General features: G+C 35.7%; 4 protein-coding genes across 5 annotated transcripts; 2 read left to right on the forward strand and 2 right to left on the reverse strand.

Annotated features, from left to right (window-relative positions):
• Positions 1 to 15,234: 15,234 nt before the first annotated feature.
• Positions 15,235 to 28,066, reverse strand: C5H12orf50 (chromosome 5 C12orf50 homolog). Its single transcript, XM_059472562.1, has 11 exons — positions 27,941 to 28,066; positions 26,270 to 26,393; positions 24,033 to 24,209; positions 22,753 to 22,830; positions 22,546 to 22,659; positions 21,131 to 21,250; positions 18,437 to 18,544; positions 18,042 to 18,239; positions 16,532 to 16,621; positions 15,886 to 15,977; positions 15,235 to 15,294 (listed from the first exon to the last, which is right to left on the reverse strand). Exons 1-11 carry the CDS (start codon positions 28,064 to 28,066, stop codon positions 15,235 to 15,237), a joined length of 1,287 nt encoding a protein of 428 aa, XP_059328545.1.
• Positions 28,067 to 28,726: 660 nt separating this feature from the next.
• On the forward strand, positions 28,727 to 35,254 carry RLIG1 (RNA 5'-phosphate and 3'-OH ligase 1). The gene is made up of 7 exons (XM_059471602.1): positions 28,727 to 28,843; positions 30,585 to 30,702; positions 31,325 to 31,420; positions 31,805 to 31,921; positions 32,298 to 32,492; positions 33,603 to 33,772; positions 34,318 to 35,254. Exons 1-7 carry the CDS (start codon positions 28,754 to 28,756, stop codon positions 34,495 to 34,497), a joined length of 966 nt encoding a protein of 321 aa, XP_059327585.1. The 5' UTR covers positions 28,727 to 28,753; the 3' UTR covers positions 34,498 to 35,254.
• On the reverse strand, positions 35,249 to 83,330 carry CEP290 (centrosomal protein 290). The gene is made up of 54 exons (XM_059471601.1): positions 83,149 to 83,330; positions 81,034 to 81,090; positions 80,389 to 80,513; positions 80,173 to 80,250; positions 79,658 to 79,727; positions 79,417 to 79,463; positions 78,986 to 79,129; positions 78,741 to 78,794; positions 77,888 to 78,040; positions 77,366 to 77,548; positions 76,916 to 77,005; positions 76,718 to 76,840; positions 74,767 to 74,890; positions 74,061 to 74,233; positions 73,475 to 73,637; positions 72,726 to 72,826; positions 72,546 to 72,633; positions 71,964 to 72,076; positions 71,165 to 71,249; positions 69,898 to 70,040; positions 69,560 to 69,724; positions 68,485 to 68,634; positions 67,347 to 67,462; positions 65,830 to 65,932; positions 64,324 to 64,554; positions 63,021 to 63,194; positions 61,741 to 61,852; positions 60,746 to 60,951; positions 58,491 to 58,642; positions 57,383 to 57,494; positions 56,164 to 56,619; positions 54,947 to 55,111; positions 54,623 to 54,730; positions 54,410 to 54,544; positions 53,494 to 53,757; positions 52,292 to 52,399; positions 51,519 to 51,709; positions 50,598 to 50,811; positions 50,271 to 50,408; positions 49,939 to 50,160; positions 49,281 to 49,397; positions 47,736 to 47,881; positions 46,729 to 46,884; positions 46,027 to 46,150; positions 43,681 to 43,809; positions 43,319 to 43,405; positions 41,483 to 41,647; positions 41,037 to 41,159; positions 40,580 to 40,740; positions 38,774 to 38,915; positions 37,076 to 37,149; positions 36,824 to 36,927; positions 36,332 to 36,435; positions 35,249 to 36,037 (listed from the first exon to the last, which is right to left on the reverse strand). The coding sequence occupies exons 3-54, from the start codon at positions 80,488 to 80,490 to the stop codon at positions 35,852 to 35,854; spliced, it is 7,374 nt and encodes a 2,457-aa protein (XP_059327584.1). The 5' UTR covers positions 80,491 to 80,513; positions 81,034 to 81,090; positions 83,149 to 83,330; the 3' UTR covers positions 35,249 to 35,851.
• A 116-nt stretch (positions 83,331 to 83,446) lies between these two features.
• On the forward strand, positions 83,447 to 112,970 carry TMTC3 (transmembrane O-mannosyltransferase targeting cadherins 3). 2 transcript variants are annotated; one of them, XM_059472067.1, is made up of 15 exons: positions 83,447 to 83,573; positions 90,859 to 90,974; positions 91,562 to 91,778; positions 92,874 to 93,092; positions 96,863 to 96,962; positions 97,669 to 97,784; positions 99,405 to 99,577; positions 100,402 to 100,654; positions 103,406 to 103,554; positions 105,390 to 105,510; positions 106,123 to 106,234; positions 106,923 to 107,026; positions 108,125 to 108,294; positions 109,069 to 109,295; positions 110,792 to 112,970. In XM_059472067.1, exons 3-15 carry the CDS (start codon positions 91,590 to 91,592, stop codon positions 111,601 to 111,603), a joined length of 2,745 nt encoding a protein of 914 aa, XP_059328050.1. In that variant the 5' UTR covers positions 83,447 to 83,573; positions 90,859 to 90,974; positions 91,562 to 91,589; the 3' UTR covers positions 111,604 to 112,970. The 2 variants fall into 2 exon arrangements, with proteins under 2 accessions (XP_059328050.1, XP_059328052.1); XM_059472069.1 differs by lacking the exons at positions 83,447 to 83,573; positions 90,859 to 90,974 and having other exon boundaries at positions 91,573 to 91,778; positions 93,001 to 93,092.
• The last annotated feature ends 28,618 nt before the right edge of the window (positions 112,971 to 141,588 follow it).

Below are 141,588 nucleotides of genomic sequence, written 5' to 3' on the forward strand. Positions count from 1 at the left end.
TATTATACTTTTTGATTGTATTTCCCTTGGTTTTGCTTACATTCAGACTTGCAAAGATCTATGTGCCTGTGTTTCTCAGGGATTTTTTTAAACAGATGAGTTATCTGAATGTAGTTAATTTTAGTGCTAAATATGTTCATTTGGTACACATTCAAGCAGTTGCTCTGAAAAAGCAAAATTAATAATACCAAAGGGGAATGCTGAATAGCTTATTTAGACCAAAAAATTACTGTTCCCCTGGAGGTCCAAAAGAGCTATGGGAATTAATATTTTTTATCTCTGGAAATGAATAGAGACCTGCGACATTAATTATGGATGTGTCTTTATGGAAAGTATGGATCAAAAGAGTATAAACAAATAATTATACAGCAAATGTATTCAACACCATCTCAGAAACAAATGTTAATCATTCTGTAACTTCACAAGGCACAGTAAATAGTTAGAAAGTTATTGTTAAAAAAAGACCACAAATCATCGAATAAATGATCACAGGGCTACAATGTTTGTTACAATACAGAGAAATACTGGATACCTGTGTCCAAAAACTCAGATACAGGTCACATGCTTAGTATACAAGCCTATTTACTCAGAAGGGTCTCAACAATCTTATAAGTAACTTTCTCATGACTCACCAAAACGTCTTCTAAAAAAGGTAGCAACAACATTATAAAAGCTAACAAAAAGAATATTGAGTTTCTATGGGATATCATCATGTCTCTGCAAAATCCAGCACTACTCAGATTCCCTGCCTTGTCAGTTCCTCCAAGGTGAACTCTGATATTGTGACTGCACAGAGCTTCAGCTGATAATGCTCAGCTATGTGGCCAAGGCTTAGATCTGACAAGAATACTGTTGTTAAGATGAAATAAAGCTAGTGAGCTAAAGTCACTTCACTTCAGATAACAAAATTAAAAAAGGAGTGTACTTATTGAGAGGCTCAAGGATTCAGGAGGAAAAATGCTCACACGAAAGCATATAAAGCTCTTCAGTTCTGTTTCCATTGTTATTGTGCAGAGTAAAAATCTTCAAACAAAAGTGACCTAGTGAGTTGGATTACAGATAAGATCCTACCACAAGCCATGTAGGACTTCAAGACTTATAAAGCATTTGGGTTTGGTGTAAGTTAAATGTAAAATCTGATATCCTGTCATTCTGAGGAGGTAAGACAACATGATTTAGAAATCCTTTTTGAGCTTAATTTCATAAATTTAAGTACTCTCTCAAGGAAAGGATAGCTTTGATTTTTAAAGAGAATCACTAATAACATTAGAATGCCACAATGCTAAAAGCAGCATCTTGCCTAGCCTGTCAAGGACCATGCAGCAGGGAAAAAGGAACAGCTTTGTGAATAGATGCCATGAAAATACAGGATTGTGTTTGATGGTGGTAAGAAAGAAAATTACACTGAAAAATGCCTTAACTGTGTGAAATAAAGAGGATTTTTTAAATCCAAGTTCACAATGTGTCTGTATATTGCTTCTCAAAAGTCAAAACAACATGCCAGAAGATTCAGCTCACAATAACAGCCTTGGCAATGTTTAGGTGGCCCCATGTGTCAGGAATGAAGGGGACAAAATATTTTATATTTCGGCCAAAAAACCTTCCTGGTTGACATATTTGATTTTGTCAAGAACCTTTGAAGGTGCAAATGAGTCACACACAAATTCAAACTCTCAAATCTTTGAATTCAAAAAGTGACTTAGAAGTGAGCTAGAAAGAACTACTTATGAAGGGCTTCTCAGAAGTGCAGAGACAGGACAGCAAGGAACTCAGTAATTTTTGACAAAAACACTAAGATAAAGAGTAAAATCTTCAAGGGGATGTTGTCATCTCATTGCAAAGCTCCATTCCTTCTCAATGATTTCTCATGGACATCTCCTTGCAGCACTGACTCCTTGTCTTTCACAGCACAACCAAAAAAGCCTAACTCTTCTCAACAAGCTAATCCACTCTTTTGTAGCACTCGTCTTCTTATTGGATGCAGCTGTGGCCTATTAAGGGCAGGGCTGTTCCTAATCTTTGGTAATAACCACACCTGCAACTCCTCAGGGGTGAGATTGCCTTCTGCACTATGCTCTTAAATTCTATCCTTCCACAGGGGAGAAATAAAAGCAGAGAAAAAGACAGCAATTCAACATTAGGCTATACAAAAGGTCCTATACCTCCCCCACTGGAGAGGCAAGTGCTGGATTAACAAACTCTCTTCATTGGATGTGGTGAGTATATTAATACTCAGTCTCCCAGCAATTAATCTTAGCTATCTAGCTCTCTATCTTGCTGAAGCACCAATAAGCAATTGCTGCAGATCTTCTTTGTGACTTATAAAAGGTCCCAAATTGACTCAAAGTGGGTGGAAAGAGAACTCTCAGTGGTCACCTGCTGTAACTTGTTTTCTCACAAGCTAAGTTAAGTGCATTATTTAAAAATATAAGATAAAAAAGTCATATTGTCCACATCCATTTTTTTTTCAGGTGTTGGGAAACAAACTGAGAAGAAGTCACTACACACACCCTGTCACTACATATGTGACTCCCACAGCAGTCAAGCTTTGAAAATTGATTGATTAGCTCTTGTTGATCCTTTCAGAGAGTGCTGAAAAATGTTCATGGATTATTTTCTAGATAACAGTCTAGATAGTCTAGATTTTCTAGATAATACTTTAGTCTTAAAAGTCTTCTTACTTCAAATTACAAAGCTATGAAGGTAAAATTAAGAAACAAACAAAAAAAAAAAGAAAAAAAAACCCCAACGAAACAAACAAACAAAAAGAAAACCCAAAAAACCAACCAAGTCAACCCTCTTTATTTCACAGAAATCTTAAATATTTATTACAAGTTGGTAAGATTTAATCACTTGGGGAATCAATAATTAATTAGTGGAAATGTTTTAGATATCTTATAAATATCAAAGGCTTTTAATAATTACTTTACAAATCCAGATCAGCAGAAATCATGAAGGCTTTAAACATTGTGGGAGGTGGAAACAAGCTAAGAAGTCGAGAACTATAAAATTATCAAAAATGAATCAAATACTTTTTGATCTTATGCTGTAGCCTTGTTATGGTGAAGATTAATACTAAAAGCATGATCCAGCATGGATCTTTTGATGCTCACTGCAACTAACAACAAAGCTTTCCCAGCTTTAATGATCCAGAACCAGACCCATACAAATGTCACAGTATTGATCATATACACTTCAAGTATCAATAAAAGCTCTTCAAAGCAAGGAAGCCAGCAGTTGCCATAGGAAAGCAAACTTGCTTTTGAGTCTTACAAGAAAACATATTAATGATTTCCAAAGTACCATTTTATGTGAGCAAATTAATAAAACTCTGGATAACTAAGTTCAATTTTAAAAAACAAAAAGCCTCTCCACTCCATCCCAGGAGACTAAAAAAAACAATAATAAGCCTCACCATGTATTCTTAAAGAAAAGCCCACTGTTTCAACTTTAAAGTCAATGTTGGCCACTTCTGACTGTGAAAAAAAGGTATAAAAAAAGCATTTAAATTAGACAATATTCCTGATTCCCTTGTTCTGACATCTGTCTTGTAAGCACAGTATATATATAAAGATTTTTTTGAACTCTATGCAAAAATAGAAGTTTTCCTTTTAATTCAACTACTGGATAAATGCTGTGAAATTTTCTGTTGCCATTCTTGATTTTTTTTTATATTGATATTGTTCTTTATATTGATATTGTTATGTTTACATAATGAAAAACAAAAATCCCCAAACATTGGAGCAGAAAATCTTGTCCAAATTTTAATTGTTTTATTAAAAATTTAAACTAAATGATCTTCAGGGTCCCCAACTCAAACCATTCCATATTTCCATGATAAGCATGTATAGCCCCATTACTCTCTCGCTGGCAGAAGACAGAGAAAAAATTGCAAATAATCAGTTCATTGTCGAGTATGTGATTTCTTGTATAATATAAATATGAAAAAAAATCCTGTGAAGCTGTAATGGCAGGAATGGATAACAGATTTATTTGCACCGGAACCAGATGACAAACAGATCCTGAAGAACCAAAGGCATTATCATCGACTATCCCTCAGAAGATACTAAAATCCTATGCTCCATCCCAAGTCAAACAAAACCCAAAGATATAATTTTCCTGGTGTTTTGTGACACTTGTGTTTTTTCAGACATCCAACAGCATAAGCTATGAGGTATTCCTCAGATAAATCATACATGGTACTGAGTTCAGCTCTAAGTTCACCTTTGATCTGTGCATACTTAGCAAACCTGAAGCATCAGACATACTCAGCATGCAATAAACAAACCCTCAGAATCTGAGTAGTACATCTATCCCAGCATATAAACACCTCAAATCAGTAGCCAACAGGATTAAAATAGCTGGGGGAACTGAAGGGGGCTGGAAACAAGTGCAGTGAATTGCAGAGATACAGAAATCTGGGCATTTATTCTAACCTGGACAGTTCAGTCTATTTGTCACTTTATTCAGTAGCCAAAAAACCTCTTTACTATCAAAACATATCTTGCTACAAAAGCATGCAATTATATATATCACTTTGCTTGCAAGAGGAAAAGGCAAAAGCATTTTTCTCTACCGCATACTGTTACACCTCAGTAGTTTCAATTTACATCTAATATTTTGAGTTTATCTACATTTCTTCATGCAAAATGGTAAGATGGTAATAAATGGGCATACAGTTTAGACTGCATACTGTAGTCTGCCATGTTTAGTTAAGAAGTGAATGCAATTAACTGTAGTATCTGGCATAGATTCATCCTGTGTATTTAATAGGAGGAAAAATAAGAGAAAATAGAGCTAAACCAAAGCAGCTGGATAGAAAGAAAAATCAGTCCTGTTCATATTAGAGGATTACATCCAGTAGTACAGGATGGCTCTAACTCTGATTATTCAGGAAAGCCACAGTCTGTGGCCTACCCTAATTCACCATCAATACTAATGGAGAAAAGAGCACACTTAGAAGTTCAATTCATCAATGCATTTAAGAGGCAGGATTTGACAGTGGAGTTCTGCTGGCATCTCTCCACAGGTATTATTTCTTGATGAGAAAAGGTCACTCTGTTGTAGATCTACATCCTGGTTCACAGGAATATGTGGGTTGTCCCTACCTGATACAGCATGAACTGAATTTTTTGCCTGAGTTGTCTCTATTTCACCAAGGGGGATGTACTGTGTCCATCACCTATTCACTAGATGCTTTTGGTTTACTTCACTCTGACTGATTTTCACTTCTATTTTCTCTCCATCTGTATTTTGCAACAGGTCAAACACAAGCATCCTACTTTTTATTTCCCCATAATTCATTAATGCTAACTTTTATTTCCAGCACATTCTTTTGCCCACTGTGGATACCATGCTATGAAAATTAGAGTCTTAATCTTCCTAAACTCTCAAGCTGACATGATATAATTGCATTCTCCTCATGAGTGATTCATTCATAGAGAAAAGGCTGGCTGGACAGAAAGTAATATAATTGCAATGATTGCCTGCAAGACCTCAAAAGGCAGAACCTCACAAGACCTGAGTTTTAAAACTCATAAAAGATATAGTTGAATCTCGCAGGAGAAGATCAGGCTAGGCCAGAGAGGATTGGCCACAAAAGAAATGTCTTGATTGTTGTTGAAAAGTTATCTCTTGGCAAAATGAAGACTATTTCTCATTTATTAAGTTCTGAAGTGATAGTGACAGCAGAAATTTGGGTACAATGGTGACAGCCAAAAGTTGGGTACAATAATGTTTTATTTACTTCAGTACAGAGTGTCAAGGGCAGAGCATAGTGAGAAAGAGCAAAACTTTGACCACTACTTAGCATCTCAAAGTGATTATAATAGCAGGATTTGTTTGCAATCACCACAAATTATAAATAAAGTTATATTCTGTTTATTCTGTTTCCTTTTATAGTGACTCTCTATGATTTGTTCTAGCTTTTAATCTTTTTTCAGAACGAAATCAGCTCCCAAAAGAAATGGACATGTATTTTTTGATTTTTGCTACCATCTTGCATAAAATACTGTTTTGACTACCAAAAAACATGTAGAACAAGAGAAGAACTAAAGTCTGACAAAATAGCAAAGTTCTCATAATCACTGTGAACAAATAGACAAGCAACTACAAGGGAAAAAAAGACCCAAACTCCTTTGCCTAACTCTCTCTCCTGTTCCTAAGCCACAATAAGTACTTCTTATTTTCAAAAAACTCACCGAGCTCCTCAATCTCAGAATGCATTTCCAGGAAAAACTCTTTAAAACCTCAAGTTGATCCAAAAGCTGAATACAAAAGGCAATCCACAGTAGCAAGAAAGAGAAGGCACTTCCAGCTTCTGTAATAGGTACAGAAGTTCTGCTGCTTTCCAGGCATTCCAGTCCGAACCAGGTCCCCATCCAGCTGTACCTGAGGACTTTTCCCAACACATTTTCACTGCAACTACATGACATCTCATATGACTGTTCCTGCTTGGGGTTTGTATAAAGCAGATATTGCCAAAGGGTCAGGCAGTGCATAACTCAAATATGATTTGAGTTATCTTGTGGATTTTTCCTCCAAGGTGAGTCTCCTTCAGCTACTTTGACTCCAGCATTTCCCAAATAACTTCTGTGCTTCATGCTTTGTCTCTACGTGGCCCACACCTGGCATTACAGGACAATGCTGTGGGGTTTTTTTCAGAAATGAGGGTGAATTTTCATGAGTCCTCAGTCCTCATAGTTTGTGGGAGGTTACACTGAGACACCACTCCTTTCCTATCAGCCTGAACAGCCGTGCAGGGTGGCTCCACATCACCATCCTTGGATTGTGCCTCAGAGAGTGACTGTCGGTCGGATGCTGAAGCCTTTTGCCCTACCTTGAGTTTTCTTGTTGTCTAATTTACACCTCACACTGTGAAGAAAACTCTTAAGACCTGGACAAAAACAACTGTCCTCGCTGATGCCCATGAGAGTGATATAGCTGTTCTACAATTCTAAGGGAAATTCCTGGGGCCAGGTGAGAGAGGAGAAACCAGAGAGTAAAGTGTCACCTTACAGGGAAGGTACCATTTACCCTATCGGCTTCACATTTCTACAGTTAAATTCCATTAGATAGAGAAAACCTTATGCAAAATAAAGAAGTCTTGTGCATTTACCCCCAACACAGCAGAGAGGCTGAGCAGGATGCGGCCACTTCTCCTGCTTCATTAACAAGCTTACTTTTTTAAACTCTGCTAAGGTACACCTCAACAATCTGTGTGTCCTGGATTAGCCATGGTGATGTCAATAAATTATCTGAAGAGTGAAGTTTGCACAGGGGTCATAGAGAAGTTAATTTGATTCTTTCTTAATTTTTAATATTGATAATTCCTTGGGAAAGTAAAATAAAACCAAAAAAATTTCATATTTCTGGAGGCCTGGCTGACAATTTAGTGCCAACAACTTGTAAGACTGGGCAAGGGGGAGGTTTTGTTTTAAATGGGCTGACCATTATTATTAGATTATTCAGTGGTAACAGTTTTATTGTTTTTACATCATTTTGCAAGAATAACCAGAAGGATGTGTAATCAGGAGGAAGAGTCTCTTGTGACACTTGCTTTTAATCATCCTTATAGGGCATGACTGAGCAAGTTACAATGAGCAGGCTCTCTCCTGGACAGTACTCCTCCAGAAAGTAATTGAAAGTTAAATTGCAGATATAACTTGTGTTACTATTGAGTTATAAATGTATGCAAAGAATCATTTCTAGTTCAATGTTTTAGTAGCTGACAAATTTCTTTTATAAGCAAGTACTGGCAAGAAGTATTGAGCAGGGAACCTGACAGAAGGCAGGTGCTTAATCTGCCAGAAAAAAAAAAAAAAGAATCTAGTTTAATCCTTGCTATTTGTTTTACAAGCAGGAAAATGTTACACTGCAAAAGCCCAAGAGGGTAAACTGATCTCTTAACAGGTGCCTACTAAAGGTAGAAAACGTTCATCCATGAAATCTAGATAATTTATTCATTTCAATAGCTTTCTAAGCTGATCACTCTAATATTAAACTTCCTCTTCATTTTGATGGAAAAAAAAAATAAAATCTCCGTGCTACCCTACATTTTGCTTCCCCCCCCCCCCCCCCCCCGTGTTATTTGCTCTTTGTATTTGCCTGTACCAGATAGTCTGTGGTGGTTGTTCAGTGTGCTCAGCTCCCCAGCATGGTGTGCTCAACTCACAGCATAGTTTTCAGAGAAGAACACCAATTAAAAGCACATGTCAAAGAATAACAAAATCACAAACTATTGAGCATTTGAGGTTAGTTTTCAGGAAGTCTTCAGTTCCCTTAAAAACAGAATATTTAAGCAAAGGCCACAATTTTATCGGATTGAGATTAGCAACATAAATTAAGGCAGTTATCTTGCCAATTCTCATCCTAAATCATAGTGCTCACCAGCTATGTATCTGATGATTTTTAGGGTAATACTAATATTACTTCATGTAATAGTTTCTTCATACACCATAATGTGCAAAAAGCTAGGCTTCTGAGTCACAGTTCTTTGAGAGAACTAAGGACATGTCACCTCCTCCTCAGTATTTTCTCCTCTGATAACCTGCAGCTAGAATGGGTAATTGTGAGAGCAAGAGTGGGGGGTCACACTGATGATAAAGAGGACAGGTCTCTGTGGGGAAGATTTTCCATGCCTGTGCTGGACAGCTGCTGGTGCAGTGTGCTTGCAGAGTCCCAGACCAAATTTCAAGCTGTGCACCTCAGGGGGAAGCCTGATTGCAGCACCACTGCCTGCCTGCCTTGCAGGGCTCAAAGAGAGAAGCCAGTGATAGACATTGGGAAGAATAATCTGACCTACTAATGCACCTTACAGGACTCCAAATTATCTGCAAATGCAGAGGGGAATAAAGGACTTGGATACTTCTGAGAACCAGTCAATAACAGTCTCTGCTCAATACATGGCATTGATCAAAAGAACAAATGTTAGGATGCAAACAGAGTAATGTTAAAAACGATATTGAAAATGAACACCATCATAAAAATCAATGAGAGAGCTTCCTCTGAACCACTGTTCAGTGCTGACCACTTCATCAAAAAGGCATGTGGCAAAGAGTTTACAAACAGACAACAAAAATGAAGAGATGCTTGGGTAAACATTGATTATGTAGTGAATTAAACGACTGGGACAGCTCCGCTTTGAGAGCGGAGTACTGTTAGGGTGCCATGAATAATACATTCACTAAATTTAACTTCCAGAGAGCTGGAAATATTCTAACGACCTGTTTCCAGTAGAAAATATGAATTTGTCAAAATAGAAGTGTTCTGTCAGAATGTACCATTTCAAAAAAACATTTCAAAGGAATTACAGCCAAGATTACTTCTTGTCAAGGGCTTTTGTCCCTTTAGAAAACTGATTTGTTTCCTCCAAGTGTGCTATCTGGGATCCCAACTTACTGTGGCGGATGTGTGTCACAGACCTCCTCAGACACAGAGCAAATGATAATTTATCTTCAAGACTCCAAGGCAAAGCCACTGTAGAGACAACCAAGAATTTCAAACTCAACATTACCAGTGCTCTGGAAACTCTAGATGCAATAACACTGGGCTCACAGAAAGGCAGAAAATCCTAAATCTCTCCAAGCTGAATCACTCTGGAGTTTACAAGTATGAGTTGACCTCACAATGTCCTTCATTTTTTATTTAGCATGCTCCTCTTCATAAAGGAAACCAGGAAGTACACACAGAGCATAATTCAAGGAGAACCAAAGTGTACAGGCACTGAGCCACTTTCCTGAACAGTTACTCCTGAAAAGCATTTTGGTTGAACAATGACAAAGTCATGGGGCTAATTTTTGGCAGAAGGCCTCCACTGTGCCCTTCCACATCCAAAAGTCCGCCTGTATTCATTGCAGTTCTTCCCCCATCCTTAGGAAAATGTTGCCCCACAAGTTGGACTTTGTATCACGTACTAGACATGATCAACTAGGTGGAATACCCTGTCACAGGAAAAAGCCAGGTTCAACAGGCAAGACTTCCATCTCGTGAAGATATGCTGTCTGTGACCAAAGACTGTTGTCCTCCAGGTGTATTTTCAAAACTTCCCAGAATAATTTTTCCATGGTTTTACCTGGCACTGAAATGAGACTAACTAACAGGCCTGTCATTTTTGACATCCTCCTTCTTGCCCTTATGGAAAATCAGGACAACATTTTCCAGCTTCCTGTCAGCTGGGACTTTTCCAGATTCCCAAGACTGCTCAAAAATCTCAGCTCAGGGCACTGAGACTCCCTTGGTACACCACCCATGTTGAAGACAGAAGCAAAGACTGCATTAAACACCTCTGCCTTGTCTCTGTCCCTGTTTGTAAGACAACCATCCTCATCCTGTAACATCATGATGTTATTTTTGCACTGCCTTTTGCCAATGATATATTTGCAAAAAAACCTCTTTTTATTATCCCCCACAGTTCTGGCCAGCTTCACCTCCAACTGAACTTTGGCCACGCAGTATTTTCCCCTACAGTGGCAAACAGCATCTCTGTATTCTTCCCATGTCACCTGACCTGGGTATACACCTTCTTTAATTTCCAAATGAAATCTCTGTTCAGCCAAGATAGCCTTCTGCCTCACCCTGACTTATGACACTTGGGAATTGCGTTCTCCTGGGATCTTAGGAGGTGATGTCTAAAAAGTGAGCAGCACTGATGAATGCCAGCACCAGCAAAAATATTTTCCCAGAGGATTTCACCCACTAATCCTCTGAGCAGACTCAAGGCAGTTCTCTTCATATACAAGTGCAGGCCTGAAGTTTCCCTGGCATGCTTCCTCCTGTCTAAAGAGATTTTAATTTCAAAAACTTTGTGGCTGTTGAAAGGAAGGATGCCCAAAAGGAAGAATTTCCTTTCAGGAAAGGGAATGAAATCTTGAGATTTCAATGAGGATAAATTGGGCAAGCTTTGCTCCATATTCCTGCACTTCATGTCATCCTATTGGTTTTCCTTGTTTTCATGTTGTATCACGTTGGGAGTTTTTAAAAATTTTATTTTTTCAGTCCCTCTTCTGTCTCTTTGTTTCCCTTTCTTCACAGATTTTAGAGATTTCAATGGGAATAAATTTGGCAAGTTTTGGTCCGTTTCACTGCACCCAATTTCATCTCAGTACAATTGGTTGTAGTCACTCCATTTCAAATTTTTGGGATTTTTCAATTTCAGTTTTGATTTAAGAATTTTCTTTCAGGAGAAGGACTGAAATCTTGCAATTACAACGATAATCAGTTGGGCAAGCTTCAGTCCCTATTACCTTTTCAAATGGCCCTGTTAATTTAATATGTAATCTTGCTTAACATCCTTTTTCTTAGGAAGTGAAAAAAAGATAGAGGGAGTAGAATTTTAAGCATAATGGTTGTGCTCTCATCTGCCTCAAATCTTACCTATCACAGTAGCATGTTTCTATCATTACTTCTACTTGTAAAATACTCCAAATACAAAATGAAAGGCATATAAAAACATCTAAAGTGTTTCCCGACTGGAAAGATTAAAGGAGACTCTCAGTCTGGAACATCTCTTTTCAAAGACTTCTCCGTTTCCCTGACAAATTTGTGGTGAGAACTGTCCAAAACAGGAGATAACAGAAAACACCTTTTGAAAAGTGTGTAGAAAGAGAGATAAGTAGGGTTATACCACCACTCCGTTTCATGAGGAAAAAAAAATGCTATTTATCAAGTCTGAATGTAGGTTGTTGTAGCTCTCCCCCGAGCTGGCCGGTAAGTGGCCAATACGACTATTGCGGCCTTTTCTCTGACCGCACAGCTCGCACAGCACGGCGGGGAGGCTTTAGCTCCGGAGGGAGCGAACCCAGCGCCCGCCAAGGAGGGGAGGGCTCCGCTGGGCGCTGCTCAGACCCATTCGTGGGACTGCACCGCACCCTGGCGGCCGCAGGCGCAGGTAAATAATCGACAGACTCGGTTGGTTTTTTAAACAAATTTATATATTTACATAATGCACTGCTGTACAAGGGAGCTTTCATCAGAAAATATCTTTATTGGGTAAAAATGTCAAAATACTTCTTTTTAAACAACGTCTACAATTCCCAGGGACATTTTACTTCATTTTTATTTTACAACAAAAAATGTTTTTCTTGTTCAGGTGCTAACTTGAGATGGACTTTCCTACCTTAATTAATAAACAGAATATTTAAAATATCAGTGCTGCTGAGATGCTGGGAATCAATGGTGTTAATTTAGGCATATAGATTTGTTAAGGAATGCAGGATCTCAGACTGGAAGCTTTTCAAACTTTTGTCAAAATACAGGTGGTAGCACTGTTATTCTATTTACTAAGGAATATGATTCACCTAGATGAGATGTCTGATGTGCTTTTATAAGTACCATCTGGAAAAACATTAGCATATTTTAACACCTCTAGGGTGAAATCAACAAATCTCTTATTTCCCCTGGGCCTTCCAATTCAGCAGCAGATTATGGCTATGCATACTTAATACCAGGGCAAGTTCAACTCTGCTTCAGTGGCTCTCTGCCTCTGATTTTTAGCTCATTATCTCAGAGCTTATTTTCAACCACTATGAGTGTAAATCAGTGGGGGGGATCTGTCATGCAGTGATTATGTGGAAGTACAGAAATGCAATCAATCTTTAGGTCCTCACTGCATGAAATCCTGAATATTCTCAGTTTATTTTGGCTCCTGTCTGAGGTTTTAATGACAGAGAAACCCAGGCAAGATTAAAAAATATAACAGGGAAAGTGTCTGTAATCTGGAAAACAAACAAGTATTTTTATTATTTTAGAGAATCTTAGTGTCTTTGAAGATGTAAAAGGAAAATCTTAATTAAGTGTTTGATCACACAAACCACTTGATCCCTAAATGTTCCTCTCATTTCTGTCAAGAGCAGCTAACACCTCACAGGAACTTTAAATATCTTGTTGAGCCATATATTTAATGTGCAATGCTGAGATATTTTTTGGTATCTGTGAATTCCTGGGTTGAGTAACCTATAACTAAAAAGAACGGTATTTGTAGTTTCTCCACGGGAAGCTCCAGTGAAAAGAGTACTGAAGCTGTGATTCCACAAAAATTGAGGATCAGCCCAGTATTACCCTCATGGCCACATCCTTTTCTTCCTGCATTTCCTTGTGTTTCCCTTCAGAAGAGTCTGACACTTAGCCCAACCATCTGCTGGGATATTCGCATCTTAAGATGCTAGAAAATGATTTTCTTTTGGCTTTGGTTTGTTGGGTTGCTTTTTTAGGGTCAGGAGGTGGGTTAAATTATATAAGGAGGTGCCTTTTTCTTTATGATTCCAGTCAGAAAGGTGCTCAGATTCTATAAAAGACCTATTAATATCATGATTTTTTAAGACCACACTAAAAAGAAAGGAAGATAGTGGAATTAACCATATGCTGGGAGCCCCAAGTCAAATAGGGCCTCTAACCACAGCCCAGCACACCCTGCAGATTTCACCCATGGGAAATTACCCTACTTTGGTCACTTACAGGATTTTCCCAAAGAGGCCAACTCTATTCCTCCTTTCTACTGTCAAACAGAAAGGATGTCCACCTGAGAACTTGGTGCCCTGCTAAATAAAGGTGAGGCCCAGCAGGGAGTGTAATCACCTCTACCAAGCAGGAGCTGCTGATTTTCTCCTGTGGTAAGGGATCTGTGTGGCACAAGTCAGCAGGCAGCACATGCAGCCTGTGCTGCACTTATAGATCCACATAGTAACAATATTAAATACTTGCACAAATTGAATATTGAAATCCTTTTTAACGGAATGCTAAAATCAGACCAGCAAAATAACATTTGCCCATGCCTATTTTTGGTCTTATCAAATTTAATACTCTAATTGTGGAGACACCAGACAAATAGGAAATGTAACATTTCTATTACTTTTATGTGAAAAAAAAGGCAATTAAAAGGCTTTATCGATATATTAAAAAATAACTTGACACAACAGCCCTCGAATTGAGATTATAAATTGTCTCAGGCAGAAAACATGTGAAATGTTGCTTCAAGGCATCATGTGCTACAATTTGAAACACCAATGTCTAATCAGAGGTGGAAGGAACATTTCCAACACACCCAGTATTTGATTTTAAAAAGATGCTTCTTGTTTTGTACATTATTACTTAGCTAAACCAAATCCTCTAAATTTTTCTATTCCTCTCTTAGTTAAGAACAGTGATGCATAACTGCATACATGTCTATAATCAGTACAGCATGTTCTAACTTAAATGATTAAAAACTAAATTTCAAAAGAAAATAAAAATTACACCACTATTGAGATAATCAAGTAGGGCAGAGAAACATACAACCATATTTCTCATCGAACAATAGAATTATTTCAGCTAGAAGTACCCTAGAAGGTATCTGATCCAGCCTCATGTTCTAAGCAGTCACAGAATAAAAGGCTCCAAGGTGGTAAAATGTTTTCATTCTCACAGTTACATGTGCCACCAAGACAATAACTGGATCCTAGTGTTACAGAAAGAAGTTTGAAGGGCTCTCTACAAAAACTGGTTGTGTTCTAAGAATGGCCAAAGGTCAGGTAAATGCAAAAAACTGAAAAAACATCTGAGAAAAAGGTACGAAGTCATGTATATGTAACACTTCACTGAGAGGTTTGCTTCCCCAGAAAGGAATATTAAAGTATCCTACTTATCAGTCTTTATACAACTCTTCAAATTTCAGTTTGAAATGCATTTAAATACGTATCTCAGTTAATTCTGAGTTTTCTTGTGAATTTTTTTAGTTCATAACACAGTTATGAACTGCTCCTCCATTAAAATTGCAAAATCTCAAGATCAAATTCAGAGTGAGTCCCCAAACATGTGACAAAGCAGATAAACCATGTAGGAATCTGGCTTTTGTACCAGGAAACCACATTCTAGAATGCATTACACTATTGCTTTTTACATTAAAAGTCCTCTGAAACTGCTAAGTACAACTAATAGTATTTATTCATATTAGGAATTATGCCTTAAAAATCTATCAAATAAAATAGGGGAAGGATCTGTTTAAGAATTTTTTTTTTCTATGAACTATCAGTCTATGGTGTAGAGCCGTAGTCTGTAAAAATAACTTCAAGTGCCAGAATTTTATAGTAGATTAAACATAGTGGATATAGATCTTTATATGTCACCATGCAGAGCATACTTTTAAGAATTTTTAACCAGTTTTGAAACACTATAGTGTGCTTCCTTCCTGCACCTTCTTTTTGGAATTTGCAGTTTCTTCATCTTTCTTCATCATCTACCACATCCGAGTCGATCATTTCCTTATTTCCCTTTACAGGTTTCTTTTTCTCCTTTTTTATTCACTTCCACGTCTTCTTTATTCTGCTGTCAAAACAGATATACACAAAATTCTGTGCAGAATTTCTTAGAGTAAAACTACATGCTCCTTCAGAAACATTTTAAGAAGTAAAATTTAACATGAGATAGACATTCTAATCTCAGCTTTCAGGGCAGCTGTAAAATGTATGAATGATCTTTAGGGTATCTTGCAAACGTTTTGTAGCCTGAGTCCTTTCATGGCTTCAGACTTCAGCTAATTACTGCAGTTCAGTCACTGCTGAAGCTTCACGAACAATCCAGCAGAGAAACAGATCAAACTTATATGGTCTCTACTGTCTTTGTCTGGTGCCAGAATCCAAAACTTGCATTTTGTAGCACTTTGTTTTAGAGTATGCACTCTGCTTTCATATAAGTGTTATTGGTAAAAGAAATAGAAAGCACAGGTTAGTTATTCAGGCAAAGGTACATGACTGTAAACAAAACTATTAACTGCTCTTTCAGCTACTCAGTATTGATCAGAATCTTGCAGGTTTTGAATGAGGAAGTTTTACAAGCACTTTTACATTTTCTAGGTGAGCAGAAACATGCCATTTCTCCTAAAAAGGCTGAATTGTAACCATTTCTATCAGTTACCTGAGTGGTTATTTTAAATTTAGAGAATGGTTTTGCTTGTGGATTTCTTTTCCTCCAAGCTGGTGAATTAGAAGATCCTGAAGTATATTTGCCTGTAGGAAAAACATATAAATTGTTTCCTAATTTCAGCCACAGTTTCAGGAAAGAGTCCCTTAGTCTGATATGTGATTTAAATATTGCAGTGACTGAAGTTTCAATGAATGTATCAGATGAGTCAGATATTGCCTCTGAAACACAAGCTAGTACTAAAGGCAGACTCTCTAGAACTTTAAAGATAATTTGCAACATTGTAGCATTTCCATGAGGCTCATGTGATCTTCCAAACGAGGAGATTCTGCTATGAACATCCTTGGTTTTAACCAAGGGAATGTTCCTGGGCTAAAGACCTTCCCAAAGACATCAACAGCTTCTGTTTTATCCCTGCTTGTGAAAGCCCTATACACAAGGCTATATTATGGCTTTTTGCTAGACATTCGATTGTGCCTCAGAATATGCTGCCTAATTACAAACCATTTTCTAAAAAAATCGATTAAAAATTAATATTATTAATATCCTTCTTTTAATTCCATCTTAATGCAATTAATTAAAATTATAATTTTGTAATAATCCTACAATTTTCAGTTTATGCACAATGTGTAAATGTTACCATAGTTTTCTGTTTGTGTCCAAAATCTCCTATTGGCGTCAGGCTGATTCTTTTGTTTGGAGCCTTTCTGACCATAGGACTCAGGTACTGCTGAAATAAAGGCAACAAAAATATAAATGATTGCTCTTAAAGAAAAATGCTGATTCCCATTTTTTCAAAAATGTTCTATCCTTTTTTAACCTGGAAATTTAATAAAATGCATTCTTCACATAAAGAATGTTCTCTCTATATAATCTCTACACCACCTTGTTCACATTTAATGAAAGCAAACATTCACAGAAAAAACTATTTGTACTCAAGACAAAGCACCAATGTTGGAATTTTTTTCGGTTTATTCACCTTAAAATAGGCATTACTCTGTCTGAAGGAGGTCCTTGTTATTAGAAATTAAGACAGGGAGGCACCTCAAAATGGAGAATGAACCCAGCTTAAGAGAGCTGACTGAAACTGCCAAGACGAAATCACTTTTTTGATTTCTGATTATTTAAATTATTTACCACAAAATCTGTTGACAAAGTGACAAATGAAAAAAACAAATAAGCCAGAGAAACCATGAACAGAGAAACTGAAAATTCAAATGAAGCCCAAATGATGTACTAGTTAGGGTGAGGCTATATATATATTAGCAAGATTAAAACAAAGTGAAAGGTGTAATAAATCTGAAGCAGATTGCCAGAAAGAAGGATGCAAGACTCAGAATCCCACCTGTAGGCTTCTTGTCAAATTAATGACATAGCATGTACCATCAAGAAGACAGTAGAGTAAGATGAAGGAAAGTACCATCCTTTATGAGCAGCAGAAAGAATAGATTCAGTCCTCTGTCCAACATAATTAATGTGAAAAAATAATACTAATGTTAAACACAAAGATTTACACTGCGTTTAAATTGATAACAGAATTGTGAATATGACCAAAACCCTTGTTTATTCAAGACAAAAAATAAACCTAAATAATGAAAATAAATACAAATTCATAATCATGAAATCTCCAATGAAATCACAGTTATGGATATATATGCTACAAAGCAAGCAGCATATTTCCTACTGGGAAAAATAAGGTTGAACAAGAAACAATTCTTGAGACATGACTGAAATTCTACTGCAAAACATACTTCTACTATAAGTAGTTAGAATAAAATAAGAACTTAAAAGTGGATTTTTCAAGGTTTATTAAATATTTGAAGAGAATAAATCACATAAGACATGCTGTATAAAGTGGGGATCACTATATTTGTGCACATCACCACTCCATTGCATCCATGAATTCCTACTGTAAAGATGGCTCAATGATTTTTTGTGAATATTCTGTCTGACAAACTGTAAAGCTTTATAAATCTTTATGTTTCTGTCTATGGATATGGCTAAAATCAACTTGTGAAAATTATGCTTGATCAAATTTACTCATGCCTGTATTTAAGCATAAATAACTTATTATTCAGCTGCAGGGACCCAACTGAGAGCAGCACAATATAGACAGGCATTTTAAGAATTCTGTGTATGAAGGAACCTACCTGTAGGTCCATTGAATTTTGGTTTTTGAGTGACAGTCCGGTAGACGACATAAGCTGATCGTCGAGGTTCTGGAGAATTTAAATGATTGTATCTTCCAGTGTCTCTCCCATATGGACTGGAAGAAGCAGTTTCATCATCCTTACTTTGACCCCTTTGTTGATAACCTGGTTTTCCTTTGGGGTCTGGAGTGTGAATTCCTAAAAGGGAAAATACAACCAAAATGGTTGTCTTATTATTCAAAATTTCACAGAGTGCATGCAACTGGAGACCAAACAAGATTTTAAAAATGGGCTGCCCCTATTTGACACTAAGAACAGAAATTTACTAGATAGTGCTGAAACATCTCACAGTTTAGTAAATACAAATGAATAAGCTGATGTCTTTTTCAAAATACCTTTGCCAGTTACTGCACTAGCTGAATTTCTTCGCTCCTCAGAAATCCTTTTATTTTCCTTTACTTCCTTAAAGTGGTGGTTCTTTACCAGTTCAGTGTAGTTTGTTTCTGAGGGATTAAAATAACATGTATTCACTTTTTAGAAAGCACAAAAAATGTTCATAGCCAAAAATACTGTGGTATTTTTATTTTATAATCCCCTAATTCATAATAGGTCCCTTTGGATGGCACATGGTTTCACATGTTAATTATATTAAAAGTGTCATTACCCAGAAGGAAAGCAACAGTGTCTATATTTCCTCTAGCAGAAGAAATCTTAAAGAACAACTTAAAAATTAACTCTAAATGCAAAAATCAGATCATCCTTTCTCTACACTGCATAGGTGTGGACCTCTAGAACACCCATGGCTGAGCCCATGGTGACCAACACATGCACTTCAAAGGATGCCAGGCTGAACCATGAATGACTTCTGCCTGTAGCATCTGGATACACCCTGGACATGTGCAGTGCAGGAACATAACAAGATACTACAAATGATGGAGGTAAATTTGCAACAGCACTGGTTGCATAGGTAAGCCCACTTCAAACTACAAACTGAACTTCACAGGGAAAGTTGCATTGTAAAGTACCCACAGTACTCTTCTGGCCCTGCTACTCTTTGGGAAGATGGGGCTTTGTTCTCCCTTTTTTCCTGCTAATGTAAATAAGCACATTTGGTTCCTGCCATTTGAGGCCAAAATAAGGCAGAAATGCTCCACTTCTGCTTCAGTTTATGGGGTAGTTTAAAGACCAAAATCTGTCCTTTTTTTCCCTTTTATTCTAAAACTGCCAAGAAATGACTGGATAACAATCTACTCACAATAATATTTTGTAAATGGACAAATATACTCTGGAATTCTCCCGTGAAAAGGATGAAACTTATCATTAAGGTACTTTAGTGTAGGTATTTTAATTTGCTTACAGGACTAGTTTTTGATAAACATACTCTATCACAAGTGTTATGTTCTCTCCTTAACTATATTTTTACTGGTTTTATTAAGTCCTCTGTTCTGTGAGATACTACCCACAGTCAAATCTGTTTTACTTGTCCAAAGTGGAAAGTGCACAGCATTCCCCATGATCTAACGTGTGCATCAGACTTTTGTAACTCAGGGACTCATAACTGAATCTATCAGAGGATGCAAACTGGCTGAAAGAAGCAGAATTAAACCATAACATACAACAACTGCTGTCATCTTGCAGTGAAAGAATTCACACTGTTAATGGAAATTTCACTTCAGATTGGTTTTGCACAAAATATATAATGTTCAACACACTTGCAGAGGAACAAAAGTAATCTAATCTAAAAATTTGCAAATACATAGTAATGAAGTACCTTTCACATTGGAATACTTTGATATAATTGGTTCTTTTTCCCTAGGTAGTGCCTCAAATCTGTTTCCATCAATAAATGTGCTCCTCTGTATCACAGAACCACCACCTCCTGCAGGAAAGAAGTCTCATAGTTATCTATACTTGAGAGCACCCTGAGAAAGGTGAACAATGCAAAGAGTCTGCTTTTTTGAAGTGGCATGTTTTTAACTGAAGTGAATAGAAACCAAATAGCTGATTTAATAAGGCTCAAAAAAATCAGAGAAAATAGTCTGGTAAGCAGAGTTGTTAAACAGCCTGTTAAAAGCTTTAAATACATATAATTGTGAATAGAGATTCAGTTATTGAATTGTGGCTCAGTGTTAACTGTTTATACAGACATAAAGAATATCCAAAAAGAAAGATACTCTTGTACATAAAGGTGACAGGAAAAGATGTAGAATGTAAGATTCATTTATACTGTGCAATAGTTCTGGAGCTAGAAGACACACAGCATTTTGCTTCAAGCTAGAGGAAGCAGCCCTAGCATGGTATTGCACTATTTTGTATTGATAAACTAAGGGGGAAAAAAGAATACTACAATTATTACTATTTTTATCATTAATAAATATTTATGAAAAAAGGATTGAATATCACTAAGTATCAAGCAAATTCAAAGAGAATGTGGCATTCTTCAACTTTATTAACATGTTTCAATACCAAACTCAATTGGTCAAAACAGTGTGTCTTCATTAAGATAAACCAAGTTTGTGCAGAGGGATCGGATCCGGTTACACAAGTTGCAGGATTACAGCTTTGCTATTTTTCTGTAGGATAACTGAAAAATACAAAGCTTTTTCATCTTAACTATGGATAGTCTCACAAAAATAACAGTTTTTGAAAGCATTTAGACTTCAGACAGTCACAGAATCACAGTCACAGAATATTCTGAGTGGGAAGGGACTCAAGGATCACCAAGGCCATCTCTTAAATGAATGGCCCATGCAGGGATCAAACACACGTCCTTGGCTCTAACCAATTTGTCTGCATCTCTGTGCCTGTTTTTTCATAACTCCACAGAACCCTTTCTTTCCCAAAATCTACTGTAATCTGCATAAAGGATTTTTTCCACTGCAATCCTAAAATAAGCATAATATATAATCGTAAACAATGTTTATGATTTATTGTTATATTTAATGATTCAGCATGAGAAAGAGTGTCTAGAACATAAAGGACATATAATAACTCAAATGCAAAATGTGGAAGTTTAATGCATGCATATTTAGTTATTTTATTTATCACATGACATTCAGCAATGAGAGGCTGATACTACAGTATATTACCTCCACTGTCAAAGGATTTAAGGTCTGTTCTGGGAATACTCTCTATTGATACTCTCCTTTCTGAACTCTCCTTTTCTTTTCTTGTATTATTAAATCTTATAGGAATCGTGTTGCCATCGCCTGGAAAGGTAACAGAAAGAATGTTTAGCTGTGTGTAAGCACAGGTAATGGCACTGACATTCTCTTCCTCCCACCCCTATGAGCCATTGATTAGTTTGGTGCAATTTCTCTTAACCTCTCATTTCATTACCTTCTTTCTCTTTTATTAATTATTTGAATCCTGTCTAGTGTAACTGATGTCTATCTTTCATGCTCTATTAGAAAATATCATAACTCATAGACTAAAGAAGACTATGGCTCCAAAGTAAAGACCTAGCTGTAAATTACCTGCTTATTGATGAGCTTTTCTCTACCCATGAATTATATTTATTAATGCTATCTAATGGAATTTATGGCATTTCCAGAATGCATGTCATCACAGTACCTGAAGCCTCAGAGAACTCAATTGAAAAACTGTTTTAGAGAAGCAAATCAATCTTTTTCTATTAATGCATCTAATGATAGATGACACTAAATAAAGACACTTCTTAAAAGGTATGTTCACATCTGTCACTGATTCTCTCATCTATACACTAAATATATCTGTGTATTTGTTAGAAAGAATTTATCAAAACTATTTTAATAACAAACATTTCAAATTTAGAAGTTAGAAGAGAACAGTAAATGATAAACAATAAGAACTGAGGTAAATGTTTATAAATTCATATTCCTTTGACCTTAATTATGTTGGATAGTCCAGAATTCAAAACAAAATGTAACTCTTTTGTTCTTCTTTTACAAGACAGTTGAAGGAGGCATTTAATCTAAATTTAGTTATAGAAAAATTTAACTTAACACTACATTTTGACAGCAAGACACCCAAGAGAGCCAGCAGAGGTCCAGGAGCACCTCTGGAAAAGTGGCTCATCTCACCCTTTGGCACTGCCTGGTGATTCAATAAAAAGGAGATTCATTGGAGTTCCTGTCTCTCTTCATTTTCACCAGAGAGCCTAGATGAGAAATTCAAACTACATTCCTAACCTTAGGATGGTTAAAATTAGACTACATAAATCTTTATCATGAAATTACATGAAAAATCTATGTTGTGTATGTCAGAAAAGATTGTGTTAATAACCCATTTCTACATTTTCCGTCCACAATTGATGCAGGTAATCAGCACGAGTGTGACTATATATATATGGCAAAAAGAATGAAGTGTTTGTGCAATTTGCTGACAAATACAAATATGTTTCTGCAATATTTTATTTTAACCTAATTTAAAAAGCAGAGAGGAAGTGCAAACTATGTAATAGCTCCTCTCTGTTACAGCAGTTTTAGAAGTGGTAAATACAATGCAAAGAAATCAAAATACTTGCCTTTCTGCAAGTTTTGCTCAGTAGTTTCCAAGGGTAATAACTCATCTTGCCATGGTGAAGACACAGTTTTTGTTGATTGGTGTTTGTAAGGGTTCTGAATCCCATAATACTCTCCTACACATACCCCAAGATGGGAAAAAAAAGCACTAAAGTTTACTGTATTGGAAGCATTGCTTTTAAGGAAAGAATGATTAATTTCATATTTACCAGATTTATAGCATATATCCCTTATTGCTCTTTCCTCTTCAATATCTATAACAGTCTTAGGCATCCAGGTAGAAACATCTGCAGGAAATATTTGTAAAAGATTACAAATATTACAAATACTATACAAAGACCTTTAATAATTCTTAATAATAAAATATGATAATGACTTTAATTTTTGTCATTTGGCTGTTTTAGGTTTTGACTGCAACCTGTGCTTCTGAACTGAAAAATAATTACTTAATATTAGGTATTTTCATGTGCAATGGGATTGCAGTTAAAACATATTTCTAAAAGCGAACATTTGTTAATTCAAAAGGATTCAAAAATATATTCAATATTCATTTTCAAAATAATCTTTCATTTATACCCACAAGGAAATTGGATTCAATGTGTCACCAGAGAGTGCTTGTCACAAAACCTCTGCCCAAAGTTACAAAGCCCTGTAATGCCTGCTGGCAGAGCTGGTGAAGTGAGAGCTCTGGATCTCTCTCAGTTAAGGCCATGAGGATTAGCAAAGCCCTGTTTTCTATACTGTTTAAGTGGCATACTCAGGCTGAGGGCAAGTTAGGAGGCATTAACAGGCTGGTCTACCAGCCAACCTGACGGGCAGTGGGAAAGGGAAAAATGGGTTGGGGCAGCACAGCAATTTGCTGAATGCATGCCTGAAAGCAGGTCATTCTTTCACTTTTCACTCTCCAGGAACGTGCCATTTGTTCCATCCCCACGAGTCTCTTATCTCTAAGTGAGATATGGTCAATGGTTTAACTGTATTAACATATATGTATATATAAATGTAAAAACATTCAGTTCAACTACTGGAGAGTTTCGCATCAACTCTCTTTGCTAGATTTAAGAATAACTTTCTCTAAAAAATTACTGCCTATAGAGTTTGGTAAATCAGCTGAAAAATTACTTAAGTCACAATTATCTTTTGTAAAAAACTTGTGACTTCACTTTCACTGACGAGTGCATACAGCCCTTGTTCAAAAGTTTATTTCTCAGAAACAAATACCTCCCAAACTTGTAATTTCATCCCAGAATTTTGAAGAGTTTTTGATGGCCATTTGAATTAGATTGCAGGCTTTAAAAAATACTGCCTGCTCACATCTGGTGACTACCAGTTCCAACATTTTAAAGATCAGCTGAAAACTATCTCAAAAAACTTTTCAACAAGTCTTTTCTAAAAGTTTCATGGTTATTATAACAAGCCAGTTGTGAGATACATTGCAAGAGCTGACAAAACCCATACAACTTGCTTATAAAAGAAAAAAACTGTTTACAGTTGTCATCCTCGTCATCATCATCTTCATCATCCTCTTCATCATCCTCTTCATCACTGAGGTTTATAATCAGTGGAGGATGAATTGGTACTAAAACATTGTCTTGATTTCTGAGTGAGTCCTGACGATGGGCTGGATGCAGAATGCCTCCTTGGACATCCTGTTTCAATGGGACATCTGCAGACAAGAACATTAAACTTCTTTTGGTAGAAGGAAACGGAAGTATCACATCCAGACTGACAGCAGCAGACATACTTCTGAGAACATTATCAAGATTAGGCATTATATACGTTGTGCAGAGGCTGGCAAGAGAGTGCCTTCCAACTCCAGAAAGTATGAAAAACACAGGTGCCAGCTCCTCTGAATGGACACAGGTACTGTTGAGTACAGACTTTGGAAATGTGGAACATTTTCATCACTGCCCTATTTTAAAAAGTTGCAAACATGCCATATCAATCCCTACAGCATCCATTTTGAAGAATTCAGCAATGCTAAGCACAGGATTGCTAATTTTAAATTTGAAGACCTTTTTTTATATCAAACTAAATCTCAACTCTCATTACTAGGTACAAAATGTAGATTTTGTGAAGGAATGTAAAGTACACAAAAATAATTTACACTTAATCAGAAAGAAAATCAGAATATATATAATTTTCCTAAGGAATTTATATATTAATTTGCTAAGGAATTTATCTCCACACATAATATTTTCAGCAAAATGGCTTTAGTACTGGGATAACACATTCCAAGAGCAACGAAATACAATGGACTAAAAAGAAAAATTATGAATGATGGCGAGTCTACAGTTATTGTTTTAGCTGACTGATTTTCAACCACAATATCCTGTGCATTATATTAAAAATAGTGAAATTTGATATATTTTCCAGTCTAAAAGAAAGAGTGGGCATTTTTCTATTATTCCAGTTGTTTTTATTTTTGTGCATCTCTTGCTTGCCTATGAGCACCATGTATATAATGTTAAACCTATTCTCATAACATGATTGCAAATAAGATTTGTTGCGCCTCATATAAGAGATGTGTAAGATACAACACTAACTTGATGGAGCCTTTTTCAGTGTTCAGAACAGGCTATTTTTAGCCCCATGTAGAATAAGTTAAATTAAATTTGTTTGACAAGATTTTTGAATATAAGAACAACAAAAAAAGCACACTTAGTATCAGCAACGTGGCACACACAGGCTTTGAACTTGTACATATTTCAGTAAAAAGTAAAAGGGTTTGGTCTGTTTCCAGCTGTGATTGTCAGACATTGCTCTGGTACAGGATACCCTTGCCCACAGTACTTTTGGGCACAGTCTCTGACTTGCACCACAGCCAAAAGTGTGCTGTGTAAGGGGGAGCTGTGCTGAAGGCAGAATGGGCACCTGGAAAACAGCACTCCAGGTCTTGCCTTGATCCTGTGTGCTTAGTTAGGCTCCACATGCCCAGATACCACAGGCTACATGTTCCTGGGGCAATTTCAGGAACATGAGGTTTCATGGTGACTTCTCTCCTCACTCCTGCTTCCGACAGCTTTGTTGTTTGCCCTGGACTATTATCTTGTTCCAGGTTCCAGCTGTCTACCAGGATTTCTGGTATTTAAGAGCTCCTCTTAGAAATGGATGAGGAAAAAAAGGGTCTTGTAATGATCGAGTTTTCCACAAATAAGAGTGTTGCTTTATACACTATTACTGTACTTCAGTAATATTTAACCAATGTTCAAGCCCCAAATTTTTATTCAAAACAACAAACTGGAAATACATCTGCACAAACAGCTCTGTTATCTGGTGTTATCTCTACAAGGGGTGTCTCATCCATACACGTGTTCTATCAACAGATATTGGTGTCCCTCCTCATCCCACCACACACACTGCTTTTGATTTGTCTTAAATTATTACCTCCATACTAACCATTTGAATTACTAGAGAGATTTAATCTATCAGAAATTCAAGTTAAGCAACATTTTTATTCCGTGGATCTCAGCAATCTAAATGTGACATCATCTTTTATATCACTAATAGGTATGAAGATTCATAATATGACAGCTAAAATTATTCATGTGGTAATCTTATTCAAATTCCTTTCTTTCCCTTAAACTTGCTAGGCTAGCAGATCATACCTGATTGATTCATAGTGCATTTCTTGACCTTACTATATATTACATAAGCACTGGAAGGATATTTTTGTCTATTTCATTACTCTAGTGAAAAAACTGTTTAGAAAATATTTTTACTCACTGTTACTAGGTGGCAAATAAAGTCCATTTATATTACGAGGTTTTCTGTGAAAGAAGTCACAGCTTATCCTCCTACAGCCTACAGGCTCTGTCTCCCAGAAACAGGAAAACTTGCTGTAGTTTTGCTGCAGGAGAAAGGAGTTTTCAGGTGTTGTAAATAGAACAACCAAAATTGAAAACATGGATTAGTACATGCTGTGTGAACTTAGGATTGAATATATGAGAGTTCACACTGCTGTAAATGTATGATCAAGATTTTGTGGGACCACATTCTTACAGTTTACAACATTTCAAATTATCTTTTATGACTTGTCATAAGCTCTAGATAGCTCTAAAGTTACTGAGTTAAGTCAATGGTGTTTGGTGATGTAAAATTGTTTCTAGATTACAATAGGGGTAAGACAGTCTACTGAATTTACTGCAGACTTTTCATGAGCTGGTGGGAAGGAAAAAAAATCTCTTAAGTCATTTAACTGACGTGGCTGAGTTTACTTTTCTGTACAATGGAAAAATCAGATAAATCTCCAATTAAATGTGCTGTACAAGTGCAAATCTTGCACTTGAACTGTCTTACTATTAAAGGACATGAATCTATGGGAAAACACATGGTAAGAAACAAAACCCAAAAAGATTCCTGACAAAAACTTAAAAAATTTGGGATTTGATGTTGGCATTACTGCTATTGCACTGCTCACACCATCTTTCAACTTCAGCTGTTTTTAAAGATGACAAACAAAAACCTAATGGGAATAATAGATTGTCTACATGGATTTTTTAAATTATTTAATTGTTTCTTTACTCATACATATGCTCATACTGCAGCTGTCCCTCTATTGATCAATGTGGCAGTTAAAAAGTTAAAAAAAGTGTGCACAATATTGCAGAGATAGTACTTTCACAACACAAGTCATTCCAATTTTAGTCAGACATAAAATTGTTGTTCCACATCTCCATCTTATCAGAGTCTGCAGTTTTTAGCACCATCTCTGATGATGCAATTCACTTCTCCTTATAACCTGAGGTATCTATCTCAAACATATGATAAACTTGTAATTCCAAAGAGGCAAGGGCTCACGAGATTCACCCTGAATACGTAAACTCAGGCTTATATCCTGGATGTAAATGGCATCCCACCTGAAAATTGTAAATGTCACGTTGGGTGTTATTTTAGAATGAGTTTCTGAGTAATTTTTTAAATGAAAACAAGGCCCTACTTGAAAATATTGGAATGTTTGGAAGCAGGTTTCTCCCAGTTCCAGACATTAACAGCTAAGAGCAGCATCTCCAAAAACTTTTGGATTGTAGTCAGTACAATTGGGCCACCCCCTGAGACACAAAGCCCATCTCCCAGGCATTAACACCTAACTCCCAGACCCTTAAAAATGGATGGAATAACCAAGAGCCCTAAAACCATCCCTAGATTTTTACCAGGTGGAATGTAAGTACTTCTTTGAATCAAAGCTATCAGCAGTCAGGCAAATCATCTTATCCTGAAAACAGTTTTCTTCCAAATGCCAACCTTCAGACGACAATAAACTCAGTGGATAGAGTAACTAAAACAAAAAATAGTTGAAGGAAGCATGTGGTACCTTCTCCATGTGGCTGAACTGTTGAACTGAACTGAGAGCAGTTGTTAGCCAGGATGGAATGTTACATTTTAACAGTTGCCAACTGCTCTTCCAGCTTGGGACACCAGCATGATGCTGCTACATGACCTGTCCAGGCTGAACACCTTCCTTTCTCTCTGCTGCATCCAAGTAAAATATAGAATATCGTGTCGTTTCAAAGAGTCGCCCATTCTGGTACTTTTTTAATGTGAAGTGTAACAAACCAATTTAGCGAAGCTTAAATAATACCCAACTTCTTGTTGACGCAACTGTGGTCTTAAAAACAAATCTCTGATACCACAAAGATACCACAGCTGGGCAACAACAGTCAGAGGGAGGAGTGAGAATATGTGTGGGAGAAAGAACCCTCGGCCACCAAGGTCAGGGAAGAAGAAGGGGGAGAAGGTGCTCCAGATGCCGGGCAGAGAGTGTCTCCTGCAGCCCGTGGTGAAGGCCATGGCGAGGCAGCTGTGCCCCTGCAGCCCATGGAGATCCACGGTTCGGCAGACATGGACCCGCAGCCTGCGCAGGGCCCCACGCCAGGGCAGGTGGGTGGGGGGGCTGTGAGCCCATGAGAAGTCCGCGCTGGAGTAACTTCCTGGCAGAACCTATAGACCCAGGAGTCCATAGGAGTCTACTCTGGCAGGAGCCGGCGCTGGACAAAGCGCAGCTGCCCCCGCCCGGGCCGGGCCGGGCCGGGCGAGCGGAGCCGGGCGCTGCTGGGCCCGATGTTGGACGGGAGGCGGCCCCGCCCCGCGCAGCAGCAGCAGCGCCCCCGGCGGCGGCCGCGCCGGACTCCATTTCCCGTAGGACAGCGCGGGCGGGCGGGCGGGCGCAGGCGCGGCGGCGGCGACGGGCGCGGGCGGCCGGTCGGGGCCATGAGGCGGCGGGGCGCGGTGCAGCGCAAGGTGCCGTGTCTGTTCGTCACCGAGGTGAAGGACGAGCCCTCGGCCAAGCGGGAGCGACAGGTGGCTGGGGCAGCACCGGGACGGGAGGACGGGGGGCAGGCAGGTGGGGCTGGGCCGTGTCCGAGCAGGGGAAACCGCTGGGCCGCGGCTCGCAACAGCACGGACCGTGCCGGCGCCCCCAGCCACGGCCGAGTGGCCAGAAGGTCGGCTGCGGAGTTGAGGGAACCTCACGGGACAGGCTTGTGTAGGGGCTTCCCGCTGAAATGCAGGCAGGAACGCCCGTCTGAGAGCCGTGCTAGCTCAGCCCCACGCTTTTCCTGGCAAGCGCGTACAGGTGTTCACCCTGATGCTGTGTTTGCTTTTTCTAAGTGAGGGCCACCCCAGCATGGCCGCACGGGGAGCCTGTGGGAAAGCGGCCTGCCACTGCCGCCTGTGAGCCTCGTAGGAGGAAAAGCGAGGCTGTGAGATGTGGGCAGACTGGGGCGGCACACTCACCTGTCTAGCTGCAGACCTCCAGCTTGTGTTCCCTGGTTTTAGTGGCAGCTGTGTAGTGAGATGGAATGCAACTGCGGGTGTTCTCCCATTGGTGATTCGCTTCTGGATGAAAGAGCTGAAATGGTTGCCAAAACAACAGTAACATAATTGTTCGACTTAGAGTTAAACCGTCTCAATAATGGTAATATAAGGGTACCTTCCTACACTGGTGATTATCTTCACAGAAAAACCTAACAGGGTAATAGATCTGGAACTGGCATGTGCTATTTTTGTTTGGCTGGTTTGGGTTAGGGTTTTTTTGGTTTTTTTTTTTTTTTTTTTTTATTGTTGCTTTGATTTGTTTTTGTTATGTTTTTGAAGTCCAGGCAAGAACAAAACGTGTTTATGACTGGTAGGGAAAAAGGGGGTGGTACTGGTGGTGAAACCAATGGGAATGTTTTATCGCTACCCTGAAATTTTTAATGTAATCTTGATATGCGCTATTTGTTATGGTTACACATCTTATAATATGAAACAATCGCGTCATGTCACACAAGATCTCATTTTATGAATTCCACATTCTATTTCAAGACTTCTGCAAGACAAGGACTTGCTTTGTGTTTTGCTAGCAGAGAGAGTCCAGATTAAAAGACAAAGTTGACTGGGGAGAGAAGAGGGGGAGGTATCATAATTATAGAGAAAAATATTTGAATCCAAACATCACTGATTGCATGTTTGCAGTGAAACTCTTAGAGAAGCTGTGCAGAAGTCCTAGAAATTTTTACTAGTTGGCTGTTTGTTTAAGATCCACAGGTCATGTATTTCTTTGCTCTTTCAAAGCAAGTGTTTAACTGACATTGCTGATGCTGAGTGTTTAATACCAGGATGCTTTTGCTACCTTGCAAAAACACCTGCTCTGTGTATTGCACTATCATGGTGCTATTGACTTTCATCTCCAAACTGAAAGCCTGGGAAGAGCTAGTCAGGAGGAATTTCTATTGCAGCCTTAGTGCAGGAAGGTGGATCTCAAAATGTTGCTGTGTTGGAGTGCGACCCTGGCAGTTTATATGCCCTGTTTAAAGGGGAAAGCAAAATCATCTTTAAATAATAATCAAAAATGGGAAAGAGGGAGAGACTTTACAAACAGATTGCCCTAGTTATTCTGTCTTAGAGTACTTTGCAAACTATCAAGTTTTGAAGAAATTATTAGAAATCTGCCCTATAATGTGTAATACCTAAAGAGTTGGATTTATAGACGGCAACTGAAAACGGAGCAGGAATCCTTATGAGAGCAAGGCAGTAACATAGACATTTGTCTTCTTTTCAGCCATTTAAAGTTTTGGCAACTGACACTATAACTGGAAAGGCATTAGAGGCAGATGTACACAATGCAGTTCCTACTGAAAAGGTGGATGGAACCTGCTGTTATGTAACAACATATAAAGGTAATAAGGAAGATCCATTTGCAGACTTCTCATGCTGACTAGAACTTGTTTTACTTAGTTTTCCCTTTTTTTGTATGATTTATTTACAGCTGTTTGTGAACTCAAGTGTCATTAAGCATGTTCACCACAAAGTAATAGTTACCATAGACTTGGAACGTGTTTCTAAAGCTGTTTTAGCATTTACTCTCTAAAATATGTGAAGTATGATTGAAGTGAATACTAACATCCAGGAACTATTCTAGTTTTTAAACTTCTGTTAGTAAGTCTTCCTTGCAAACTGGGTCACATATAATAGAGTGTCTGATTTCCTTGGGGAATATTTATAGAAGTAGAGAGGTTGGAAGAAATGAGAAGACTGTGGCTCATTGACTGACTGGGGCTCATGCCTTCACCTGCAGTTGTAAGTGAACTCTGTATTACACTAGGCAGGACTCTACATAGAAGCTAAAATAGATTTGGAAATTCACAGTGTACTTTGAATTTAGAGTGGATGGCTTTGCTTATAAAATTTCTCTAGTGGCAAATAGGAATTCCTATCTTGCCTGTTATGTAGCTGGTTTCAGTACTCTGCAGGATATGGTCACCTCAGTAAAGTGCTGGTTTTGTCTTTGGGAACTCCTAGGACAGCCCTACCTATGGGCCAGGTTGGATCGAAAACCCTCCAAACAAGGTGAAAAAAGGTTTAAGCGATTCTTGTATTCATTGGAAGATTGCAAAGGTTAGTGAACATTTCTTTCCTTCTTTTTGACAATGTGAGGTATCCAGTTAGAAAAACAACTAGGCTAACAAATAATCAGTTGTCTTGCTCCAGTTTTTTTAACATCACCCTTTACGTTGAAGAGATTTAAACTGGACTAAGTAGCTAAAATTTTAATCCTAATTTTTGAACTTTTAAACTTCTTAAAGGCTAAATGCATCTTTAAACTACCCTAATGGTAAAGCACTTGAGTGTGACAGATGTTGGTGTTTGTACAAAGTAACTGGGACTACTGTCTGTAACAAGGTTTAAATCAATCATATTTTGATAATTGCATTGAAAGATGACTAAAGCAAAGTTGGTTAACAGCTTATCAAAAACAAAGTATTGCATTTATATGTCTAGAATTTGTTTGGAATATTGAAGAGGATTTCAAGCCTGTTCCGGATACCTGGATTCCAGCAAAGGACATAGAGTTCTCTAATGGCAATCCTTTGCCTGATGAAAATGGACATATGCCAGGTACCTATGATGCAGCACAGGTAAAACTGGGGAAAGGTGTGTGTGAATTTCTGAAGTGAATTGGAATTAATTCCAGAGTTAAAAATAGTAGTTAACGTATTCAGAAAAAATAAAATTGGAATGTCATTCATTCACTATCCAGAAAGGCTTTGTTTTTCTGACACGTGACACGTGGAAATAATTGCAGTTTGCTGTACAAACTTACAGGCCTTCAGCTGAAGGCATAATTGTCACATTTGCATTCTTCTAAGATACAACAGTTTTTACTCTTTCCCTTTGTAGTTAGCTGTAGGATTTTTTATAATGCCTGTAAAGGCTTCTAGTATGCATTTAATAACTTCAGATATTTACTTTGGTAAAATGTGTTTTCTCCTAGGTTGGGTGCCTGTGGAGAAGAACAGTAAGCAGTATTGCTGGCACTCATCTGTTGTAAATTATGAAGCTGGAGTAGCACTGGTACTGAAACACCATGCTGACCCAGGGCTTCTGGAAATCAGTCCCGTGCCATTATCAGAAATTTTAGAACAAACATTGGAGCTGATTGGAACTAATATCAATGCAAATCCATATGGTAAGTTTATATGGTCTGTTCTTAAATACTTTTTTCTTAAGTGGTATTTTTGAGTGAAATCAATGCATTTTCTTTGTGTTAGTTTTTTAAGAGTTTTCCAGTAGCAACCTTCTTAGAAAGGAGAGAAAGGGCTGGCTGAAGGAACTCTCACCCAGAAATACCTTAGAAAGCTGAGTTGTCATGGGACTAGTTATGTCTGTTAAACCTCAGTTACTATAAAAATGCATTGCTTTTGTCTTCCAAAAAACTGGGAAAACTGTTGTAAATATTACTGTTAAAATACTAGTAGAATTTTTTAAGTTTGTTTCTTGGAGCCTTCACTTTTTTGCATACTCTTTTGATGAATTGAAGTAGAAAACTTCATTCAGCCATTTTTTGGAGCCCCTAAAGTTAGCTTTTGGAGCCCCCACAAGTTGCAATTCTTAGATGATAAAATAGGAATTTTTTTAAGGAAATGTAATTTAGCCTAAATTTCAGTCGTGGCTTCTTCATTTAAAGGCCTTATAAGGAGAAACCAATTACATATGAGCACAAGTGAGTTCTAACTTCTGTGCTTTGCTGTTAGGATAACTTGCAAGGATGGATAGGAAAAACAGTCCTACCCTGGTGTCCTAAGCACTTCCTCAGTATGTACAAGAATTGCAACAAAAAGTTCTAATAGCTGTGTTCTTAAATGAAGATTTATGTTAACAGGAAAAGGCAATGCAGTTGTTAACACTCCAGTTTTAAGTATTCATGAGAAGATTTGCCAGATTTTTCAGGAACTAAGATGTTTGTGCCATTGATCATGATCTGAAGGGTGGAGGATGTAGCTGCTAGCTGTATGGTGACTGAGGAGGTGACCACAATGGAAAACAGACAACTATAAATCTGTGTCATGTTTGTTTTATACAGAGGAGGAGGATGTTTTAATAAATATAAATTAAAATGTGAGAAGGGACAGCTGCATTTGGTACTTAAAAATTTAATTAACTGTTCTGTTAAAGGCAGGACAACATTGTAGCATCTGATAGAAGTTTACCTTTACAGAGTGCTTTTAAGATATCTGCAATAACAAAAGTGAGGAAACACTCTTAACTAGGAGGAAGGTATTTGTTTCTTTGAATGTAGGATTGGGAAGCAAGAAGCACCCTGTACATCTTCTGGTCCCACATGGAGCTTTTGAAATAAAGAATCCACCTGCCTTGAAGCAAAATGACATACTGTCCTGGTTTGAAAGCTGTACAGAGGGTAAAGTTGAAGGAATTGTGTGGCACTGCCATGATGGGTGTTTAATCAAGGCAAGTATGTGGATGGACATGTGGAAAGCACTGTAAGAATATAAAATGTGATGTACTGTGTTCATTTTTTGTCTTCTTTTCCAAATTCTTTAATAGTGAATATTCTTCAACAAACAAGATGACAGTACAATTAGAAAAGCCACTGAATGACAACATAACATGTTGAACTTTTTCATTCCCAACATGCTTATAAAGTAATTGAGAACATATGTTCTTGGCTCTCTGTATAGAAATCATTAAAGCTTAATTCCTCTGTTAAAAATTTTAATTCTCATAATGTTGACTAATAGAACAAGTATTATTTAATAAGAATATGATTTCTGATTAATTAGCAGGTTTGTACTATTTCTGAAACTGTGGAGGACACCTTGGTTCTGGTTTGCCTTTTGCACTTCGTTGTTCATGTTACAGAGATGACTTATAAATGATTTTAAGTGTCCTGATGCAGAGGATCCTAGAAACCACAGCCACCCACACATTCCCAAGCTGGGAATTTTTGCACTATATCAAAATGGCTGAACTGATCTTCTTTCCTTTTCTTTTAGCTCCATCGCCATCATCTTGGTTTACCTTGGCCACTTGCAGAGACATACCTGAATTCTCAGCCTGTTGTAATTTCTTTTAAATGTGACTATGACTTTGAACCAAAGAGTTTGTTTCACCATTTTTCAGTGTTGGATGGACAAAAATTTGACAGACTCAAAGATATCAAGTTTGATGCTTGAAATTAATTTATTCTTTTAAGTTAATTGTTGTATGTTCTGCATTGCTCTTACTTGTGTCTACCACAGAATTCTTCATGAATACTCTTCTAGCTTGGGCAACAGCCCAGGTACTACTGTATCATTTTAAGTTTATCCTAAATGACTAAATAACAGAGTTATGGCAGTCAGAGCAGAGATCTAGCTTCCAGCATGTTTCTTTTATGAAAAATCCTTGACTTTTGAACACATTCCTGGAAACTGTTAGCATTAAGTGTAGGAAGTATGTTTTCTACCACTGGCTGGTCCTAAAAGCTTTACTAATGAATGCAATCAACTGGAAAAGTTACATAGGTTGTGCTTCTACAAATGTAATTATTTTGACACTGTTGTATGTAGATTTGAGACTTAGCATAATGCTTCTTAACAGTGAAAAGACATATTTCAGTTGGGACCAGAATTAGTCTTAAAATTTGACAATTTTTTTGAAGTTGTAACTGTTTCTTACGGGGGAAAACTTCCTGGTATCACTTAACTACATCTGCAGCATTATGCTATTATTTAAAAACCCAGCTAACCTATATTTTAAAGGCACTTGCACTATATTGGGACAAAAAGAGTAAATAATAGAAAATAGTTTTATTTTGGAGAGCCTAGTAAGTAGAGGGAGACATGACTTGGCTTAGTAATTCCCATTTACAACTGTGTCTCAATTACAAAACTTCATCACAGGCATATTAAGATAAGGTATATAAATAATAAAGGTGAAACTGAATGATCATTTGAGTTGGCTTTATTTCATCTCTGCTATAAAAGTATACATCCAGCAATACAAAATAAACAAAATGAAAAATCAGTTATGTACAAAAATACCAGTGGTTTGGCTGAGATACTACAGCTTCATTTTCAGTTCTTTGTTCTTGGAATTTTTAACATTGAGGTAAAAATAACCAGGAACGTAAGAAAAGACATGCAGCACATTCACCCTGAGTTCAGAGTTAAACATTATGGTTGCACAAGACAACAAGAACAAATTACATATTGTTACTGATCTGGGACTTAGCATACTTAGTATGCTGACAGTTTAAATGCTTATTAACTTTTAAGAGAAGCCCAAACTTTCAATTTTACCTGACACCTTATTACTCAAATTAACTGTTCTGAATTAAAATATACCATTGCACAAGAGCTGGGAGAGGTAAAACTCCCTTTTATTTTGACTGCTGTATATAAATACTGACAATGAATTGTTGAATAATCCAATTCTGCCCTCTTAGGTGTGTGCAAACTAACATAACTTTAAGAGACTTGTATAATTCCAAGATAAACACAGACAATTTTATTTTTTGTATCAATGATGAGGATACTGAACACTACCCTAATCAACAGAAGTATTGCCTGGACTATGCTGAATGCCAAACTCTTCACAAAGCTGCTTCAATCTCTCTTCCAAGATAACATTTTTTTTAACTTCTTCTTTGTAGTTATATTTTAGATCCTCAAGTTCTTCGAAAAAGGAAGGGTTATAGGTTTCTAGTTCTCTTCTCAGCTCTTTTGTCTCTTCCTATTGAAAAGAATGAAGGAGTACCACCTTTATCCCGAACTTTGTTAATACTACACAAAACCTTTTTTGCCTTTTTCTTGAGGGCAAAAACTTATCATATATAAGAGAATAACAATCTTGTCTAGAAGCAAAAAATTCTACCCATAAACAGTACCTTCATAAAAACAAAATAGGCTTTGTAAACAATGTTTAAAAATTGACTTTGTCATTAAATATTAATTCAGCTATTAAACAGCTTTCTAGCTAACCATAGTTTTGTTTGTTATCTTGCCTAGGATGATCCTTGCAGCTCACCTTTAATTTCTGTTTTTCGAGCTCTGAAGCCTCCAGCTGTGACTGGAGATCATCCATTTCTTTCAGTAGTTTGTCAATTTTATCCTCCAAAGTTTTATTGTGTCCTGCAAAAATAAAGATTTTTTTTTTTATGAAATATTAAGTAGTGAAAACCCATGGCACAAATAATCTTGTTTCAATAGTTCTGCATCTCCTGAAAGATGAAACAGGTAAATAAAACCAATTGAGATCACCAAACAAGTCACCTGGGGAAAATCATATAAAGTTTACAGCCTGTTGCTCAAAATAATTGATTATGGAGATTTTTACTGAAAATTCTCTTTAAAAAGCTTGTACAAAATCCAAGACCTCAATCTGCTTGAGTTTACACTACTTCAGTATTAATCTACTTAAAATAATTCTGTAGATTTCTTATCAGTTTGCACACATGTTAAGTGGTTTCAGACCCTAAATACAAGAAGATAATTATTTTAAGGTATTGAAAATTATTACCAGCTGCAGGACCTTCACTTGTAGAGGTGTGTCTTTCATTCTTACAAGCGTTCATCTGATGCACTAGTTCTGCTTTTTCTTTCTCTAATTGATTATTAGTTAATCTGGAATATTAAAAAAAAAATAGATTTTTTTTTAATTATTAAAGCATTTTAAACCATAAAATATTTAACTAAAAATTGCAATGACCATTTCCTGATCTTATTTCATGTATATTGGCTGAGGTGTTTAGTTAGTTTAGAAGTACATTACCTTAAAAGCTGAAGCTCCTTCATGATGTTTTGTTCTGTCCCTGTAGCTTCAGGAAGATGTTTAAGATGCTCAATCTTAAAAGAAAAATTAAGGAAGTTTTAATGTTGAAAACAATATCCATGGCAGTACAGTTCAGATAGAGTTCTCTTGAGCCCAAGAATAAAAAAGAATGAAAATAATACTAAGGATGTAACCAAACATTAAGCTATCAGAAAAAAAAAAATTGTTCCTGTACAGTTTCTGCACCCAAAGCTCATTCTTGCCAGCCTTTCCAAAGTTAGTAAAGATCATTGCTACATATTTCATGAAGGGTGAAGAAGTAAGTATTTAGAAATTAGATTTACAAAAAAGTTGGATACATAGCTACACCAATATACTATATTCATATGCATAAGAAATTTATATGCCTAAATAATTTAAATGCTTTAAAAATATTACTGATGTGCTTATTTGCACGTTTGTCCCAGTTCATTTTGAAAAACTGTATGAAAACTCTGTGATTTGCAATGCCAACCCCAACGAGGGTACACTGACTAGGGGTGGCCTGCAGTTAAGTTATAAGAGAGGGAGGGAGCCTCTGAAAGAGATGCCTGGTAAAGATGCAGGAGCACAGTAGTGGTTTAAATATATGATTATGTACAGGTAATAAATGCAGTGACAGTTCATGAACTCACATGAGGCTACTGGCAATTAGAGGTTTTTGTTCTGTTACTACCTAATGTGGTAAGGATTTGGGTTATTTTTTTTTACACAGTCAGGCTCTGTTTTCTGAAATGTAGTTAACTTTGATTTCATCCCTTCATCAGTACTTGAGACATGAAAGAAACTTGAAACTGTGTTGCTCCCAGAGTAATATTCTATCCCTCTTAAATCTGCTCCTAGTATACACTTCATGTTAATAACACTGATGTTAGAAAAGGAAGACCAGGGAAAAATTAATGAAGTAATTGTTTTACAGGAATCAATTCCAAGTTCTATTTATTGAACACATCTACTTCCTCACATAATATATATATATGACTTCACAAATTGGAAGTTTTGTATTTGATACCTTACACTGAGAAGGGCCAGTACCAGGTGCCTGGGGAAGTAAATCATCTGCATATAAATAATTGAGATGAAAGCTGATGTAGGGGCACTTCTAGCACTGCACCTCTGTACTTAAAAGCCAAAACATGATGCATTTCTTCAAAGGTACCTGAGTTCAAAATTCATTAACTCCTTCACGTGTACAATAGCACTTGTAAGAATACTAGAGACTGCACATAAGAGGGCAGACTGGAAACAGAAATGAGGATCCTGTTTGGGACAGTGAACTCAATACGCTCCTGCCCCCGACCAAAAATCCAAACTGGAGGGAATAGGGGAATCTCTGCAGCAACCTCACTGCAGAACAAGCTGGAAAGCTTCTAAGACCTTTTGAAGCATCCATCCACAGGCTTTCATGTGATCACTGAAACTATAGTAAAAACCCAATAGAAGAACACAGTAGAAAAATAACAGTTGACTGCAAGTCAAGAATATATATTGATAATATATGGTAAACCTCATTAGTTGGCTAAAATATGTAAATATAGCAACTGTGACTCAAAAAACCTAAAAAGTAAAGGATTGGAGAAAAAACAAGTATTCTGCCACTACAGACATTACAAAGACAAGCATTCTACTTTTAAGGTTATCTAGGTTAATTTTACTCACTTGTTCTTTTAGATCTTGTAAATTTTTATCAGCATTGTGTTCACGTTCTGTTGCTTCCTGAAGCAGCCGTTTAAGGTTAGCAATGCTTTGGGTTTTCTTAGCAATATCTATTTCCATTTCCTTCAACTTGGTTTCCTGCATTCTGGCAGTATTTTTATTTAGAAAGAATAAGAGCAAAAGTTAATACTTATGCAGAAACAGAGATTAAAATATCTTTAGGAGAATAAATGCTGTAAAATACACCCTAAAATATATTTGGGGCATTGGCCTTGAAATAACCACTGGCCTTATAAATACAGTTTTCTGAAATAAGCATTATGAGAAACACATCTTTAATCCTTGAATAAATAAAGGCTTTTCTAGATGTTACACTTCTGTAGTTCTCTTTTTGCGCCTACACTTTATTAAAAGGGGACAGGAATCTCTTTAGGCTATTGCACATAAACCCCAAACACCTGCTGCTAAAAGTGTACATACTGGTGCAGTATAGACACTAGTTGGATCTTATTTCAGTGTTATACCTTTGAAAGTGTTTTTTTAATGATTTAGTAATTTATGGAAAATGTACTGAGAAAAGGGTTAATACAGATGGAGAAGATGAAGACTCCAATGCCAAAACTATTCTGCAGTAAATTGTTTATCCTGGAGGAAGAGCAGTCTGAGGAAGATTCCATTTTGCTTTGAGCTTTACAAGGCTCCAAAAGGTTTGTGTAGAATTTGAAATGTTGTAAGGTACCTCTAGAGGTTATGCAGCCCAATCTCCCATCTGAATCCATCTGGATTTTCAGATAGCAATTCAGTGTCCAACACCTTGCTACCTGCCAGAGTCTTCTGAAGGGTCACTGGGATGACACCCATCCCTTTGTCTGCCCTAAGAAACACTTACTGTTACCATGTATATGCATTGGTAGATGTGCTGGTGAGGTAGATTGCATGTTAAAGTTCTCTAAGCAGCTTCTCTAGGTTAGCAAGGTCATTATGTTATTAACTTACTTTAAATTCATGTTAAAGTAAATGCAAATAGATGGCTTTATTCACAAGAGTTGAAATAGGCAAGTACAATTAAACATGACCATGTATTTTGTAGCTATACATAACTATGTGTCTCTCAACTAAATAGAACCAAGTAGAAATGTTTTTCAAAAGAGGTGAAGAACAAAAAGAATAAATGTATGAATGCTGCTGTGCTGATATGCCAGCTGTTAAGGGCCTGTGATCTTCACTGCATGCTCATATCCTCTCTCTGCTGTAGCCATTAGCTACTTCTGTCCTGTCCTGCGGTCGGTTTTACCCTCCTTAGACAAAATATGGTTGTCATCTGGCCTTGCATAGAGACATTTTACCTCACTGGATAGTTCAGGGGAAGCTTAAAAACAACCAAATGGCTTTTTGAAGTCTCAGTGAAAAAATGGCTCAGCAATATGTATGTCATAGTAGCACTAGACCCTCCAAGGGATCCTGTGCGAGTGCAAGACTGGGAAGGGAGTAAAATCTTGGACATCAGCAGTGATCTGACCTAAGATGAAATTAGACAAGTCTCTCTCCTGTTCAGCTGATTTTATGTCCTAACAAGTTTACTGTCAGAGGTTCTGATTTTGTAGATACATTCCATTTCTGTTTATTAAATAATACTTTGCAACTCATCAACTTACTTCACCCTGAAGTCATCCAGGAGTCCAGGACTAATATTTCTTACCAAAAATTTGCTCTCTGCCATCCTTACACAGAAGACAGGTTGTTTATTTCTCTCAATAGCATAAGCATGGTATCATTTTTCTGTCCTCTTATTACATTCTCAATTCCTACCTTGTTACAATGGACTTCCAGTTTCTGCTGTCAGCTCCATCAAATTGGCTCTCAGCCAAATTTAGCTTCTTAATGGTTTCCTCCAGCTGAACATTTAATTTCCCATTTAATATCTCCAAGTTATTCTTCTCTATTCGTAGCTTCTCTACAGTGTCAGCTTCCTATTGTTCAATAAAAGAAAAGCTTTATGGAATACTTAACCTCACAGGAAGCATCTCAAACGATGGTGAGAGAGGGTCAGTGCTGATGGAGGGGAAAATTGCACCCAAGACTACTAGCACTTCAACTTCCAGATTTGGTCTTGAGCTGGTCCTTGGACATCTCCTCTCCACATATAGTGAAATAAAACTGTCATAGCAGTATCAGTGTTATATCAACCATTAAGAAAAATAAAAACCATATACTTACCATAACCAGTGCCTAATGGAAATAAAGGGATGCATTAAAATGATCATACCTTTTTCAGTTCTTTACGCAGTCTCTCATTTTCAGTAATGAGTTTTTCCATTCCTTTGGTTTTAGATTCATAACGCACATTCAGCTGGCCCTCCAGATCAAGTTTCGTTTTTTCCATTTCAGACTAAAGATCAAACAATTTGTTAAAACACATTTACATCTCTTAGTAGAAGACTTCAGATTTCCATTTTTAAAGCATAGCATAGTTACAGCTACTTAGCACAGTGAACATTTTATCACATAGTTAAATATATCCTTAAGGTATAAAGTACCTTAAACTCTGCAGTATATTATGCTAAAATGAAGTTTTGCCTTTCTGTTCTATATATTTCATGACTGGTATTTTCAAAACAGTTTTGTGCCAATCAGTATCAACAGGCTTACTACTCCATTTTGTTACTAACTTGCATATAAAGTGTTACCTAAATATAGTTACTAAATCTGTACCTTTAGCCTCTCATTTTCCTGCTTAAGAACAAGTAATTTCTCATTAGAAACCACAGCTGGAGTTTTTTTCAGTTCTTCATTTTCTCTTTGGACTCTCTCTACAACCTTTTTCATCAAGCCAATTGTTTTTTCCAGTTCTGGGACTGTCTTTCCACTTTTACCACCCTACAGAGGGGGGAAGGAAAAAAGTAAAAGTGAGCAAATAGTTAGTCTTAACATTCTGAGATACTCCAAATCTTACTTTATCGCTTTTTTTCCCATTGCAATTCACATTTATAGGAAAAAAGATGCTTTATTTTGATATGACTTGAACCCTAGAATTTCCAGCATACTTACCTCTCCAAAACATCTAATGATTTATTAATTCCCCAAGCCAACAAATCAACTCCTTCATTTTCTACCTTACCCTAAAGGGTTGCAGTTAAGTCTCAAAATCTGCTGTACTTTTGAACTAAACTGAAAGATTAGGAAAATAAATCAAAGAACTACTTAATTTATTTAGCTTTTCTTGTGGAAAAATCCCCCAATCCAACAGACCATGCAATTACTGTTGGGGGCATTGGGGAAAAATGCTGGGCTGGAAGCTTGAGGGAAGAAAAGAAGGCCCTTTATAGCAACCCTCCTTCTGCTGAATTGAACTGACAGAAAAACTATATATTAAAGCATAAGTAGATCTCCCTTTCCAAAGGAATAGATTCTTCTTGCAAAATGATAAATAAATAAATGTGGGTGAAAATAGGCAATTTCTCTAATTTTCTTATTTCACTACAACAATTAATGAGTTTAAAAAATCTGTTAGAGAGTCTTCAAATCCATTTATTTTCTTATTCTCTTTGTAGCAATTTCCTCAGCAATCATAATTTAAAGATGCTGCTGATTCTAGTTCTGGGGCCATAAGGCATCTCATAAGGAAAATGGGAAGGATTTTACACCCTAGACTTCTACATAAATGTATATAGCCACCAAATTTCATTATTAAAAAGTACTTATTTTTCTCAAAAATAATTGGAGGAATTAGGAGGTTTGTGTCGGTACACAGCAGAGTTAAAGAAAAACCTGTCACATCTTGCTGCCTGTGAATGGAGAAAGATTCAGAATTTGCTTTCTCCTCAGAACCTTTGTGTGAAACAGTTGTACAAACTGAATTTTCTTGTCCAAGATTACCACTGCATAAGAGAGACAGGTACACAAGCAGTCCATGCAAACCATAAGTAAAATAATGAAAAATATTTGATCTTTTCCAGGTATGCAGGAGCAGAACTCAATTCTCCTTGTATACTGAGCTACAGAGTCACTTAGGAGCTTTTATTAGTTTGGCTTTCTCTAGAAGGTCACTCAAATAGTTTGATAAGTGAACTGCAGGAGACACACTGCTGAGTATTTTTTTCCCTTGAACTTTGGAAATACAATTAAGGTAGTTGGCAGTAGCTCGAGTAAAATTTAGCTGTGTCACCTTCTGTAGCACAACAAACAAAAAACTTCACTAACAGTAACTTACCCTTTCTACACCTGCATCAAATCATTTACATAAATACATGAATATAATTTTCATTATTATGGTTGTAACTGCTATTTATTGTACAATATGCTTCTGAAGGTAACTAATGCAAATGACAAAATAAGGCCATGATAGTGCAAATATTTAATAGTCATTGTAATGGTCCTGTTAACTTAATGCCATTAATTCATTATAGCATTGTGTCAATAAAATAAACAAGAAAAATTCATGTTTCATTTTGGTTGATTCCAAATGATTTTGTTTCAATAATACGTAGCTGCTTTTTTTTGCACGTTTTTTTCATTTACTTATGATGAAAGTGCTGTTAGAACACTCACCCCTCTAATGCTGTTCAGCTTTCGTTCAGCTTCTGCTTTCTCTTTTTTGAGAAGTTCACACATTTCTTTTAAGTCCTCTACTTGGTCCTACAAAAAAACAAAAAAAAAAGTAATAAGCAACTTAGATCTCAATTTGAGGCAAAAAACTGGTGAAAAAAATTGCAGTGATTTTACTTGGAAAAATTTAAGAGAAAGCAATTTCCCATCTCAATGACATTTTCCATTATTTCTACTAGCTATTCAACCATCTCATCTTCTGTAAACAAATGAAAAAATTACAGTATGTACAGAAAAAATATCCATTTCTTTTTAAGCAATTCCCTGACCAGTGTGAGGGTAAAGGGGAGTAAAGAAGATGTTACCTTTAGTCTTGGCAAATCTTTATTGGCCTGCTCTAGTTGGAATCTTAGCTCAATGTTTTCAGATGACAATCTTATATTTTCCTTTTCTTGTTCTCTTCGATGCTGATCACTTGATCCTGTTCCTGATGTCTTGAGAAAAGAAGGGGAAAAATATTATTAAGTGGTAATGTACTAATTCAATACAACTATCAGTTGTAGCTGATTAAGAGCAACAGAAATCTAGTATTTTTCACAGAAATCAAAAAAAAAGCATTATTACCAGTTTTAAACTAATCTGCTTTGATTTTGCCAACTTCTCCTACATTTCTTAAACTTGCTTAACCTTTAAGGGAAGTTTACAGATCAGTATAAATCAGTAAACATTTTGTCAAACCAAAATTACTTCTCAAACTATTCTGTAGAAGTAAACCTCAAAGACTAAAAGATAAATAAGCTACTGAATGAAGTAGGCTGTGACACTGTACCTGGAAATAGCACCTAATTTTAAGGGCATATTCTGATAGTTTTTTAAATAGCACATCTGTCATAAGAAATTTCAATTATCTCAAATGATCAGAGAGCAAGCCAGGAATAGTAGTATGTAACTCTCATTGAATTTGTTAGTTCCCAAAATCTTAAGTCTTTATCCATGGAGGATAGTGATTTCAACTATACAAGGACAGCTTTTCATACTTAATAGTGCCAACTGAAATCATTGTGATACAGTAAATTATTATGCCTGACTAGTAAAGAGTAAAACCTTTTAATAACTTAATAATCAGTGGTTTTGATTCATTACTTTATCACTAACTATAGCAATCAAGTATTTGCTTCATTAAAGCATTTTTTTAGTGTAAATAATAACATATCATAAGTTTCTTAAAGAATGAAAGACATCAATTAGCTCCATGTATCTTTAGGGTTATTTGTAAACTCTCTGGATCAAAATTTTAGAATTGACAGTAGCTTACTTGCAAGCTGACATGCATGCTATCATGAAAGTAATATAGTTTGCTTTATGGACCATTTGGTGAGTACTTCAATATCCCTGCAGACCATGCATAGGAAAGCACTGCTTTATCAAGATCAAACTATTCTACTTCTACATCATTTGTACTGAAGAAATGCTAGAGGGCCACTACAGCATCAAACCTCGAGCATTTCACAAAATTCTGGGGCAGTTTCAATCCCTTCTGTACAGCTTGGGTCATTTTCCTGTTTATTCTCTGCAGTGTGTTGATTCATTTCATTACTCATATTTATTTTCTCTGCTTCACAGTCATTAGCTTGATTAGGAGGTTGCCCTGAATCAGACTGATTGCAGCTCATTTTGTCAGCATCAGGCTCCTCTACACATTCTTCTTCATCAACATTTGACTGCTTGAAGATTTCTTGCTTCCTCTCTTCTTCTTCATGTTTCTCATTAACTTTTCCATTTTCAGGCTGGGTTATATTTTCTTCTTTTTCACCACAGTTCTCTTTACCAGCTTCAGCTATAATTTTGGTTTTCAGTCCTTCCCTAGAAATCTCTGTGTCCTCGCATTTCTCACCATCTTCAGGGTGCTCTTCAGGACACCCTTCTCTGCTTACATCTGCAGCAGCCTCCTGGACTTCATTAGGCATGATGCATGCTTGCATGCCTGTATCCTCATCTACTTCACTGCCATCAGTAACTCTATTATTAGTCTGATGTTTGATTTCGGCCCTATTTGAAATAGATTTCTTGTGAAGGATATTCAGATACTTTTGTTTACTGACAGTGATAGGAACAGACTCGGTCAGTTCAGTTTGGTCACATGTACTCTGAGTCAAGTTGAAGATAGAGTGAAGCATGAAAGAAAAGCAGAACACGGTAAAAGAAAACAGGAAATAAAGGAAACTAGAATTTACTGTTAAATCTATTCTTGAAAGATTCAGAAAACTTAATAATTCAAAATTTGCAATGTAAGTAGCCTTGTAAAAATCAAAGGGGGACAAAACCACCTAACGCAACTGAAATGAAGATCAGTATTTCACAAACTCTGTGCATCATTAATTTTAAATCACTATGTAATGTAAAAGTAGTCTCTCAGTAGCAGACTCATGTTTAAAAAACTATTTTTTAATTTCTCCACATATGCTAGGATACTGAATATTTCATCTTCAACTTGTAGGACACAGAAACTTTAAATTTTGGGGATTTGGGTGTTTTTTGTGTTTGGTTTGTTGTTGGTTTTTTTAAAAACCACTAGAAGTTGAGTATATCATATCCTGCTGTAGGATACTGTCATTTAAATAAAACCAGCTAAATGACATAGAATACCAAATAGAAAACAAAATCTTTTCCTAAGTAGTATTCTATGTACTATGGTTACATAATTAACTTACCGATGGTTTCAAAAACGTCTCTCTTGAACATTGTTTCTGCAATGCATGAAGTTTCTCCTGGAGGTATTGATTTTTGAAGTGTAAATCTTCTACAACAGAGTCTCGTGGGATTGCTTGCAGTGTTCTACATCAAAAAATGAATCAAGCCAAAACAAACAGAAAAACACCCCTCAATGTAAAAGCATTGTGAAATTCTGGATTTCTACACTGGATTTTTCTGACGTTTCTAAGCTAGTTATTCTGAATCAATGTTGGCCATATTTCAACTAATCCCAATGAATGGAAGATACTTGCTTTGGCAAAAGGAATCCACTCTTTTCAGATGTATACAGCTTCTATAACTCATTATCCACTGTGGTAGTGGACAACTGGTTAAGCACTTCCTAACTGCACTTAGCAGTTCCATAAGTTTCACCAACTCTAAATTGTAGTTAAAATTTTTCACAATAGAAGCCATATGTTTTTCATATTATTTAGCTTTTTAGAATAATGAGCCAATGCTGCATATTCTCTGAACATGCACAACTGCTGCCAAATACTTTTAAGTTTGCTCATCATGGACTCCAAGAAGAAATTTTAAAATTCTTGTTTCTTTTTTTCTTTCTTGATTTACAGTTTGCTTATTAGAGACTATCTCATTCCACATATTTTTTTACTAATTTAGATTTCTCACTTTTTATATTCTTTTAAAAAGTCTCCCACCTCAAGTGTGCAACTTCATTTTCTAATTCTAGATTCCGTTTTCTTAGTTCTTCCACTTCTCTTTCAGTTTCTGTGGCTCTTACTCCAACAACACGGTCAACAGTAACACCAGTAATTTTCAGTTTCTTCTGCAGAGCAACTTTCTCTTTTTCACTCCTGCAACATCCAGTGAATTTACATTTTAAAGTTTATTTGCTAAACTTCTCTTTTGAATAGAAAATATTTTCTGTCTTAAAGAATCACATTTGCATTTTATCTGCCAACTGAAACACACCCCCTTTTCTATTTAATAAGGTTACTGTATAGACACTAAAGCCTTACCAAAATCTCAACTCAAAGCCCAAAAAAACCCAGTGGACATTAAGTCAGTATCATGCACGTCATAAGCCACTTGTTGTTCTTGCCTTGTTCTATGTGAAATTCAGGCAAGGCTTGCTAAGAATAAGGGCAATTTTGAAGCAGTTTCAAATCACAATTTACAAACAGCTACAATCACCACCACCACATCTTTTATCAGTAAGATCTTGCCATTATTTCACTGAAGTAAACATCTGCAGAGAGTATGGACATATGGTTGTTTCCTGAAAAGGCTTCCAATTCACAATCCTGGAACTGTCATTACTGCAGTAACACTACAAGTATCCAGTCCTAGCAACCTGATTAAATAACACCACTGTGAGAAACAGCCTGTCTTGATAAAGCTGTTATTTCCTTTATGAGAATCATAGAATGCTAAACCAGGAAGATTAATAAAGGACTTAAATGAATTTTATCTCAAGACACTTTATTCTAATAAAGGTAGTTGGCTTCCACAAGGGAAAGGATACTAGAATAGTCAGCAGCCTGCTGCTTGAAAATTAACTAATCCTTTTAGTCTCAACAGCAATGTCAAATTCTCACCATCAATCTTAGAAAGGCAACAAACTGCAATAATTACTGTATGTCAAACATATCTGGATTTCTCTTATGCCATCATTTTGTAGCTGAATCAATTAAAGCCAACTCACTTTGTATAAATTTCCTTCAATGTATTAAACTGTTTGGATAAAGCATCTGCTTCTTTTTCCTTTTCCCTTAGTTTGTTCCGCAATCCTTCCATTTTGATTTGCCATTTTTTACCTTCATCCCATCTAATTATTTCCTCCTTGGAGGCCTGTGAAGAACATAAATAAATTCTGTATTTCCCTTTGATTTCTTCTCTTACAGCAAAACAAGAAAACACATTAGAAAACTAAGAATTATATATTCCTCATTTATCAGTTCAAACCAGGCAGCCATAGCAGCATATTTTATTTGCCATAGTTAAGTAGCACGTTCAGCTGGATACACTGCTGTGATTGGTGGATAAAGCTATTGCAGCTGATTGCTCCTACCAAATTCTTACTTGGATTTTAATGTTCATTTTACAAAAAAAGAAGTGAAGCATTTCATGAAATTAGAGGTGCTAGTGCAATGTGTCCTTTTACTTAAAATTACACATTAGATTTAAGACAAAGTAGTTTTTTTGTATGGCAATTTACAACAGATCTGTCTTCTACAACTCACCAGGGGCTTGCTTGCCCCTGCTGCAGAGCTTTTTCTTCCTACAAGAAATGGAATCTCTACTTAGAGTTAATAACTCAGTAACTATAAATTATACATTGGTTAAAACCTGTGCCTATAGAATCACAAATGGCTACTGAAAAATCACAGTCAATATTCCTGTATGAAATTTTTGGTTTGGTCTGGGGTTTTCTTTGTTTATTTTTAGCTGGAATTTTTCTCTCTCTGGTTATTCCCTGTACTTCATTTTCTGGTTTTATTCTAAACAGTTACTGCTATGAAGCAATGGAATGAAAGGAAAATCTTGGAAAACAGGAAAAATGCATGCCAAGTGTGAGAAAAATACCTCTAGACACAAAGCAACAGGTATTTAAAACATTTCAAATTAATTGAAAGCATACATTCAGTTGCAGAATAATATTTCACATCATACATCAACAGTCTCTCTTTACACAAGTATGCTATAATATTCCAGCATACTTTATAATTAATATGAGCAGCCACTAATTAATTACTGATGTAGAAACAAGCAAGAAACCATCAAAAAACTTATAAATTAACATAAATTAATCTGAGTGATTAACTCTAATCACTCAGAAGTTCTTGTATGTGGAGGTCACAATTGTCAAGAATAATCACTTACAGAGAGACCATTCCTTTAAAGATTCACCTTTTTGCTCCTCAGTATTTTATGCTTTTACTGTTGCATTGATTTCACAAAAGCACATTGGGCAGAACTCCTGTAATCAATTTCACCGCTACCTAAAAAATCTTAGTTTTCTAAGATTTTGTAGAATTAAACATCCGTTAGAAAAAGTCAGGAAAACATTAGGATACTAAATAACAAGAGCAGTAACAAAGAGCATGGGAAATATGAGAAGTTGCAGCCATGAAAATGCTTTTTTTCTGATCAAGTTTGGCTGGTAGCTTTTAGAAGAAATAGGGAGAGGTGAACAACCTTGACCTCAGCTGATGAGCTCTTTCAAAGCCATGGTATAAATATCACATACCTTGTCTTCTCTTAGACCCTTTTTTTCTGTTTCTTCACACTTTTTCTCAAGTTCACTTTCCAACTTTTTAATTTTTTTCTGAAGCACATCTATCAGATTTTGTTCATCAGCTTTGCTCTGAAAAATTACAAATTTTCCAGCTTCAAGTTTAGTAACTACTGAGATTTTTCTCCAGTCAAACAATAAGGATTTAAATTCCAAATTAGTAAAATTTGTTTAAAACCTAAATGATCTTTTAAAAATTACCTTTAAATTATTAAAATATTGGAATGCAGCTTCTCCCTCTGAACTGAATAATCAGCAGCAAGTACCTGAATTTTAAACAATACATAGATGATTCTTCTGTAAATCCCTTACTTTTCTTCTAAAAGGACAAATAAGGACAGCCAGGAAGAAGACAAAATACCATTTTTCCACGAAGCTATGGAAGTGGTTATTCAACTCCTCAGAATCTTTCAAACATATCTCAAGAAGTACGTAATTTCTTTTTTTTTTTTTTAGCTGAGGCAAAGAAACAAGCTAATAGCTTACATGTAACCCAGCTGATTAGGAAAAAAAAATTTTAATCAAGTGTAAGATACTTAAATCTTTCATCCCCCCAGCTCATCTATACAGAAACTTGACCAAGATCAAACATAGTCTGAAAAGTCACTTCTACCTGAATGTTACTGCTTAGCCTCCTAATTCGGTTCTTCAGTTCTTCATTTTCTTTGTCTATTTCATTTTTTTCCCTCAATATTTTAGCAAGTGCTTTTTCTTTCTTCTGAAACTCTTGGTTTAACTCATCCCTTTCATCGGACAATAAAGATTCCTTGTTTTTACTTATTTTAAGGTTCTCTGTAAGTTTTGTAATCTGATTATTCAGTTCCTCTATCTGTGTCTAGAAGGAAACAAAAAAAGTCAGCGAAGGTGCCAAATCAGGTTGAAGTCTTTTTCCCTAACTGCTGTAAAACACAACAGAGCAGTACAGTGATATTACCTAGTACTCACCGTAAGCCCCTTGGTTTCTCTGTCAACAATCTCCTGCACATTCATATATGCCTCTTTTTGTGATGCAGCAGAAATAATTTGCTGTTCAGCATTGGCAGTCATTTCTGCTCGGAGCTCTAGAAGTGCTCTACTCAAAGCCTGAAAATAATTAATTCAATTTTTTTTGTAAATGAAGATGCTGCTACAAAACAAGAAAAGGCAGTTACATTTTACTTCAGCGTGTTATGCAGTTATATTGTATCTCCTGCTCAGCTACACAAAGAATTCTTAAGCATTATGAAAAATTTAGTCTTTAAGTGACATAGAGATTAATTTTTGTTGACTAACTTTGTGCTGGTTCTCTTTTATGGCTAACTGGCTCTTCAACTGTTCCACCAGGTTTTTCATTGTTGCTGTGGGCGCTCTATTATTTGCTTCTTTTTGGACCTGTAGTTCAGCTTTAACATTTGCTAATTCCTTCTCCTTCTGAGATAATATGTTCCTCAGTTCATTTGCTTCTTCTTTGATTTGCTGCACATCAACTATGTGCTTTTCTTGAAGCCTAATGAAAAAATAAGCATGAATAGGGTACAGTGTAATAATTAAGTTAGCAAACTCCAAATAAATCACAAAGGACACGTTACTATTATTATTATTATTATTATTATTATTATTATTATTATTAATAATAATAATAATAATAATAATAATAATAATAATAAATTTAAAAGACACTTAGATTTGAAAACAGCAAAGAAAGACTGACTCAACAAAGGCAGCCCCCATTTAATAAGAGAATTACTCATGAAGGTCAGCAAAATTACATTAGAGCGTTTTTAATTTTCATTCCTGGTCCTTACAGGTAAAGAAGCATCATATTTTTTTCCTTTTAAACATGGGCTATACTTTCATGAATTTAAACTTGCTCAGCAGCAAACCCAAATGGATGTGTCATGGGGAGAAAAATGACAGAACACAAGCCAGCAAGTAATGCAGTAACTTAGAAACAACTTTCTTTTTCATTAAATGGCATAAAGCTAACAACTAAACAGCATTTTTCCAAGCCACAGTATTAGCCCCAGTGAAGGGCTAGAGATTAAAAATAACTCACAATTGCCAACTTTACTAACACTTTTGGGATTTTCTTTTTCAGCTAAATCCTAACGTCAGCAAAGACATGTTCCTTTTGATAGATCAGTCCTGTAGCAGCAACACATAATTGATTTGAACCACTCCAATGTGCATTATATTAATAGTTAAAAAACTTACTGGGCTCTGATTGTCTCAAACTCATTGATTTTCAATATAGTGATTTGTTTTTGTTTCTCCAAATCAGATGATGTTTTCTTTAATTTTCCAATAAGTGAAGCAAGAGAATTGTCCTGTTCTGCTACAGTTTGCTCTAAGTGATGAAAATATTTGCTGTTGGATAGGGACATAGAAGTCTTTTTCCCTAATTCCTGCAAAACACAACAAATGCAAATGATAAACATTTTAAGCTTTAAGCAAAAGATAAGCATTACTGATGCATTTTTAACTCATTCCTAAATATAATCAAGCATTAATAGCTATCATTTGTTTACTGAGATGTGATTTTTAGTTCACAGAGAAATGGGTCAGGCTGGTTTGAAAAGAGCTTTGTACATCTAATGATCAACAGAATACAGCAGAATACAAGCTTCACCTTATCATAAGGTCCAGAGAGGAATTTTGAATTGAAATGGATTAGCTTAATATAACCATACACTGAAAAGAAGAATAGGAAGCAATATATAACTATCTCCCCCAGCATTCTCCATAAATTAGGATGATATGGGTAATGCCCATATATTCTGAGGTCGTAACTCTGTTTTTTTTACAGTTGGCTCCTAATGCCTCTCATGTGAAATCTCTCAAAAACAAAGCAACAATTATAAATCAATCACCATTTTATTTTTCCTGTCACCAGTTATTACTCACTTTTGACTGCCAAACTGTTCTTTCCAGCAACAAAGCAAAAAATATAGGAACAACTTCACAAATTCTACAAATACATGACTCACCAAAGCAGCCGCTTTGAAGTTATTAAGGGAGTTTTCAGTGTACAAATCTAACTTCTGGTGTAGAATTCTTATGTCTTCCTCATGCTTCTTTGCTATTTCCTCTTGTTCCTGGTAGTTCAAAATAAAACTCTAGTGATGTACATTATCACATAAAGTTATTAAACTGCAATGCCTTCAAGTTGTTTGTTCACTCATTGCTCAATAATGCTCTGCAGATTTTCCTCTAATTCTGCAAATTTTTAAATTCTTTTCTTCTAGCTATAATCAATGATTTTCTTTTTTCCTTTTTACACTATTGGGAGAAAAAAAAATTAACTCTTGCAGTTTTAAACTAAGCAGCAAGTAGTATGGTGTAACAGCACAGAAGCTGGAGAACAAAACAGTTGGTGCTGGTCTTCACCAACTGTGACTATCAGTATGGACAGTAACATCCATACCAGGTACATTTTGAGTTTATGTACCTTGGAATATAATGTGATCCCATGGATGGAATGCTAGCACACAGAGCACAACAGGCTCATTTTAAGACTCCATCTTCTGGGTGTTTTCCAAACAAAACCCCTTGATTTCTCCCAAAAGAAATAGCTCCATGTGTTAACCAAAGTACACTAAGTGAAGATGATAAAAGTCTGCTTTGGAAATGTGCTTCTGATCTAAAACCAATGCATGTCTGGTCTTGAAGTACCTCTTTGACAAAACATTTATGTTCTAAAATACACTTTATGGATATAAAGAAAAAACAATATGAATTATGCTTCAATAATATAAAGTATGCTTAGATACACTGTTTATGCTTTAAAAAATGCTTTAGTTTTAAATATGCTTTAAGAAGAATGTTATACATAAATGTATACTTTTCTTGTACTGCCCAAATTCACTACCAGATGCAAATACTGAAAAATCCCAAAGAAATATACAAAATAGACTGAGAACCACATCAGCAGAAATTTAATTTTCTTCATGTCATACTACTTTAATTCCTAGACAGACATTGTATACATAGCCTCTTGACTAAGTAAACTTACTATTCTAAAAAGCAAAAAAATTATATATGAACTTTCTACATGTAAAGTAAGTAATTATCTCTGTTCTGTGTGAGATCAGAAACTTTTATTTTTAGATTTCACTAGCAATGAGAAAACAAAGAATCAACTAAAACAACTTGAAAATCGAAGAAATTTCAGAAAAAAGGTTTTAACTACCTCTCTTGCTTTGGCAAGCATATATTGGTATCTTTTTAACACTTCCTCCTTTTGATTTAATCTTGCTTGCATATTTGCAATGGTTTGCTGAGCAATTTTAATGGCATGACGGTACTCTGGGTCATCTTCTTCTTTGCTTAATTCAGACATTATTTTCTCTCCTGATGTTGCAGGTAATCGAAGTCTCAATTCATTTATAACTTTGTCTCTTGATATAACATTTTGTTCAGCTTTCCACAGAGCGGTCTCCTTTTCTTCCAATTTCTACAACAAAAGGCAATTTCTGCATTTCCAGAATTCAAACACTGGAAAAAAATCTCACTTTTCAAGAAATGTACCAGAAAAATTTGTCTAAATATACTTATAAACACAAAACACTTTGTACTGGGATCTGTCTGTATGGGATTACTATTAGATGAAAACGTCCTAGAATATCATTACTGTGTCTTTATGTATTATTTGCTTGGCACATGACACTTAACTCCTTTTGTCCTACCAAATTAAGAAGCTGGTGTTTTACAAATTATTTAAGAACCATAAGCAGAGTAGCAATTTGACAACCCAAGATAAAAGTATTTTGTAGCACTTGCTAAATTTAACTATGCATAGTCAACTGAATTTTGTATAGCAAGACTAAATGTATTAATAAAACATTAAAAAATTCTAAAGACTAAATGGATTAATAAAACCTACTAAATGGATTAATAAAAACATTATAAAATTCTCCTGCATGATTTTTTCCAATGGAAAAAATATTTCATTTTGCTCATGGTGTGATTATATTATTTACATTTTCCGAGTGTTATGCATGTCTAAATGACATTTTAAAAAGAATATTTTTCATGGGAAAAAAAAGTAAAGGCATATGGAAACACAAACTTTGTCACATTAAATTATAATTTATACATTAAATTACCTCCTCCAGTGATCTGCAGGTTGCCCTAGTTTCCAGGATTGTTTGAATATATTCCTGAATCTTTCTTAAAGCCAACTCAAGTTGTTGTGGGATTGGCAAACTAGGGTCTGGAACTGAGCCTGTAGCATCTTCAAACTGCACAGAAAAATTGATATTCATGTAATCTGACAGCTCTGAAAAACATGCCTATGTGCCTACTTTTAGTGCATGTACCTTTAAAGCTGTGCTTAGTATTTCAGTTTGTTGATGATCATACTGGTCTAACTGGCGCTGCAGTTCTACTTCTCTCTGGTCCCAAGCCATTTGCCTTTCTTCATGAAACTGTAACAAAATAGTTAGTTTATTTATTGAAGGCAATGGGAATTTTATAGAAAACTTCAACTGAAAAAAAAGTTACCAAAAAGTAAAACACTCAAACGAGCTATAAAAAAGGATTATAAAACCAAGATATAAACACTTGTGTTAAAAAGCTATTAGAAAATCAATTAGTAAAATAAGGAATAGTATATTTTTTCAATAGCATGCAGGAATACATACCTTGTTCTGCTGTACAATTTCTTCTTCCAGATTACTGATTGTACATTCATATTCAGAAATTATATTACGCAAATACTTCACCTCTTCTTTTTGCTTGACTAATTCTCGACTGAGTTTAAGTTCCTGCAGATGCAGTTCCTCCATTTTCATGTGCCATACAATTACCTTGTAATGAATAACACAGAGTATATTATAATTTACCCCAGGCCAACTAGATTTGGCTTCACTCTTTGGCTTTGAGGCAGGATGGAACTTTTCAAACTAACTGGAAGACACGTGCTCTGCCTTTTTAAGCTTCTTCACTTGTCTTGAGAGAGGAGGCATGACAAGAGTATGAAACTGCAAGGGGAATGACTGATAAGTGCAGCAGCCAACTGGAGAGGCAAAAGGTTTCCCTTACACTGACAAAAGTGCATTGCAAACAATTTTCAAGTGATTCAAGTTATACCTTATGTATCTGTCCAGAACGAACAAAAAAAAGTATGCAAGAAGTTTGGTTTGTATTTTCTAAAAGAGCAAGAGAATTCAAAATCATTAAAAACTGTACGTATTCAAAAAAATGTACATGTACTAAAAATAACAGACATACTTTTGTCAAAATGCTCTAGAAAAATATTTGAAAACTGACTTAAAACTATAACATGCCCAGAGCATTACAAGCATTGCTTACATGCAGACAACTTTAGTCACAACAGATATAATCATAATATCTAATATACAGTTCTCTTGAAGAGAAGTGAGATAGCATTCTTAAGATTTCAGGGCGACATTGCTTACAGTTGCAAAATATGCTAGCAGAATTTACATGAGCATTTCTAACCATGCTGTCTAAATTACTGCCTCTGGATTTTTTTTAAAAAGGCACAGATCTGGAGTGAAGATTTCACTGCAAGCTCATGGGACAAAACTTCAAAATGCTAGTCTGTATTTAATTTATTATTTAATTAGATTCATAATTTAATTCAATTTAATGTAACTGCACTTAAAGTTAGTGTCTAGTTCCTATGTGCCTTAATTTGGCACAAAAGAAGATAATTACATATATCTGCCCTGATTTCTACAAAAAACAAAATATGACAGCTGTCATATTCTAACAGTGTATTTTGAAATTAGTAAGTTTTACATTAAAACATATATTAAGAATACAAACTGAACTGAAACTGAATTTAAATGCAGATGAGATAAGGAAAAGTATTCAAAGCTACAAAATCACAAACCTTTTGAGCTCCTCTGCTATCCTTCAATGCACTTACTAATTCTTCTAAACTTTTCAGTTTCAACTCCAGCTCTAAAGCTCTGTTTTCTGCATTTCTACGCTCCTGCTGGGCATACTGAACTTCTTCCAAGATCTTCAGTTTGTCATTCTGTAGCTGAATCATTGTTTTAGAGAATTTTTCTTGCTGTGCTAAAGGCAGAGCACCACTAAACTGTCGCCGCAAGGATTGAACCGTCTGTTGTAGATGTTTGGCTCTATTTCTTCCTTCAAGTCGGGCAAAATATAAGGCTTGATCTCTCTCATCAAGCTTCTGCTCCAAACGTAGATTATGGATCTCCATCTTCTGTAGTTTCAACTTAAACTTCTCCAACTGGTCTACGGCAACAGATTCACTACCTTGAAGAGCTACAATATCTTGATGCAGTTTTGCAATAATTGCTTTTTCATCTGATTGCGCCTAAGAACAAAATTGATAGAACAAATTTATTTTTCATTTTAACACAGAACATGTTAACACATGCATATGTTATAAACAAGCTATTTTTTATATATATGTGTTATATATTGCGTGTATTATTCCACAGAGAAGAGTAAGAATCAGCCTCTAACAGGCTTTTAATTTTTCCACTATTGTTTCTACAGGCACATTTTAGAAGTACACCTTTTCAGATACTGATCTTAAGAATGGTCTCTTTCCAAAATACCAGAAACTGAGGAAGAAATATGTACCTAAACTTAGAAAATATAAAAATGTTAAAGCTGACACAAGTGTTGGATTTAAGGTCTCAAACCGTTTCATAGTGTGAAACCAAATTCCAATAAATTGTTTTAGCTAATAACAAAACAAAATAGTAAACCTGTTGCAAATCTTCAATATTTACAAGTAATTTCTTGCTTGTGAAAAATGATTAGACTTTCCTCACCATGAGTTTTTCCTTGACCATGAGCTATTGATGATACAAGAATGAATAGTATGTAAACAATATGAAAAAGATCAGGATATGTAATAGCTGCACAGCTAGAATGGAGTAAATAGTGAAGGGAATAATTAATGTAATATGGAACTTTTTGAAAGGGTATGGGCACTACAAGGACTAGCTTGCTAAGATTCTTCTGAAATACTTTTGCTGCTTTGTAATTCATTGCAAAATTACTTCATTTCTTCTCACTCCAGGGAAAAAAGAATACAAACTGCAGTTTTAATAAAGGTTAAATTTTACCTGATAATCTAAAATTTGCATTCTAAGATATTCCACTTCTTTATCTCTGTATTGCTGGCGTGCCTCCAGAGCTTCAACTTGTGTTCGTGCTACATCAGACAGTTCTCTTAACCTTTCAGGGAAAACAAGAGAATTGTGTCACTTGAAACCAGTGAATAACCTATTATGTTTTTCTACATAGAAGATACTAAGAAAAGTTATGTTTCCTCATATCAAAACATATTTGGATTTCATTCTTTTCAGCAAACTCTTCTCTACTACTTAGAGTTCTGTTTAAGAAAATTCTTCTGTGTTGCCTCTCAACTTTTTCACAGGACATTTTCTTATACACTATACAGAAGTTCGCTAGCAGTAACCTACTCCAGGAAAACAATGACATGGGTTTTTTACCTGACCTAATCATCTCTGTCCTCTATTTCTCTCCTACTTCACGATATAAACACTCAACATTTTATAAATGCTCAAAACATTTCATTCTCAATTCCCTTCTCTGCTTCCCCAAATCTAATAAAACTTACTTGTAAAACTTACTTGCAGTGCCAAAAATCACTGCGAGTATCCCTATAGATTTTTCTGGTTTAGGCATATAACAGGATTACATTAATTACTCAAAGACAAATGTTCAGACCAACATAGCTAAAAAGCTCCAATTTCTGCAAAGTTAATCTCTTCTAAGTAAATGCAAATCTTCGCACCTACTGTACCTTAATGTTTGAGATATGAGTCTTTCAAAGAAAGAACTGCTTTCCAATTAGTTCTACAAGGTTTTCATGTACAGAACGGGGGTTGTGGCACAGAAACAAAATCAACTTTAATTAGTGTAAAAATACTAGTATAAGTATCTAATTGCACACTTACCCTATCTATCCCAGCCAGCACTTAATTCCTTGTTCAAATTAAAGTGAAACAAATTGCATTCTTTATAGTCAGGAATTAAATGCTTCATTTTCAATCCTAAATTTGGCATGTATATATACTCAAAAATACAGGCATTGAAAATTGCATGTTAGTTATTCACAAGTAATGTATCATGTGAGACTAATATGCCTGAATTTTCACATATTTCTGAACATATACTTAATTCAAAATTTATAAATGCAAGACTTACTTTGATACTTCAATCTTGAGCTCCATCTCACGCTTCTCTAGGTCCATGATCTGTCGTCTATCTGCATCACTTACTGCCTTACTTACACTCTTTGACAGTTCATCCCTTAATTCCTGTTCCACTTTCTGTGCCTCAAGATTGATTTTGGTGAGCTTAAAAAAATCAAAACCAGAAACAAATGAACAAAATGGCATCCTAAGCACATAACTGCTCAAACTCAGCAATGAAATAGCAGCACCAAAAGTATTTTTTCTTTTTCAGTCATTACAAAACACAGTTAAGATGTGATGAGGTTGTGTTCAAAACCCAGTTTCCCTTACTCTCTGGTTAAACATCTTTTTTGTTTGCAGGATTCCATGCACATAGCAATGGATACACAGTTTGGCACAGAAAAGGATTCTAAACTAAATACAATTTTCATTAGCGAATTTTTTTTCTTAAAACCATTACTGCCATAACTTGCTCCTAAACTAAAATGAAAAATAAAAACAAATTTAAAAAAAGACTTTAAACACTTTAGGAAATTAACAGTTATATATTTATATACTGTCTTTTATATTGGAATTGGTTATAACAGAGGTTATAAATGCCAAGACTGACAATAATATTGTGTTCTTTTATTCCTTCTAAAAAATCCTTTCTTAATTAAACGACATTCTTTCGAGCAGTCTGATTTTTCAAGTTGATTATCAAATACTGAGTAACCAATATTTCAATTCAAACCAAAAAGCATTAAAAGAAATAATCTTAATCTATCTTAATCCTAACACACAGAAGTCCCCAGGACATCAGTACATACAGTTGTGGCCCATTATTCTGATACCACTTCTTCTTAAAAAAATAACTGATTTCCTAAATAAACAAAAAGAAGTGCAGGGTATCCTCATATATGTGGAAAACTAAAAGTAGAATGCTGAAGTTGATTTATGACTTAAAAAATGTATAGTGGACTTCTAGTTATCAGTTCTTAAACTGGTAGTACTTACAGCTTTCATTAATTACGTCCGTACAATCTTGTTATCTCTTTCTCAAACAAAAAAAGCAATTACACCAGGTTAGGAAATACTGACAACAGGAGTATATGAAACAGAAAATGTATGTCCTGGAACTACAGAAATGGGGCAAAAAGGGATACAGAGGTACTAGTAATAAAGAATGGCATTAGGCATTCATCAACTCAGAATGAAGGAAGACCATCAGACCTAAAGTATAAAAGTATCACAAGACAAACAATATATACAAAAGAGAATATGAAAAATGTGACACTAGGGTGCATCACCTAAAGCATTCCTTATAGAAATAAAAGAACCCATCCCATCAGAAAAGGCTTCAGCAATGCCGCTGCTGAAAAGCTTTATACACTTTCAGTTACTCCATCTCCCAGATTAAATCAAATCAAAACCATGTAACAAACATAACTAAAACAACAGAGAAACAGGGAGTCACCCAACAGCAATCTAAAATAGACTACACTCTAGCAAAGGACAAGGAGTGGAAATTAATACAATCTGTTTTCATTCCTATCAATTATTCTCTTTCAGCCCTTGTGCTGAAATTATAGACCAGTACCATCACAAGAACAAATCTGTACAATTCCCATAGATAAATTTATTGTAGAAACTATAATAAAGTCTCCTGCTAGTAAAAAATAAATGTCTACAGAAAATTCAAAAACAAATAGTGCGGACAAAAAAATCTAACAAGCTTAAGACTGATAGGCCAGGAATACTGAGTTTCATCAGCTTCAATAGCATATGACTTCTATATCTGTAATATAGAAAACTTGTGGCATAGGATGTAGCCAGTCTGTAACAGAATCACAACCCTATCATTTGCACAAGTGATGTAAAGTTCTAACCTTTTTTTTGAATAATTGGTAATTATAATGAAAAAATTATAAGAAAAAGAGATCATATGGATTAGACAAAAGAAATAACAATTTTGGAATAGACTTTTTTCTTGCAGACCACTGACAAAACTAGGAAACTATCTGTCAAGATGCTCATCATGTGTTGTATTATAAACAGAATTTTAAAATAAACTACTGACAAATTAATTAGTTCTATTTTTACCCATGACTCTCATATGCAAAATTGCAGCTCTTAAAGGCTACAAAACTATGTTTTGCATCATAAGTTTATTTATACACATTTATTGATACAAATTGATATTATTGATATAAATCATTTTTGAAAAGCTCAAAATTATGTTTTTAAGATGTATCAAATTAGGTTGTTAAATCTCAGCAGATTTACCTCAGCAAATTTTGTTTCCAATTCAAAATTACGCTCTTCTATTTGCTTTACAGTACTCCTTAAGTGTTCATACATTCGTTGTGAATGCTCTGCTCGCTGTCTTTCATTTAGCTCCTTCATTTCCAACATTGTGATTTTTTTAGAAATGGACAAAATCTCACTGTTGGTTATTGCTTTTGTGGCTTTGTCCATGGCATTGTCATCCCCTACAAGAAAAAATATTTAAATTAGACATACACAAACTGATTCAACTATGAAAATTATTTCCTCCATGAAACCAAAAAGGAGTCTTGCTTTATCTGTGTCAAGTAAACTTTAACACAACATCTGGATGCATGGTTATCTGGCCTTACTACATGTTAGAAAAATATACAATTTGAATAAAATACTACTATCAATTATCAATGCATGTATCTGCAACCATGGTTACTGAGACTGATAGCTATTTTAATGTAGCCTTTCACCTTATGCTTAATACAATTGGCAAACCTTCAGGAAATTTATTTTAAAATCTGTAAAAGAAACAGGGCTGAATAATGGGAATGAAATCTATAGAAAGAAACCCCACCCATTAGGAAAGAATACTTTGTTGCAAGGCATGAAACCAGCAAAATGAACTCACTTTCTTAACAAACTCCAAAACACCATGACAGACAATCAAGTTAGACAATATTAAGAAAAAAAAATTCAGGTGATGTTGTGTTAAAAGATTTTAAACCCTAGACCCAATACCCCTTGACCCAATAACCCAAGAAAGTCAAAGTGGAAGAGTTTTATTAGAAAAATACTGAACTTGCTTTTAGTCAAATGAAATTTACAAACAAAAAAATTCAGCACAAAAATGGACATCACTACTGAAAGACATACAATAGTTATTATTTTTTTTTTATTTTCATTATTTTAAGACACATCATTTTAAAAATATTTTAAAATACTACTTTTATACAGGATGTACCATTTGGTGTTTGATGTTGCAATATAACTTTCATACTTGCCCAGTTTAGTCATCTGCTCCCAAGCTTGTTCTACAGTGTGAAGTTTTTCTTTTGTGATCTCCAGTTCCTTATTCAATGAAGATATCTGTGCTTTCAGGGATTCATTCTCACGCTATATGACAGAAAAGTTGCAACATAACAGCAAACTATTTCATTGTAGCAGATTTCATCTTTAGTATCTATGAAATCTTTTAGATAAACAGACTTTACTTGTGTGCAACCCCTAACCTACATATATGGCAACAGAAGACTATATGTTTGTAAAGTGTATATATTTGTAAAGTGTAAAAGTATTAGTCTTTGTCCTCTGTATCCTCCCGTCACAGCTAGTGAATACTGTGAATATTTATTACCAGCAACTGAGATTCCTACTGCAGCTACAATTAGATGAGAAAATCTTTGTTTGTCATACTGAGCACCTCATTAACAGTGGGAAAGAAATACTTCTGGAGTACTTCATCCCACAAAGAATACTTCCTCTTGCACATTAATACCTCTTTGAGACATATCACATTTCTTTTAGTTCTTTTAGGCGTCTAATATGATGGCAAATGTTACTTTTGTAAATGTTCTTTCACTCCTCCAAATAGAAATACAAATTTCCACATTAACCAATAAAACAAATTAAATACTTTATATTAATTTTCAGTTTGAGTTTTCTGGACACATTTTAGTTGATATATTATTCTCTAGCTCTATGAAGTTGCTGAAATAGGTAATGCAAGTTTTCATACACACAAAATTCCATAAAATAGACATAGGAGTCCTTCATTCTTTACCATCCATGAAAAGTGGGAGGTAGTAACATATCTTTGAAGCCAACTTCACAGTTCTTGAGAAGAAACTCCCTTCTACTTCAGAATAAAAGTTTTACGAGAAGAGTTAAATATTTGCAGTATCTACAATATTTTGCAAGTACATTATCAACAATCCTTGGCTTCTTTTATGGAAGTAAAATTAAAAGCTTTACACTTTTTGGAACTAAACATTTCATTCCTGGGAAAGTTGGGAAGTAGTAAGAGCACATACTTTGAGAGTAAGCTTTCAAAGTGTTTACATCCATTCTACTTTCCTAATGACCTCCAAAACTGAAGATGATAGCAAACATTCCTCCCGCCTGTCTCATTTTAGTAATCAAAGAACTAAAAGTAATTTCTGAGAGAACACATCCAAAGCTTAGTTTAAAGAACAAACAAACAAATAAACAAAGAACCAAAAGGAAATGCTTTTCTGTCTGCCCATTTTTTCCCCTTAGGGTTAAAATGTAACACAAACATTACCTCTGTGTGTTCCATATTTGTTGTCCGTTGCACAAGCAAATTATCTTTCTGTAACATCTCTCTGTATTTAGCAGTTAATGCATTGTACTGCTTATTGGCCACTTCTAGCTCAGACAATGGCACACTACTGTCCAGCACTTTTTGCAGAGCTGCAATCTTAAAGCTAGCCATTTCCTATGAAAATAATCAACACAATAGGTTACTAGGTCATCTAGAAATTTAAACATAAAACTGCTCCATGTAAAAAGAATAATACTTAATAAAATGCTTTGTATATTAGTTTATTTTTCTAAATAACTGTTCATCTTCAAAAATCATCTGCAATAAACATTGACAAAACTTCTCTGATATTCCAACTCTCTGGGTAATTTTATCAACAGTTGCCTCTCAAGGCACTGTCAAAAGGTATCTTGTAAAATGAATACAGGCCCTTGAAACCTGCAAGACCAAAAGGTAAGATTCAGTTTCATATGATGATCAAAGAATCATAGAATGGTTTGGGTTGGAAGGGCACCTTGAAGATCATCTAGTTCCAAACCACTCTGCCATGGGCAGGGACACCTTCCACTAGACCAGCTTGTTCAGAGCCCCATCTGACCTGGCCTTGAATGCTTCCAGGGACAGAGCATTCACAACTTCTCTGGGCAACCTGTGCCAGGGCTCACCACCCTCATAGCTAAGAATTTCTTCCTAATATCTAATCTAAATCTACTCTCCTTCAGTTTGAAGCCTGTCCCCCTTGTCCTGTCACCATACACCATTGCCAAAAGTCTCTCTCCATATTTCTTGTAGGCTCCCTCCAGATACTGGAAGGCCAGATTTAGGTCACCACAGAGGCGTCCTTGTTTCCAGTCTGAATAATCCCAATTTTCTCAGCCTTTCCTCACAGCAGTCACACTGCTTCTGGTGCAGCCCAGGATGTGTTTTGGCTTTCCAAGCTGCAAGTGCACATGGGTGGGTGATGTCCAGCCTCCCATCCACCAGCACCCCCAAGTCCTTCTCAGCAGGGCTGCTCTCCATGTGTTCATTCCCCAGCCTGGATTGGTACCAGGGGTTGCCCTGACCCAAGTACAGCACCTTGCACTGTGAATATGAGATTCACATGGACCCACTTACTGAGCTTGTCCAGGACACAGTACTTATATAAATACAAAGAATATTTCTGCAAGATTTGTAACACCAATTAAAAACTTTTTGGAAAATGCATTCAAGAAACTAGTAATAACTCCATTTAAAACCAAAGGGTATTTCTTTGCCAACTGTAAAAATAAAAAATATGTGCTATTACTGCCATAAACTATACCTTGAATCGCTGCAAGTTTCCAATCTTCCCTGTAACTGCAGTCTCCATATCTGTTATTTCACCCTTTAGTTTATCATTTTCTTTTCTGAGGTGCCGCTCCATTTCAAGTAAAGTGGTACACTGCCTTGTTAGTGATTTTTCATTAACTCGTAAAACAGTTATTTTTCTATTATTTTCTGCAAGTACTTTCTTTGCTTCATCAGGATCCATCTGAAGTGCATCAAGTAAATTCTGTAAAACAATTTTTTAAAACAAGACCTTTGTACATAAGTATGGTAAAGCACAACTACATACACAAGATCTTTTGTGTATTTTTTAATCTAGGTGGAAAAATTCCATTAATTTGTCTGAAATAATTTCTTTTTGCTAATAAAATATGTACACACACACAACATATGCTCAAACATACAGTATTCTAAGAAAAAGATGAATTCTCAAAACCAGTAGCTAAGTACATTTGACTGACTAACTGGAATTTTAATTAATGCTGACACTTTCACAATTTAGAACAAGAATGGTTCTCTGCATTCACTCTCATCAGTCCTCCCATTTATACTAGAATAAAAAATTGCATTGGAACAACTTTCTAAACAAAATAGAAGTCCTGTGGCTCCAAACAAACCCTAATACTCTTCTACTTCGAAGATCAAACCTGTACTTGTAAAGTAAAAAACCACAGGATTCCTTCCATAGTAACATTTATGTGTATGTGTGACACACGTGTTTGCATGCATGTGTAAAAAGATGAATTGCTTCCTGTTTTTCTGAAACACTGATTCATATACATTAACAGCTATATATAATGACACGACTGAAAGTAATAACCTTAATTCTTAGTGTAAACCAATGTGTTTTCCAAGGGCTTGTTTGCATGCACCTCCTCCCAGTCAAACAGCCTGGGTAACAACTGCTGTTCAGGGAGCAGCGTGGCTGTAAAGAGTGGGTGTGAACAGAATACCTGCCTTAGAAGGCATTTTCTCAAAACTGATAATGTTGAAGAGAAAGATAACCATTAACCAGACTGAAGGGTAACCATAAAATTAGAGACTTCTTTATTTGAAGTTGTCAGCTTGAAAACTGGCATTAAAAAAGCATTAAAACTTCTAACAGCAAAGGCAGAAAGGGTTATAATGCAGCACTCATAACCTAGCTCAGCTTCAGAAGCCTCTCCAATGTCCCTGTATCTTCCCTGGTGGACACCACACCTCAGCACTCCAGATAATGGTCTGGGGGTACTAAGTGGAACAATTAAGGGCCCACACCTCATCAGGTGAGTGATGTGACCTCTTGGGGTGGTTTCTCACCAGTGCATGGATTAGCAGACTGCAGGAAGGCCAACAGGTACACGCAACACTGGAGCACCCCCATTCATACACAGCACCCTGGGACAGGCACAAGAGGTGTGTGTACACATTTTCCCCAGCTAATAAACAAGAGTAGTGTATTAAAACCTCTGTTCTGTGTCCTAAAATATTTTTGAAAATTGAAAGTAACAAAATTACTTACAGAATATGCCTTTATCTTCATAGCATCCTCTTCTTTTTGCTCTTCCAGTTTTTTCATTTCCTTTTTAATATTTTCTGATTCTTTTTGCCAGTTTTCTTTTTGACTAAAACAGTACCAAATTTTAATTTATTATAATGAAAGAGCTGATAATTTTAAAACTGTACTTCAAAAGCAATTCCAAAATATTGCAAACTAAGGTACTTACTTTCAGCAGTAAGATAATTTGAAAAGCACATGATAAATTGTAGCTGGATTACTGAAAAACAATATCCTCTGTTTAGCCTACAGCTGGTTAAATGATGAAAATAATTCTTCAGTATCTTATTTGTTCTTCAAATGTATATTATTGATGCTTAAAGGATGTAATTTCCCAGCATTGTTTTTTCAGTGAAAACCACACCCAAAACATAAAAAGATTGAGCTAATTAAGCTTCACTTAGGCGCAAACTACTCTCCTCTGTCCATTTTTATTTATATTTTTGGGAGAAAAAAAACCAACTATGATCTTTCATACATGTCTAATAAGGAAGTTCCTTAGTTCAAAAAATGGTTCATCAAGGGTATTTTAGAAGTGGCATTTTCTCTCCAAAGAGGTATCTAAGTTTCTTAAATAATGGAGCAAAATGGAGGAGAATTAAAGAAAATTCTTTGCAAGTCAATTTAATGGGATGTCAAGTCAAAGAATCTCCTTTCATAACTTCAATCTGTACCAGCGTTAGAGAAAAAACCTTGAATCATCATTTTATCCCCATTGGATATTGGAGAAATCTCACCTAGTAGTAAATGAGGCAGTATATTACAGCCTTCAATAAAAACTGTCTCTTTTATGCCTAAAAAAAAATAACATTGTCTGGGAATCTTAACTGATTCAAAGAACAAACAGAAGTTTCTGAAAAGTTAAACCCTTATTCCAGAAGCCATCTGGATGTTCATCCCAATCCAGAGAGTATCCAACCAATAGTTTGTTAATTGAAAAATCCAAATTATCTTAATCATCCCTATCCTCCCAACAGATGAAAATATCTTTTCAATTTTTTTGACCGTAAGAATAATTATATGGAATTTAGGTTCACTGAAGCATATAAAAGGAGTCCAAAAGAAAAGCAACCACAAAATCCTGACAACCTGAAATTTTCAGAGATCTCTGACTGTATTTGGACAGCAGTTTCCTTTTTTCCCTCCCCTCCTCTCCACTCCCAAAAACCTATGAGAACGCATACTTGAAAGCAAAAGAAAATGAGGCTAATAACCATCATACCAGGTTCTAGTAAATGTAAGATATCAGATGTAGAAAGCACAATGAAATCTTCATGATAGAACATGCAAAATGAGAAGAGTCCAACAGAAGACGGTTTTCTGAATCTTTACAGGACTAAAGAAAATGCATGGAGTCCATATCCAAACATGGCACATTTATTACATTAACCAAAGAAATTCACCACAGTAGCAAATCTTGTTTCAAGACTGTTAAATATTAAGATAATTGAACTTTCATAATTCAGAAAAGAGAGCAATACCTTTGATATTCTTTATACAGCAAGCCTTGTTGATGACGAATTACTGCAAATTTTCGCTTGTAGTCCTCCACTGCATCTTCTAATTGTTTAAGCAACTTTTCTTTGTTTTCCAGTTCCTAGTTATTATTTTCCAAATAAAAATACATATATTATTAATGTAAGTTTTAAACATGAAACTAGCAATTTAATTAAAATGGCAGTCCTTTGTGTTTTCATGATAGATGCTTCTGCCATGAACTGCGTGAACTATGAATATGAAATATGCATTTTCTTTAGAAGCAACAGATGAAAAAATCCAATGAGCTTCAGCATTCACATTTATTGGTGTGAAAGAGAACACAAAGCCTGCACTGCAGTTTCAGTCCTCAAAGTTCAAAACACTATGACTTGTAGCTAGCTCACAAAGAAAACTAAATGTCTAACTGGCAAGGGGCTTTTTCCTCTCATTTTCTCAAATACTCTTCTACTTTATAAGCACACAGAGTTGAAGAAATATTTTCTAATGAAAAAATGAAAAAATGATCAAAGACATAAAAAGATAAATTAACAATAATAAAAAGATAACTTCCTTTTCTTTTCTTACTCCAATTCTGAAATCATTCTTCATTACAATATGCCTGTTTCCTAGGCTTCCCATGGGAATCACTGGAATTGGTTTCAATGTATTCATGCTTTTATCTACAATTGTCGATGTATTTCTGACAAATAACGGAATGAAAAATCATATAGTAAATGACTAGAGACCTTGGCTCTATAGGGAAAAACTGTTCAGGTAGGATTTGCACATGCAGACTCAGGTGTGGAATCCAGACAGCAGTAAGAGAGAGGTTCTCATAGAAAGAGTGCAACTGTGGAAGTAGAAGGAAGAGTGGGCAAATATTTAGATCAAAATTCAGATTTAAAACATAAAAAAATCTGAATTGCTGTCCATTTAGTTAGCTATTACCTTTCAGGCTTACAGCACAGCACAATACTTACAACTTTAAATTACAGAATATCCCAAAGGGTTTAGTAGATGTTAGAACACCAAAATAATGTTGGAGACATCTCTCATGTCCATACATGGCATTCTACTGGACTTGAAAGGAATTAGATACATGTTACAAATACTCTTTATTTCAAGGAATATATGAGTTACCTGTGTAAGATGTATTATATATTCATTCAGAGAATTAATTGTATTAACACTGGAAGGAGCCATTCCTTCTGGAAGATTCACTGTTTGGAAGACAATATTGGCACCTTCTGACTGATGTAGTAAGCAAATTTCCTTTTTCATTTGTTCAATCTAAAGACAGGATACAAAACTCTCATAAAGAAGTAGCTCTTGCTATTTGATTTAAAAAAATGATGAAAAATATACTGCTACATCAGTTGTTATTAAGAACCTAATAATTTCACTTATATTCTAAAACACTTTAATACTCCCTAAAATATCCTTTAAAAATGCTATGATTTCATAAATCAATAAATGCATAATACATTAATCCAAATTTATCAAATTACCCCAGCAATCAGGGCAACTACACATATAATCACAGTTTTATTCCAATTGTTTGAAACACGGTGCATTCCTACTCCTTTAGTAAGATTAAGTTATGGAAAGAATTATTGCAGTGGTTATTTGACAGTTTTTTCTAATCAAATCTTTGCCTTTTCATTTAATTTAAAAGCTCTCTGGTTTTCTAACACTATTTTAGAGGATTAGTTTATCACCAAAGCTGTGAAAAAAGGCAAATTTAAATTCAGCTTCTTGTAAGAAATTATTTCATTCATCATTCCTTCCCTGGAAGAACCATTCCACAGAATAAATTGTACAACTTAAAACAAGATATAAGACTTTAAAGAACGACTCATCGTTTCAATCACTGAATTTCTGTTACATATTTATAAATAAAAAATGTAAGACTCCTGGCTTTTTTGAAGAAATAGATCTGTGAGCTTTTTTGGCCACAGCTCTCCCCAGAAGACAGGCATGCTTGGTGTTTAACATGATTTAATATTGCAAGGATAAAGTAACATTAAGAAGAGTTAAGATCTGAAGTTAAAAAGGACAAATTAGTTGGTCCACTACATAAATTTCAGTTTGATTTGTACAATGACATCGTTCAATAAGCTGAATTCAGTGTCTTATAGATCATGTGGATTGTTCTAAATTATCAGAACAGCCACTTTTGAAGTTGGAAATAAACTATATAAAATAAATTATGTACCTTTTCATTGGCACTTGCCAGCTGATTAGACAAACTTGTTGCTTCCTTCTGAGTCTCTTTTAGCTCCTGTCTCAATTCCTCATTTCGTCCTGTAAGCTGGTCAACCTGGGCTTTCAAGTGTACACTAGCATCAAAGATGCCCTCTGAATTCTTTGACTCCATTGCCTAATGCAGTAAACAGTTAATTAACATAATAAAGAAAAAGTGTAGAAAAGCTTTAATTTTTTCAGAGTAAACTGGAGCCCTCAAGTTTAGAGTACATGAAATCAGCAAAAAACATAACATGTTATTCCTATAAATCCTACAAAGCTAAATAATATTTTAGAAGGCAAGCTTACATGAACTAAGCGATCCAGACTAGGGATTATTAAGGCTGTTTCTCCTCCCTTCATACTAGAATCCTTCTGCATTTCCTTGATGGCTTGCAATATTTCTTTCATTCCTTGTTCAAGTTGTTTATTCTCTTCTGATAACTCTTTTACTGCAATAAAAGTTTAAATCAGTCAAAAAGCACTGAAAAAATGATTTAAGGTTTCCTAGGACATTTCATCATGATTCTTGTTGATTTGAAACATTAAAAGAATGTTCATGTTATACATGCACAGGCATAAGCAATTATGAAATGAAAATCAAGAGCTGGTAGGAATATCTGGGAGATGAAATATGTGATGATATATCAAAAAAAAAAAGCTTCATGGGACACAAGTAACTTTACTGAATTTTCCAGTCTTCAATGTTTACTTCATTTTAAACTTCTTTAGTAGCCTGATTTTTACCAGCTCAGAAACACAACTGTGTTGGAAATGTCTGGGTGTAACAATGAAGTATCTAAGAATTGCCTGAATTCCTTCTCCAGAATAAGAAAAAAGGAGCATTTAAATTATGTGGCTGTCAAGGAGTCTCTAGACTCCTACCCCCTGTAGTTTCTCAATAAAATTCCAATTTCCAGCAAAAATGAGAAGTCTGAAAACTGAAAAAACCACAATAAACCTGTCAGGACATTTTCTGCATTCAAACAATATTGCTACTCATCCTGAACACCCAGGAGGGAGCTGCAAAAACTTGAGTAGTTTCACCAAGTCTATTTTGAAATTCAAAAATAATTTTAAGAATTCACATTTTCTGGGGAAAAAAATAAAGCTTCTTATCCAGAAGAAATTAGAATTTATTTTATTCCTGTGTTTTTAAACAGTGCACTTCAGCTAACATAGATATATATGTAAGCAGCAAGTGGCTCTAATTCCCCAATACTTCCTTTCAGCCAGAAAATCCCTACAGCTACACAAGTTGTATAATTGTTACAAGTGGGATTACTCACACACCTAAAGACTTTACTAGGTCTGAATCAATAAGGAAAAACATGAGAGATAACATTTTAAAGTATTTAGTGTGAATAAACTATGTTTCATGTACTATCACTGCTTTGGTAACACCACAAATGTATATTTACACATAGACACAAGGATATACACTAATATAAACACAAGATTTTTTTTACAAGTCAGATATTTATGATCACAATTACAGAAACAGAACAACTAAATTAGCAAACTATCTATAGGTATCTGATAATGTTCCCTAGTTTTAAAACAGGCTGCAACTCACATTTAGATTGAAATTTGGCCATTACAGTCCTGTTCTTCTCCAAGTCTCTCTCTCTCTCACGTAATTCAGTTGCAAGATATTCATTCTAAAAAAACAACCACAGAATCTAATTTTAGCAGTTTAATATTTTATTCCCAGACTTTTTCAAATTCAAAATAGGCATTCATGAAAATTTCCCCATGCACATACTGATTTCTCGCCTAAATAGGAACAGAAATGGATTCACTGGAATAGTTACATGAGGTGTATGCCATGTAACACTGTCCATAGCGAAATATGTACTCTTGGGTCATGCAGCAGCTGGAATAGTGGTCTGGAACAAAACAGAAGTCTGTGGGGCCTTGCAAGTTGTAGCTCTACATATGAAAACACCAAGAGTTTCAAAATTACACTTGTGATTAACTAGTTGCCACTCTATCTCATAGACTTAGCACCTAAATGAACTGAAAAACTGGTTTTTTCCAAGTGATCTGAATTCTCGTGTATGCCACAAGTTTTTCCCACAGCCTTTCTGTTTTCAGCTTTATTTTTCTGTCTTCAGAACTTCAGCTGGTGCTATTCCATCTGCAAGTGTGTTTCTCCATTGCACATTACATGAGCTGCTAGCAAGTATTTACAAAAAATATAGAATATTCACTTGTCTTCTAAAAATATGACAAATTATTCATTTTAGGATTTTTTAAAAGCAGTTAATAAAAGCCCCTAGATAAGTATTTTAACAAGTATTTACAAAATAGGTGGTTTTAGTCATTGAAAGAGAAATACAAGAAACGTTCATAAACTTGCTTAATGAACCTACTTTTGCTTCTACTTCAGCAATGTCATGTCTGTTCAAGAAATCCAACTTCCTCGTATTCTTTTCCTTCTCTTCAGTAAAGCTATCAGTCATTGACATATTATCAGCATCCAATCCTAATGCAAGCAGATGTAAAAGTAATAAATTATTAGGAAATTTTAACTGGTCTTCAACCAAAAGAATACACTCCATTTATTGTATCTGAGTTCTAGTTTTCTGCCTTTCCATCTGAGCATTATGGTACCATGAGTGGAATGGAATTGAAATTTTAAGAATTTTGGAACACACGAATTATGTTGATTTACTGGAAATTTTGGGAAGATGATCCTACATCTATTGTAAAGCAAAGACAGAAGGCCCAGAGGTGCATTACAAGTCATCACAACTCAAGAAGATACTGGGCTGTAAGATCAGGAAATCCAAAACCACTCACCTCTCCCTACAGATTCAATGCAACGTATTAAGCCCTCTAATTTAAACAAATGAGCAAGTACAACATAGCTACATTAACTATAAACAGAATTTTTATGTTTATGTATAAGCAGAATCTTTTTGAAATGACAGTGTATATCAAAAACATCCTACCTAATGTTGCAACTCTTCTTCCTTTCTCCTGAGCCAACTTACGAATGTGTTTTTTCAGTTCAATTCTTTCCTCTTCTAGTCTTTCAATCTGCATATTATTATTCACAAATCAGTATTCCATTTTGTTCAAATGCATTTTTATTACGTAGCTTTTACACAAAAATAGAATTTATCACTTACCTCTTGCAAAAGAATCTGGTTTTCAGCTCTATATTGCTGCTGCTTCAGTGCTTTGCTGTTTCTGAATTCATTTAAATCAATCATTGTCTTTGGCTCAAGACCTACAAGAAAACAGATCACAGTCATTTATTAAGGAGGAAGATTAATGGTAGTTAATGAAGTTGATTTATGTAAGAACCTAACTAGAGAAGTAGAGTTAAAAAAATAATTTGTGGGTAGTTGATTGTATTCTCAACTATCTATAAAAATATATAACTATCTATATAACATAAACACACATCTTACACTCCATGTATTAAGAACAGAAGAAAGCTTAATTTACCACAGTTACTCAAAACCCAAAATAAAATAAAGTGGCACCTAAAATTAAATTTATTTACATTTAAATTCTTCTATTTAAAAAGAAGCCTATCAGAAGTTTTCTCTGTGTGTTTCATCTAGCTTTACAACTTCAGGACACTATGGTTTCCAGATGCCATATTATGAAGTTTATTAGGCAATGCATGACTGAAGAGGAATCAAAACAAAAAAATAGTGGAGAACCTACTCTCCTACTTTGTTCACTCAAAGGAACCTGTAAGCCGAGTTCATTAATGCAGTTTGTCCAAAATAATTAAAACTACTTGGAAATATTAGCAGAACATAACCAGCTATTTCCAGTGACTTAGCACAGTAAAAAATTACCATTACAGAATCCTATTTCAATTTTTACACAACAAATAATTGAACATGTACTGGATATAGCATACCTAAGCGCTCTCTGAGTTCTTCATTCTCATCAAGAAGGTCATTTATTTTAAGTCCAAGTTTATTGACTTCCTTAATTAATGACTCAATCTCATGTTCTCGTATTTTGACTTGCTTTCTTAAATCTTTGATTTCAGCAACAGCTTCTTCCAAGCCATATATTCCCTGTAAAAAACAGGGAATAACAGGAAGTAAGAACTAAACAACCAATAGAAGACGTACTAAAATAGATAATGAATCTTTCTTTCATCATTACACAGACAAGAAAAAATATTTTTCAACCTCTATCACTCTTCTGTACTATGCTTAGTGAAAATAGTTACTGAATAGAAAGCAGATCCTGTACATCTGTCCCTGACTACAGAGGAGCCTGCATATTTCAAAAGTGAGTCCTCCAACTACATGATCATTTGAAGAATTGTATCTTGAGCATTCAATTACTGTTCAATAGGGAAGGGAAGAACGAAGGGGAAGGGCACCAAATTTATTTATTTAAGTTTTATTTAGATCAATTAAATAAATATGGGAGAACAAAACAATCTCCTAAAAATATGATTAATACCCTCTCCACTCTGACAAACTGTTTACCAGCTCATAGTCTCTCATTCTTTTCAAAGTGTCAACAAGCTCTTTGTCTTTTTCTCTAGCATGTGCTTCTGCCAATTCTGCTGATTTCTCAGCCTCCATAGTTCTCTCTTCTAGCATTTTAAACTTTTCTTGCATATCCCCAATTTGGTTCTGCTGAGCAAGAGATGAGTGACCTGGAAAGAAAAGCTTTGATGTTTATAATTCAACTAGGAATTCTTGCTATCTGCCGTTAATCAAGACAGAAACACTTCAGAAAACATTATAAAGGAGATTTTCATTTCCTGCTCTTTTTAATTAGAAATTACAAGACACTACATATAAGAGGTTTGGCTCTCTTCCCCCTAAAATTTTCTTCAAACAATATTTATCATAACTGAGTGCACAGAAAGGACATCAGAATTTATTTGGAATTGCAAACTATTACTCCCTTTCAATTCTTCATGGAGCTGAGATATTTTATGCTCTAACTTTTACAGATCAGGTATAATTTTTTTACCCATAAAGCCCACTGAGGTAATCTGGAAAAATTTACACTCTTCATGAATGTTTAATAAAAGAAAACTAAGAAAAAATATCAGAGACCTAAAAAAATTACTCAAATACTGCAAATTTTTTTCCTGTATTTCTAAAAAAATAAATCATGTAAGGTAAATTTGTGGTTTCTGATTTTCCTGATTTTGACATTAATACAAAACAGTCATGTTACCTTTATCTTTTTGGAGATCATCTTTTAATTTCTCAATAAGGAATGCATTTTTCTCCATTTCTTTGGTATACTGTTCAACTTGCTCAGTGAGCAATCTTATCTGAGCATCTCGCTCTTGCACACCCTATGCATACAAAAAAAAAAAAGAAACTCCATTAAAGGATCCTTCTTTACTCACAGGCAAACTACCAATGAAGAACACCACATGGGAAATGAAGAAATTACATGTAGCTAATACAAAACAATTTATAGAACATAAAATATACTTACAACAGAGAGTTCAGATATTATCTAGAAGTTTGGTATATAAATGCAAAGCAGGAAAAATAAAAAAGAAAGTAAAAATAAAGCACTCAAACACAGAAAAATAAGCAGCATTTTAGCATAATGACTTTAAATAGAAACAATACTCTCAGAGTTTGCCAGTGTTAGAAGAAAAGTTTTGGATAATACAGGTTTCTTGGCAACTTCCTCATAAACAATTGCATTGGGAACTAAGAGACACAAGTTCAAGATAGCAAGGACTAACAATCCATCATACATGACACATAAATTGCAGACAGCCTTTCAGCAAGTCATCTAACTTTTCAAAATTCATATCCTACCTTGTTTTGGATGCATATACATTCATAGGTACATACAGACTGGGGAAGTGACTTCTGTGTATACTACCCTATTTCTGTACTTGTACATGAACTTCAGAAACAACACAGAAATCTTAACGTTACTTTTTCTGTGAGTAATAAAAAGTGCTAAAAGATAAAAATGATACTTCAAAATTTACAGGAATTAATAATAATAAAATGTAAAATAATAATATTTTAATAATAAAAACCACAAAAATCTCAAGGTCCTTACTTTATACCAATGCTCTGAAAAACAACTTACAGAATTTCTTACAAATATAACCACATTTGAAACCTAAAAGTACAGAGCTTAGCAAAGTTGTAAAAACCTAGATACAACCCATTAGAATATGAACACACGTTGAAGGATAGCAAGCTCAGTCCATTTTGAGCAAAAACCTGAGCAGTAACTTGATTAATTTTTAAATATCTGCTTAAAATACATGCTGATTTACACAAACATTTCAAAATGCCATGCCAATAATGTCCCCTCCTTCCCCCAGCCCCCCCCCCCCCAAAAGCAACCTCTACAGCCATATAATCAGCTAAACCAAACAACTGCCTATCAAAGTTACTTTCAGCTGCTTTCCTCTTCTGATACTTAAGGCTGGTTTGTAATTTAGAGTGTTTTTCTCTTGAGAAGCTATCTGTCATCAGGTTTGGAAGATGACATAAATATATCTCACCATACTGCTCAGTTTACAAGAACCCAAAATGTAACATAAATGCCATTACACATTTGCTTAAAAAACTTGAAGCAAGGCAGGAAATCATCCTGGAATCAGAGAGTATGCTTTCCATAGAGACTATTTCAGGATTCCTAATGGGCCATTATTTTGGGGGGACGGGGAGGAGGTTATGTTTTTTAAGAAAGTAGAGACATTCAGAATCATGAAGAGCTATGTAATTTTGCCTGAATATGAGAGATACACAAATTTAGACAGTTCTGTCATATGATGAACCACAGAATTAACAAGATGAGGTAAATGAACACAAAAAATAATGTACTAGGTAAGACCGTTCCTTAACTAACAAATTTAGTGGAAGCTAAAGCCATATTTTAGAAACACTACATAATAGAGTAATATGAAATTAATAGAGTCAGCTACTAAGAGTTCAGGTCATACACACATACATACAGAGAAGTTTCCTTTGTACAATGTCTATTAAGCTAACTTTGCAGTGCAATGAATCAACCTGTCTCTTAATTCTCAAAATTAAGTATTTTGTATTTGCAAACTATGAAAGATTAAATACATATTTAGTCAATAGCATATGTAGTTAATGGTGATTTCTATGTGTGCAATGTCTCACATGAACTGTACCTGCTGAAGGGACAGTATACTGTTTCTGTCTACATCAAGTTGGAGCATTTTCATTTTCTCTTCCAAGTTAAGTAACATTTGCTGATAATCTAGCAGTTCATCATCTTTTGAAGCTAAGATTTTCTGAAAAGAAGATAAAATACCATCAGAACACTTGAAGGAATTCCTAGAAAGGATTTTAAAAGTACTAAAAAATACCTTCCATTCTTCAACTTTTGCATTTACAGCTGCCATGAGTGGATCATCTTCCTCATTCTTTGCTTTCAACTGGTCTGAAAGATCCTGAACCTAGACATGCCATTTGGATGAACATCATATTACAAAAAGGTTTGGAACTAATATATATATTATGTACAAACACACTAAATCAAGGATACAAAACTTAAGAGATCTGAGTTACAACAGCAAGGGAATAACTTTTGAGAACAGTGCATGACTAACATACTATACAAAAAAAAAAATTTGTGGTCTGCAGTAAAATTTTAAAATCTGTACCATATTCAAAGATCACATTATTTTTAAAGAGCATTACTTTAGAGGAGTGTAAGGTTTTAACTGCATAGACAGAAAGTTTTAACTTAAGCTAAAATATGAAAACAGAGTAGAAACCTAAAAAAGAATTATACTAAATGATGAGTCATTTCTTACTTGAAATTTGTATCGATCTTTCTCTTTTCTTAACTCATCCATAATAATATCAGACTGTTGCACAATTAGTTTCATTTTGCTATATTCATCAGTCATCTTCTCCATTTCTTGCACTGATTCCTCAAGGTTTTTCCTCATTTCTTGGTTTTGAATCTCCAACTTCTCATTAGCTTCAGTCAAATTCTGCAAAAGATAAAGAAAAAACTGCTTTTAGAAAGTGCCTGTTTTAAAACCTGAATAAGAACTGGAAAGTCTTATTCAAAATTAGCACAGAATAGAGTATTTCTTCTCTAGGTTATCAATTTCAACAAACCCAAACAGCAAGTAAGACAAATCTCTCTCCCCATCAGTAACTTCATTACCTCTACCAAATTCAGGGATGCAGATTGTATGTATGACTGAATCCTTATTATGAATTCCCTTACTCCACATGACTTTATCTGTAAATTGATGTAGTGTCATGACAGACACTATGGTCAGTAAAATTCCAATAGCTACTCAATAGAATGCATAGATTCTTACCTGAATTTCATCCAAATACTGGACAAGTTCAGAGCTTCTTTTGGACAGCTGTGATGTGTAATCAGATACCTCTCCTCTTCGTAATGGAATTGCTTCTTTTTGAGAATCTATTTGCCTCTGATAGTCAACCACATCCTGACGCAATTGCTCATTCTGCACAAAAAGCAACCCAAACTTAAATCCATTTCTAAGAGTTGAAGACAAAGTTGCTGCATTTCTAGAAAGCTAACACAAAGAGCTAAGACACGCAAAACCCATCCAAATTCCTACAGTCTGCTTTTAGAAGTCTTAGAAGCCTCACCTTTTTCTTTATGCGCTTTTTCTTCATATTAAAAAGGAGAAAACAAGACCAAGAGAACAAAGCATGAAAAATATTAGAAATTAGCTTTGCTTTTGGAAGACCAAATATTAACCAATATAGAGACAAAATAAAATAGCTTTTGTTATACCTCTGCAGGCATATACATACACACACACACATATATAGACACACATATATAGACACACATATATAGACACACATATATAGAAGGGTATTTTGACAAATGATTATCAAGGTTTTACCCCCAGGACAATATTGGAAACAATATTTAACAAAAACGTCAAAAATTCGAAACCCAAAATCCAGGCCAAGCTAATGCACAGTAGGAGTATTCAAATTGAAATGTAGAGACTTCCTGACCTCAATTAACTATGTTTCATTGGAGCAGATGTACAACATATTTACTTTGCAGTAGTACACAGGCAATGTTCCAAAATTAAACATCACACAAAAAATTATAAATACAGAAATATAGTAGTATATTTATAAAAAATTTAAAAATACAGTAAATCAGCAATAATTTTTGCTAACCTCTCTCCTGAATCTGATGTTTTCATTTTCAGCATCTTCAATTCGAAGAGAAAGCTACAAGACAGAAAACTTTATAAGCATCACTGACACCACAAAGAACTCCAGAAACAAAAAAACAAACGCACAGCAATCCTGTGTCATCAGTGTTTTCTTTCTTTTTTTTCAGATGCTTTTTTCAGAATATCAACTTCTCAAAATATTTGACAGAACAGCTTCTAGAGATGTCAAGCTCAAGTCCTTCATACCTGTTCATTCACTTTCTTCTCCTTTTCCAACTCTTTTTCTGTATCTGTTAACAGTCTCTCTTTTTGTTCCAATTGCTTCTCCAGTTGGTGGATCTCATCACGCAAAAAACGAGTATCACGACCACCAGCAGACTTTTGTGCCATCTTATAAGCATTAAAATAACATTATAAATACAGTAGATATTCAAAGTAGAAAGAACTAAAAAAAACAAAGCAGATACTAAGACTAAAATAAATGGGATTTTTCAAGTGCAAAAAAACTCAAGTAATTCTTCAGCTAAGACTGGTGCATATTCAAAAAACAATAAAAAGCATTTGCTAAAATGTAGGGCTATTTCATAACTTTACAAGACTAAATACAAGTCTAAAATAAAATAATTAAAAAGACACCACCAGAGCACTCTATACACTAACAAAATTTGAAAACATACCTCTAATTCATTTTGAAGTTTCACCAGCTTGGTTTTAAAACTATTTTCTGTTAAAATAGAACAGATACAGTGAATTACCCAATAAGGTAAAAAACACAATACATTAAAGCAACTGACTTCAGAGCAGTTGGTATTTTGTCCAGTTCTCTAAACCTTAGAAAAAGCCACAAAACAGCAAGAACAAAAACCTAAAAACATATTTAACAAATCTTTTAGGAACAGCATAAAAAAGCTGGCTTACCACATTTAGCTTGCTCCTCCCCAGCTTTTTCAACTTCTTCTAGTGCAAGTTCTACCTCTTGAGCTTTCATCTGAGAAAAGAAACATAGCAAGCAAAGAAGAAATATTTACTACTACCATAAATTAAAAGATTGTTCCATAGACCGTATGTTTAGAACATATTTATTTTGAGAAATTTATTTGCATTTTCCATTTATCTAACTATGTTATTCCAATTCACTTCACTTCCCACTACTAAATTCCAACAGCTACACAAGAAAGTACTCTGGTGCAAGCACCCACTTGACATATAAATTACCTTAGGAGTAAGCAGTATTTTCACGAACAGGAGAAAAAAAGATGCTTCAATTTAAACAAAAAACAAACAAACAAACAAAAAACCCCCAACCAAACAAAAAAAAAAAACAACAAAACAACCAAACCAAAACACAAAAACCCGAACAAAAAACAAACAAAAACACACAAAACAAAACAAATGCATTTGCAGAATTGAAGAAAGTAAGCCTTAATACAAACCTTCAGTAGTGACTGAGTAATTTTAAAAAGGTGTATCGTCTTTTCTGGACTTTCAGTTTTTAAGTCTTTCCCATCAACCTAACGAAAGAGACAAATGTCGTTTTACACTCATATCAATGAAATACACAAAATAAAGTTTTCATGTATGTGAAGGAGCAGAGATGATTTAGGGAAGAAGGTATGACAGAACCCTCATGTTCCCTTTTTCTCAAGCACCTTGATGATGATATCCAGCAACCTGTCGGCTAGCTCCTCTTGACGAGGCAGGGTATCTGGATCAACTTTCATGAGCTTCTTCCAATCTAAAACAGCTGCCATATTGAAGGTGGGACTTTTTTTTCCTGGAACAAAGATTAAAATAACAGTTATCAGCTATTATCAGTGCAAACCAATTTTAAGTCAAATGATTTAATGGAGGCTGGCCACTGAACACAGCAGATGATTTTAATAACTGTAACACTGATTAACATTCTGTTCACATTTTGATCTATTGCAAACTAGGAGTCTATAATAAAACCAGTTTTTCTTTAAGAATTACACCATGCAGACTCAATGAATTCTTAGAACTATCAGTGAAGATCAGAACACTCCTGAAATCTGTACTTTGATTTCAATATCCTTATTTTCTTCCCCATCTCTTAATGTGGTATTTTTAAGCCAATGAACAAACACAAAAATCATTATTTCTAATATTTAAAACACAATCAACACTTTCAGTTTCATACTGTGAACACCAACTTCTTGGCATTCTATTAAACATCATTTCTTTTTGATTAGAATACTTGAGCTGACAAAGGACATTAATCAACCTGGAAACTGAGAAAAATCAGAAAGTGATGGAAAGTTTTTTCTACTGCTTACCTACAGGATATTGTGGGCCACAGTGATTTCTCACATACCTGAAAGTCAATGCAGTATCTGAAAAAGGCAGAAGGGATTGGAAATCTGGGATTATTCTGTTCTTTGGAGCTGTCTCCAGACTTTCTGATCAATATTTCAAAAAGTAAATTCTACCAAGTTTAGAACAGAACATTTTTAATCTACTTACTGCCCTAAATTATGAATATAGCACAAATGGTTAAGAAAAATTAAGAAAGAAATAAAACTAACTAGAATAGTAAATGCAGTATTATTCAAAAAGCTAATGACACAGCGGGGTATGTATTTTATAGAAAAAAAATCAAGCTCAAGCACTAATTTCAGCAATACTGTATGCTGAGCACAATATTTTGAGATCTGATCCATCATGCACCCTGTTCCCCCTTCAGCAGTCTAAAGACTCAACAACTGAAATCTCCTTTGTTAATAAAAGGCTGAAACTGGTATTACTTTCCAAAACTAATATGCCTAAGCATTCTGAAAGAAGAGCTTTCAGACTCAGAAATACAACTGTACGCTTAAGGAAGGATAAAAATGATCCTCATCCTTTCTGAATATGCGAACTACTTGAAAGGTCCTCTCTATTTACTATAGTTCTTCAGTGTTTGCTAACCATAAAACAGGCATTACATTCAATCCATGACTTCACAAGGATGACACTTTATATGCATTATTGCTTTTCTGTTTTGTCGTAATGGCAAAGGATAATACAAAGAGAATACTGGCACTTTGACTTGTTCAGTGAACTGAATACTACTTGATTTCAGCAACATACTTGTTTAAGGATCAGAGTTCTTAAACATATTTATTTTTTCTTAAGCAATGAATTAGAAGTTTTAAATGCTCAACAATCAAAACTATTCTGAAAGCAAATACACAAACTTACACTGTCAATTGTTTCCCACCTTCCATATCTCGTGTATCTTTTTCCCTTAACTTACAAAATAATGTCCTAAGAAAATATCAGTCCTAAAATTTCATCCAAAAGGATAAAACATAACTAGATTGTACATAAACAACTGAATCCAACTTGTTGGGAGACCAGCTACAGTAAGTTAGGGGGGCACAACCCATGCACAGAGTAAAGTCCACAGTATGTACATACTGTGAGAAAATTTATTTAATTGAAAAGTTGGGGGTTTTTTTCAATCTTTGCTCATCTGTTGTCATTAAGTAAAACCCGTGGTTTTAGTAAACAGATTATCCACGTGGTGAGACGTTGAACTCATGGGTCTACAAAATGTGTGAAATAGATGGGGATTTGGTATTAGTTACCACAAGATTTTCTGGACTTACTCAGGGAATCAAGCATACATAAAACGTTCAGATGTCGTAAAGTTCAGCAGTCTCAGACGGAAAAGGAAGATTGGAGGGTATGCTCAAGTACTACCAGAACATCAGTGCCCTGGTCTGACTGCAGCAAACCACGCAGAGGCAGCCAAGCTCACGTGGTGACACCTTACCATGACAGGGAGATCACGCACCACTGGGCAGAGCTGATCTTGTCCCACCAGGGTGTGTGTAATGGGCAGCAAGCACAGAGTGCCTGCACACGAGGGGACGGAGCATCAAGAAGCACCTCGCGGTGCTCTGCTATCTCCGTATTTGTTTACATGGCGTAACCCAGTGTAAGCTACTTTTGACTTTCAAATTGCATTTACCCTGAGTAGGTCTGAGAATCACAAGATCTTAATTACAAAGCCCCAACCAAGAGAGGATCTTGGCAGGTTCCCATTCTCTCCTCTTTGGCACATCCCAGAAACAGGATACAGTGACAGCCCAGGATCCCTCCAGGATGCTGCTGAGACGATTTTGTCCCCGTTTCATTCCAGCTCTGCTGAACTAACAGCCTGCCTTACTCTGCAGCCGCCTTCCCAAGGAGGCGCAGCAGAGGCAGCAGCCGAGAGCAGACCGGGCGGGACGCTCCATGCCGGGCTCAGCCTGCGCCCGGACGCGCCTGCCCGGGACCCGCGGCCGGCCCGCCGCAGCGGAGCGGCCCCGCCGCCGCCCCCAGCCCGGCTGCTCCCGGGGAAGCCGCTCCGGCCGGGGGCAGCTTTTGGTCTCGTCGCCGGAGCACCCCCCGCCCCGTGGCCTCACCGCTCCCGGGGGATGACGGTGGCCGCTGCCAGGCGACGCCATCAGACTCTCCCGCGGTCGCGGATACTGTGGGCGCAGGGAAAGTCAGCCCTTCCGTGGCACCCACACACAAGCCCCACGGTGCCAATCGGGCTCTCCCAGTCCCGAGGGGCCGCCAGGCGGGCAGGACGCGATCTCGCCCGAGAGCGCCGCTTCGCCGGGGCAACGGCCCCGAGCACCACCCCCGCCACCGGGCGGGCTCCCCGGGACTACAGCTCCCGGCATGCCTCTGGGCCGACCGCCCCGCTCACCTTTTTCCCGATAGCCTCTGCGGGGCGGCGCGCATGCTCCGTGTGCGGCGGTGGCGGCGGAGCGCGCGGTGGGTGGCGGCTCCGGTGGCGGGGCCGCGGCTCCGGCGGTGGTGCCGGCGGTGGTGCCGGCCTCAGGTAGGGCGGGCACGGCGCTGCGGCCGCGCCCCGCGGCGGGCCTTGCCGAGCTGGGGGGAGGGAGGAAGGAGTGGGCCTGGTGTGGCTGCTGCCCGCGGTACTTTCGGTCCGCCGGCCGTGCCCGCCGTGCTCCGTCGGTGAGCCCCCCGCGCCTGCCGGGCTGCGGTGCGGCCGCGCCCGCTGACTGCGGCGCTTGAGCGGCGGACGGGACCGCGCCCCGGCTCTGCCGCCTCCGCCGCCCAGGCTGCCCTGCCTTGCGTGCCTCGCCCCAGCGCTGCGGGCAGCGTGCCGGCTCCTGCCCGGCCGGCGGGAGGGCTGCGGGGCTGCCCGGGTACGGGCGCGCTTCGGGGTGGGCAGGGAACCGTGGGGGCAGAAGGCGCGGGGAAAGCACGCCTATAAATTACTTGCATCCTTTGGGTACTGCTAGCCAGCAAGTCTGAGTTTTGGTAGAGGTCTGATAGCTGATAAAGTTTGGGATCCTGTGTTTTGGTTAAAGGGTTATGAAGACATGTTTTCAAATAAAAAAAGAAAGCTAGTAACCATTCCAGGCGTGTTTATCTCTTTGTAGTTGTTCGTTCAACAGCTGCGGAGAGCTGAAGTGGATTTGTTTTGTTTTGTTTTTAATGGTAAGAGAAAGGCGATTATAACGTTATCTTCGTACTTTTGTCCTTTTTTGGATTAATAATTCTTTTCAGTTTTTGTTGCTATCTCTTGATCAGTATATCCTTGATATTTAGTAGGAGACTGACAAGATGCAAGATGCCTTGCACTCCTTATAGTTATGCAGTTTGTATAGCTATGCAGTCACAGCACAACTCCTAAGACTTCTATATCTCAGTTCCATATATAGTTCCATATTGGGTGCTAAAGGCAAACTGTGTAGTTAGGGAAGGGAAAGAGACTGGGTTATATTTAATGAATGGACAATGTTACTAAAAATAAAATTAATTATGGTTAGGTGTAAAACAATGATTTCTTAGTAGCATGGACTTTCTTAGGTGTAGGAAGTGACACAGAAAATAATGGCACCTTAGCCACAAACTAAGCCTTCAGGAAATGAATCCTTCTGTGGTAGAGAAAATAATCCATTTCTGCTGGAATGCTCCTGTATAGGAGGTTTTTTTTTTAATCATCTTCATCATCTTAACCAGCTGTTAATGCCAGTATAGCGATTTAATGTGCTTTATTTAATATGCATCAGCATTTTTGAGTGTTCTGTTTCAGAATCAGCAGAGAACACATTTCTACATTTACTGTTAGTGAAACCATATCTGGGTTGTAATTGTATAGTGCAGCTACTAAAGACCATTGGTGCAGAAATAAAAGGTTTTTGGATTTGACGTGGGCATTGAAACTCCAAAAGTGAAAAAAGAGTAAAAGGAATTGAAGTATTAACCCCACACACTTTAAATGAGAAAACATTTAAAATACAGCATGGCTTGGACCAAGTAAATCAGTATGTTTTGCATCATCTCACACGATGAACTTTGTGTAAGTGAATCTTCTTTTAGTGGGAATAGATACTTACAGTTCTGGAGCCAAGGAATCAAGTCAGCTCCATAGTGAGCAGTTTGACCTACTCTGATGGAAGAGTCAGGCATACATGTTAAATCACAGCTTTGATAGCAGTGTGCCCTTGCAAAGACCTAATTGAGAAACTGCACTATGAAAAGCCTAATGGAATGTTATTTAAAGTACATAAGAAATCTTATACAGACCCAGCATACTAAGTAAGGACAGAGTAGCAGAGTCTGAAGGCTGTGTTTTCAGCTTATACCTCACGTGTAGCTTTTGTTTATTTATTCTTTGGAGTAAACAAGCATACAGTTTGTGCTGTGCATTTATGGAACGGTGAGAGTGGTGATAAGTGTTATTTTAGAGACACTATTTTTGCATCAGTGAGGCCACAAAAGATGTTTTATGTAGTTGCTCTAAATAGGACGGGCATTATTTTGCTGCTGTTTGAATGTAGCAAAAACCCCCTAAAGGCTTGACATTGAAATGTGAAATTCTGTTACTGATTTAGGTTTCTGAGTTATAAAGTACAAGCTAGACCTGTGTGGTTTGTATTTCAACTGATGTGTACCAGTTGCAATATATCTACTCACAACACATTGAAGCTAAACCAGCAGCTTAATCTTACCCATTTTAAATTGTGTTACATTTTGATCCTTGTTTGTATCAGAGTAACCTAAAATGTCGCAGTGTTAGTCCTGCTGCCTGGTTGCCCGCAAGTTCTTTCCCCGTGGGAGATTTTCATCTGGCCTGCAGCACGTGTTCTGACTTGTATCAGAACTGCCAGTGCTCTTCTAGTTAATCCTTCAGAACCATGTGAAGAGACAGCTGAAGGCCTTCCTGAGCAGTGAAGAATGTTTCTTAGTAGTCCCATGCCTCTTGATCTGGTAGCAAAAACCTTGCAGAAGGTTTTCAAAATAAATTTTTTCTTGTTATATTTATCCTGGTATAGGATTTCAGCAAGATGAAAGGGAAATTCAGGCATGTTTTGTATCATTTCTCCTCTCATCTTCCCAAATACTTCTTGCTTTCTAGATCAGATTCAAGCCCAATCATTTAAATTTCAGCTGTGCATCTGAGTTTTTTCCTATTGGAGTTGTACCTTGTAGTGGCATGAGTAGATAAAGTTTAAGGCTTTGTTGGAAAGGCAAAATAGAAACAAAATTATGATATCTCTCTGTCAGTAAACATTTGTAATAATCAGCACAAAATGTTCACTTTGACTCAGAATAAAAATAAAGGTTAGCAAGTAGGCAACACAAATTAGGATGTTAGCAAAGCCTCAAAAGATTAATTAAAAATACTGTTTTTAAGTGACTGTGCTATTTGTTTGTATATATGTGCTAATATTCATCAGTTCAGCTACCAGCTCTTAGATGAATGAGTTGCTTACCTGTTTAAAAATAAAAATAACCCTAGGAGTGATTTTAACAGCTTTTCACTTTCTTCCACCTTTGATAATTTGAAGGTTTCTGTGTGAACTGTAACCGATGTTCTAAACAGTTCAGAACCTTCAGTGATTAATAAAGTTTGTGTCTCTAGTAAATAAATCTCTAGTATTGCCTGATTATTTTTTAGTAAATTGGCATACACGTTGTTGTTAATGCCTTTCAATCCATGCAAGTGCCATTACTCAGTAGAAGAAAAAAATTTAAATGTATGTTTAAGTTTCTAAAGTTTGACAGTCAGATGTGTCTAACAGACAAAAACATATTTGTTCCTGCAAGGGTCTTTTAACGTAAGGTGGCAGATAGCTAATGATGGAACGCTAAATAGCTTTTGCATGTTTTCAAGATTGCAGCTGTGTTCTTGCCAAGATAGACACTTGCCAATTTTTCCTAAATTGATGAACAGAAAATGGCTTCTGCACTCCCAAATTTCCCAACTGAGGATACTCTTAGAACATCATTATGCATTTTTTATTTGCAACAGAAGTTTTCTTATGCAGACTACTTCATCTTGCAACATGTGGTGTGCTAAACCATCCGTAGTGTCATGGATTTAGTAGCAATCAGAAGGTAAGAAGACGCAGAAATGCATCTTCTTACCTTCTAAAGGTGCTTTGGCTCTTTTGGTGGTTGTTACTTGTTTTTTTGTCAGCGCATTTTTTCAGTTTTGTGAAACTTTGTTGCATTTTACTCTTGCCTGTTATTGTTGAAGACTGGATGAACTATTGGAGTGATCTCGAGAAGCTGGAACAGGATAACTATGTACTTCATGAGCCAAATGGGCTTGAGAGTGCTGGTTCTCTTCTGTCCTTTCCATTTAGCGTCTCTGTACAAATGTGAAAACGGTGCCGTGCAAAGTGCAGATTTCTGTGCCAAACAGCCTAAGAGATTTAGTCCAATGATAAGCTGTTTGGCACAGACTGGGTATTCTTTTTTTTACAGTTGGCTCTTATGACTACTGTGCATTTTCTGACTCTTAAGGTTTACCTTGCCATTCATTGTTTTCAGCTGTATATTCTTCATGACATGGTCAGATATTGTTGTAAATTAAAGCATTCAACAGAAGTCTTTTTAATAAAGTATGGGAAGTACATGTCTGTCCTGATATCATCCAGTCAAATAGTAGCTCTGTGGCTGTGTACTAAACCACAAGCTGGCAGTCATACAGCCCAAGGGCTGCTTAAGGTATCTCAGGGGCAGTCTTAGTAGCTGTGAGAGTAGCAGGTAGGTGAGATGAAAAAATAACCTGAGGGTTGGTCAGTCTCTTTGCATGTTTAGGACTAGGCAGTGATGTGGTTCTCCCTTGCAGCAAGTCTGTTTTAGCAAAGAAGTTGTTAGGCAGCATTTTGCAGGTGTTTATCAAATACATCCATCATAGGAAGTGAAGTACTGGCACTTGCAAGACCATACTTGGCTTGATCAACATGTCAGTTGGTAAGAAGGAGAATATATCCACTCACATGAGCAGCCCAGTCATATCAAGGCTCCAGCAGCCTCTTGCACGTCTGTGATTTGCAAGGTTCTCAGTCTAATATACTCCTTACATGGATTCTGTCTTTCCAACATCAAACTGATAATAGATTAGTTGATGTGAAAGTTATTTTGGTTGCCAAGAAGCAGTTGCTGTTTTCCACTGACTTTAAAGGCAGGCATACTTTTGCCTGGCTTACCAAGTACGGGTGATCTTTTATAAAGCTCTGGTTTACTTTTGCATTCTCAACGTGTTGATAATCATTGCAGGATTGGAGCTTGGAGTGTGAGGGTGGACCCAGCTACAATAGCAGATAGGAAGCAGTGGTTCTGATTGCAAGACTTGCTCAAAATCTGCATTGTTACGCTAACATAAAGGACTGCGGGGTTTTTTTATTCCATATTTATGCTTTAGGTCAGCCAGAACATTAAAAGTACTCTGTAATCAGACCAGGTAGAAAAAAGTAATTTTCCTAACCCTGTGTATCTTTACAGTATATTTCAGGAAAATAAGACCTTAGAATGCCAGAATGCAAGTCAGAAGGAGTAAAGTACCTGTACTGCAGTTTTGTGCAATCTACAGGTTTTATGTGGCCTTACATTTCCCATTTTTCTCTTTGTGCTTAGCCTGGAAGCAGAGTGCTTGGATATGAGGGCTTTACCAGATTTCCATTATGCCTCTCAATTTTCAAGACCTGGTGCTTTAGCACACAACTAAAATTTTAGAGGGGTATGGTGTGATGATTTAAAGGTTACTAAGTTGATACAGTTCAAACAGTATGGTGGGTGACTTGCTGCTAAAACCAGAACAGTGCATTTTGTTGCATATATTCATTGCCTACAGTAAATTCAGTAAACCTGTTCAGGATTGTCTGGAGTGTCTGTGACTCAAATACTTGCCTTGAAAGACCAAGGTATAGCCATGTATTTGCATGTAGTTGTAATTTTATCTGTGATTGAAATGTGCAAAGGTGAATTGCAATAAAAGCTTCCCGTGTTAAATGTGGATATTTTCTGGAGTTCTCTGATGGTGGGCTAACCACTAAAACAGGAACTTTGTATTTATCTAATATCTGAATTTATTTATGCTTAAGAGTTCCCTTTCATTCAAATGAAAACAGTATTTTCCCTACAGTTGTCGTGTAGGTAAGTGGAGCTCTGTCAGGGAGCAGCATGGTCAACAATAGTGTAGAGTGTGGAGTTCTGGATGGAAGGAATGCTAGTTCAGAGCAAAATGAAAGGCTTGTGGAAGCATCAGAATCACCTGGGATTAAGGGATAGGTATAGTAGATGTTTTGATATAGTTTTCCATGTGTGGAAAAGTGAAAACCTACTAAAATTTGAAAGAGCTAATAATTAAGGCTGGTTAAGCTTCCCATTTTGATAAGATGCAGTACTTAGGAATCAATTTTTGATTTTTTGCTAGTTGGGTAACAGTAGCTGTTTCTGAATAAGTGTTAAAACACCTAACAAAACCTTTTCTTAAAGGTTGAATTTAAATAAATCTTACAGTTGGTTCTGTGTGGTAATATTACTATGTCACAGTATTTAAAATAATAAAGGGTAATATGTTGGAAAATCCTGACATGTTTATTGTAGGTACTTTTCAGTAGAATTAGTGAACTTCAAGAAGTAGGAAGGGGACTCTTTAGAGGCTGTTGCAAAAAAGGAATTTCAAATTCTGGCAGGGTAGAAGCATATGTTTCATATCCACCTTTGAAGGGGGATCTAAAAAAGTAATGAGCTCAAGTTCAAAAGTGTATTCCTGTAGCATGCTTTGTTTTCTTTTTTTGATAAGATTTCTCTGTCTGCCAAGAGGATCGCAGACATGTTCAGTTGTAAACTTATTGTAGTGTTTCAAAGTAATTGCATCAAGCCCATGGTAGGGGGATTGGAACTAGATGATCTTTAAGGTCCCTTCCAACCCAAACCATTGTGTCATTCTATGAAAAAGGTGTCACAACATCCTTCAACATTGTGGTGTTTTTTAAATTTGTTTTTGTTAATTACAAAGGTGGTGGCAGCTTTGAAAAAAGGCTTTCTTTGTTGAAGTAACATCAATAGCCCATGCTCCAAGTACTAAAAAACCCTTAACTGCGATTATGTGAGGAACACCAAATGGTTTAGTTTGATTTCTTTGAAGTTATATGTGTCCTGGTTTTCAGTTTAGCTGCACCTGCATCTTGTTGCACGTGTATTCCTTCCTGTACCTAGTTGGACTCAGTGATCCTTATGAGTCCTTTCCAGTTCAGCATGTTTTATGATAAATATGAACACAATTTTTAAAAAGCACACTAGACCAGAGAAAAAAAATCACCAGAATTTCAGGGTTTAGTACAATAAAGCAGACTGTAGCTTTCAAATAGCTCATCAGCTTTGATGTGTGAACTGTGATAAGCATAAAGCTTCAGTCATTATGTATTCATGGATCCACATAATCTGGCTAATACTAGCTGCTCTGTATCCTTACAGATGCTCCCCTTCTACAGTTTGGGGGGAAACTACTCTTGTTCAGTCATGTCCATTTTCTCAAAATGAAGTTAGTGTTCAGCTGTGTAGCTTTCCAGTACCATCAGTCCCAGCAGTTGGCAGTGGTCTATGCAGATTCACTAGTGCTCAAAAGGAATACCTTTGACCTGTAGTTACCTTCTTACTCTTCCGAGGCAGAACAGTATTTTCAAACAACCCAATACACTGTAATTTCACCTTTTGATCAGTTCACCCATAGAATATTATGTAAACAGTCATAAAACTGCTGATCAATAATTTCTGGGGCTTAGGAAGTTAAGCAAGATGAGAGAAAATAATACAAGATAAAGTTAATTTTGGTTTTTTGCATACTATTTTTTTAGACAGTAGTCTCATGAACAGTCCGTGACATCAGAGCAACTGGCAGAGTTGAGGAAAAAAATGACCTTTTCATGAACTTCTACAAAGAATGCTAATGAGCCTTGTGTGACCTTCAATGGTAAGTTTAACATTATTAATGTCCTTTACCTGTCCTTGAACCCCTGTATTTATGAAATTCTACAAGTTTCCAGTTTGTTCATCAAAATGTTTGAAGTTTGGTTTAGTTTTAATTTATTTTGAAATATTTTGAGAAACACCTTTAAATCCAAACCCCATAAATAATTGACACAGTATCTGCCTCGTTGCTAACTAAGAATTTGTGTATGTTAAATTACTCAGGATTCCAGAGAACTTATTTTTCATAGTTTAGCAGTTTACACCACTCTCTTGAACTGCAATAGCTGTCTGGAAAAGCTACATCACAATTTATTATCAATGCTTTTTTTTCTTTGCCCGCAAGTAAACATGAAAAGTAGCAGTGTATCTACCTTTTGTAAGGCTTTTTAAGGGTAAGATATTTTAATGAGAGTATTTCTTTTAAACACTAAACCATGTTACATGTGTGACTTGAGGAAAAACTTTTCTATCTTACTGATTTATAGGTATGGAGTATCATTAACTTGTAAAGTATTTGATGTCTTAATTTGACTTTTTAAATCAAGTTTAGTAAGTAAAACTACTCAAGTTTCTCTACGTATATTTCAGTTTCTGTCCATGAAACCTCCTTGAGAAGATGGCTGACGTAAGCCTGAAGGAAGCTGCACTAATAGTTGGTGTGGTGGCAGCCTGCTACTGGAACAGTCTCTTTTGTGGGTTTGTTTTTGATGATGTTTCAGCAATATTGGACAATAAAGATTTGCATCCTTCTACTCCATTAAGAAATCTGTTTCAGAATGACTTCTGGGGCACTCCAATGTCTGAGGTAGGTGGTTTGTGAAACACTTTGAAACGTTTAGGAAATTGAAAAAAACCTTGCAGAGTGTTTTTACACTTCTTTTCCCTAGTGTGGTTTTAACAGAACAGCTTGGATTTGATGGAATTTGGTGGTGTTAGTGTTTTGTACAATAATATCAGGAACACTTGTAGCTTATATTCTTTCCCTTTGTTCAATAAAAGAGCTGGTAAGAAGATGAAGTTGTACTTACAGCACACAGCGGCATGATGTTATTTTCTATGTAATTGCAATATCAAAATTGAACAACTCTGACCAATTTCTTTTCTCTTTTCAAATTAGTTATTGCCATGAAAGGGCATTTATTTCTGAATGCAACCTGGAAGGAAAATAAAACTTAAACAACAAAGCTTGGGATTAGGATATTGACTCCTTTAAATTTATTTAAGTATATATATATAGATAGATAGATAGATAGATAGATAGATAGATAGATAGATATGAATTCAGAGTTTCTGATTTGTAATCATATAGAGTGGCTGTGTATTATCTGAAAAGCTGCATTGGCATTGAGGCTCTTGATAAACATTGTTAAATGGCAATAGCTAAAGGATTTTGATACCATTTTAAAAGTCACACATGGTGTTATTGCTGAGCAAATGAATAAAAATTCTCTCCCATTCATACATTCTCTGCTTATCAAGGCATTCCACTTTATAATCTTTTCTTATGTTCATAACCTACAGGGTTAGTTCCTTGTGACATACTATTTGCTAGGTCTGTAAATAGACTCTGATACATAATTTTCATATAACCCTGTAACCAAAGCTTCTAGATGCCATTTAGTTCTGTATTCATTGCGAGTTAAAAAGGTTCCTAAATTCCCCCAGTGAAGTTTCAAGTAGTATGTTTTTACTGAAAAAAATCCTTAACCACATCTAGAGGAAAAAGCTTTTTTTTTTTTCTTTTGCCTTTTTTTGGGCTACTGATTTTCAAGTCTTTGTTTTGAAGGTAGATGCCTGACAGTGGAAGGAGATTTAGATATGGAAAGGTGTTTAGGAAGGTATTTTGGAGTGAAAGTAATTTTGTAAGTTAGTGGTGACTATTTTATTTGTTTTCTTTCAGGAGAGGAGTCATAAATCTTATCGTCCCCTTACAGTTCTAACGTTTCGCTTAAACTACTTGTTCAGTGAGTTAAATGCAGTTTCTTACCACTTTCTAAATCTGGTCTTTCATGTGGTGGTTTGCATAGTCTTCCTCAAGGTCTGTAAGCTCTTCCTGGACAACAGGAGCAGTGTAGTTGCATCCTTGCTCTTCGCAGTGCACCCAATACATACTGAAGCGGTAGGTACAGCTGTAATGTGCTTAATTTGTTTGAACTGTGTTAATTAAACTTAAATTTCATGGTGTTTGTATCTGCTTGTATATATATATAACTTCAGAAAGTATGATTTTATTTGTACTTAATTTTTCCTTTGCAGTGAGTGGTGGAAGTGACAAATTTCCATTCTCAAGAGTTGTTTTATATTACATGCAACTACTGGAAAATAATTAAAGAAACATGAATTTAGTTACTGAATAATTTAGGCCTCTGCTATTCATGTTGGCTTTTATGACTTCAGTTTACGTAGACATTTGTGTTCTGTGATGATTCATACAGTATCCTATTTTGCAAATACTATGAATGCCTCTCAATGCATTTCCAGAACCCCTTGTGGCTAATCACCATGCCTGTTCTGTCTGCTTTCTTTTATGTCAGTTGTCTGTCTCAGTGGGATTTTCTCTAGGATTGTTATTCCTATGCTATAGCCGGCTTAGGCCCAATTCTGTTTAAACCTTCCATTTTTTAACATAAAGCATGCCAGGAAGAAGAAATACATTTCGCTTCTCTCTTCTTTTCTTTGATTCTGAAGGAATTCTTCACTGCTATTTAAAAAAAAAAACAAAAAGCTTTGTTTGTACAAGGTTTCTGATTATATACTTTTTAATGGCCAGGCAGGCTTGCAATGTTGTGGAGGAAATGAACTCTTGTGATCACTATTCATTAGATTTCTTTCTGCCAGAAAATCTGATAAAGCAGACGTCTGGCATTTTCTGCTGTTATTTCTGCTCCCCTTCAATTTGCTTTCCTGGATTTCAGTACACAGGTATTGCAAAGCCCTGTCTCTTTCTTTTTTTAAAATAGTATTAGCTTATTTTCAGAAAACTGAAAATGTTTGAATCTTTTGCTGCTTTGAAGATTATACCACTTTATTGAGTGGAAGGAGTTTTTTTGGGTAGGGAACTGGGGAACAGAGTCTTTTGATTGTAATAAAATGAGAGGGCTTTATGTTCTAATTTTTTGGTCCTGATTTTTTGGGTAAAGAGTTTGCATCTATCTCTTATTCACTAGTAGTACAGATCCCTTTAAGCAATAATTAAGAAACCTACATCTTTGCATTTTGAGCAAATTTTACAGGAATTGAGTTGATAAAGTTGGTTGTTATTTAAGCTACTAATATGTCCTTGCTAGAAGTTAATGGAATGTTTAAAATGAGGAAGTTCGGCACCTAAAAATTCCTGCTTGCTCCAAAGCAGGAAACCCCTGCTTTGGAGAGGAGTTTTAAAGGAGTTTGCACCAACCCCTTTAAAAACTTGGATAAAATATGAGTTAAAAAAATTAAATTCTTTATTTAATTTGGTTTTCTGGTTCTTTGAAAAACCATGCTTTAAATTGCTGAATTTGGCTTTACCTCTTTGTAGTAAATGTGACGGGATCTTTGCAGCAGCGCTAGCAAGTTTCCAGTGACTTAGGTTAGTGGCTCACAGGTTAGATCAGCCAGGGTAATTTTATCACTTCAATTCCAAATTTCAGTGATTCTTCATTATGATTGAACTTTCAGATTCTGCCTCAAGTGGCAAGTAGCACAGATGCTTTTAGTGCTGTGCCATCAGAGTTAGTAAGAAGTAGCGTGCAGGTCCTACAACCCGTTGTGTAACAGAAGCTCATTGTGTAAGGCAGAGCGTGTGTAAGGCCTGGTGTCGGCCACGTGAGGGCGCTGCAACACAAGGATCGCTACAAGCTGCTGCTGGCTGGGAACACCGCCGAGCGCAATTCTAGTTCAGTCCCCCTGCTGTTGTACCCCGGTACTCACTGAAGAGTTAGATAAGGGCTTGCTTGCTTCTTACCCTCACCTCTTTCAGTGTGTAAAAAGAACAAATGGAAGTTTCCTTACGCAGAAAAGAGGAAGTAATAATGTTAGGTGTATGTTAGATGTATGTTTGGACTAGGATTTTTGGATTTTTATCTTTTAAAAGTATAATTGAAAGGTATTTGGTCTTAATTCCTTTAAATTAATCTCTTACTTATTAATCACCTGTACAGGAGTTTGAAACAGCAGATACAATACATAAATATTTCAATCCTTTGCCTATCTTAAGATAAACAGTTTTTTCCTGGAAAAGTTATCAGAGCGGGATAAGTAGAAGATAATTTTCTGCTTGAGTTAAGAAGGAGCTAGGCTCTTGCAGTGATATCTGTTTTTCTGAGGAAGACGTTTTTAGGACATGAGTTGAATAACAGCCCCATAGATTCATCTGTCCTTATCTTTACAATTCAAGTTCAGTCTTGCTAACTGCTTTGCTACTGTTCTGGCCAGAAGTATGTAAACCACCTTTATAACTACAGGATATCAACTAACGTCGTGAGTGCTGGAATTTTCTCTCATAAGTCACGTTTGTATCCAGAAATAGAACCTCTCTTTTGTTGGCAGTCAACTGTGGAGGCACACCAATATGCTTTATTAATGTTCTCTTTCAACTGATCTACAGATAAAGTTCTCTTTAATGTCTTAATGCTAGACAATTTTGGATTCCAGACCAGGAATCTTTGAAACATCTTAAGATATTTTGGAAACAAATACTTAGGTGCTCTTCAAAATATTAACACAAACTGTAGTGTCTTACCAATGGTGAAACATGCTCTCTCTGTGCGTGATTCAGTGAATCCTTTGGTAAACATACTGTAGTCCCAAGAGAAATACTAGAGTATGATTTCAGATTCAGATTAGAATGCTTTTCTTTACACTGTGACCTTGGGTACTGAGTTACTTTCTCATTTTATGCTGTGCTGGATCAATCATGCTTGACCAAGAATGTACTAGCAATAAAATTTTCTAGCTGGGTCCAGATGGAAAAAAGTCAGTTTTCAGCATCGTCATAGTTAAATCATGAGCTATGCAGTTTCCTTAGCTAAATATGACCATCTGCCTAGGGACAACATGCTATTTTTCAGCCATGTTACTTGTAAAAATTCGGAAGCAGTCAGAGGCACTACACAAGAGGACAAGTGAGGAAGAATGGTGGTCCCAGAAGGTGCTGTAGGCAGCACAGTGGCTACTGCAATAACCATGAGCATAATGACCTGTCTTCCATAGCTGAGTGTTGGTTTCATTTCAGCATTTTTTGAAAACAGTTTTCGACATGGGAATGAGTGTATTTCTTTGGGGATTCTGAAAGAATCCTTTGCCATATGCATTTTAACTCTTCTCTGAATTTCATAAAATCCACTCCTCACTGTCTCATCAAGGGAAGAGAAGTTGTGATTGAACACTGAGGCAGAAATGTTGAGTACCTCAGCCTTCTCCTTGTCCATTGTTATCAGTTTTTTCAGTACTGTTGGTGTGGGGAGGTACACCTCTGACATTCCTTTTCTGGTTAACCTACCTGTAGAAGCCTTTCTTGTTATTCTTTATGTCCCTTGCCATGTTCAGTTCCAGCTTTGCCTGGGCCTTCCACACTCCATCTCTGCACAGCTGAGCTTTGTCCCAAGTTGCCAGTCCTCACCTCCTCTGTCTGGGCATTTGCTTCTTTCACTTTAGTTTGACCAACAGTTCTCTATTCAACAACACTGACCTCTTACTCTTCTTACCCAATTTCTTGCTCCTGGGGATTGGTAACTCCTGTGTTCTATGGAATACTTCCTTAGAGATCTGCTATCTATATAATAATAAATATCTAGTAACATAAATGGCATACCTAGATTATTAATAAAAACTCAATAAATGCTATCTTAAAATATCAAATAACAATAAATACTTTAAAAAAATTAAGTTTTTTTTTCTTTTATTTTTCAGGTAACTGGAGTTGTGGGCAGAGCAGAGCTTTTATCGTCTATTTTTTTCCTAGCTGCTTTTTTGTCATACACAAAGTCTAAAGGTCCGGATAATACCATAGGTAAATGATTGACAAATAGAGATATAATTCAGTTTCTTTACCACTGATAAAAATGCTCTTAAAACCATAATAGAGGTGAACTGGTTATTCAGCAAGTGTGTACCAAAACTCCTTCAGAGCTAAGATACCCATATAATACTACTTTCCATTATAAATTGCATTTTTTTCCCCAAGACTTAGGCAGTTCTTTAATGCCTTCTTAGTTTATAGCGCCTACCCTAGGATATTCTTGCACTGACTTTTATTACTGCAATTTAAGTGGAATTGTGCTGAGGTGCCTCAGATGATCAGTCACAAGTAAACTCCAAAGTTTCAGTGCAGATAAAGGAGGCTTCCATCTTTGCCAGAGTCAGATTGACATAGTGAGAAGCCATGACTCCCTATAAAGTATTCCGTTTGAAAAAGTGCTCTGGTGATTTAGGAAATACTGACATATTTTGTTTTGCTTATTATAAATTAGTCTTTTACCCTTCATCTATTATATTCAGTTTAAGGGAGGCAATTTTAATATTGGTGCGTGTGTATTATTATCTGTAGAGTAAAAGTGGTCATCTTTCATAAGACATTACATATACTCAAAATATTTACAGAACATAGCATATTCAGATGTGAGGAGTCAAAGCCTTCACTTTTTAAAGTAATTTAGTTTACTAAATGTGTTTTTTGTAAGATGGAACATTTTCAATAATATCTTCTTTATTTGCAGTGTGGACACCAATTGCAGTGACTGTATTTCTAGTAGCTGTTGCAACACTGTGTAAAGAACAAGGAATAACAGTGGTGGGGATATGCTGTGTGTATGAAGTCTTTATTGCTCAAGGGGTAAGCTGTTGAAAAATAAAGTGGATTCCTGTTATGAGACATTAAGTACTTTGAAGCATCATATTTGGCACTGATCTTTCTCAGTTAAGGTTAACTCAATAGTTCTGTTACATTTTTCAGATTTTGTGGAGTCCATTGATTTTTGACAGTTAACAGTGAGGGAATCAAATAATTTCCAAGTTGTCCTTTACGTGCCATGCGGAGATGTTAGCAAATATACTCAGTAACGACTTGACAGGTCTTAATGGAAGCCTTTGGTTTTAACTGACTGAGATTTGCAAATCCTAACTTGTAACAGTCTTGATTAAAGTTTGAGGTGCATGAAGATGGAGGATTATTTGGTTTTAATCCCTGTAGTAAAAATAGAGAACATCTTATATACAAATTCATTTCATCATTTTCTGTTGAGTAACCAAATACTTTAGAGTAGTCCTATTTGAATAACTAATATTCTTAAGGAATTTGTTGTTCTAAGAATACTGTTATCTGATATATTTCATTTTAAGCATTGATAAGCCTTTAAATTAATTGTGACTTTTCCTTAAAGAAACAAGATTCTCCTGCATTTCAATAATTCTAGACTTTTCAATAACCAAAATAAATTAAAAATTAAAATTTAACATTCCATATTTTAAGAAGATTTTATAGTTGTTTCTTAATTGCTTGCTGGAAAATTTTGCCAAAAATGCACCAATAAAAGCCAAAAGATTGTCGATCCTGGGGACACATAATCAAGGCCGAAATACCAGACTCACATAGATGTCTTAGTAACTATTGCCTTTGCAGGTCTAGTGAATTAAAATACAATTTTCTAGCTGGATTTTTAAGGAAATCACCAATACGTGACTGGTGTTCAACCCACTCTTCCTTTCTTCTAGTAACTTTTGATCTGATCTTCAATTTCACTGAAGTTTAATAAGGTTGTGTAAGTCATTTGAGTAGGAAAGCTAAAATGCAAACTGAGGCTTCTTCTGAAAGCACAGGTGTTACATGAACTTAGATTTTTACCTGTCCTCAAAAACTTTTCAGTTTCTCTAGTTTAGCCAGCCGGTATATGTGAATCAATAAATCATCACCAGCAGAAGTCATGAAAACAAAGGGAAAGAGGTACACTGAGAAGAAATTAGCTTATGTAATGAGAAACTGTGCAAGGTTATGATGTTCATGAGGCAAGGAGGGATGACTTACTGCAGTAGTGGCATAAAATAGAAAGCCAGGGCTAATCAGGAAGCAAATTGTATTTCTGTCATTCGTAAGGAATTTTGTTTATAGAGGGGCTGATAATTCTGAAAATAGTGATTTTTCTTTTTGAGAGTTCCTTTTGTGGTTTTGATTCATTTGTTCAAGCCTCTGAAGATGGTACAATTTTTTGATCTGTCAGCACAAAATAGCTATGGGTGTACAGGTTCAGCTGTGATAGTGTTAGCAAGAATACTTGACTAGTTTATTAGAATGGAGACCTGATTCTGGGGACTTGTCATAAGGATACTAAGAAGCTGAATTAATTAACTGTTAGGAGCAGACGTTTACAGAAAACCAAGGAAAAAAAGTATTAGCTCATATTTATCTGAGGAACTAATGAATACTCTGTCTGATTATACACCATTTTTTAATTTGCAGTACACCTTGCCAGCATTATTGGACACAGCTGTACAGATTCTTCGAGGAAAGGGCAGTATTCCTTTCTCTATGCTCCAAACACTGTTGAAGCTCATAGTCCTAATGTTCAGTACACTCCTGCTTGTAGTTGTCAGAGTCCAGGTTATCCAGTCTCAGCTTCCAGTGTTTACAAGGTAATAGTAAAGTGTTTCTTATTTACAGTTGTTTATAAATAAGATGTGACTTAATGAAGTCGGAATGAAATAGCCAAAAATATATGAACTTAAGTGTTATTCACCTGTTTCAATATTAGTATTCAGTGTTTGTACAATATTGCATTTTTTGTGAAGTTGCTAAATGATATATTTCAGCAACTGTTGAATAAAATGTTCAAAATACTGAGCTATCTTGGCAGGCAGCCATTTAAAAAAGTTTACAGTTGATAGTTTATCTTAATAATTCAGAAATTAAATGTCTTATTGCTTAAATATTTTTGTCTCTTTATTTGAACCTTATCTGAATTCTCCAAACCTCTTAAATTTTTCCTCTTCTACATACAGAATATATTTTACATTTTATGTAATATGCAGAAACCATTGTTGTCTTCAGATAGACTGCTTGAAGATGTATATGAATGATGTTAGAACTGAAAGACTAATTTATCTTGAGCTTGAGCAATATAGAAACACAGGAATCTAGAACTGTCCCTGAAAAATTCAGACGAACTATTAAAAACATGAACAAGGACCACTGAACTCAACTTGAGATGTAAATCATTCTGTTTCTTCAAACTTATGTTGATTATATCCCAAAACAGTTTCATAAACATGGAGGAGGTCTGTCCCTCTCTTCAGTGAATCACTGTGCATGGTTTCACACCTGACAAATGCAGGAAGAGTAGGATATTTTATGTCTGTAATTAGTAGTTCTAGCTATGACTCTAAAGTTTGCAACAAAGTGAATCAACATCATATCTTTCTTCATTAAAAGCTCCTTTTTCTCTTTTCTTTTGCTTTAGGTTTGATAACCCAGCTGCTGTTAGTCCATCCCCAGCAAGACAGCTGACTTTCAACTACCTCCTCCCTGTAAATGCTTGGCTTCTTCTCAATCCCTCAGAATTATGCTGCGACTGGACAATGGGAACTATTCCTCTTGTGGAGTCTTTGTTAGATGTTAGAAATATTGCCACCCTTACCTTCTTTTGCTTTCTGGGATCTTTGATGGTCTTCAGTCTCCGATACCCCGGAGATTCCTCCAAGACAGTATTGATGGTATGAATGATGCCCTGGTTTTGTCCTTTTGTTAAGAGCAAGTGGCTCAGGTTGTATGGTCAGATGTGTAATCTGCTGTGATCCAGAGATACTATGTGTATCTCGCCTTTTAGGCTAGAATGAACGCCTAAGAGGAGAATTGTCTGGTGACGAAACTGCTAAATTGCAATTAAGTATGTGACTCTGTTAGAGATGAGAATAAATATGCCCCTTGTTAGGTATTTGTAAACTGTATTGCAGCCTTTCTCAGATATTCAGAGCTCAACTGGCACATGGTGGCTTTCAATAGAATTTAAATTTTTCAAGGACCAGAATGCATTTTCATCCTGCAAGCTGTCTACTTTGTTTAAATGTCAGTAGTCATGATGTGTATTTAGCAAAAGATTTGATTTTCTTTCTCATAGGTGTAAAAGAAAGGACATATTTTTGCATTTAGGAATAAGTTTCCACTTTTGTTATTGTTATTTTGTTTTTCTTCTTAAGTTGTTTTCATATTATGAAAAACTAATTTTGTCAAGCTGTAAAATCAGTTCCTGTATCTGTTCAGTATTATATATGATCTTGAAACTGAGATGGATTAATAGAAAAGAATATTTTGGAAGAAATGGGAAGGATCAAAGGAGCTGGTATTTTTGGAAAAAAAAAAGTCATCAATTATTGATTCCATTGCAAATTTTTGCAAGGTGAATGATAACCTGATACCATACTTTATTAGTTCAGCGATGAAGTTATGCGTACAAAAAAATGCATGCATTTATCTTAGTCTGCTTCAGAAATAATGCATTTTTTAGTATGTTAATCAGCAAACAGAAGTTTCAGATGGGTGGTAATATTTATGCATAACCTAAGATTTAAGAAGTTCTTTGCTAAGCAGCTGACAAATTTTGATGCACTTCTAAAAGACCTAGCATTATAGTTCTGACTCATATGTTTTCTTCTTGTCTTGTCACTGGAGCAAGGCAATATATTTCCCTAGAAGACCAGTGAAAATGATATCTAGTATTGCTGATGAAATTTCTTGTCTTGAATTTGGAAACTGTGTATGAAGAGAAGAAATTATTTATATAGTAGATGTGCAAGGTGACATGCTTGGAAAAGAAGTGCCCAGCACTTCAAGTATGCAGAGTAGTTGCATTTTCCTCCTTATATAAGCTGAGGCATAAGTATTTCTCCACTGCACTGTTAGCACGAAAAATGTGTGTTGGGTGTGGTTCACTTTTTTTATAGGACAGCTCCTGAATATTAAGGCTGTTTATTTCCCTGCATTTCTGTTTATTCCCTACCTGGTGAAGTTCACAAGAGGAAAGAGTTAATGGGTTTTTTAGCATACGTTGGTGTAAGTCAGTTAGGTTTTGTTTGAGGGTGGTATTTTTATATGTGTTTTTATTTCAAGTGGGTTTTATAGGAAGGATTTTCTGAGGTCATTCACTCCGGCATGCACACCTCAATGTCACCTGACACAGTATAGTCCTGGTTTAATGCAAGTTGTTTTCCTTTAATCTATACCTATGCTGTGTATATAACTTTCAATATTATGCTGATTTTCTTCAGCATTGAAGTGCCTGGGAGCAGATTTCATAGGAAATGGGAATGCAGTATTTTATATTAAATATTAATTGTTATGTGCTACAAAATGAAGCTATACGATAGGCCAAAGCCATTGATATCCCCCAAGTAATCAGTGTATTCTGTATGTTGCAAGGCTCTGTTGTGGTTTTGTTTTCATGGAGCTTAATGAAATGCTGTGGATCAGCAGCTGGGCTGTGTTAATGATCCATGTGCATATTCTTGAAATATCCTTGAAATAAGACACAAAATCTTACTTATCAATCAGTGTTGCATTTTTATATATGTAATCCTGGGTTGATTTTCAAACTGGATTATTTAACTGTTTTAGCGTGGAAGAGGCAGTTAATGTCATGCTTAACTCTAACAGCCAGTTGTACTGAAAGTTTCTAGAAAATTCCTCTTTCTTCAAAGAAAAATTCCATTTCTGTAGATTTGTTTTTATGGGGGTTTTTTTGTAACTTGAAGGCCAGATATTTTGAAATAATTATTCATGTCTTTTCTGGAACCAGAGTTTGGAAATCTGCTACTTAACAGTCATTCAGGACTTAAAGCAACTGGTCATGTCCACTTTCTTTGCAACAGATGGATTTCTTTGTCTCTTAATAAACACAATTTTTGACAAGAAGTGAGTCCCCAACCTAAGAACTACAATTGTGCAGTTCTTAAGTTCATCGTAATTTCAAATATTTTGGGGTACTCTTAGCACTTTGTCCAAAAACTGCTGTTTATTCAGTGACTGACTCTGATTTTGTTTTTCACATTTCTTACAGAAATGCACAACAGACTCTATTGTACTGTAAAAATAGCTGCTTTATGCCTCAAATAAGCTGATACAAATTTTTAATTATCAGATAATGACCAAGGTTTTACACTGTCTTGTTTCTGTATCTGGAACTCTTACTAAAATTGTTTTGAATTTAATTAATGTGTTTATTTGTCCTCTTTTTGTAGTATAGTAAAGCAAATATACTTCCAAGCCCTTAAGTAAGGAATAGAATAAATTGCAGGTTACTACTTGCTATATTCAATGTGAAACAGATCTGAATATTAAAAAAAGACCAAATATCTACTATTTATGTCTGGTTTTATGGGAATATTTTCGTAGTTTTTAACTTGTTTCTTGGGTACAGCTTGTCACTGCCAATATCTTGATTACTAATGTTGTTTGCATTTCCTTTCTAGGCTCTCTGCTTAATAGTGCTACCATTCATTCCTGCGTCAAACCTGTTTTTTCCTGTTGGATTTGTAGTTGCAGAGCGAGTGTTATATGTTCCTAGCATGGGATTCTGCATTTTAGTAGCACATGGATGGAAGAAATTATCAAATAAAAGGTAAATAAATTCATACTGATAAAAGCTCTAATGGGAAAGCTTGCATAGCCATAAATATGGTTATCCTCTATGAAAATAATTGATGAGTGTAAATCAAAACTGGTTTCACTTTATTCAGAGTTGATTACTGACTGAAGTTTATACAGTGCATGTGAGTCAGCCAGTTAAAGGTGCTGAAAATTTAATCAGTAAAAAATTAAATTCTCAGAAATGCCATGCTAGGAATGGATATCAGCCATTCAGTATTTTTTAAACAAAACAATTCTTTGGTTAATAATTTCTCCTTAAAAATTGTGCTTTAAAAGCATGTTTTGTGCACACTTTTGTGTTTTCTGATATCTTTTGCATTGGCTTGGACATACATCCCACTGATGCTTTGCCCTTAGCCCAGTGGTGTCATAATGCCAGTTCAGACAAATGGAAAGGCAGAAATTTGCAGTCTGTGTTGTCTGCTATTGTTAGAGATGAGGCCTTGCAAAAAATTTACACTAACTGGTGCTGCTGAAGCGACAGCACTGGATAATGAGAAATTAATGATATATTGTGGGAGTGTGGATTTCTCACAAATCCCACTACAAGGCAGTAAAAATAGAAGTGATGTGAAAGAAAGGAACCAGGAGAGGACGGCTGGGGAGAAAAATTAGGCAGCTAGTGTCATTTACTACAAAAATATTGGAAATAAGTTCTCTAAAATGAGAAAGAAAAGGTTCCTTGCTTTAGAAATATGTGGAAAGAGGAATTCTTATAAGCCTGATGGGTTTACAGATTACTGTATATGAGAGTTCTTATTGATCACTTTGGCAGTATTTTAGAATTACTCTCTTAATTTTAGTTTCCCTTTTTTAGTATTTTTAAAACCAAACATGGTAGACAAAACATGCATTTTGTTTTTCTTAGAAGTAGATGGGGAAAAAACCTTGCAGTTTTTAGTAAACTCTTGTGAAATAGATAGCAGAGTGAACAACTGTTCTGGAAGTCAAATGTGAGAAATAGTGGTTAAGGGTGAACACCTGTATGTCCACTCAAGAATGAGATTTTTTTAAAAACAAATAGTATTCATAATTGTGGGAATGCTATTGAATGTTTGGCATCTTTTTTATAATTAGATTAGAATCCAGAAACCAAATGATCAGCATGTTAATGTGTATGTTTTAGATCTGTCATGTTTAAACTCCAGAAAAATAAACTGCACAAAATGAAGGTTATTCCTGACAAGCTTGTCACAGAGAGTGACCTTTGCCCCAGTTTGCAGCTTTATAAATAAAATTGCTAGAAAAACACTAAAATGTTCTCCTACTTAGATATTCCAGTAGCACTAGGATTATATTTGCTTATGGAAGATTGGGTAGTCTCCACAGACCTCTCCATTAAGGTGTGTTCTGCAGTGTGGGAAAGATTTGCAATGTGTGCAGTAAAGAATGTGTGGAATTGTCTGATGTGAAACAAAAGTATGAGAGGATTTTTTAGTTGCTGTTTTCATTTTTTAACATTTTGTTAAAAATAGTGTTTTGGAGAACCTCACTTTTTGGCATCATATGTATTGTTCTAAATTACAGATAAGTTTTAAGAGAAGTACAATTTCTGTGAACATTCTATAAAAATTCTATTGTGTTGTGGGAATTGGACTTGTTCTTATTAAGGGACTTGCATGAGCATAACAACAAAAGAAGGTAAACAAAATTAATTTTAGATTGAACATATTTCCTTTCAAACTGGAGTGTGCTAATCACAAATGTGGTCCTTTGTTTGCCTTTTACCATATGATATACTTATTCTAATAAAAATTAGAATTGCTGATGTGCTTACAACAAGTCTTTGTTTGTTTTATTTAATAGTGTACTAAGAAAAATTTCTTGGGTTTGTTTGGCTGCGGTGCTGTTCACTCATGCCTTAAAAACACTGCACAGAAACTGGGATTGGGAGTCGGAGTACACTTTGTTCATGTCTGCTTTAAAGGTACTGTATTCTGTTTGGAAAGGATAATGGGAAGTTCTTGTTGCTGTTCTTAAGAAACTGCAGTGGAACATGATAAAAATTGACAAAAATTATGCCTGTTTCAGCACACTAATTTCTATATTGAGAGTATTGACATTTAATTAGTTGCTTTTGGGAATGCTTTAAAGGAAGTGTGATGCACATATAGAAATTCATATGCAGAAAATAGATGATAATTTTTCTTGTGTCAAAGCAGTTGAATTCATTCTCTTGTCTGGATGAAAGCCGGATATGTTTCAGTACAAAAATCTACAAAAAGTTTGAGGCATAGAATTATTTCTTCTAAGTTCATATGGCATGATGAGGCAATTGGTAAAATATCCCATAACAGTTAAAATGAATTTTAAGATGATTGGTATTTCTAAGCAAATAACTAAAACAAATTGATGTTACACAACAAGAACAATGTAATCATTCTGTATGTAGTGTTCTGTTATTCTTTGCATATAGAAGCTTGATGAAATCTGTCATTTGCAATACATTTTTATGTCTTAAGATATTGTTAAGAGAAACTCAATTGTTAAGTAATTTCAACTTAATACCTTATGCTTTGGTATCTTTTTCTGGGTTTAGGTGAATAAGAACAATGCAAAACTATGGAACAATGTGGGGCATGCATTAGAAAATGAAAAAAATTTTGAAAGAGCTCTGCAGTTTTTCATACAGGCCACACAAGTGCAACCAGGTAAAGCTTTAACTAATTGCCATCTCTTCACTCCTGGTATTTCAGTATACTTTAGCTTACACTAACAGCTTCTCAATGCTCTGTCATGCTTCAACTGAACATCAAACAAAGTCGTATAATAAGTTAATTGATCCAGGGTTTTTGAAAATAAACTAAAAAAGTCCTCCAGAAGAGATTTGTCTATAAAAAGCTGCAAATACTTTCAAAACTATTTCTCGTATCACATTCTTTATGAATTAACTTCAACTGTGATTTCTAATGGAGTATAAATACGACTTTTTTTTATTCAAAACTAAGGAAGTGTGTAAGAAAATTAAAAAATCTTAGATAATATTAAAATGCACATTTAATCCATTTTATATATTGTTGCAAAAGAAGTTCTAGGTATTACTGGACAATCTTTCCTTTTAGAAGATTAATAAATAACCTTCAATTTATATGCCTCTATTATAGCAAGAAATTAGATACAGGGAAGTATGATAGGACCTTAAACTTCTTACAGTTTTAATTTTACAATTCTTCATTAACCAGTTCCTGGTTAAATTAGTAGCTTCACAATTAAGATGAAAACTGATAGAATTGCTTTCTTCTTTTAGTGATGGAGATGTTTCATCAGAAACATATGTGTTTAATTTCATTATACTAAGTGCATGGAAATATTTTAAATTTCATTCTTTTCTTTATTAAGATGATATTGGTGCCCACATGAATGTAGGAAGAACTTACAAGAACCTAAACAAAACAAAAGAAGCTGAAGAATCGTATATGATTGCTAAATCATTGATGCCACAGGTAATTAGGAACTTCATCTACCACTGCAGCACAAAACCTCTATTTCTGATACAATTTTTGGGTTTTTTTCTGTTGCTTTGTGTGGCTGTCTACTTTAAAGTTTATCAGTGTTCTTTTAAAAGCTATCTATGAAAAAATAGGGTGTATACTTTTTTACTGAAATTGTGGTTGTAAAAGAAAGCAGCAGCCAAAACCTGCAGTTTCTAGTAACAGTTGGTTTATTTTGACTCACAGCTAATGCATTGATGATGACTGAGTTTTTGAGCCCTTCAGAGAAGGCTTAAATACAGCATTGAAGGTTGGAGAAGGTAGCCACAGCAGCAACAAAAAAATTTGGCCTGAATATGCTTTCATAAACATGCGTTTTGTTACCTTTTCTATTTGTTAAATTATATTTATACCTAGGAAATTTTACTTGTTCAAGATCTTTAGAGTAAAAGATAATAGTATTTTGAAGAATGTGTGAAGATAATAAAAGCTGTGGTGAAAATGAAACTGGCAGCAAAAATGAGCAGCCTGTTGAGTAGAAGCATGGCACTTAGAAGTTTGTGAAACACTGTTTCTGTGAAACAGTGGAAAGATCCTAAATGGATAAAGTATAAACAGTACAGCAGTTGCAATGTCATAGCATTTTCATCTCTCCTCACTACTTTTCATTTTCTCTATCAGTTGGCAAATCATTGGCTGTAAAATCTTACTTACACTTTTCTTAGGCTGAAGGGTCATAAAAAGGAATTAAAATGTCTGACAGAATGTCAGTTTATGCTTTAGGAAATATTTTCATCTGATTGGAGAAAATTTTCCAATGTCTGTTTGGTTTCAAATGGCTATCTACATGAACCAAATTAAGTGGCAGCAGAGCTTAAATGTTGTACAAGTTGTTTATTCTTTATTTCTATGAAAACATAAATAATATTTTGTTTATTTTTTATATGATTTTTCTGGGAAAGAATTACTGTTCTTTGTCATTATCAAAAGCCTACACAATACTGTCCAGTAGTACCCTAAAATAAATGTAGCAGAGTGAAAAGGAGTTCTATACTGATCATCTTTCATATTTCTCCTCATCTGTGTTTGGTAATATATTGTCTTTGACAGATTATTCCAGGGAAAAAGTATGCAGCAAGAGTTGCTCCTAACCATTTAAATGTTTATATCAATCTTGCAAACTTAATTCGTGCAAATGAATCTCGCCTCGAAGAAGCAGATCAGTTGTATCGACAAGCAATTAGTATGAGGCCGGATTTCAAACAGGCTTACATCAGCAGGTATATTTTCTAATTTTAGAGATACATATTCTTGAGTAAACTTGTTTGTATTTGTAGTACTATGAACACTATTTAGTTTGTACAGTTCAATTATCTTCTGAAATTGTTTCATTTCCAAGTGAGAAGATGAAGTTTTGGGACAATAATCAATTATTCATTACAAGCCTGTTCTTTTAAATTCCTCCTTCAAATGGCATATTTTCATGTAGATTCTGTATTCAAACATTGTATAGAAAGACACTTCCATTAGATTTCTTTATGAATCTCTAACTCTAATTTCTAACCTCATAGTTTAGTTTGAACTAAAAAGCTTTTGGTTAGTGTGAATCATGGAGCTTTCTTTATACTTTCTTGTTAAAGATGGTCCAGAAAACACAAGTTGTAACTATTTAGTTGACATTATTTCATTTTCGTTAAGAGTAATGTGGATGTGAATATTGAGGCTTCTGTCCACTGTTTTGTTTGTTGTGATTCCCACTGGGATGTTCAAGGATGCCTGAACTATAGTTTTGCAGTGTAATTACAGAGCCAAATCAGGCACCCTTGATCAGTTCCTTTTTTGTTCTTGTCCTGCTTATGCGATTGTTGTATACAGGTTTTTGAGATCTGAAAGCTTTATGAATAGAATGCAAAATAGGGTCTTGTATTGTTTTGTGCTTAAAACTAAATAAAAAACCACTGTTATCTGACGCCTGCTGTCTGTAGGAAGACAAACTTTAAAAAAAACCTGTCAATTCTTATATGGGTAACAAGAAAAGTATGGTTCTTCAACAGGGGAGAATTACTTTTAAAAATGAACAAACCTCTGAAAGCCAAGGAAGCTTACCTTAGAGCTCTAGAACTAGACAGAACCAATGCAGACCTGTGGTACAACTTGGCAATTGTTTACATTGAACTGAAAGACCCAACAGAAGCCCTGAAGAATTTCAACCGAGCTCTAGAACTCAACCCAACGCATAAACTGGCGTTATTCAACTCAGCGCTGCTAATGCAGGAATCTGGTATGTTAATTGTCCTCTCTGTGCCTATTGCATGTTTGCATTTATAGCATCCACACTGTTTAACTTTTTATTAACTCTTTTGGTTTTGGAAAGGGGAAGTACACAGCATCCTTAAAAAAGAAGCTTTGTTATTTTTTAGTGTATGGAATTTGTGCTAAGTGTACATATACCTTAGCTGATCAGCATCTTTTATACAAGCACTATTTTACAATATATCTTACACATATAAAGAATAGTGTTACTCAAACATCTTCAAAATAATACCTGTATAAACTTTAAAGATAGTAGTTAGTAAAATACATTTAATACCTGGTTTGCATTTATAGTGATTGATTTAATTATTGACTAAAAAAATCTAGCTTACGTCTCTGGGCTTAAATCCTGCTCTACAAATAGGAATGTTTTCATAGGTTTTTCTGTAATACTGCTAATTGGGATGAATTCAGTTAGATTTTCATGAGTTTGTTTTTTTATATGAATAGCTCTGTGGATAAGGGTGAGTCCTTAATGAATTAAGGCTGTTGCAGTGAGTATTTGGCAGGTGAGCTGCTAAGATTTGTTTCCCTTTTGTTAAGATGGTGAACTGCCCCTAAGAAAGATAAAACAGAGTTGATTGAAGCTGAAGACACTTAATAATTTTCCATCCCTTATCACATTGTAAATTAGGTAGTTCAAGACATGCCTTGTTCCTTTTCTGTAGAAGTACAAGCAGCTTCAAACAAGCAGAAGTATTAACTATTTAGCATTCACTTTTTCATACAAGAAGGTGCAATATTGTTTCAGGAGGTGAAAGAGGGCAGATTAAAGCAGCTCCCCTGTCCTTCAGTAAGTCTGTGTCTGGAATTTGTTGGTAAAATACATTCACTGTACTATTCAGTAAAATAGCACAGACCACAAGCATGTCTAGCTTGACAATCCTGGTACTGTCAGATAAAATTGTTTTACTAAATCCTTTTTAAACTTTGATGCAAATTAAAATATAGGGGTTACAGATTTTATTGTTTTGGTGTTAGAAGATATCTTAGCCTGGCTACATTAGAAGTCACTCTATGTGCTCTCTGTCTAAACTCTTTCAATCTATCTTTAATAAAATGAGATCTTCCACTCAAAGTTTGCCTCTATAAGAGCTGGTTTGTCAGAACTGATGTCTGTTCTGCATTCCATTTGCTCAACTGTGCATGAAAATAATTTCTTTTAAGCTTGTAGAGACGCCTTTTGTATCTGCTATACCAAACCTAAATATCATTCAACAGCTAATAGAGTAATGATGCTGACTTTGGCTGGAAGTCAACTGTATATAGTTTCATGCCATAACGAAGGTAGATAACATTTGTTTTTGCTGTTACATAGCTATGATGAAAAATAGCATTTAAACCCTTTCACTTTTACAGTTGCATTTTAATTTGTATAAAGACTGCATTTTACAGTCTAAAAATCCTTCAGAATAAATGTTTCAGGAAATATCTTGAGAATTAAATGCATTTTCTGTCACTTAGGTGATGCTCGACTTAGACCTGAAGCTAAGCAAAGACTGCTACATTATGTGAAAGAAGAACCACAGGATTCAAATGGGTACTTCAATTTGGGTATGCTGGCAATGGATGACAAAAAGGACGTGGAAGCAGAGGCGTGGATGAAGAAAGCTATAAGGTTACAACCCAACTTCCGAAGTGCTTTGTTCAATTTGGCCCTGCTTTATTCTCAGACAGGAAAAGAATTGATGGCTTTGCCTGTCTTGGAAGACCTACTGAGATACTACCCTGATCATACCAAAGGTCTGATTTTGAAAGGTGATATCCTTATGAACCAAAAGAAGGATATTGTTGGAGCAAAAAAGTGTTTTGAAAAAATTTTGGAACTGGATCCCAAAAATGTACAAGGAAAACATAATCTTTGTGTGGTTTATTTTGAGGAAAAGGATTTAATAAAGGCAGAAAAATGTCTGGTTGAAACACTAGCACTGGCACCTCATGAAGAGTATATTCAGCGTCATCTAAACATAGTTAGAAGTAAAATTGCATCACTTGGTGCTATGGAACAGTCATCACTTCCATCAGATGGGACTGCAGCTACAGAAGCAAAAAAAAACTCATTTCAGAATTTGAAAGAAGCAAAAAGTGAGAAGACAACCACCCAATCAACAGTTGATAATAAAGAGCACTCAAAAAACAAGAAACCAACAGAGAAAAGCAGTGTGGACAAAGAGATTCCCAAAAAATCTACAAAAGAAATCAAAGACATTGAGAAAAAGAGAGTTGCTGCATTGAAAAGACTAGAAGAAATTGAGCGTATATTAAATGGTGAATAGTCTTTACCATGTCACAAAAGAATAAGGGGAGCTATTTTTAATTATTGTTTAATTTGTGAGCCAACTGGAAAGTGTTCTCAGTGCTTTGAAAATAGAAATAATGTTGACTGCATATCACTTATCAAGCAGCAAAAGGCATTACAATGCTCTATGTGAGAAAACCACAACTTTTGAATATGATGGAGGGATGGGTGGGAATTAAAGGATAAAGGGTTGAGAAAAATCTTCATGCAGAATCCTTAATAATGAGAAAATAGCACTCATAAAAGTTATTGGTAGTCAGGGATAGTAAGTAATGCTACTTTCAAAGATTCAGTGGAAGAATTGAATGGTGAATTAGTGGGATAAGCCAGACACTCCTCCTTTTCCCCAGCAAATCTGTTTGTATTCTCATTATCTACATTTCAGTTTAAACATCAGCTGAAATTTTTCTAGACCTGTGTTGTACAAGAAAAACAGCTTTTCTTTGCATTATTTGTTTCCAGAACTTAACAAATTCATCAAAAAGCCACTGGATGTAGTATAGGAGGATGCAACAACACATTAAAATTTTCAGTTGCATTCTAAATATGGAATGATATATTAATTTTTAGATGGTCTTTATTTACAATGCTAATGGTTTGTACTCTTTTACCTGGTAAGAAGTCTTACGGTGCTCTTAAGATCTTTAGACTCTGCTTTTTTATTTTAAAGGAAATGTGTGGGTTTTCTTCAACTGTCAATCATCTGATTGTTTTTAAAAACTATATTATAAAGGGTGGTTTCTTCCCCAGTTCATTGAATGCTGATAAATGCACTTTGGTACAGTAACCAGTATGCTATGCAGTAGTCCATTTTGTTGACTTTGTATGAATGACTGTGGATTGACACCTTGGTGTAGTAAATTCTTTCTTGTATGGTAATCTGGTTTTACTATTTCTGTCATTGCAACAGTATTTCTATTCTCATGACTTTTTACAACACTAATATAAGCAATGTTTGCTCAATGCAGTGTGATAATAATTAAACCACTGAATTTAGTCATGTTTAACACAAGACAATGTAGGTAGTGTCCTTTCAAATACTAAGTTCTATTGTTTTGATACTTTGTCTTGGGTGTGTGGTTTTTATTAAATATTTATTTTGACTACTAAAATATTCCCATTTACACTTTTTCACTAGTGCATCATTTTAATTTCTTACACAAAAGGAAAATCTTTCAAATTTCAGTATTGCTTTTATCTTTATGCAATGCATATATTTTTGTTTAAATATGCTACCGATTACCTAAACCTGATGTTTTCCTTAATTCTCAGAAAGAAAAGAAGTGTAAGAGATGAGTTCACTCATAATTTTCACTGATCATTAAATCTAACTCTTATTCTTCATGTTTTGTGTTATTTCATGATGTGGAAATATTTATTTAAAATTAATCCTTTCTGTACCTGCTCAACTTTCTGCCTCAGGCAGTAATCCAGCTGTAAAATGTAATAATAATCTCTGTGGGAGAGGTCTTAAGTGGGTAAAGGGCTTCCTTGCACAGACCTTTTATTCATTGCTTATCATTCTTAATGTTAGCACAACAATTGCTTGCATGGTAATAACTGCGGGGGGTGGGAGGGGGGAATGTGTTTTAAAAAATGTTATTTGAGCAGCTGACAGGAACAAGTATATGGTGTGCAGCTGTTCGTCATACAAAAGAGTGTTTAAGTGCTGCTTTTAAAGAAGTGCTCACAGGAATCTGTTGACCACACCTTGAAAATCACTTGTCTGTGAATAACTCAGATACTTGCACCTAAAATAGCGAGTGTGTTGACTTTTATAGAAACATTAACTTGCGTATTAAGTCTTCCTCCAAATCTTTGTTTTAGAAAAGGATTAGCCATTGTTCTGGGCAAGATGAAGGAACCTTCATGTGAAAATGGCTGGAACTACATAATATGAAAAGGTATTCTGATAGAGAATTTCAGGATTCTCCTCTCTTCTATATAAAGAGTTCCTCTTATTGCCATTGCCCCACCATTTTTATTTGGTGTGTAAATTGAAGAGGGGAGTAAAGACACAGTCTCAGTCTCTGCATCGGAGTCTCTGTCATGTCTCATCTTGACCATCCAAGTAGCTCTTTAGGTACTACCAAGAACTGTTAGATTTATTGGGGCTAAGTGCCATCAGTTTTAACTAAAATCATCAGATGGATGGAAACTGAATGTTGCTGGATGTCTTTCAAGCCTGTTCTCAAGTTCTATTCCCTCTTTGTCTCTCTCAAAGAAATGTTAGTAAAAACAAGTATTTTGACTAACAAGTTGTATTTATCCTGTTAGGATGGGTCAGCCATTTTAAAATTAGACTTTCACAAAAAAAGGGTTCATTAAATTGAAGTGACATAGCTTGTGAAAAACCATCAAAATAACATTTACACATGGGAAAACCATCAAAAAGAGTAATTTTAGCTTTTTCTGCTTGCAGATAGAACAGAATAATCAACAGGTATTTTTCTCCCTTCTAGTTCAACCTGTCTTTTCTCTTCCCGCCATCATCATGTGCAAAATACCATAAATATCATCCCTTTTCAGAATTCCCCAACTTCACTAGACGTGCAATCAGGAATTTCGAAGAGTGGGACAGGCATACTAAAATAATTTGTAGCTCTCTATTCATACAGTGCCATTACTGTGGTTGCTGAAAAAATGAAATGCATGTCTTATATCATCTTGGCATCCATATGCAAATTTTTTCCCACTTACACATATAGGTGCAGAGTAAACATTTGAAGTATTACACATATTTGTGCATGTGATTTGAGTACAGACGCGTGCATTTGTCAGATTATTCTTTGGATCTTTTGCAGGTGAATATATGCATAGATAGACTTGTAAGCATATGGATTAATTGGATATGCATGCATATAGTTGGGACACTAATACCTAGAGGTTGTGCATTTGCAGAGGGGCAACAAAAAAGTACTTCAGTTAAACTTATTCATTCACTTCCCTGAATTCCTCCCATGTCAAACTATGACAGCCTTGTAGCTCACATGCCTTTCTCAGGGGTGTGGACCTTTGGGCTAAGAATGCAGGTATCTGTGCCTTCCTGACGTTTCTTATGGAAAGACTCAATGAAGATCAAAACAATCCAGGGAAGTTTTCAGCCCATCCCAGTCTCTTGCAAGCTTTGCATTGCACCAAAGCTCCAAGAAGGGTCCTCATTTGGGTGAGTGTACATGGCTAGGCTTTTCCTTGCAAGTTCTGTAATTCACTTCTGCCTGGCACAATGTCTGGAGTTGCAGCAGAACCTGCTTCACCTGCTGCTGTGTAACCAAAACTATCCTTGGACTTTGAGCCTAGGAATCCTGCTCTGCCTAGACAGAAACCTTGAGAACGGAAAGGCTGTTAGACACTTTCCACCCATCCTTTTCCTCTTCCCAACTTCCTCCCCATACAAAAATACAACACTCTGTGTAGTGTTTCAACTATAGCAAAAGGAACCTGTCCCCCAGACCTCCAACAGAGCTTAAAAAACATAAATTCCTTCTTGAAATCAAAATAACAGAGCTTAGTATGTTACAAATAATGCAATGCTACACTTTGTTTTAAATAATCTTAGATATGACATTTTTATAGTTCTGAGTAGTAGTGCAGTTGATATTCTTAGAAAAACTTTAAAACTGCTTTCTGCAGTCTAGTGCCTGTCTACAAACTAGTGGTTTGGCATGTGGGTTATATGTCCCTTGCAAACGGCCAGAGGAAATCACATACAGATATCAACTAATAAAAAGCAATAATGACAAAATCAAACCAGGGAAAGAAAAAAAAAACCTAAACAAACAAATCAGAGGACTTCATGTGTAAGTATCTTGGTTTCAGAACAACATAATAAACTTTATAATTTTCCTGAGCTAGGAAATCACCACATTTAACCTTCTCTGGCATGGTCATAATTTAAAAGATTGCTGAAAAGATAATTGGAATTTCTGGATACCATCTACTGTCAACTAATGAATTCTGTTTAGAGTAAAATTAATGTCATGTTATTACTCCAGCATAATGCAAACAACTGTTAACTGCTACATCTTTACCAGTATAAGAAAGACACTACCAAAAAAAAAGGAGTAAAAAATCCTTGTTCAGTTTGTGTCTTCACCAGTGTTTATTTTAAATGTCTTTTGCTAAATACTCATACAGAGGCACTAACATTACAGCAAATTTGGGAGTTACCTGCTTGCGTGGGTGAGTTCAGTCTTTTGTGGTTATGGACAGAAACAAAGAAATTAAAAGCTTGGCTCGGGGTGTTGCATGCAGGACTACACATTGGCATTGAGGAAAAATGTATACATATTTTCTGAAATTTTAGTTACTCATAGATCACTGCAGCAGGCAATTTGGTGTATTTGATACAGTTTTGGATGGTGATACAACTTAGATTATTTATCTGAGGCTGTGAATTCTGTAACTGTGGTGAACGTGAAGCCTTAAAGGACTCCACATAGTACTCTGTGCTTTGGAAAAAAGCATGTTGTTCAGATATCCTACCCCTATTTAGCATATATGTTTGTTCCTCACATGTAATTATCAGGGTATTGTCTTTTTAAATAGGCATAGCAAGGTATTTTTAATTACACGAGTATTCATCTGCTCACAATGAGAGTAGGTGGAGGAGGAAAATACAACAATTACAGGATGTCTTACCAAAAGTAGAAGTCATAAATCTTGTTTTTTAAAATACCATCTAGAACATGCACTCACCTTGATTTCATTTGCAGTTGTTAACCCAGCCTCACGCTTTAGTTGTACGTGAGCGTCATTGGAGCGCGGTCTGTGGCGCCGACTCCCCAGTACCGAGAGCTGGCAGGAGATTGTGACGCCGGGAGCTGACAGATTGGGGGATTAGTTGTTACCACTCCACAGCCTCCAGCTGAATAATCAAGGTTTGCTTGTTTGTTTGGGTGCACTGCTCGTTTCATCTACAGGAATATCAGGTGTTATGGATGATTGCCTCCGTTTGCAAGATAATTGTTCTGTAGATAAAAGTGGCTTAAAGGGAGCTTCTGAACCCCCTTTCTACCCCTTGAACAAATTTTGAACAGGTCTAGAATACTGGGTTGTCTTCAACTCTATGCATACACTTTTATCAGTTTTCCAGTATAAATAGCTACAAACAAATAAATAAAAAGAATGGAAAGGAATGTGACAGCTTAAATCTCATGAAATTCAAATACTGGGCAAAAACATAAAAGAAGCTGAATTCTGTACTACTTCTTTAGATATATTTATATGAGAGGGTTTTCATGAAGTTATAGTATGATTTGTAACACTGACTACTATTTCTATAGTTCACACTGTATTTCTGCCCCTTACTTGGATGAATGTAGCCAAAGTTTTAGTACAAATATTTAGGTTTAAATTTTCCATTCCAAGGATAATCCTTCAGATGGTTTAACAGATATTGCAAAGGAGCTAATTTGCAAAAATAAGTATAATTGAGTTTAAGGAGTATTTTCCTTCGGATCAATATACATGAAAAATTCTTTATTTGACCAAAATATAGATGTATTGCATGAAGATAAAAGCACCACTGACATTACAAAGATGCATAAAGATTTAAGATCTTCCAATTATCTGCAGTGGTTTATCTTGTACTAAAAAGGATCCTTCTTTCCATTGACTTCCTTTATATTGTGATTATTTAACTGACTGTAAGACCTTTTCCCCTAAATAACAGTCTTTTTAAAAATTCTGAGTATAAACATGACTGATGATCCTTCAGCTTACAAACACAACATACTGACTAGAAAAACAGAAAACCACATAAAACAGAAAGCAACTGAAATGCAAGAAAGCAAATGGGGGAGTTTAGTTTAAAAGTTAATACCAAAAAAACAAACACTGTTATCTTAGGCTGTTTTGTGTCTGAGTGTCTTAAGAGCCTTCTGGCTTATGAGGAAATAAAGCAAACTTTTAACTCATCAATTACTGACAATCTCAACTTTGGAGTCTAAAAGCTGTGTCATTTGGCTGGTTTTAGTACTTACGCTGCTCCTTCTTCAGCTCTAGGTGAACCTGCATAAAGGGATTGGAGGTGAGATTGAATTTCAGTAGCAGTCTCTGTATTGTATTGTTTTTGATGTCTTTATGTTCTCTTTCCTTTGTTCTCTCATCTTTTTTTTTTGTTTCTGTGGCAGTGATACTTTCTCACACTGCGAGTGTTCCAGGACAGAGGGCTGAAAAGAGGAGGTAACTGAAGGATTAAAGTCTTTATACGTAACTAATAAGCATCTTCAGTGTTCTGCTCTTTGCTTTTGGTTAAATGCATATGAACGTATGTGTTTATATAAATATAGAAATTGCATATCTAAGTCTCTGCTAAAAAAGTGGAACACGATTATTTCAACATTCACTATGAATAAAGTGCTCATTTTGCTTTATGATTCAAAACTTTCATTATTGTCCTTGGAACAGCAATGTAGAAAAATACCTACAGGGACTGATGACCAAGTAACTGCTTCAGGTTATTACCCATTGTGAGGCAGCTACATAAATCACACAAATGATCAGCTAAAAGCAGAGACTTACATAAATAATCAGTACAGTTGTATAATATATAGACCGTAACACCGTGTGGCTGTTTGATATTTGCTGTTGTGTGTTGTGATGGGATTTGTTTTGCTCGTGATCTGGCAGGGTTTTGCAAAGGTGGGAGTTTCTGCTTCCAAGGGCAGCAGCTGTTCAAACTGTTATCTGCTGTTCATTATCACTTCAGAGGTGAAGGCTGCTATCTTTGTACTTCTTGGCAAGTATCTCGTTAAAATGTGGATCTGAGGGCTCATTCAACAGGCTAAACTACAACACGATTTGCAGAAGATCGTGATTGTATCACTCTATGGATGAAGACAAAATTAGACAGAATTGTTCTGTGTTTCTATCCTGAATTCACCTTTTACAGAATGTTTTCTTCATAGTCCTGGTAGCAACTTTTGTATACCTTAGGCCAGTAACTATAAATCTTAAGCAACAATCCAACCCATGTTCTCCCTGTGACAGGATAAATTGCAGTGCTCTAAATAAACCACTGTAAGATGTGGCCTCTGACCTGAGAATCTTATCATCATGGAAGAATGTGATGATCTAAACCGAGAAATAAATAAAAATGGCATTTTTCTTACATATTTGGGACTAGCAAAAAAGCATCTAGGGTCTTACAAAGCTTCTTAATTCTACTGAAATATGACAGTCTTCACGATATTGTTTGTTAACCTTCCTCCCAGCCTGTGATTTTCTTCTGAAGAATTTATTGCTTTTCTTCAACTGCTTAATTAAAGAGAAAATACTAATTTGCTTTTAAATGTTACAGTCAATTTCCATATCGAAGTTTTTTAGTTTTAATTCAAGATGGTTATGCATAGATCCTGAAGCTCATGTACATACAATAGCACCAAATGGTGAAACTGCTGTGAAGACCGTATTTGGAATATTGCAGGTACAACATGACTGGAAAGGCTGAAGTGGAATAATAAAAAAATGAATAAGATTTTTGCACACAAATGTACCACCAGTGAGTCAAGACATATATACTCCACAAATTACTGAATGCTTGAGTAAACCCTAGATTAATATCACTTCCTACTTGCTTTACACTTTTTCTGAGCATTTGCTTTCAGATACTGAAAGTGGGTTACATAGACTGGTTCTGGTTTCATTTGGTGTGGCTGTCTGAGAAGGAGCTCTGCAGCGTATCCAAGGGGGCTGCGGCATGTGATGTGTGAAGAGAGGCTGAAGCAGCTCATTCATTTTTGCCTCAAGAGACAGGAATTACAGGGGCTTCTTACTGCCATCTTCAACTCTGGAACAGTATTTGCACAGAAGCAAATAATTTGAAAGGTAATGAACACAAGCTGCAGCAAGGGTAGTTCTAAATAAATGCAAGAAAATAATTGTACTCAGCATTGCCATTTGCAGATGATTCTGCTGTTCAGAGGCTTGTCACCCCCTTGGCATATTGCCTTCTTCAGGCTCCTCAGCAGTCATGCCCTGGTGAGGACAGCACTGTGCTTGCCAACCACTTCAGCACAGCCAGAGTGAGACATTTTGCATGGCAGATACCACTGGGGCTAACTCCTGGTGTATGTGTTAGCATTCAAAAATGTATAGAGAAAGATAGCAGCAACTAAATTAATGCAGAGGCATTGCAAAGTCATGCATTACTTATGCAAGGATTTTCCAGAGAAGAATCATGCAACTTGCAGTACAGGTGAACCGGAAGTGACACTATTTCCCTTAACAGCAGGCTGAATGACTTAAATGGATGAAAATTTTGTTGGTAAAAATAATATCTTTACAGAACATAATTAAATTTTGTTGTTCATTGCAAAATGTTAGGGTTGGTGAGGTATAAAAATGACAAGAAGCTAATAGCTACATTCATGAAAGTGAAGATCTGTAAAATGCCATGCAACTTTTGATTTAAGAAGGTACTATTGTGCAAACTCCCAAAACCTCATAGGACGTACCAAGAGAAGAATCCACCATGCACAGTTCCAAAGCTTGTTCCTAAACTCTTGCCCTGACCATTTGGCAGCAGAAACAGTCAGGGATTCCATAAAGCTAAATGGACTTCAGGTCTGACCTATGCCATAAAAAGTATTATTCTTAACTTCAAAATCATTAGAGAAAAAGAGTAGAAATGTTTTACTCGGAGTAACACAGAACGAACAATTATCTATTGTAACCCAGCTTTGGCTATATCAATATAAATGAAGCTCTTGTCAGTAATGTTTCTGACCAGAGAAATGTTTGGGATCTTTGACTTTGCAGGTACAGACTGGGGAAAAATGCTAAGGATATGATAAGACCTGGATATTTGTATGCATACTGACCAGCCATTTTTTAGTTAGGTTATGAACCTGCAGAAAGTAGCATTATTTGAAATTATTTTTGATAAGAAGTATTTACAAGATCGACTGTAAAAAAAATCCAGCATATCAAAACTGGGCTTTCATGAAAAAAATAAAAGGATTTATTTAAAATTAAATGGAATTAAACGGCAGTAATCCATGTCTGGATCTGCAAAAGGCAGATTTTATGCACAGATATGCTGAGACAATTCAATGGACCACAGAAAAAGGTGAAAGTAAAACACCGTAAAGTTCTCAATCTATGTAAATTGAGATGCTATTTTTTGGTTGATTTAACAGATGAATAAAACACCTGATACAATCTTCCTGAAATTGAGCTTGGGAGAAAATAATAGTCGAACTACAAATGACAAGAATTAATGAAATTACTAGAAGATGGATAAAAGCTTTCCAACAGGGAAAGACAATTCTGCAATATCTGGTAGCAAAGTAGTTACTGGAGATATTCCAAAAATAACTTGTCACTGAAGTTATTAAATAATGTCAGTCATGACCATGGTGGAAATACAGTAAAAATACTGATTGCATTTGTTGATGACACAAATATGTAAGCATTATCAATATAGGGTATGGTATTGTATAAAAATCACTTCAACTGGATTAATAGAAATCAGATTAAATTCAATAATAGATAATATAAAGTGATGCACCCTTCCCCTAAAGGGTGGATCATCACAACCTTGCTACTGATATCCCACTTCTGTTGAAAGCTAAAATTTAGCAAAGAAATAAGGTGGAAATATACTTGGCTGTGCTACTAAACAGTAAGATTAAAAATTAGTGAATTAATTTAGCCCAGAATTGATATGACTGTGTCAGAAAAGCAACTCCAATAGAAATAAAGACTCTAGTGATGCTTATCTGGAATATTTTCTTAGTTTTGATTGTCAATGTCCAAGATCAATAAATTAAAATAATTACACAAAATCTCTGCTGGATAGATAAGTAAAGAAGGAGGAATGTCTTCTGCAAAGAGCCAGAGCTTGTTATCTGAGGGTAAACAAGTGAAAAGGGCATGTCTTTGTTAAGATATTCAGTAGGAGGGTTAAAACTGGAAGAAATATTGCCATTTAGGCTAAAAGCCAATGTTTGTACAAGAACAAAAAGGGAGAAAACAATTATAAATACACTCAAGCTGGAAATGAGGCAAAAGGCCCAGTCTACTGGAACAATATATTTTGGGACTATCTTTGAAGGAGAATGGTGGGGGGAGGAAAAAAAGTTATTTTAAGCTAAGTCTATGAACAGTTTTGAAAGTGAATTCATCAAGTGCTACCTGTAATACTAAAGAAGTAAATTTTGTGATCCAGGAAGTTTATTCTAATTTTGTGCTTCCTTAAAGCACTCTAAGCTAAGAAATTATAGCAATTTGCATCCTAGTCTCTCTTTATTTTAAAGTATATGTTTAAATTGGAGGTACTCTTGTGAAAGCAACAATTCCTATTGCAAACTGATGTATTTGACATGTGAAATCATTCTGAACAGAACAATACAGAAATAGATCACATTAAAAGGTCTTGTTTTCAGTGGTTATAATTTTAATGAAATCATAATGTAGCAGTGAAGAGTTGTCTACACGTTCATGTTTATTGTCTTCTGGAATTATTTTGCTATCTTGTTCCTTTGCACTAAGATGCTCTTGTACTGAGATGCTCTCTCTACAGGTTAAATAAATGACTTTTTAGAGAGCCAACTCGATGTTAAGACAAATCCCTTGATGTACAAGTCCTACAGCTGTGTGTGCCAAATTACTGCTGCAATTCATGGGGTATAGTACAAGAGGTTAACTGAAAATTTGCAGTAGAATTCAGTTTTATCAGAATATGCAAATAATTGTTTTTTTATATGTATTGGAGATGGTAGTGAAAGCCTTACAAAAGATTGGAGTGAATCAGTATTGTGAAGGTGGAGAAGAATATGCAGTTCTCTGCCTTCCTTTTTTTGCTTCTATGCCCTCTACCTGGTAGGCTAGTTTTCTTAAAGCCTTTATATATGAAAGATATTTATTCTAAATAATAATAATAATCTAATAACAATAATAATAATAACAACAATAATAATATTATTATTATGATGAAAATCTGGTTGTAAATTTAAAAAAAATTAAAATATATTATTAGTACTGGATTATATTCTTGGTTTCTAATATAATATACAATTCTGACTTTATATGAAAAGTAAATTATGGGCACATAATTGTTTCCCAGAAACATTTTAACTAGTTAAGGTAAAAAAAATTACAATGTAATAGTAGAACTTACTGTATTCTGTTATTCAAGAAATAAGGGAGAAATGGTTGCTGAAATAATTTGTTAAATTTCAAAACAACAGCAACAAAAAAAAAAAAGGCAGAAGAAGAAAAAGAGCAGTGAAAGCAAGTCTAATTTTAGAAGTCAGGAATGACAATCCCAAAGGACATAGAGAATGTCTCCTTAAATATAATGCATTGTGCCTCATTTAAAATAATCTTCCTGAGCAGCAGAGGTTTAATCCAAAACCTAGGAAAGTGTCCCAATACTCATCCCTTGGTGCCTTCTTGGTGTATAAAAACCTCTTTTCCAGAGTTTACTTCCCTCTGGGTGCAGGTCCCTCTGTGTCTCTACCTGCAGTGCTCGAGGCAAATCCTTGTGTGTCTGTACTCCAAAAAAAAGGATACAGCACTTTGTCATCCATGCCTATTGAACAAATTCCTAAAAGTAAATACAGCTTCATTTCAGATTCTTATTACACAAAACCAGTTAACTACCCAGTTAATTTAACAATCCAGAGAGGCTTTTTTTGTGTTTACTCTGATTTAACTTTTCCCACTTTTTTCCTCCCTTAAGGATCATCTTCTTCTCTTAACTGCAATCTTTTCAGCTACTCTTGGCTGCCTTCAAAACTTTTATTTCCTAGAAGATGTATGGTTTCACCTATTTCTGATCAATTCTGTACATTCACATGCCAGACCTGTGAGGTGTTTGAATGTCTGGCATGGGGGATCCAAGGCTGAAGTGCCAGCCCTCAGTAACCCTGCCCTGCAGAGGTTTCCTCATGCACACACCTCAAGAGCACCTTCAGCTCCTGCCTGTCAAGATCTTCTGGGCTGACATTTCTGTCACTTCATGCTTGTGCGTTCCCAAGTCCTTAAAGGCACCCAGGTGCTCAGCTCTCAGCCTGCAGGAGGTGGAAACATGTGAGCTCATGTTCCAATGGACACATACTCCCTTGGCCCTTCTTAAAAGGCATTAGGAAGATTCAGCTTTGCCTAAAACATAAGGAAAAGGCATTTAATATTTTTACATCTAATTTTCTTTTAAATGTTGGGTTGTTTCTTTCTTTCTTTCTTTGGTTGGTGTTGGGGTTTTTTTGTTGTTTTTAGGGGGGTTGGGGTTGTTTTTTTGTGCATCTAGCAACTGTTACTACAGGTTTGCTTTGTATGCAGAAGTTTGGGGTATAAAGGTGGACTCTTGATTGGAGACTGGCCTCAGTATGCAGAAGGGCTATGTTCTAAGGCAATCTTCTCATACCCTCTGCCTGCGAATATTCCATTGAGAGAAATAGGGATTTAGTTTAGTTCTTTATCAGGACAAAAGCTGTTAGGAGTCAGGAATTCCCCTAACACTGGACCTATTCACATTACATCTGAATTCTTGCACCATCTTTCATACTGCTTTATCTCATCTTTATTGGAAATGACAAGTTTGGGGTTGTTTCTTTTATTTAATTCTCTCCTGTTTTCAGAAAGAAGATCTTGTTTGTGTGGATATTTTTTTTTCTAGCCAGAATGACCTATTTTGTAAAGGAAAGGGAAAATATCTAAAAAATTAGATATTTTTTAAATATCTAATTGAAAACTATAAGAATTTTGCTTTTTAAATGTCTCTGAGTTCTAACCTACAACAAAGTGCTTAATTATTCTGCTTTGTACTCAGACCCCAGATTTGTCTCCTACATGAAAAGAATCTTGATTAGATTTTTCCCCAATCTGGGATAAATGAGGCTAGTTATGGGAAAAAATGTTTCCTCCTCCTCCTCCTGTCACTTCTATTCCAGAGTAGTTTCTTTTGGTTTTTTGTTCTGTACTATGACTCTGGTGAAGAAAAATTGTTTTGCTTTAATTTTCTTATCAGAAAAATGTCTGTTTAAATCAATGCTTGTAAGTTATATCATAATGTAGGAGACATATTCAATTAATCTAGGAAAAAAACGGATTCAATTTGTGAAGAAGATCTTGCCTTCTTCTGTAATTATAGAAAAACATATGAATCAGAGAGAGAGATGGATAGGATATGGGCAGCCATAATCACTGACCACATTTTATTAAGCTTAGCATCAATAGGAAATGTTAAAGGTAATACAAGGATAATAATGATAATAGGGCAAATAAGTCTCAGGCAAAAGCAGCTCTCATTAATCTATTGAGTAAGTTTTACTTCCAAAATATAATTGGAGTGTAATTCAAAAGGAATATGTTGAAAAAACCCATGGGAGTAAGGAAGAGGGGAAATTATGCATGTATATTATATATATATATATGCAATATTTGTATGCACCTACATGTACTATTACATATTGGTATATAATTCTGTCTACTAGAGATTATATATTATATAATTTTAAATGTACTTAAAAGTTTTCTGGCTGTTTTACCACATTCATACATTTTAATGAATTTCTTAGGAGAGGCTATGCTTGCCTGTATGTTATTTTTCATAGCTTTGTATCCTTTTCTGTGTCCTTTTTTTTAAGGCATAAAGCACATTTGATCAGATCCTGTGGGGTAGGTGGTTGAAATTTTCAGAAAGATTTGTATTGGCCACATGGATAAGCTATTGTATGACTGAAGTAGGAAATCTAGTGTGACTGAAGAAATTTTTGCAGTGTACTCACCCCATCCTAATTGATTGTGCCCATGCCTTGTTTCCACAGTAAATGAAAGGAATGTAACACTAGGCTTAAGGTGGAAGTTTCCAATCAACTGATGCATTACAGATTCATAGGCTGCCTTTTTCTCACAATAAGGGAGTGAGAGCCAAAACAGTTTTGGTTATAGTGATGTCCTGAGTTTTTTTGCTTTCATGTTTTCCAGATTCTGTGCTGCATATAGTATATAACACTGAACTTCATAGAGTGTTAACAAGTTCTCTTTACAGTTTAGTTAGACAAAACAATCCTTTTCCAGCCCAAGAACCAAGGACAGCATTGCAGCTTCAGGCCCAAGAAATGTAAACAACAGCAAATTGAGGAGAGCAATCTGGGAGGATGGGACTTCAACAGTGTTGTCAGCCTGCCATATCACTCAAATTAGTAAGCAAATAAACTACAAAAAATGTTGTCCTAATATTTCAGTAGATGTGTTGTGCAAGATATTACTTTGATTAAGTGGAATTTTGTATAATGAATGTGGAGTTGTCATTGTATTCCCTATTAAAATAGTATTTCCAGAAAGATTTCTTAAGTCATTATCACAGCTATTCTCACAGATGTTTTTACTATGTAAACACATTGAAAACATTCAAAATTGAAGCTTCTACTTACAATTTGGTTGCTCTTTTATTCCTCTTGATTAATTAAGTTTGGAAATAATGCTATCCAAATAGAAGGACTCCTTTCATAATAGAAATTTTTTCATACATTTTCGGGTAACCTGTGTAAGTACCTTGCACAGAGAGATAAGTGAAATCAGATGTGGAAGAAAACTGTGTGGGATCTAGAGCAAGAGGACTTGAAAGAAAAGGAGATCCTGGGGTTAAATCTTCTCTTTCATAACTCTCACAGGCTTATAAACTGTTCTGCTCTTAAACCATAGTGTTTGTTTGGATTTTTTAATCTCTATTGAATTAAATACATGAAAAAACACATTAACTCCAAAGAAATTTGTGTGGGTTTAGTATACTCTGACTATGCAGGTACCTGAGTATTAGAGTTAGCAATGAATTAATTTAACTTTGATGTAAAATCCTGTTATTAAAGATTAAATTTGTCATGAGATTTTAAAAATATAAGTAATGTGGTGGAGGGAATATAATTTTGAAAGGCTAATCACAAATACTGTAGACCTGTACTTCAGGATGGGGGATCCTTGATGACAGCAATATTTTAAAAGGAGAAGCCTTTAACAATAATATATACATTTTTCTGTGTATTAGAAGTTACATATCAGAAGTCAAACCTAACAGACTGAGAATATGAGAAATAGTTTTCAAAGTGACCTGAAAGATGAATGCTGAAAATCTGTTGGTTAATAATTTGTTGCAGTTAGCCTGTTAATAATTAATGCTGCTAATAGTAGGCATTTAACAGTATGCAAAATGTTAAACTCCTCAGAGTATCTCAATAATCCCTATGTTTATTTGACATTACTGGAGATTTAGCTTTTATTTTACATTTACATTTTACATTTATTTACATTTTACATGTAGACGTCAGCACTTCTGCTTGCATACCAGACCATTTCTAGTAGGTCTATAAGATCTCATGCTGTTGGAATAAACTCTAGGCTTTTTTTTTTTTTTGAGTGATCAGAAGAAAACAGTGAAGATGTGACCTTTGGTTTTCTTTCTTTTTGCATTTTTATACGACTAAAATAAAAATTATTATCTTTTAAGGTCAAAAATATATTAAAAAATAGTATGAAATACTGCCCTCTATGAAAATTTTGGTGGAATATTTTCCAGTACACTTCTCCTTGAAATGCTGGGTAGTGAACTGAATGAAGTCCATATTATTTATATATTCTGAGCAGAAATGGATTCCATGCACTTATTGTGCATGTAACTTGCATTGAACACTTCAAAACTTGTACAAAAAATGAAGTTGTTTTGACTTTTGCTTCAATGAATTTTCAGAGATAGAACTTCTCAACTCACAATGGAACTAAGGATCAAATAATTAAATTCCAAAGAAATCTCTGTGGTGTCAGCTACCACTGGTCTTTCTTTCTTGGTGATAGTGATGTATGTTTCTATCTCGCAGGACAGATGCTATGCATGTATTCTAAAGTCCGGTTTTAAAATACTCTGTTTCAAACCCAGGACACCAACATCATTACTGGACCACTGCCATCATAAAAGAGCTGGCGGATAAACTTAGGAAAGAATCATTTAGGAAAAGCAGTAAATAATAATAAATAATCTAAATTGTAATAAATACTCCCATTTACAAGATATATTTGTATATAAATTGTTTAGTCATTACTCCCATGCTTTAGAAAATTTATTATTAAAACAGGAGTTAATAATATCAAGGGTCGTAGGAAAATCATTTATGCTATTCCTAAGAGTCATATTTGAGTGGTTCAACAGTATAATGGGTAATAAATATTCTTAAGTAAATCATCGTTTAAAAAGGAAATTTATAGAGCTTCATTGTGTATTGCTCAAATGAACTTTTGAGGATTCAATAAATTCTGGGCAATGTTGACACAGCAGTCTCTTTGGGATAGGGAAAATCTGCCAGGATGTTTGGTGGATGAGCAGCAGGTTGAGAAAAGCTGCATTGCTGGAAGCAGAGTGGCCACCAATCTTGTAATGACCTGGTAATTGACCTTGTGAGCAATCTTGTAAATGACTTTGTGAATTGGGTCTTCTTAAGGAGATTTGCTAATTCTCTTAGCAGTGAGATAGCCAAGAACATAGGGGGAGAGTCAGAGCCAAAATCTTCCAATTTACTGGAAAGTACTTTCAAAAAGTAAACAAATTCTGTCAAAGCAGAATCCTAGTCTTCAGGGGCATTGTATGTTTACTAGAAATACCATGTGTGAATATTTTTTGCCTTCTCTGAGAGATAGCCCTTAGTTACAAACCTGAATGCTGAAGGTACTTAGACTGAAGTGTAGTTTGAAGGCACAGGTGCTTCTCAGTGCACAAAGGTTCTTGGTGAAGGCACACAGGTTCTCGCTGCTGTGCAGTAAAACATCCATGACTGAAGTATTTTACATGATATCTTGGTAATGTCCAGCCCACCTTCTGCTTGCAAATGAAAATACTTGCTGTCCTTTTAAAAGGTTCATTAATTTGGATTACATTCTACCTTCTTCTTCTAAAGCCTGTTAGTCTGAAAAATCCCAAAAGCAGTAAGTTGAGTTACACTGAATTGGGCCATTGGCAAGGTTTACCTAGTAGTCAGTATTAAGTATGCTATGAATATATATATAAAAGTACAGTCATGTGACCCAAATCTGGGAAAAAAATTAAAAAATAAAAGAAGTAAAAAAATATCAACTGTGTAGCTAGTAAGGATTAAGAAATATTTGGGAAATATTTCCATTTCAGAAGCTAGGGTTAAATAGATAAACAAATTCCTGTCTGTGAATGTAGGTAACAAACTAATGCATCACTTCTCTTGTTCTGTTTATGATGTTTTGATTTCAGTAGTCATAAGAAATTATGGCCCAGTTTCTTCTGAAATAAACCCATAATACCCTGAAATGCTATGTAAGTACTGACTCAAAGACCATGGCACTTACCAGTATTTGATTATCTCTCCAAATCAATGCTATTATATTTATTTACAAGTATTTAAATGTAAAACTTTGTGTAATGCAAGCCTGATAGCTCTTTTATGTGAAAACTGGTGGTTGATGTGCAAATATAGGGAGATACTTAGGTACTCTAATTAATTATCACTAAGAAAAAGATAAAGAAAGACTTACATTTTTTTACAATAAAATATATTTATTTCTTGGTCCAAAGAAAAATTTTGTTAGTATTACCTCCCAAAAGAATTACAAGAACACCAATGAAACAAATATAGCTAGAACATTAATATTAAGGATAATTTAACAAAACAAAACAACAAAAAAAAACCAATGAAGTAGAGGATTTTGTATTAAGAAAACTGGAGTCAAGAATACACAAAAGCTTATTCTGATTACAGTTTTGAAAACTGAAAAACATTGAAGGCTATTAGCTGTGTACAACTAAGTCGAGAAGCCTCCTCCATCTTTGGTGTGACCTTAGAGAAATATGAATAATTAATCTGGGTTTGCTTCCTGATTTCCAGTTTTCTCTACTGCACAATTTTTTCTCATGTGCTCTTTCAGCACTGCAATCAGTCATTGTTAGCAAACTATAAACAATAGCAAAACAACAGAAAGGAAGAAAGAAGCCATGGTACAGTACCAAAAATAAACATTTAGTTTAATGGAGCATCTGGAACATACTAAATTTACTGAGGCTTACTTATTAGTGATACAATGTTCAGCTTCGTGTTGTTACAGAAATACTAATTTTAATTTTTCTATCAATAATTGTTAAACAAGCCTGCAGTTAGCTTTTAATGCTCAAACCTTTCAATTGCTGCCCTTAGGTACGACCTGCTATGGGTTATGGAGAAATAAACTTTGCTCTTTTCTCTTTTGTAGGAGATCAGATTAATTATTGTTCTAACGTCTTGAAACTGTAATATCTGTTGATCTCTTTGAATTGTAAAATCAGAAATTATCATAGAAGCGATAACTCAGAATTCAGGAAGTTTTTTTCTATTTTCCAATTTTATTGCATTTATTTAGATTGTTTCATTTTTTTAAATTATTTTTATGAGTAAGGTAGCTACTTTTAAGAGGTGTGTGTAGCTTACTTGTCTTTGTGCTGCCTCTCTTAAGTCAGAGTAGGTGAGGAGCGTAAACTCCCTGATCTGCTCCAAGTAGTTCCAACTCCCAAACTATTTTCAGGAAATATTTGGATGGCCTGCCTTTTCTTTTCCTGTAGGCCATGTATTGGTCCTAATTTGGGAGACAAAATTACCTGGTGCTTATCAGCAAAAAATCTCTTTTTGCAGCACTTTCTGATAAGTGACTGATGAGGCAGACCTGAGAAGAAGCTGTAGCCATGGATCGCATGTAGTGATGACATTTGTAAGAGAGAACCTGGCTCATACTCCACTTTTACAGGAAACACTCAGAGCATGACTGAATTTGTTTTGATTCATCTCCCAACAGATGTGAAAGTTTTGCAGATGAAGTTCTTTTCTTTTTTTGATAAATATTTATATTTTGAGTCACTTTAGGCCATGTATTTCTACCCTCTTTCAGTAGAAATTCAGAAATTATAGAACTTCTGTTTAATTCTTCAAAAGATTTTGTTATATGAATTTGAAAAATGTCCATATTTGGCTGTTCTTATCCTATCTCAGCTTCTGGATAGAGTAACCTTTCTTTTAACTAACTATAATTTAATAATTTTTTTAATGAGAATCCTGTGTCTTAGTTGAGCAAATAGATGATTTTGTTTTCAGATCTTGCTTTTTCTACCAATTCTGCATGTGGTATATTTAATTTAATTCTACTTCTGTCTTAAATGTCCTAGTCTGTTTTAATTTCTAGAAGTACTTTTCAGTATCTTTAAACTTTTATTTATTTTAATGTATTTGGGTTTTGGGCTCTGAACAAACTAAGTATACCAAACATCAGAGGTCATCCATCTGGATTTCTGTTCTGTTCTCTGTGTTCTGTACAGCTTTAATTGTGTACAGTTTTTAAACTTTTGCAACATATATTGGGCCTATTGATTATTATTGACTGAAGCCAATAATTTCTACTTCAAATAGACAGTGGTTTGATAGACTTTTGAGATAAGGTGACCTTGCTGCACAGTCTATTAAATCAAACTCTGTCGTTTATATTGATGCTAAACAGAATCAGAATGTAGTATTTACATTTATTACAAAGGATTTCCTAATGTTCTGTTGGCAGAGTTTGTGCTCTGACTGAAATATGGATCAGAAGTTCTAACTGAAAACCCTTAAGTTTATACCAATAGCAGTAATTATGCATTTCATCCACTTACTTTTTGTGATTTGTATGTACTTCAAATCTGTCTTATTGATCTAAAAAGTGCAGGTAGATGCCATGTACTGTATACCTAGTCCTGCAAGAAATCTAAATTGCCTGAGTTTTCCTGGCAGCATTTCATTGTGCTCTTAACCACGATAAATATTTTTTGCAAGATGATTATTTTTCTAGGGAAACAAAGTACTTCCTCTGCAAAATCTAAATTAATGATGTGAGTCCAGCAGGCATAATTTTCCGATATCAGAAGATAATATTCAAAATAAAAATAGATGAAATAAGTTGATGAGTTCAGTGTTCCACATTCATCTGGGATGAAGGAGGCAAAAAAAAATTCTCAGTCAAGTATCAAACAATATTAAATATTGTGCAGATACTAGTTCAAGATCCTCACTTTGATGGCATATTCCAAGGAGTGTGTCTGTGTACAAGGGATAAAGAGGAGGAAATATCCAATTTCCTCCAGTCTTAGAGCCAGTACAGAGCCAGGTTCTTTTGATGGCTTGCTCTGCTCTAGTGCTATGGCCAACATGAGGACATCCTCACTTCAGCTAGATTTGAATCTGTCAAAGCCTTTTCCCCTTTCACCAACCAACCTAAATTTTAGCCCTGGCATATTTAAAACACTAAGGCCTGCAAGCTGAGGGAATAGATAGAATAGGAAAAGAAAATCTGTATTTCTTGCATTGTGTGTCCTGTGTGAAAGTATTAGTTGAATCATGGTGATTCAGCTGGTCAGTACATTCACTTACCATAAACCAGACCAGTGCTTGCTTCTAGGAAATGCTTCAGTATTTCACCATAAGCAATCAGTGGAAAGGGGATTGGAAATCACCTTTCACAATCAGCTCTCAATAGGGGGTCCATTAATGCAGCGCATTACCAAATTGTGTCAAGACTCTTAAGTTAGTTTCAAGGAAATTTTAAAGAAAAGCAGTATTACAAAACTACCCAAATCCTCTAAATTTTATATTCTAAAGGAATCAGAAATTTATCTGCTTCTTAGAAAGGTCATTAAAGAGTGCTTAATTTACTGAACAATTAATTAGGCCTGAATTAAAAAAAAAAAAAAAGAATAATAATCTGCTATATAGTTCTAATGAGAGCTACTTCCTATAGGCCACAGAAGGTGCAGAAAACCCTCACTAACTAAGCATAAACTGGGACAGGATGGCACTGTGGCTGCATAACGAACAATATTTCAGATTTATAATTTTGTTCACTAAGAAAATGTGGGAACCTCAGTACTTCCAGCAGACTGTAGTGGGCTTGCACACAACGACCTCCCAGAGATGAGCAGATTGACAACAGAGCTGAGACTGCTTTGCATTACATGTTAATTATGCAGTTTGATGATCGTTCCTTATTCTTAGAAAATAAAAGATAAATTTTGCTTTTCCATGCTTTGAAATAAAAATGGAGTTTGTATTTCTGACCTTAAGCACTGTACTGTATTAAATACAATGACACAATTTCCTATTTTAGGGTCCTGCATTTTATTTCTCCTTTTATTTTCTATCTATTTTATCTTATTCTTGCCTACTGCTCTTCTCTGTAAACACTGATGACTTGATGTGTTGGAAAAAGAAGAGATCATGTGAAATATAATGGATTTAATCAAAATTGTATCTTGTTAAAAAATCTTATGCTGTAAATTAAGAAGACATTTAAAAAATAGAATATGTGTTTTTCTGAACAGTATTCTGAATTCATTTAAAATGTTAGGACTGCTTATCACATAAACTCCATTCTCCTGAACACAGAGAAGATATATGACTTTTTGAGAAAAGCTGCACTCTGACACACTCATTTATTGACAAAAGAAAAATCAGAGGTAGCTGTGCAGATGAGAGGAAGCACAAGACTTTAAATTACCTTTTCACATTCAAGTTCTGGCTTAATGAATATTATGACAACAGAGTAAATGGAAATAAGATGGGAAGAGATGTGAGAAAATATTCTTGTCAAGATTTTCACTAATTATTACCAAAAGGAAATAATTTGAAAATCCTTTAAAAACCCATTCCTGCTCTACTTATTATTAGTTCATTTTTTAAGGAAAGACATTAATTGCTGTTTATGGCACGGCTAAATTCTTGTCTCTTGCACTCAGAGGTCTTTATTAGGCTTTTTAGTAAAACATGCACTTTCCTTTATAATAGCAAAAGTTTCTGCATGAAGACATATTACAGTTCTTTTGTTTGTTTGTATGTTTTCCAGGAAAAGAAAAATTAAGACTTTGTTTCAAAAAAACAAGACTTAAGAATTAATGAAACAATATGGTTCTATGAAATTAATAATTTGTAAACTTAAAGATTCATCACTGTTTTTCATGTAGGTGTTTCTGTGAAAGATTTTAGAGGTTTAGATGGATGAAGATGCACTGCCATGACTGAGTCAAAGGCAGAGTGCATTAGCCCTGCTAATGAGAGCTTTATCTCCTTCAAAATATTTGACTTTTAAATGACCTTTGCCTAAGAATTACAATTTGATCCTCTTCTTAGAAAACCTTAATGAGGTTAAATTAAATTAATATTAAATTAAATTAATATTTAATTAAATAAATGTCAATTTAATACTTGCATTAACCTGTATTATTTGTTGTACTGGTTTTTAATTTGGTTACTGGGTCAGTCTTTAAACAAAATTAAGTCTCTGTTTCACTCAGAAAAAAACCAAACAAACAAAACGAAACTTAATATGACAGCCAGGTTTTTAGAGTAGTTTTAGTAGTAAGTAGTGGAACTACAATTAGTGATCAGTAGGTCAAGGCAGGTAATTCTCCTCTTCTCTGCTCTTATGCATCCCTGCCTGGAACAGTGTGTCCAGCTCTGGGGCCTGCAGCATAAGGAGGGCATGGACCTGCTCAGGCAGGTGCAAAGCAGGGCCATGGAGCTGGTCAAGGGTTGGAGCACCTCTCCTGTGCAGGCAGGCTGTCCAGGTTTAGAGCAAATTTGGGGAAGAATCCCCCAAAGGAGCTCCGGTGGGAAAAGCAGATCCAATTGGCCCCTCCCCACAACTGGTCCAGGAGGAAAAAATACCTCCTTGGAGAAAGGTGGAAAAAAAAACTGTTTATTAAACAATAAAACCAAAACAATATCAAACAATGAGACCCCTTGCCACTCCAAAAGAGAAGACAAACTGAGAAAGTCCCTCCCTGGGCTGCAGTTCAGCTCACTCAGTCTCTGGTGAGTCCCTGCGGTGCTGGAATTGTCGCAGGCCAGGCCTGGCCCGGTGGGCCTCAGGTGCAGCTGCCGGTGCTCCCCTGGGTGTTCAGTCCAGAGCAGGTTTCAAGAGGTCCAAAGAAAAGAGAAAAAAACCACAGTCCAGGGAACTTCTTTGCCTCAGCTAACTAACACTAACTAAAAAGCAAAAGAAGAGCTCTGTCCCGCTGTCGGTCCACAGACAACACAGTCAGGAGCAGGAATGTGGAGGAGTGGAGTACAGTGTCTGAAAGCAAGCTGCGCGTTTCTTCTCTCCCCCCCTTCACTCTCTGGAACACTCTTAAAGGTGGAAAACTTATTATTCAACATAAACAGAATGAGACGATTTGGGATAAAAGCATCATATAGTCAACCCAGGACACAGGCCAAGAGAGTTGGGGTTCCTCAGTCTGGAGAAGCCGTGGGTGCTTCGTTCTCTGCAGCATTCAAGGCCAGGTTGGATGGGGCTTTGAGTAACCTGGTCTGGTGGAAGGTGTCCCTGCCCATGACAGAGGGGCTGGAAATAGATTATATTCAAGGTCTTTTTCAATCCAAGTCATTCTAGGATTCTGTGAATCTTTGAGTGTTACTGTTTTTTTTATGGGAAGCTGGTATGAGAAGTGGATGGTAGATCTGATATGTTTTGAACATAAGAAGCAATGTGCAGGTGAGATGTGTCAAAGCATTTAAATCTTCTAGTCTAAAGTGTATCAGACAGGTGTCATTTGAGAAGCGGTCAAAGCCTGCAGTTCGCCTGAATGAGGCAAAATTTGGTGGCTAAACTTTGCTGTCCAGTGTTTCTGTTTGAGTTTTAGAATCAACAGTTGTCTAAATTTCACTTCAAGAAAAGTAATTTTTCTCTCAGTATTCTGTGCTAAGAAAGGACATACAACTACAAGCTGCCGTGTTTGTAACCTGTCAAGTCATCAAGTCACACAGACCATTTAATGATTCATCATTCTTTGATTACATCAAATATAACACTAATTTTCTTTCACATATTTGTCCAGAAGCTGTGTTAGCATGCTGTAAACAGGAAAGGACATCTTTTTAGAGAATGGAGAATAGACTAATTGTAGAAATTGAAGCATTTCTAATGGTTTCCCCTTTAAAGAAAAAAATTTCTATTTATGGGATAACTGAAAAACAAGTGTAGCTCTCATGTGAAAATTAATCCAAATAATTGAGATGGTAGGATTTCTCTTTTGAAATTACATGCAGATATTCCATGGCTACATAACTTATGAAGAGGCAGTTACACAGGCAAGTATATATATGTGAATATATTTCTTAGGAGTAATAGCAGACCAACAGGCAAATTAAAAATATCTGAATTAAATGCAGGTTTTGTTATTTCCAGAAGTTAATTAAAATCTTGGCAAGAATTTTTTCTTTGATGTCCTATATATTATTGTTGTTCTTTAAAAATGGATACTTTTGATAAACTTCCTAGAATTGTGTGATATCTTTAAAGACGCAGTTAGTGTAGTCAGTACCTTGTCCTCTGTTCTAAAAGTTAACATTGCCTTTGTTCTTTCAACACAAAACACGTCCCTATTGTCACTTCCAATTTCAATTTAAGCTGGTCAGAGAATTAAAACAGTTTGAATTCTGGGGCAAGTAGACCTTTCATGTCTAACTGCATCAAAGGGGCGTCTTTACCTTATATTTCATCAACCTATGTGCAGCTTCACTCATATATCATCATTAGGTTGCAAAGAGATGCTCTTAAAATTTAGGAAACACGGAATAAATTTGCCTTTGCAATATTATGTCAATGCCGGTTTTGTACCTTGCAGTTTTAATTCTATCTTTAGCCTTTAAGATGTGCTTACAATTAACTTTACAAATACTTCTTTACCTTTTCCATAATCATTCACTCAGGCAAAAAAAAGATGGAGCTGAAACAGAAGGTGCAATAGAAGATAATTGACTGAGAATTTGTCTGGGGTGTTTGAGTTAATTCACACACATTTCATACTTTAACCATATACTTAACTCTTATTTTAAAACATGTTCAATTTCTAAAGAGCTTAAGGCTAAGCAAGAACTAATTCAGCATATGGATGTGTATATATATATATATATATATATATATGTATATATATGTATATATTTATATATATATATATTATAATTCTCTTGAGTAAAAGCTTTTAAGCTTTTCCCCTAGGGAAGTATAATCTAGTTATAGAGAAAATACTTATGTGTATATATTTGTGTGTGTATGAATGTTTGTGAACTGTGAAAATAGATACAGAAACTTTTTTAAGAACAAAGAAGGAATAATTTATATGAATCATGGCATACTGAGACTTAAATATCAACACTGATTTTACTGGAGGTTGTAAGAGATGTCCAGCAGATCATGGCTGGCCAGCTGAAAAAGGCAGCTTTATTTTTGACTGTCATGTAACCCTGACTCAGTTCTCAAAGTTTTAGTTAATTCAGTAGAAGACACTAATGATTTGAGTATGCTAGATTTGGCAAAACCAAGGAGTACTCACCAAGGCTTATGGAAGACAAAATTATGACTTGCATCTGACTGAGTACAAATACATTCAAGGTAGGACCCTCAGTTTGTGAATTAACAGGGCATACCCCAGCTGAGATTTGAAGTGGCTGGACATGCAAGTGCTGGATCATGCCAAAATGTATTGGCTTTATGTGACAAGGTTGTGATGGTGAAGGAGCTGCAAGGGTGGCATCTGTGAGAAGATGTCAGAAGCTCCCACACTAGACAGAGCCAGATTCAGCCAGCTGTCCAAAGCTGATCCTGTCAGTGATGCAGGGAACATCTTCATGATAGTGTTCCAAAGAGGGAGTAAAAGCACACTGCACAACAGCAGATGAGAGAAAGAAGTAAAATGTTTGAGAGAAACAGCCCTGCAGACAGCGAAGTCACTGCGGATGGAGGAGGAGGAGGAGGTGCTCCGGGTGCCTGCAGAGATTCCTGTGGTGAGGCAGCTGCAGCCCATGGAGATCCACTGTGGAGTAGATATTCATCCACCACACCTTTATATAGACAATCTCTCCCAGAGAGTCTTAGTTTCTCCTGTTTTTGTTTTTTTATGGCAGCTGGCACTGTAGACAAATTTAGAGGGGAGGATTGCTGCAAGACTTGGAACTAACTCCTAAAATAAAAAAAATGAATGAGTACAGCAGCTTGAGTTATTGGTATATTTAAAGATTAAAACAATAGAAGCTGAAATATGCACATTCCTCCTGAAGGAACATGTGAAATATGTACATTGGTGAATAACACATTTAAAGAGATATATTGTAGTACAAAGAAAAATAGCTGCTGGCTCCCATTGGACTGGCCAAGCAGCAAGGTCTATGCTATTGTCAGAAGGATATCCTCACTGTGGGTTCAGGGGTTCAGGACAATTAAGTAGTTAAAAAATGTCTCCCAGAGAACAGAGAAACCCTTAATAAAGACAAAAGGGAGCTGAAAGGAATTTAGACAGAACATGTACTCATAGATCACAGCATAGCCGAGATCACCACCAATGTGTCTGCCTTTACTGGTGAGGAAAGTGTCCATGAAACAGGTTATCCTTGAAAATTTTTATTCAGTTTTGTTACTTAACCTGGTGTCTTGCAAATGCTGTTGAGCAATGTTTCTCCACAGACATGCAGTGAAGATAAAAGACTGAAAAAATTAAATTTTCAAAGGTTCAAATTCCCAATATGACAAAACTATGAAATTTAGTTCCCCACCAGTACTTGCAAAGAATTAGGAGCTAATGTAGAGATTTAGGAATTTTGAGCACTAATAGCAATTGAAACTGTAATTCATCCTAAGGTATTTAATTTTGTATTTGGAAACCTCCACTGAAATGCTTCTATCTGTGCTGAACAAGATGGCCTTTGAGAAAATGGAAAAGGACAGGCATGATTATGCTTCTTTATTTATTGTTTATTAGGATTTGGTCATATTACACCTACTTTAAGTACCTCCAAATATATATATATATATATATATATATATTAAATTGTTTTGAACAGATGACTCAATGCACATGAGAAAGTTTCATGTCTTTAACTAAGTCTGTATGAATCAGATTATAAACCAATGTTGTTTAAAACTGGATAGAAAATAAATGCATGTCACAGACACAATCTCTAAAAACTTGCAAAAATGCAATTAAACAAAGTACAAAGGTAATTTTTACAGCAGCATGTTGGATAATGGAGGTGGACACTCCACAGCCTTGTGGGAATGGGGCCTACAGCCACGTGATAAGCTGTGAGATATGTGGTGATAGGACTGCCATGGACATGGTGGCCTGAGGGGTTACCAGGTGGAGGCTGGACAGCCCTTGTGGTGCAACCAGCCAGCTGGACAAGGCAGTGATACTAAGATGCCACAGTTCTGTTCCACCCTTGCACAAGACCCACAGCCTTTGTCATCTTCATTTTTCTAATCTTTCCAACATTTATGATGGCAGTAACAGAACATTTGACTACAGTCTCACCCTCACTCTCCCAAAAGTGTAAATTGGAATTTGAAATCCTCAGGGGCAGAGGATGAGAATATGACCACTCATGGGCAAGTTGGTGGGCTTTCTCATCTCTCCCCCCCAAATCAAGGACACCTCTTTGGCAATATTTGCACCTCCAACCACATCAGACTATGCTCAGGAATACTTGTACACAGAACTATACATTTATGTTTTGCAAGTTTAGTGAATTTATCACCATTATCCTAAAAGAATCTATAATATTTTGCTCCTACTATCTGTGTATCTCTGCTCATGAAAGTTCCTGTTGAACTCAACCAGACTGAAAGTCTTGAATTGGTAAACTACACTCTTTGTGAACCTGTGATAATGAATGAGAACAACCACACACTTTTTGGTGCATCTGGGATCTTACTGACTGTGATTGGATTTTTGGCATTGAATGGATTATAATGTGCATCCCACCAGGCTCAATGGACTTAAGGATGTGCTGTTTGTTTAAGCACCCTCTGAAACTGTTGGTAGTTCACCAAGGGTCTTTGTTCCTAATTTTCTCACTTGTCTCAGGAAATTTGGATTACTGAAGGTTGGTCTAACTGGTAAAGACCAAGCCAAAGAAAACATTGCATACCTCAGCCTATTCCATGTTATTTGTCACCAGGTGTCCCACCCACGTCAGCTGAAGGTCTGTTTTCTCTTGTCTTGCTGTACTGCTTCAGTGTCTGTAGAAGCCTTTCAAGTTGTCCTTCATGACCCTTACCAGATTCAGCTTCTGCTGGGTATTTTCTAGCACCATTCCTGCACAGCTGGACAGTGGTTTTGTATTCCTCTTGTGTGGATGTGGTCCTGCTTCCATTTCTTGTGTGTCTGCTTTTCAAGTTGGGATTTTTAAAGGTTACTTGGCTATCTATGAAGGCCTCCTGCCACCTTTGCCTGATTTCTTACTTGTCAAGATGGATCTTGGTCCTGTAGGAGATGATCCCTGAAAATTGCCAGGTCTCCTAGAACTCTGTTCTCTTGCAGGACAGTCTTCCAGAAGAGTTTTCCAAATAGGCCCCTGTGCAGGACAGAAGAAGGCAAATGTTCACTGGAGTGGTTTGCTTGACAGCTTCAAGATCACAACTCTTTAGTTACTAGAAAATCTGGCCTTCCCTGCACACATGTTAATAGACAGCCCTAAGCATTCTTGGTTGGTGGGAAAGAGAGATTGCAAGCTTTTATAGTCTCTCTGCCATGTTCTTTTTTTTTATCCCATCTTTCAATGCTGTATTCATCCCTAAAACCAGAAATGTTGAGGGAACTTTGTCTTTTATATATACACCAAACTGTGAGTAAATAAAATAAATATATATAAACAGGTCTGAATTCACTAAATTATTCATTTACTTTAATTATTTTCCTTCTATTAGATGAGCACTAGATAATGTTTTTCAGTTTTTGTTGTTTTTAGTCATGCTATATTCACAGGGGTCTACTTTTTGAGAGTTGTGGGCATGATTTAGGCAGTTCACAATGAAATATGGATTTAGATATGTAACTGCTGGTGCTTATAACCCAGTGTCAGAGGTTGACAGAAAGAAAATACTCAGACTGATAAAATGCATACTGAAAAAGAATACAGTCAGACACAGATCCATATTTAGCATGGTTGCCATGGAAGAGCACAGATTAACATGCTATTAGCCACTGACATAATACTCAAGAACTGGGAATTAAAGGAAAAAAAATGGACAGATTAGACTTCAAAATTACTTATATAATATTGTATTTCAGAAGAAAAGTGCAGATGCTAGAGATGGTAGGAGTCAATGATTGCCAGACATTGAAACATTAAGGGTGCTGTTATACATCCACCCTAGTTAGACTCATAATGGAAAGGATTTACAGCCATGTTTCCTATATTCAGTTGGTGAGGAAAAAGAAGATTTATTTTGCACTTTTTCCTGGAAAGAAACATCAATTTAAGACATGTAAATAGCAGAACATGGCACTGTTAGAAGAAACTGCTTTTTCCATCTCCCAGCAATACTTAGAACAAGAAGTTTTCCAAATCCAAAAGGCAGAATAAGGTATGTCAGAGGCTAACTGAATAATTTCAGAAGGCCTTGAAGCTCTGCATTACATAAGAGCTATTGTTGGTGCTGTGCTGGTCTGGCAAGTGAAGATGTGCTGTTACAAACCATGATTATAACAACTTCACTTTGAAGACAGGATGTCTGGGACAAACGGTATTGCAGACACTGGTGTTTTATTAAAACAGTTCTCAGGAGATAAACGAAACAGAACTGTGTCATATTTAATTAAGCCTCTCCCCTTATGCTAGATCTTTGGGTTTGATTACAGGCGTGCTACAGTGGGCCAGCCCTGCCATTCAAACAGCAACTGCTGGTACTAGGAGACTTTCTCAGCAATGTGTTTTTATCAATAAATATGGATTTCTGTATCGTTCATATTAAAACTGACTTTCTGGTATAGAAAAAATAAAGGCATATGTTATTTTATTCATTAGGAAAAAGATTTGCCTGACAATTGTTTCTTTTTAAGTAGGTGTTCCATAAGGTAAAGGAAATATCATAAGAATGTGGTGGCTGCATAATCTGAGCAATATTGTTGATGTCTTGGTCCTATTGGTTGTTTTTGTTCACATATTGCCTATTA

The sequence above is a fragment of the Ammospiza nelsoni genome, chromosome 5 (genome assembly GCF_027579445.1).
Source record: "Ammospiza nelsoni isolate bAmmNel1 chromosome 5, bAmmNel1.pri, whole genome shotgun sequence".
Taxonomy (NCBI): domain Eukaryota; kingdom Metazoa; phylum Chordata; class Aves; order Passeriformes; family Passerellidae; genus Ammospiza; species Ammospiza nelsoni.

Bases quoted from the DNA above. Each gene is read 5' to 3' on its own strand.
- C5H12orf50 (XM_059472562.1), bottom strand. From the start codon at position 28,066: ATGGGCGACTCTTTGAAACGACACGATATTCTATATTTTACTTGGATG. The intron at 22,660-22,752 runs GTAAATATGAAA...GGGTATGTGTAG, and splicing joins GGATATATGCTATAAATCTG to GAGAGTATTATGGGATTCAG. The intron at 15,978-16,531 runs GTAACATTTACA...TTTTTCCTACAG, and splicing joins GACACAAACAGAAAACTATG to GCAAATATACTTCAGGATCT.
- RLIG1 (XM_059471602.1), top strand. From the start codon at position 28,754: ATGAGGCGGCGGGGCGCGGTGCAGCGCAAGGTGCCGTGTCTGTTCGTC. The intron at 31,922-32,297 runs GTACCTATGATG...GTTTTCTCCTAG, and splicing joins TGAAAATGGACATATGCCAG to GTTGGGTGCCTGTGGAGAAG. The intron at 33,773-34,317 runs GCAAGTATGTGG...CTTTTCTTTTAG, and splicing joins ATGATGGGTGTTTAATCAAG to CTCCATCGCCATCATCTTGG.
- CEP290 (XM_059471601.1), bottom strand. From the start codon at position 80,490: ATGGCAGCTGTTTTAGATTGGAAGAAGCTCATGAAAGTTGATCCAGAT. The intron at 43,810-46,026 runs GTAAGTTAATTA...TCTTTTCTCAAG, and splicing joins AGACGTTTTTGAAACCATCG to ACATCAGGAACAGGATCAAG. The intron at 36,928-37,075 runs GTAATGTACTTC...TTAATATTCCAG, and splicing joins AAGGAGCTTCAGCTTTTAAG to ATTAACTAATAATCAATTAG.
- TMTC3 (XM_059472067.1), top strand. From the start codon at position 91,590: ATGGCTGACGTAAGCCTGAAGGAAGCTGCACTAATAGTTGGTGTGGTG. The intron at 93,093-96,862 runs GTAGGTACAGCT...TTTATTTTTCAG, and splicing joins ACCCAATACATACTGAAGCG to GTAACTGGAGTTGTGGGCAG. The intron at 109,296-110,791 runs GTATGTTAATTG...TCTGTCACTTAG, and splicing joins GCTGCTAATGCAGGAATCTG to GTGATGCTCGACTTAGACCT.